Source organism: Rutilus rutilus (genome assembly GCF_951802725.1).
Source record: "Rutilus rutilus genome assembly, chromosome: 23".
Classification (NCBI taxonomy): domain Eukaryota; kingdom Metazoa; phylum Chordata; class Actinopteri; order Cypriniformes; family Leuciscidae; genus Rutilus; species Rutilus rutilus.
This window is the reverse complement of record NC_140233.1, coordinates 15851555-15975975: the sequence shown is the minus strand read 5'-3', so window position 1 is coordinate 15975975 and position 124421 is coordinate 15851555. Positions and strand designations below refer to the sequence as shown.

The window sequence follows — 124421 nt, the reverse complement described above, 5'->3', positions numbered from 1 at the left end:
AATATAATATACAGATAACTATTACTGTGAACAGAATTTACAGCTAGATATGTACTGAATATAATAATATACAGATGGCTATTACTATAAACAGAATGTTTACAGATAGATATGTACTGAATATAATATACAGATGGCTGTTACTATAAACAGAATTTTACAGATAGATATGTACTATGAATATATATACAGATGGCTGTTACTATAAACAGAATGTGAGCATAATATACAGATGGATATTACTATAAACAGAATTTTACAAATAGATATATGTATAAGTTAGGCTAATGAGCAGTATAACAATGGATTTAAAGTAGTGCAAATAAAGTTTGGACAGAAGCTATCCGAGTGAGTGCAGTGGAAAGTAATTGCATATTACAGTTAAGGTACGATATTGCAATGTATATATAACAGTCGGTACTGTAAATAAACAGTCGGCAGTGCAAATGAGCATATTCCAGTCAAGGTAGTAGTGCAAGATGCATATGTAAACAGTTGTTACTGTAATAACAGTCAGCAGTGCAAATGAACATTATAGTATTGCAAATAACAAAATGGAGGCAGGTGTGAGGAGGGAGAGGAGAGTCAATCAGTATATAAGGGGAGTGGGATCAATGAGGGTTAGAGTTTAATAAAGAGACAGCTCTGGGGAAAAAACTGTTCTTTAGTCTGCTGGTCCTGGTCCGGAGGCACCTGAAACGCCTGCCGGAAGGCAGGAGAGAAAACAGTCTGTGGGCTGGGTGAGAGGAGTCCTTAAGGATGCTGCGAGCTCGATGCAGACAGCGTTTCCTCTGGATGTGCTCGATGGCAGGTAGTGGAGTCCCAGTGATGCGCTGGGCGGTTTTCACCACCCGCTGCAGTGCCTTGCGCTCTGCAACAGAACAGCTCCCATACCACACTGTAGCACAGTTGGTCAGGATGCTTTCTATTGCACAGCGATAGAAGTTCACCAGGATAGTGGAGGAAAGCTGATTCTTCCTCAGTGTCCTCAGGAAGAAGAGGCGCTGGTGAGCCTTCTTGACCAGGCTGGAGGTGTTGGTTGTCCAGGTCATGTCCGCCGAGATGTGGGTCCCCAGGAACTTGAAACTGGAGACACGCTCAACAGCCATTCCATTGATGTGGATGGTGTCGTGTGTGCCTCTTGACACTTTCCTGAAGTCCACGATGAGCTCCTTCGTTTTGGTGGTGTTGAGGAGCTGGTTATTTTCGGTGCACCATGTGGCCAGGTGCTTGATCTCCTCCCTATAGGCAGTCTCATCGTTGTTGCTGATGAGACCAATCACCGTAGTGTCGTCCGCAAACTTGACGATGGAATTAGATCCGTACACAGGCTTGCAGTCGGAGGTGAAGAGGGAGTAGAGGAACGGGCTTAGCACACAGCCCTGTGGTACACCAGTGTTGAGTGTGATGGATGTGGAGCAGTTGGAGCCTGATCGAACATTCTGGGGTCTGTTGGTCAAGAAGTCCAAAATCCAGTTGCACATGGAGGTGTTGAAGCCCAGGTCTCCAAGTTTGGCTATTAACTTAGTTGGGATGACAGTGTTGAATGCTGAGCTGAAGTCAACAAACAGCATGCGTGCATAAGTGTTCTTATTGTCCAGATGTGTGAGCACAGAGTGCAGTGCCATGGAGACTGCATCCTCTGTGCTCCTATTGCTACGGTAGGCAAACTGGTGTGAGTCCAATGTGGATGGTAGAGAGTCTTTTAGGTGTGCCAGGACCAGCCGCTCAAAGCACTTCATTACGATGGGTGTGAGTGCTACAGGGCGGTAGTCATTAAGGCACTTCGGGCTGGAGTGTTTTGGCACTGGCACAATGGAAGTGCATTTAAAGCATGTTGGTACAGTTGCTTGGGCAAGAGACAGGTTGAAAATGTCTGTAAAAACCCCAGCGAGCTGCTCCGCACATGCCCTGAGTACGCGTCCAGGGATGTTGTCTGGTCCAGCAGCCTTGTGCGCGCTGATCCTGCTCAGTGCATTGCAGACATCTGTGGAGGAGAGTGTGATCGGTGGGTGGTCAGCTGAGGATTTGAGCTTGGTGGCAGTTTCTCTGTTGTCTCTTTCAAAGCGAGCATAAAAGTCATTTAGCTCGTTCAGGAAGTTGACATCAGTGGCTGCGGGGGTGGAGTGAGAGGGTTTGTAGTCACTGATGGCCTGAATGCCCTGCCACATGCGCCGAGGGTCAGCGTTGGAAAAGTGTCCCTCTATCTTAAGCTTGTAGCAGTGCTTGGCCTCTTTGATGCCCCTTTTCAGATTTGCTCTGGATGTGCTATAGGCTTGTGCATCTCCTGATCTGAAGGCAGTATTGCGTGTCTTCAATAGGAGTCGCACTTCCCTGTTCATCCATGGCTTCTGATTTGGGTATGTGGTGATCTGCTTCTGGGTTGTAACACTGTCAATGGTGGTATTAATATAATCCAGTACAGAGGAGGTGTAGCAGTCAATGTCCGTGTGAGAGCCACTGGTGGCTTGAGAAGCAAACATACTCCAGTCTGTGTGTAGAAACCTTTCCTGGAGTGAGAAATCTGCCCCCGCAGGCCACACCTTGATGGTCTTCACTGATGGCTTCACGCGATTGATCAGAGGTGCATATTTGGGGGTGAGGAACAAAGAAAGGTGATCTGACTGTCCCAAGTGGGGGAGGGGTGTCGCGACGTAAGCTTCAGCCATGTTTGTGTAAACATGGTCTAAGGTTTTGTTTCCTCTGGTGTGACAGGAAACATGCTGGTGAAATTTCGGTAGCACTGACTTTAAGTTTGAATGATTAAAATCACCCGCAACAATAAACGCAGCTTCCGGGTGAACGGTCTGTTGTTTACTGATGGCTGCGTGAAGTTCTTTCATAGCAAACTTGGCATCAGCATCCGGGGGAATATAGGCTGCAGTTATAATAGTGGAAGTGAACTCCCGCGGTAGATAAAACGGTCTACATTTAACCATGAGAAACTCAAGGTTAGCTGAACAATGTCTCCCAACAATAGCAGAGTTTGTGCACCAAGCTTTGTTAATGTAAATGCACAATCCACCACCTCTGGTCTTACCGGAGCCATGTAATGTTCTATCCGCCCGGAATGTATGGCGTCCCGCTAGCTCAATAGCGTTGTCCGGTATTCCGCTGTTTAACCATGTTTCCGTGAAAATTAGAACATTACAGTTCAAAAGTCTCTTGCTGTATGTGATGTTGAGTCGAATCTCCTCCATTTTGTTCAACAGCGACCGTACATTGGCAAGGAAAATGCTGGGTAAAGAGAGCCGGTGTGGTGTTAGCTTTAGCTTAGCTCTTAGTCCTCCGCGCTTCCCCCGCCTTTGTTTACGATCTCGCCGGCGCCTGCGAGCACTTCCGCCCGGCCGGGCAGAGTGCATAGCCTCGGGTGATCTGGCGATCTCAGGAAGGAGTCGAAGGTTGTCCATAAAACTGTCGGAAATTCGCAAACCAATATCCAAAAGCTCACCTTGGGTGTACGATGTTAAGGCACAACTGTTCTGGACGAACAGACCCGAAATGAGCAAGAAAAATACTGCTAAATTACAGAATCTGGAGAGACCGCGAGCCTCGCGATGTACTCGCGCCGCCATCTTGGATCAAGTCTCTAAAGTTACACATTGACATTGGTACACACGTTTCTAACTTAAATAGCATTTGAAGAGAATGACTTACAGTCATACAACCAACTGTAAAGTGTTCATGTAGGTGTCATGATACACACTTTTTAGATAGTTGATATTAAAATAAATATGAGCTCATGTGGTTCTGAAAAAAAAAAAGCAATATGTAGGCCTACACATGATTTGACAGTTTATTTGATTAAATATCAAAAAACTAAAAGTGTGCATCATGTTTGGCACCTACATGAACACTTTACAGTTGGTTTTAAACTTATGCCAGTATATCACTTACTCATCACGAACTTATGCCAGTAGGCCTATATCACTTTCTCATCATGAACTTATGCCAAGTAAGTGTTATATCACTGGGAATCGCTTAGCGTGAAACTTTGCGCGTTACGTTCATATTCTGGTCCATATGCTTGCCTGTAGCCTATTAATATATCCTACATCCCCAATAAGGTGGGAGTTTGGTCTTTTATATCACTGTATTTTGTCCATTCATTGAGTTACTTTGAGTGTCCTGAGACCGCAGGGGAATCCTGGAGAGTGACGGAGGGAATCCCCAGTTCTGCAGCACAGCGCGGCAATATAAAGTTAAGAAAACTAAACAACCGAGAGAAATATATGCCTTCTACCTCAGATTTAACGTTTGATATGTACATCGGAATCGGGGAATAACATCATCTCGGACACGACAGAGAAAGCTGTGCAAAACTTACATGTACAAAAGTAACAGTGAAGACTTCAATGTAAACACAGCTTTTGTGTCTTTATCAGCTTCTCCATATGATAATCATCACAATTCATCGCCCTGATAATAATCACAAATAGCCTACTGCTTGCTCCATTTCTGTAATTCAACGAATGAATGAGTCTCTCACCCGTTGCTCTATAGTTTTCTTCGTCAACAGCCGCTTGCAAGCAAATTGATAAATTACGGCTCCTCTGTAATTTTCAGTCACCAAATATGAAAACTAGAGATTGTGTGCTTTCAAATGATATTTTGTCAAGATTAGTTTAGGTTTAGTATAAGATATTACTGTTTTAAACATGTAATGGCTTTGAGCCCACCGGTGGGCCGGTGACACTTAAGAAGTCCATATGCAACTGCAAACCTAATTTAGACCAATGTGCAAACCCATGTAAAGAAATCCCATACCTATATGTGTACATTCCTTATATACATTTTTGAATCGGTGATTGGACCGTCCAAAGATTTTCAAAAGGCCAATGGTGAAGGGTTTCTTTGAGAAATGTTCTCCCTATGACAGGGAGAACATGTTGAACCAGTGAACAGAATTAGACTGTGCAATATTGCTAAAATGTTTGGTTGCCTTGAAGCAGTAATTTTGGCTTTAAAGTTGATTTGTTGTATTCCAGGTCTGATGTTAGTTGATGTCATGCATACTGTAAGTGTAAACAAAACAAATATTCACATTTAGAATTTAGTACTACAATATCTCTCACATGCATCCGTCTGTGCTTGCAGTTACAGCCTTCTTTAGGAGTGAATAAAAAGATAGACAATTGTAGAAACATGATTTTGCATAAAACCAAAACAAAGAATTTTTCTTGCAACATTTGGTAGTTAAAGTTGGCATGAAACGGAAGGTGCGATAGTGTTTTTTTTCCCTATTGTGATGTATATCTGAGTGAAACGTATTTTCGAACAATAAAAAATGTAGAGACGGACTTTATTTTGTCCATTGGGAATAGATTGGATGGTTGTGGAGAAGAGATGACTCTAAAACAAGAAGGGGAAGTGATTTTGATTAAAGACACATGAATAAATAATGATGTGCAAGCATAAATAATTTATAATAAATCATACAAAATAAGAATTGTCAATTTTGATTTAACGGTGGCTTTAAAGCAGGTAGAATTAGTTACACCTGAACTAATTTTAGACAGGAAGTTATGGATTTTTAAAGGTCACCCATAGGCCTAGTGTTACCATCTATCCATCAACTTGAAGGGTAAGTATGTGTAGTGAATTTAATGACAGAGTAATTATGACAATACACACAATATTTGGATATAATATATGCAAAACTTCAGATGATCTGACCTTTCCTGATCTGTGGAAATGGCAAACAGAGTGATGAGCAAGCCTTTCTATCATTGGCATCAAAGTTTCAGCTGTAGGCCTTGAGCTATTATTAGTACTCCAGATGCCAGTAATGGCTGGTATTTATGAAATGACATGAAGGAGTGGTGAGGGTGTTGAGGGACAGTCATGTCTACTGTTCTTTTCATTGAGTGAAACACGATCATACAATACTTAAAACAGCAATACAAAATCAAAATGGCATGCAAAATTTAAATCTTACAATATGGGAATTTGAATTTATGCGATAATGTGCTTTTTGTTCGTTAAATCCCAAAATGAAAACATCAAACTTACTTCTTCAGATGACGGTCTCAAGTTCACTCCTATTAACTTGTAGGTGGCGTCTGATTAACTAAATTCGCTCAAGATGAAATAACACCTAATACATAACAGAAGTATATACATATAAAAAATATATATCGTATTCATAATAATGTAATCATGCGCTACATTGAAAATACCGAACTATAATATCCATCCGATCCTGTCGGAAGAACACGCAGAGCTGTGGGAAGTAGTGCCGGTCAGTTCAGACTGGATAAGTTCAGACAGTGGCTGTAATAGAAATCAGAAGTTCTGACTTGCCGGCGTTCATCTTCTGAGGTAGGAGGGCAGAGGATTTAAACAGCGAAAATCAAACTCACTAGATGCTTGTTACGACCTGAAAACACGCTTTAAATAAACGGAGACGTTTTAGCCTCTAAAATAAACGATTATTAGAACCATTCCATAAATATAATTAGAAATAAATATTTTTTTTTCCACGTAATTACAGGCGCATTTTGGAAATATGGTTATTTATTGACAAATTACGCACTTAGTCAAAACTTTTGCATATTCTGGTGTTTATTGATATTTGATTTTTATTTTATGTATTTTAAAATATATTCTTGAAAATATATATTTTGTTATATTAGGCTATTTCAATATATTATTGGCTGATTATTGTACATTATAACATTATTTAATATGTAAGTCCATTAACAATAATGATAATGATGATTATGATTATTTATTAATTTGACAAGTTGTCTTTTTTTTCCATGAGATCACTGTTTGCTGGAATGTGTGTGCAGTCGTGCATTTAAACCCACTCTTCCTTTTTGGCTCAGGCAGAGCTGCCAGAGGCTCTCATTTACTCTTCATGTAACTTGTGGGTTAAACATAAGAGAAACATATAACACCAAATACAAGTAAAGTTGATTAGTGTCCTTTTATTAACATAAACATCTTACATCAGTAGTAAAATAGGGTTTGTGTTCTCCTGTAGACTGGTTGACTGATATTTTATTCAACTAACCTACAGAAGTTATAAAACTAAATCATATGCTAGCTATGTGCAAGAATCAGAATTATATTTGTCATTATTATTTGAAAATCTTGCTTTTCAAAATTGTGAAAAAGAAGTGCTCCTGATTGTATTGATTGTGCATTTGTAGTGAAATTAAAATCGTAAAAGTATATTTTTTTTATAAACTGTACTTGCAGATAATATAAATGAAATGAAATTGTTGATGTTGACTAACATAAAGCACATGTACATTTTATGTGAAACATATTTCAAATGTACTGAACTGCAACTTCATCAATACAGATGTGTAATGTAATACATGACATACAAGTTTCAATAGAAATTACGTTAAGTATATTTTAGAATACATTTAGAATTATAAAATTCCATATGAAGATGTACTTAAGTCCTACTTAAGTGGGTCTAAAAACGTGTCTAATGTTATTTAATATAAATGTACACTTTTAATTACAATTAGCATGCAATTAAGTGTCAGAAACAAACATTCACACAAGTATATTCTTTTAATGTATATTGTTTTTGTAATAAGTTCTTAAAAGCATGCTAAAGTGTACTTCTTTCTCACAAGGGCAATCTTGTTTGAAATTGTGCTGGGAAATTGTTGCAGCTTGGACATCTTGTCCTTTTGTGTTCCACAGAAAAAAGAAAGTCAAAGGGGTTTCGGGGGATAATAAAAAGCTCGGTGTCCTTACATAAGCCACCCAAACATGCTTTGTCCATGTTTCTTCCAGGACTTCCCTAGCAGTCGCAGCTCCAGCCATGTCTCAGACGAAGACTACGGGCTCTGCCTTCATTCAGCAGCAGCAGATGCACGCTGCTATGGCAGAAACCTTCCTGGAGCACCTGTGCCTGCTGGACATCGACTCTGAACCTACAGTGTCTCGCAACACAGGCATCGTCTGCACCATCGGTTAGAGGACCACATTTGGAAGTTCTTAATGCAAATTGTCCCTCAAAACGTTAAGGAAAAGTTTCCAATATTTAGTTTTTTCTTAATGCAGGACCTGCTTCCCGATCTGTGGAGACACTGAGGGAGATGATCAAGACCGGCATGAACATTGCACGTATGAACTTCTCCCACGGAACTCACGAGGTACATGATCGCATCCATTCCGCAGTCTATTAATCTTGTAATAAGCAGTCTATTAATCTTAATTATTAATAAGATTTCTTCAAAAGTCTCTCATCCCCTTAGCTAGACTTTACGTCCGTACCATCGTAGATCATCCGTTATTGTGGCATTTCCCACGTGCCTCTTCAAATGTCAGAAGTTGTAAGCTGATCTTGTCAGCCGCTCTGTCTGTCTGCTAAGTACGTTGGGTAGAGTCATGTTGGGCTCAAGCCAGAGCGTGAGTTTAGACTGCTCTGACCTCTCCCTTTTAAAAGTCATGGCTTTTTACCTTTTTCTGCATGGCACCTTTACTACAGATTACTACATCAGGCATGATATCATCAAGTGATGCAGTAGATATTTCCATCTCAGGGCTTCAGAGGGTCAAAAGCTCATGTTGCTTTTTATAAAGTTGCTTCTAGTGTATGACAGGTGAGTGTGAGCACACAGTTCATTGAAAGGTCCAATGAATGGTCCAATTCACAAAAGTCTAACCTTTCATTGAAGTAAAACAATTGGAAATGGGGGGAAAATCTCATTATGAAATAAATGTTTTTCTCTTATACACATTGGCCACAATTAATGGGACTCTTTTATTCAGTCCCATTTCATTAAGTCGATACACTCTCCTCTTCAGTTTTCTATAGGGTTCAGGTCAGTGATTTTTGTATTGGTTCATTGTCCTGATGGAAGATCCAAAAATGGTCCATTACACGATTTCTAGCAGAGGCCATCAGGTTTTGATTTTTTTATCTGTTGGTATTTGCTAGAATCCATAATGCCATGGATCTGAACATGATGTCCAGAAAAAAAGGCCCACAATATTAAATATCCAGCATTATATATAACTGTGGGCAAGGGGTACACGCGATTAGTTTTAATATTTGTTAATATCAAATTTTGGACCTGAGGTCACTGTACAAATTTAACCTGAGATCACTGTAAATTATTTCAAATTCATAAAATATAGCAATACGAAACTGTCCTTATTTTATTGTACTCTGTATTGCATTTGTTACTCATTGAAATAATAACTTCTTGTTGTTAATATAATGTTGTTATATAGCATTGTTACAGTTAGCCATTGTGGTATGGGTGTAAAAGTGACTGTCTTGTTTTTTTTGCCTACACACGTTCTGTAATGAAAGGGATGGCAACAAAAATATTGACTGAACTATCAATAAAGCTGTCAGACCATTCATATTTATTCACTGAGTTCAGAAGCAGTCAAATGTTTCTGTGGGTCCTTGGAAACATAACCTCTCTCTCCCTGATTCTATATATACCTCTCTGCCTCTGCGATTAGACCGACAGGACAGAGACTATCATGGCGATTAAATGGTAGACTTTACTGCAAAGACATGTTCACTTTGTTCTTTTTATTTTGCATCCGGTAGAGTTCTACGGTTCTCAGAGCTCATGCTGTCAATCGATAAAAGCACGAATAAAAATAAATAAATAAATATCCGTCCTCCTGGACGTCAAGTTGAAGTTGGTAAATGTTTCTAAAGGAGTGTTCTTGAACAAAACATGGTCTCATATATAGATCAGGTCACCTGGATGGCATGATGAAGAAGTGCTGGCTTGAGAATATTTTTTTAACTTAACCAAATTGGCCACTATTGTATGTTCTTCTTGTTCTTGCTTATTTGTACATATAAATTACCTCTCTTGTGCTAACTTAAAGTTCATTTTTAAAACCCTTGACACTTAATTTGACTGTACATAACGTTTTTTCATGCAGTACCATGCTGAAACCATCAAGAATGTCCGTGAAGCCACTGAGAGTTTTGGAGCTGGTAGCATTGAGTACAGACCTGTGGCCATTGCCCTAGATACCAAAGGCCCTGAGATCAGGACCGGACTCATTAAGGGTGTAAGTACAGTGTCTCATTTTCTGATGTCCTTTTCAATATTAGAAACTCTGTAATAGATCTATAGGTCTAATTTCTCATGTATGTGGTTTCTTCAGAGTGGCACTGAGGAGGTCAAGCTTGATAAAGGTAACATGATCAAGCTCACTATGGATGACAAGTTCATGGACAACTGCGATGAGAAAACCCTGTGGTTGGACTACAAGAACATCACAAAGGTGGTGGAGAAGGGCAGCCATATTTTTGTAGATGATGGTCTTATTTCACTCAAGGTTAAGGAAATTGGTGAGTTCCAAGTCAAACTTGACTTCAAGTTCAACCCTTTAGCACATAATAAAAGTGATACATCATGGCAGGACCGCCAAATTTCAATGTGTTAACATGGTTAAATGTTCCAGGTTCTGATTTCCTGAACTGCGAGATTGAGAACGGAGGCATGTTGGGCAGCAAGAAAGGCGTGAACCTGCCCGGGGCCAATGTTGACCTGCCCGCAGTGTCTGAGAAGGACATTCAGGACCTTCAGTTTGGTGTGGAGCAGGGCGTCGACATGGTTTTTGCCTCCTTCATCCGCAAGGCTGCTGACGTGCAAGCTGTCAGGAAGGTGCTCGGAGAGAAAGGCAAGGATATCAGGATCATCAGCAAGCTGGAGAACCATGAGGGTGTACGCAAGTGAGTGATAATATAAAAAATATTATAAATTAAAGATATATATTAGGGATGCACCGATATGAAAATGTTGTCCGATACGATAATCGATCATTCTTTATATTTGAAAGCCGATAACCGATTATAAAAAAAAATTATATAATTTTTGAGAGCATGATTACAAAAACAAAAGTCTCACCATTAAAATCCATGTCCCAAGCACACAATTATAATGTTCTCATGCATATGACAGCACATGTTGCACTTAACTGTATCTTCCTTTTTTGAAGTGATTCCAATCATATTTCAAGCAATTCAAAACTATCATGGCGAACAGTCCGCATCAGAAGTGTCTCAGCTGAAGCTTTTATATATCGGCCAAATTTTCTTATCAGGCCAATAATGATAACATTAAAAATCAATGCATCAAAGAATGCAGAAAGAAAATATATCCTGGTTTTCACAAAAATATAAAGCAGCACAACCGTTTTCGACATTGATAATAATAAGAAATGTTTATTGAGCAGCAAACCAGCATAGGATCATGTGACACTGAAGACTGGAGTGATGATAGTGAAAATTCAGCTTTGCATCACGGGAATAAAAATTCACATAGAAAACAGTTATTGTAAATATATTCACAATATGTTAATTGGAATTTCTTTGATTGCAAAAAGTGCAAGAAAACAAACAAACCTCAATTTAAGTGAGTGTAACGGTAATGATTTGTTCTATTTTGGTTTCATTTTACTCCATTTGCCTGTGTTCATAATCAGTAGTTAATCATCCCACACCTCTTTCTGTTGTTCCAATTAGCTCCCTGTTATTTAAACCCCGAGTTCTCTATAGTGCTTTGTCCTGGATTGTTTGTGTTATGATGATATGCTACCTGTTCCCTGAGCCAGTTTGATTTATTTATTAAAGTGTAAGTTGCAGGTTAACCACCACAGCCCAATTAATGTGTAAATTAAAGTGCTCTATATGTATATATTTAATTATTTCTGTCTTAAAATGCGTTAAAATAACATTTATTGGAGTTTCTTCAAAGGTAGTGTGTTTTTTCAGTATCTGGGTGATGACGTCATAAAAGGTTAAAAATTGAACCTGCAATTTACACTTTAAAGACTGTTTGCTCTATGAATCCTGATCTTCGTGCGTTTCGCTACAACCACCCATGCAACGTTACAGTGAGTTTGTTGCTCTGATTATTTCTTTATTTGTGTAGGTTTGATGAGATCCTGGAGGCTAGCGATGGTATCATGGTTGCCCGTGGAGATCTGGGTATTGAGATCCCTACTGAAAAGGTGTTCCTGGCTCAGAAGATGATGATTGGTCGTTGCAACAGGATTGGGAAACCAATCATATGCGCTACACAGGTTAGGACTGATACCAAGCAGAAGCAAGTTAGCCGGCTCAGTTCAGCGAGCACGAATTTACCGATTTTCTCTTCGACTGACAGATGCTGGAGAGCATGATAAAGAAGCCCCGACCCACCCGCGCCGAGAGCAGCGACGTGGCCAATGCCGTGCTCGACGGTGCCGACTGTATCATGCTGAGTGGAGAGACCGCAAAGGGACAATACCCAATTGAGTCTGTGCACATACAGCATCAGGTATGATCAAGAGCGCCCCCTTCTGGCTGCGCCCTGACTGGTGCCTGATAAGTGTGGCAATGCTAATATTCTAATAACGTACTGTAAGTTTAGCATGCTAAGCAAAACATTCATGTAATCTTACCCCAAACCTCTTAACTCTAGAAGCACTGCTAACAAAACGAAACAGTAGCTTAATGCTATTGCTGTAACTGTACCGACTACACGTGCAATTAACAATTACTCTTATGAAAAAGAAATACAGTTTAGTATACTTTTTAAGTACTTGTTATTATGGAAATAATATGCTTTAAAAGAATATACTTAAAGGGTAAGTTCACCCAAAAATGAAAATTCTGTCATTAATTACTCGCCCTCATGTCGTTCCAAACACGTAAGACTTTTTTTCATCTTCTGATAACAAAAAAGAAATCGGAGAGCTTTTTGACCCCGCTATATACAGCAATGTTATTACCACTTTCAAGGCCCAGAAAGGTAGTAAAGACATTGTTAAAATAGTCCACGTGACGACAGTGGTTCAACCTTAAGCGACGAGAATACTTTTTGTGTGCAATTATCATTATCAAAATTACAATCAAGTACTTTGTGCTTTAATATGTTAGTCATCACATCAAAATAAGTGTTTATTAAAACACAATGATTTAAAACGTTTTAAAGTAAAACGTTTCATTTGACATCATGACAAAGTGCACTTTTTAAAAGTGTACTTGAGTGTGATAAAAAAACATAGTCATGAAAGTGTACTCTCACACTTAAGTGGCATTTTATTTCATTAATATTACATTACCTGCAAGTACCGTTTTAAAAAAATATATTTTTTAGATTTGAAGTACACTACAAGGGCACAATTAAGTGCACTTCTTTTTCGCAAGAGTATGTTAGCCTACCAGGATTTGTGCTTTGACATGCTTGTTTCTGTGCCATTTGTAATTATGAGGATCTGCAACACGCTAGACAGTTCCAGCTTCTTCATTCACTATCAAAAGTTCCTTATCAAATTTACCAGCTATCAACGTTTTAATCATTATCAAACGGATTACATTTCCATCAACAAAAGTATTCTGGTGGTATCATGATACCAATGAGGGTATCAGATGCTAATACTGTGATCTATACTATGACAGAACACTAAGGACCAGATTTACCCAAGGCGTGGACAGGGTTATTTTTGCAGCTGATCTTATTACATATGCATTTGTAGGAGTTTCCCATTCAGACGAAAAATGTATGGGAGGAGAGTATTTAAATGAATCATGCAAGGTGATTCACTAAGGTTTCCTCTCGTCAATTTACTAGTATTTGCGGCATTATTTAACACCCAAAAAAGCACGTGGAGTTTTTCCACTCCCAATGGCTCTTTTGTGGAATTGTGCTCTAACGCTAATTTAGCCTGTTTAGTAAATCTGGCCCTAAAGGTGCAGCCACATTTACGAAATTTGGGCGACAAAGACGTCCATTGTCTGTTCTTGTAGTGATGTACGAAACACCACTCACATGGAAGTCAAATTCAAACCAACCAGCTTTCTGTAACGCGTTGAATTTGCATGAAAATTATGAACCCGAATGCGAAATCTGCATGGGAATATCTTTCGCTTTCACTTGAAATTCCCGATCAAGTGGATTCCAGTTAAAATTACTATTAAAATGTATTTATTTATTTTGTCCATTTTCAAAATTCCAAAATGTAACCATATTATGAATGTGAAATCTATTAAATTCCTAGATTACTGGATTTCACTGAACAACAGTAAACATGACCACACCTTTAATCAGAGCTGCATTAGCTTGACAATAGAATAATAAGGTTCTTGTATCCTCATTTGTGTCAATTTTTTGTTGCGTCAGATCGCCCGTGAAGCAGAGGGCGCTATGTTCCACAGGCAGTTGTTCGAAGAGCTTCGTCGTACTTCCCATCTGACCCGTGACCCCACAGAGTCCGTGGCCATTGGTGCAGTGGAAGCCTCCTTCAAGTGCTGTGCCAGTGCCATCATCGTCCTCACCAAGACTGGCAGGTCAGAGACACCCTTTAAAACACTAAAGTCTTACAGTGGCATTTACACACACACACACATGGTTCTAATATTAGGTACAGTAACCTCAACTCAGTGTTGTGCACATGAGCTAAAGAATGTAAAACGTATGAATGCAAATGCTTTGTAGTATGCACCTCTTCTTATGCCATTTTAAGAGAGATTTTGCTTCGTAAAACACATAACTTAATTTGAACAGTTGTGTAGAGTTAGTTAGCCACATTAAAGAGTCTCTGTCTCTTTGTCATTCTCATACATTATCCGATTTGCCTTGTGGCTGATCGAAATGCATCTCGTTGCGCTAAGCGAGACAGTCTGACCTTTGCAGGCCTGAACCTTGACATTTCATAGGCTAATTTAAACTCCTTATTCACTTGTCCCGCAGTAGGTTGCAGAGAGGCAAAAGTGCACACTCACTTGGGCTTTTATACAGGAGTACGTGTTTTAGACAGACTCCAACCAGAGGAGATACAATTTCAAACAAGCATTTGAATTATATCTATTTATTGCAAGGCTATCTGGAATATCTGATTCTGATTGGTCAGTTGCATCATGTTATCTAGTATTCTAGTAAAATAGTTGCTAAACTGTATAATTGACAGTGGTACACTTCGGGTTTATAGGGTTAATAATACTATTTTATATTGTCACATGTATGTTCTGGTTTGGTTTAGTTCTAATTCCTGTACCTGTTTTCCCATTTTCACGCCACTAGTCTGTTTCTATGGTTATTGATGGTTACTGGTGAGTTACTCACCTGTTCGCTGTTACGTTGATTAGCCTCCCTTGTGTATTTAAGTAGCCTGGAAATCTAGACGCACTCTAGCGGCAGCAAATGTAATTTGCAGCCAGGGTCGTCTTGCAACTCTCCGTTGGCTTGCGAGCTGGAAAAAACAAACTCTAGTCAGGCCAATCACATCGTGTATAGAGTCAGTGGGCGGGCTTAACATAATGACAGCATATTTGCAACGGTTCTATGTGAATTCCCTGCTACTTGAAATCAAAGAAGATGGCTGCTGCTGCTGGCGAACAGCGGTCTTTCGAATCGGCTTTGGCCGCGACTCCGGAAGACTAGGAGTTAAGCTTTTCTTTGAGAAAAGAACAAAGAACGGCACTGAAGTCATTCTTAAAAAAGGAAGATGTGTTCGGAGTTTTGCCGACCGGATACGGCAAAAGTTTAGTCTATCAACTAGCTCCGCTGGTGGTTGGTTAAAGCGCTATCCTATTGCGTGCAGAGGGAATTTTTGAAAAACAACCGTTTATCCCGCTCCTCGGATTGAGCCCTGCCAATGGTGTGTTCCCAGACCCAACATCTTTGATGTGGGTCTGGCTTGTCAGGCTAGTATTTAAGCCCTGTGTTCTCTTAGTTCTTTGTTTGGTATTGTACGTGTTGCTTGCATTTAAGTGGTTGTGTATTATTTCCTGTTCCTGTTGGATTTATTGATTAAAGACTGTTTCTTGAATTATTATTATTATAAGAACACAAACCAAACCAACAAAAAATGGACTTACCAGCAGTCCGCCTGCTCTTCTTAGGCCCCGTCCACACTACTGCGTTTTCGTTTAAAAATGGAGACCTTTTGCTACGTTTGCACCTCCCGTCCACACTAAAACGGCAAAAACGGAGACCCAAAACGGAGAAGTTTAGAAACGCTGCCGACCTGTTTTTCGTTTTGAATCTCCGGAGGGCGTTTTAGTGTGGACGGGTCAAAACGGAGGACTTTAGAAACGATGACGTAGTAGAGGCTCACGCTCGGCTCTATGATTGGGTGTCATCAGTCATGGCGTAGGCTATATCTTTTCTAGCAGCTGTTGTGCTAGTAAATTCTGCATTTTACAATGCTAACTGCCTACATGCGCTGGAGGAGGCAAGCTATTATTCGAGCGATCTGTGACAATTCCCGGTAAAATAGTGACAATGTGACAATTCCCGTGTGCAACTGACAATTCCCGATAAAATAGTTACCGTAGACTGGGAGAACGAGCCCACCATAAAGAAAACAGTGCCAGAGCTGAAAACTGAGGCCGTCTTCGTCCTGCATCCCGAGCCCCACAGAGAGCCTGACCAGGGATGTGAGCCGGCAAAACCGTCCGTTCAAGTGGGCATCCTCGTGGAGTATGAGGGCATGGATGAGAGCCCTGCCTATACTCACGCTGCTGAGAGGGAGCTGTGCCAGCACCAAGTCTCCTGCATCTCTGATGGTCCCACCCAGCCTCCCTCTCCCACCTCCTCTACCAAAGCAAGCCAGTCCTCTGGCTCCGCCTCCGCTGGTTTCCTTCAGTTCTTCAGTTCCTCGGCTTTTCCTCTGTTTCTCCATTCTGCTGCGCGAATCCACCTTGGGCCTTCCGGTCTCCAGCTTCGCCTTGGCAAATGGGGATCCCATGTCTCTGTCTCAGTCTGCCAAGCCCGTCACTCCACCTTGGCCTGCCGACCAGTCGGCTGCGTCATGGATTCTCCCTCCCTCTGCTCCACCTGGGACTATCGTCCTCATGACTCCACAGAGCTCCCTCATCCCTCCGGCTCCACCTAGGTTAGTCGTCACTCTGCCTATGCCACAGACTTCCAGGCCTTTGGCTGCGCCTCATCCCTCGGGCTCCGCCGTGGTCCATTGTACTTTGTATGCGCACATGCGCATTTAATTTTTGTTGCAGCAATTCGTTTATCCAAAAGGTGGCAACTGTGCCCTGGGGGCGTCGATTCACAAGGTAGTTGAAGAAAAACTTCATTAACAGAACAAACCGAAACACGCAAGCTACAGCGACAATGAAGGCCTACATTTTTTCCTGCCACTAGTCTGTTTCTATGGTTGCTGATTTGAGTTACTCACCTGTTCGCTGTTACATTGATTAGCCTCCCTTGTGTATTTAAGCCCTGTGTTCTCTTAGTTCTTTGTTTGGTGTTGTACATGTCATTTGCGTTTATGTGGTTGTGTATTATTTCCTGTTCCACCTGTTGCTGACATGTATGTTTTACATTTTAAACTATTAAAATACATGCATCTTATGTCCTCATTTTATGACCTAATAAGAACAATTAAACACAGTCGTGTTCTATTAGCAAATTAAAATCTCATGTAACGTGAGCTCATTTTAAAAGGAGACTCCATGACTTATAATATGATTAGCTCTTTAAAATATGAATAATTGGAATTAATATTAATAATGTTAATTATTTATTTATTACACATGAATACAAATATTTATTATTGATTTTAATATTTAATAAGAAGAAAAAGAAGAATTTATGACATCATTGTGGTTGAATCTTAAAAGGAGAATAATTAGAATAATATTATTATCATTAAGAATCAATTTATTATTATTACTTCTTTTATAATTCTGTCTTAATATTTTGTGTTAAACTTTGACCTGTCTATGTCTCCTCAGATCTGCCCAGCTGCTTTCCAGATACAGGCCACGTGCTCCTATCATGGCTGTGACCCGTAACGGCCAGACATCTCGGCAGCTGCACCTGTATCGCAGCATCATCCCCATCCTCTATACCAAGCCTGCTAATGATGTATGGGCTGAGGATGTGGATCTACGTGTCAGCTTCGCCCTGGAAATCGGTAATGAGACATCTAGACAAATCTAGTACTTCATCTAGTGTGACACTAACAGATGCACATTGATTTAGTCTTTAGTCACATACCGAGCTGGTTACCTTTTACAGGGATGCAAGTAGGGAAAATCACTTGATCACTATGAGTTGCCAAAAGAATATATAAATATACGTGAACTTCAGAACCCATGAAATTAGCTTGAGTGCTGTTTTCTGTTTTGACATATTTACATATTTAAAGGAATTTGAGGCATTTTTTTTCAATAGTTAATACAATACAATACAGTTTACACAAAACCATAACTTGTTGCTTGTTATTGCTAATCAAAGGTAGACAATGGCATTTTTCTTCTAGAGATCATTTAATTAGAGAAAATTTAGTGCATACGCCCCTGAGTGCAAGATGATGTCAACAGTAATTTTGGTTCTATTATCGCAGACAAGAATATCAATACCGAATATACATTTAGTTAAATTTAATGTTAAATGCACTATTGTTTTATACATAATTGTTCTATAGTCTATTCAGTATTCAATGCAATTACATCAGAAATAACTGTAATTAAATTACAGAAAAATTAAGAGTAATCCCTTACTTTACCTTTTCAAGGGAAAAGTAAATAAATTATAGTAATTAGTTACTTATTAATGCATTACACCCATAAAGCTATAAAACTATAACTATAATGTTTCAATATTTGACTATAAGTGTGTTTCAACTCAGAGGAACGATATCATTGGACATTAGAACTTTTTTTTTTTTCTCCCGCTGATGAAGAATAAGAACATTTACACTCAAACAGAATTAACTGACTTTAAACAGCTTGCGTGTGAAAGGCCTCAAAGCTAAAGCTAAAAGCTAGCATGTAGCCTATTAAGTAAAAGTCAAACTGCAATTAGTAAATCATGGATTAGATGTGATTAGATGTGGTCAAGAGTGTTTGATATCCATATATCAGACACTAAAACCATTTACCTTTGTACATGTAGGCCTACTTGTTTACACCCTCCATTTTGATTTTCAGGTAAGACCCGGAAGTACTTCAAGTCTGGCGACGTTATCATCGTTGTCACAGGCTGGCGCCCAGGATCTGGCTACACCAACACCATGCGCATTGTTGTGGTGCCTTGAGCGCAACCTCATGAACTGTAAACCCCATATATTTTCACATGCAAACAGCTGTTCATCCTCCAAACAAGATATTCAAGTCCCAAAAATAGACTTCACATGCTTTAAATTCCCATCAAACTCATGTTATGTCGAGGAGATCCTTTAAATCCCTTTTCATCCCACTGCAAAATTATTTTCATCAGAACTGTACTGTATGTGTTTACAGTGAAACGTCTGAGTATCCTGAATTTATTAATGTACTGTGGAATTCCATTATTTTCCCTGTATGTGTTTTTCTCTCTCTTTGAAACAGCTTATCGTTTTGTATTTATGTTGTGCTTTGGCATAAGGCATATTGGCAAAGGCAAATATCCCAATAACGCCACCTCGTGGACTAAATTTAAAATACAGAATCTCGACAATTAGGTCACTCCAATGTCATTTCTCTGTGTTGTTGATGTGTTTATACTTCTAAATAGCACCTCATGCAAAGTAATGTCAAATATTTTTTAGAGAAATTTTATTGAATTGTTGGCTACATGCTTATGTGATTGGATTAGAAAGTTCTGGATTTATTTGGCTATCAAGGTCTGTACTCAATTAGCTGTAATATTAAATAAATTACCTGAGAGAAAAAGAAAGGTAATTTAATAATTCATTGGCTTTAGACAGTGACCACTAGGGGTCAGTGTGTAATTGGACACCCAAGGCGCATTATTATAAACAAAACATGTAAAACGTTCATAATTTAATCATTTAATTTATCTGGCTAGTGCTAAATAGCGACAACTAATACCCTGAATATTCCACCGGGAGGAGGGTGCTGAAAAAAAGAAAAAAGGACGGTCTAAATAAAAACGTAGCCTATCTTCTGTGCAGGAGCCATTCGGTTGCAGAGTGAATCAGCAGTCCTGATGCGCAATTAACATTTACACAGTAACTTTTCAAACTTTCTCAAGGGCCGACAATAAGGGGAAACTTCAGAGCATCAGGTTTCATTGCAGACTAGGGATCCATTTGGCATTAATATAAGGGGATCACGCTGTAATAGCAGGGCTTGCAGTCTGGGTGTACCTTGGCTGCATTGTCAGAGTGACAGGGATCAGCTGGTCAATTTGTATGCAAATAGGGTGAGGCTTAGCCAGGCTTTGATTTGCCAGCAGGGCTCGCTGACATCAAGCCGCTATGAGTGGAATTCTTACGAAGCATCAGCGCCCGAGCGGGACAAAGTATAAACACCATTTCAGCCTTTGGTTTGTTCTTTACAAGCCCTGTGGAGGATAATACTTCTCTGGTGAGCATCAGATCTGAGCGAAACGTACAGATTAGATGCTCTGTTTCGCGATGATACTGATAAGGGTTAAACAGTCCAGTTGAGTGGGGGATGGAGAGCAAGACAGTGGGAGATTGATCCACTACTGCTATCTCAGTTCCCCACTGGAGCTACATCGAGTCAGAAGCGCTGGAAAGGCTCAATAAGTGGGAGAAACAGCAGTGTGGATTTTCAAGGACACGACCTTGTGATTCTCTCTGTGGTAGTGTTACAGAAGCCATAGGCTATGCTCGAGTCGAGACGATGCATGAATGCGAGAATTGCATTAGGGCTGTCGATTAAACATTTTGAGTCGAAATAATTACATTTCATTTATTAACATTAATAATAATTAAATATTTAAGTATACAATATCAATATTCACTTTATTTTTCAACAGGGAAGTATTGCTTCTGAATGTGCAAGACCGATTCATCTGCTCGTTAAAGTCACCATGAAATCAAAATGGACAACTCTTATTTTTTATGGAATATTGCAGCATTTGTTATAAATGATATATCCGTGTACACCATTATTTTTTTTTAAATCGTGTGCCCTCGTTACTTTCCCTCCCTTTTGCATCATCATCTCTTCTCTGATGATGTGTTTGTTGGCGCGAGGGCGGGGCAACCTTGTCACTCACATGAGATTGACCAATAGCAAAGTACAACTATCTAATCAATTTCCAATGGACAAAATCAAGCCCTGTCTTTTTTCTTGTTTGAGAAGTTGTTTCACTGGGATATACGTCACAAAAGAGAAAGACTATCGCAACTTCTATTTCATCCCAACGTGTCACAGTTTCTGGGTCCAAACAGTTGTGTCCTAATTCGCATACTTGTGCACTATTCTATGCTGTTTTGTAATATAAATAAATAGTGCGAGTAGTGTTACACTGAAAATTTCAAATAGAAAAAGTAGTACACTTTAAATACCCAGATGATGCGCTTAATTAAACGAAAAAACAGAGTGTGTAATGATGGACACTTTATGCACTCAACTGTCGAAACTTAGCGGAGGAGGAGGGGCTCCTATGTTGAATGACAAAATAACCTTATAAAATTCATACACTACACAGATGAGTGCATATGCACTAGTAGATAGTGTACAAGTGCAGTGTGTAATTTGGGACGCAACGATACTCTGTAATAACGAAAAATCATTACCCTAACCTTAATCTCCATACCGAAATCTCAGATGGCCAGATAGTCATTCATCTTTTATGAATCCTTAAAATATTGGTGCCTGAGACATCGTGAGCCAGGAGACTGAGGTGTACACACAGTCTTTAAAAGCTTGGCTTTAATTATGGGATTCAGAAACGACTGTTAAGAAAGTATTCTCAATTGAAATGAGTAAAGGCTTGGACCCGGAAACTGTTCTTACATGACAACTTTACAAGTCAATAGGTCAATAATTTGAGTTAACTATAGTACATTAAAATAATATAACAAATACCCGTTTGCAACATCAAGGAACTTGACAGACTGTTTTTGTACAGCTAAAATAACTGGAAGCCACTCTTACAACAACAACAAAAAAAAAAAGGGTAGGTATTGTTTGTTGTATTTAATATCATTGCAAATTAAATGAACGTGGTGTCATTAACAGCCCTGATACAAATATAATAAAATATGGGGAGGAATTTTACTCAAGATGGTACATGGTCAGGAAGAAAGAAAGATAAACAAAGGTCATAATAACACAGACTTAACAAAGGAAAACAATATAATTTAATTTTTTTTTTTTTTTTTTTACAATTATTTATCAATTACCAGTTGAAATGAAATATCATATAGCTATACTCATGAATATTCGTACATACATGATTATTCAGTATTCATGATGAACATTATATTCTGTAATATTTTGATTCTGAAGCAAGTTAGTCATATTACATATCGTTACTAAATATCATTATAATGAAGATAAAGTGAAACACTGACAAAATATGGCAAGTTCGCAATCTTCCAACTCCAAAAAAAGAGGGGGGAAAAAAAGGCTGTAATTGTTCAAAACGTGAAAATATTGCACTATGTTTGTGAATTCGAAAAGGGACATATTGAAGCTGTTTAAGATGGAAGAACAATTTGTTTTTTGATGAATTGAAAGTGCACTGTAGACTGATGCATAATAACACAACTTGTTCATCGTGGATATGCCAAATGGCTTAACCATTTTGCCATACAGTGACTATAAATACTGTTTTGAACTATTACAATTTTTTTACCCAAAATGACATCCTTTATGAACTCATAGGCCATCCATACGTGACCACCTCTTAATAATGTCAGGCTGTCTGTAATGACGTTGGTGGGGTGAAAATGCTACTGTATAACAATCATTAATGATACCTCACTTTGGTTATGATAAACAATAAATGCACAGAATATTATAAAATGCTACAACATAAATGCACAGTAAAACACGCATACACTCACACTCAGACCTGAAAAAGAGAAACATTACAGTGTAATGCATTGTGTGCTCTGTAATACTAACAAAAAGCTCTTTGATGCTTTGATATTTAACTCATTCATTTTCAACATCACATATACAGTACCACTCTCATTTGCATTTTGCCTTGCAATTTTATCCAACTTCAATGCAGGGAACAATGTTAACTCGAAAAAAATCAGGCTCAGAAAATTAAAATAATGATATGATAATCAAATGCATATTGCAAGAATGGAACAGAATTAAGTGGAAGGACAGAGTGTTGCATAATGACAGTATCTGTAGACTGATGGTGACAGTATATAGATTATGAATATATAGATTAACAAAACAAACACATACACAATAAATAGATATATACATAGACATGTATTATAAAATCATATAAATGATACAATATATAATAACCTGGGACAAAGCAGGGAATTTTCATGATCAACCTGTGTAAGCTTTGCTCAAAAGGAAGGACACTTAGAAAAATACTATTCCTCCTTTTACCGCTAAGCTAACTATTGTGTTAGCAGAGTTCTTTTATGTCAGTATGCTGTACCTCTACTGCAATGCTTCTCAAATGGTCAAAAATGTTACATTTCACAGATATGAAATATAATACATACTAACCAAAACATGAATTGCACAACTAGAAAACATATGCAACCTTATGCAAATTGTGGGGTATAGACAAAATGTGCATTTTAACAGATGCCAAATGGAAGTCAACATACAAACATACAAACCAAAATCTAAGATGACTTATGTAACTCATAAGCTTTGGTAACTGCAGTGGGCTCTTTTTTTATAACTGTGTCATATTGGTTGTGTCACTGCCATTGACAGTCATCCAGTATGTTTTGTTTGACAGGAAGAAAGCTGCAATTTACAGTTCAACCTCTGTGCACGTACAAAAACCAAGCATACAGTTTTATTGCTTAAGTACTGCACAAATTCACATACAAAGCGCATACAAAATGATTGCAAAACATTCTTAATGTTCTCGGTTCTGTTGTGGAAGTGAGGGTGTAATTCCCTGCATGGTGTCCAGACACTAAGGCAGTATTGTTACAAAAAGGAAAGGCCATAGATACTGAGCAGTACCTCTTTGTCAGCAAGGAGGTATGGGGTCAAGGTCAAGCGGAAAGATCTTACTAGGTCTAAATAATTGGGATGTTGAGGGCTAGGTTTGATTGTGCATGTGTGTATGTTTGTGTGCATCTCTGTGTTAGTATATATCTGTGCCAGTGCCACCTGCCCGGAGAGACCTGTACGACGTGTTCTTTCACAGTGACAGATGATGCCGGACTGATGAAGTGCGACGGACGAATGTAGCTTTGCTTCCCTGACCCAGCATAATTCCCTTCTTTAAAAAGAGCACACTATTATAACATTACAATAGCAATCGCACGCTCACACGTACACACAATCACAAACATACATACATCCTTTAGAATTATTACTTTGAAGTAACTTTTTTTTTTTGGAAGTCATAATTTGCATATCCCTATACAGTCTTATCATCAGACAATAATATTGCAAAAATTACTGACAGAACATGGAAGACAAATTTAAGTCCCACCGTAATTTTTCTGTCAGTTTTTAAGTCCATTTCTTCGTTTGGCATAACAAATAGGGAAGTCATTGGACCAATAAAAAAATCCAAGTAGATGAACATACACCCTCCCTCTCTGGTGAGAAATGTCACAAATGTCAAAAAATTTTGCTCACTCATTGCAGGAGGGTGCAGACCATTCTCACAAGTTCGATGGGAGTTTTGGGTGCAAGCTTGGTGTCCCAGGGGTGGACCTATCACTAGACCCATGGGCTGGTGACCCACCTGAGGACCCAGTCTGAGTTATAGACAACTTTGAAGTTTGTCTAGATAGGACAACATGACCAGGTATTGAGCAAAATGGTTTCATAATCGGAGGCGGTGAATGTAGAGGTGAGTAACCTGAAGCCGATCCTCGGTGATGGGATAAGTCTGGCGGTTCTGGTCCTCTTCCAACTAACTTGGACTTTTCAGGTAGTCCTGGGATGGGGAGGGACATGGAAATGGTGGTTACGTCTTGAGAAGGTAGGTCAACTAGAGATCCACCCCTCTGTCTTGTTTGAGGTGGTGGTGGAAAGAGTGTCTGAGGGGTTAGGAGTGAGCTTTGGGATCCAGAGATGCTAGCAGGGTTGCTGTGCATGGACATCCTCATCTTCTCCACTGTAGGACTCTGACATGTGGGACTCCAAGCTGAAGGTGTGCTACATGGGGACGCATTTCCAGACCCATATTGTGCAAGGGAAGCAAGAGCAGATGTTTCTTGGGAAAGCTGGGAAAGAACATCTGGCTGAAGACCAATCTGAGTGTGCTGGGATGGGACTTGTTGGGATGGGATGGGACTTGTTGGACTCTGGACTTGTTCAAGAATGCTCCTTGAGCGGATAGGGGACTCTGTTACAGGAGACTGGGAGGCTGTCCTTTTAACTTTATTCAAGTCTTGACTTGGTTTTGTTGATTGAGGATTTGGCTGAGCTGAATGCAGTTGGGTCAGGATGGGACTTACAGAGTGCGCTATCAAAGGAGTAAGGGTGGATGTAGGGGGAACTGATAGCTGGACAGCCTCCCCTCCAACTGCTCCTTGTTGGAAGAAACCACGAAGTGATGCAGCAATGCTGGGGAAAGAGGCCTGAGGAAGTTGTGGTTGAGAATGAAGCTGGGCAACACTGAAGTCTTTGGACCCGTGGGAGACAAGGGGTCTATGAGGGTAGGAGGAAGACTCTGTGATGCTGCAGGTGGTGGTGGTGACAGTTGTTGTGATGGTGGATGGCAGAGAGCTGGAGGACGGTGGTGGAGGTGTGGAGGTAGATGATCTCTCGGCCCTGAGTGTGTCCAGAATTGGGGTCTCTATACAAGAGCTGAACTGTGAGCTGGTTGACGAGGAGCCACCAAATGCAGCAGCGCCCGAAAGTGCAGTTGGGAACCTTTTTACATATCCTGGCTGGTCTTTCAGCGAGCTAAGCAGCGGGACAGGGGGTCGGAAGAGGGAATGGGGCAAATGGGGGTGGCGAGTCAGGGCAATGGCTACGGAAGTGGTGGCTGCGGCAGCTTGTAGTGGAGCCTGAATAAGAGGTGCCCAGATGACGGGGGTGTGAGAAGATGGAGTCTGTGCTGGGTGAGGAGCTGGGGGAGGTGTCTGCATGAGGTGGGCACAATGGGCCATATCCCTGTCGTGCTGCACAATCTGCTGGATGATCTCGTTTTCTTGGTAGTTCAGAACTCCGGAATTAAGATCCCGTTGGACCTTGTGCTGGAGGACAGAGTTTTTCTTTCCTGTGAGGACAAAAAGGAAGACAGAAAAGCATGGATAACAAACTCAATAATGTAGTTTGACTTAAGCTTTAAAGGAAGAATTAACATGTTTATTTCATGCGATTACTATGGAATTGTTCCTTTGATTGCTTCATCCTCTACTTGGATACTTCAACTGGCAATTCCAGAGCTAATCCGTGGAAATGAATCCACATGAATCAAAATGAAATCAAAAGGCAAAGAAAGATGCATATATAGTTCATGCCTTCAGGATCACTAGAATCTTCTAGGCAGGTGTGTTGGAGCTAAAGTCAGCAGGAAACTGTCCATACAGGAGCAGGTTTGGACACCCCTGATTTAACTTAACCATATGGGTTATTCGATAAATGTTAACCAATAGCCAAACGGGTATTTAAACATTGGTTTAGCAAGATTATGATACAACACATTATGCAAGTAAAAAGGGTTGCAAACTGCAAAATTGACAAAAGCAAGGGACAAGATGTGACCGCTTATTAAACTCTCCACTCTTCAAGGACATCTCAGAGCAGCTGTGAAAAACATAAGCCTGTTGAACTGACAGCTCTCACCTATGCGGTCAAGGCGATCTAGGGCTACGGTCTCAAAGGCGCGTCGCATCATAGGGTACTCCTCCAACACCTCGTTGAAATGGTCCACAGAGAGCGAGTACAGACGACAGTATGTGTCCGCTCTGACGCTGGCTGTTCTTCTGCCTCGAGTCAGCAAACAGATCTCTGTGGACATTTTGCAACACGAGGCAAATGAAAACCACACAGGAAGAACATGTATCCTAAGAGCAACCATGTGGAAAGAACATGCACAATTTTACAAGTATATGCGTTTATGTATGTAAATAATAGAATGAATGAATGAAGAGTAAATGAATGCATGATTGGGTATACCCTAGTATCCAGCCCCTAACTGACCATTAAACATAAATGTCTTCAGCCTATGTTTAGAGCACTCCAGGACTATTAATATGTGCATAAATCCACAATAGTGGGAACCATGAATTAAATATACTTGCTGTGACTCAGACTTTATATACTTTGAGCCTGTTTTTTTTAAATGGTCTTTTTTAATCTGCACCCAGAACATTAAAATACAATTTTGACAGCTTAAAGTTGTACTCAGCCATCATCTGTCCAGTCAGATCACAGAGTAAAAGCTGTATTTGAAATGCAGAGGAAATTTCTAAGCGACAGACAAGCAGGAGTTTGAGGAGAAGACACAGGGGACTGTCAACACTAATGTGGTAATCGAGTGTTCCCAGTCAGTATCTCACCTTCAAACCCAAGAAATACAGTTTTACTGCTTTCCCAAAAGTCCACTGACTAGATCATAGCATTTTTAAAACCTAAAAAAAGTGAACGTGCGTGGTTTTCTGTACAGTTAAAAACGCTAAGCACTGTTAGCCATTTTGGACTTAGCCACTAAACTGCATGAATTAGATCACAGTTTTTTTCTTGTTTTAAGCTTAAATCTAACAGTTAGGTTAATGCTTAAAGCAAGCATTGGCAATTTGCCAATGGTATAACAAAATAAACCTAATTAAAAATATATTCTTTGAAAACAGGTTGCTGAATGGCCAATGTAGCATGTGCTCAGGTTCATTTTGGCTGTTGGTCTGTCACAGAAAGTTTTATTGCTCAAGACACTCATTTCAATGATCTGTTAGTAGTAGTAGTGAGGGATATTCCAAATATAACAGCTTATACCACTTTCAAGATTATTAAGAAGACATCTTTAAATGCTTGCATTTGTGCAGCTGATATTTCTGATGGGTGCTGAAGAAGAATAATACTATGGGGATAAATGAGGTGCTGTTGGTCATTCAAGAACCTGAAATATGAGGTGGTGTTGTTTGGGGTAAGACAGAGGGGTAGAACAGGCTGTGGAGATTAATTTCACTCTCTTTTTCACTCTCTTTCTCTCTGTCTAGTCATCATGGTCAGAGTCATAAAGAACACGCTGCCAAAGAGCCATTCCATCAGAACACACACATATTCACTAACACACATCCTGAGAGGGGGCATGAGGCTCGGGGAAAGATGGAAAAACAGAATTAAAGAATGAATGACATAAAAATACAAAGACAACATGTTACCATGATAATACCGTGTTTTTTGACCGCTTTTTGAAATATGTTAGTTATGAAAATATGAATATGGGAATCATATAGTACCATGAGATATTTGCTGTGATTTCCTTTTCGATTTGACTTAAGATACTTTCACACCAAAGTGGAAAAATTGGATTAGAAATGCAAAAATATAGTTAATAAATCAATTAGTTTAGGGTCAGTAATATTTGTAACGTTTTTGACAATGTATAATGCTCAACAAGCCTGCATTTATTTGATCAAAATACAGTAAAAACAGTAATATTGTGAAATATTATTACAATAATTTTTTTAAATATAATTAAAAAATTTCATTTATTCCTGTGATGCAAAGCTGAATTTTCAGCATCATTACTCCAGTCTTCAGTGTCACATGATCCTTCAGATATCATTCTAATAGGCTGATTTTCTGCTCAAGAAACATTTCATTTCATATTAAATACAGTATAAATATTTTGTAAACTATGATACATTTTTTCAGTATTCTCTGATGAATAGAACATTCAAAAGAACAGTATTTGAAATACTTTTGTAACATTCTAAATGCATTTACTGTAACTTATGATCAATTTAATGCATTCTTGCTGAATAATAATATTAATTTATTAAAAAAAAAAATCCTGACCTCAAAATGCGTGCTATTTCACATTACATTTTTCTTGAATTTTCTTGAAATAATAAAACAGTAGGTAGTCTACAGTGTATACTTTGCAGTGTGTTTGCAGTATTGCACCAGTATTGCATTCTCAACTAAACCCGATAGACAAGAGAAAGAACAGATGACCAGTGTTGGGCAAGTTACTTCGAAACTGTAATGCGTTATTTATTACTTATTACTGTCATTTCAAAGTAATTCGTTACATTACAATATTACTGTATTTAAAATGTAAGGCATTACACTACTATTGCATTACTTTTAAGTTACTCTCACCCAAATAACTGCAAATATGGATTTGGAAATCTAAATGTAGCTTATGATGCTCAATTAGCTCATTACACATCCAGTAGAAGGTGATGTGGTATCCGACTGAGCTTGGACCCATAAGAAATTTTACTATGATGTACTATAGTACATACCATGGTATACCATAGTAGTACCATGGTATTCCATAGTAGTACTATGGTAGTACCATGGTACCTTACATATAACCATGGTACTATATAGTACTTCAGATATTATCATGGTACCATGGTACATTGCATGGTACTGTAGATGTTACTATGGTACATAGTATGGTACCTCAGATTTACCGTGGTACCTACCATGGTACATACCATAGTACCTCAGATATAACTATGGTACATACTTTATAGTACTTCAGATATTATCATGGTACCATGATAATATCTGAAGTACTATACTGTACAGTATGTTACTATGGTACATAGTATGGTACCTCAGATTTACCATGGTACATGCCCTAGTACCTCAGATATAACCATGGTACATTCTGCCGTACATATTACCATGGTACATACTTCCTCAGATATAACCTTGGTACCTCAAATATTACCATGGTACTTTGCATGGACGCATGGTACAGAAATCTTTTTACTTTAAGCCCGGGCTAAACTTTAGGGTTAAACTTTAGCAAAAATAAAAATAACTAAGCCAAATATTTTTATTTTATTTTAATTATTATTGTGAGTGACTGCAGTAGTGTGGGCATAGGCCATTTGGTCTATGAACGAGTCATAGATCTCCAAAATCAGTTTTAAATGTATAATGTAATATTAATGAGATTTTTATTTAAGTAATGTTCTAATTCTAGATGTTTGTAAATGCTGCATGATTTTGACGTGGTTTAATCAATGGCCGTGCGCGTGAACTTTGAACATTCATGTCGCTTTCAAACCCATACTGTCTATTTTTCAAACACTGGAGCGGCCGCGGCGCAGAGTTGCCATGGAAACGGAGTGAAACATTTTGCGCGGACGTTTCTCCTCTGCTGATCTCGCGGTGATTTTGGCGAATTTGCATGAAGGAAAAAAAAACTACCACTTTATTCCAGGTTAACTGCTTGTAACGCGCGTTACTGACATTTGTACCGAGTAAAATATTACATTTTTCCCCCCTGTAATGCCTTACATTACCGCGTTACAGCAAAAAGCAATGCATTACAGTAATTAATTACTTTTGTAACGCGTTACTCCCAACACTGCAGATGACATATGGGGACTAGGTGAGCTTGGTACTAGGCCACAATCCAGACTCCTCTTCCTTTTTGCACTTTCACACAGGGTTTATGGGAAAAGAGATTATGAGCGGCTTGTTGAACATGTAATGACCTCAAACGAGCCCGGGCAGAAGGGAAGGTTTTTTTTTTTTTGAAAATATGATGACATTTTTTTTCTTGACTAAATCTGCAGCTCACTGATAGCACAAACTACTTAGTTGTGATCCCAGAATCACACAGGAGACAGTAATAGAGTTTTTAATGGCACAGAACGCCAGGAAAGAAAGAGGCTAGCCTGCATACGGAGACCAGGTGGCGTATAATTTATTTCTAAATATTTGCATCACCCTCATTTTTCCTCAGAAAATAGAGAATGTTGATTTGTTTGTTAGACTCACCATTTGCATACAAGGTAAACTTTAATGTGAATAAATAGTTTTTTGTCATTTTTGCAATTGTGAAAGGCATTTAATAATGGACATTGGACAACATACATTATACCTTCACAAATGCAAAAATTAAAAACAGAAAATGAACAAGACAAGAAAACATGCACATCTATGTGGATTCATACAATGGTAATTGTAATGAGAAAAACTGCTGCGAACCGTCTCTGATGACAAAGCTCAACTCAAACTGTTATCTTCCCCTCCTTCCTCAATCTTGTGAGGAAAATTAATTTCATGAATGGTTAACTTATGCTGGGTGAGGAATTTCCCCAGGCTCCAAAAGCATGGCCATTCACTGATTTGGTTCCCTTGGAGAACCAGCCGATAACACTGAAGAACACAGTGGTACCAGCCTGAACATTAAGCAAATAAAACCTCTCTAATAAAAACACAAACTTATTTGCTGCAACTTAAATGCCACTCCATCAACATTAGTTTCTAAGAGAATCCACACCAAGCGACATTTCAAAGCCACCATCATATAAATATTAATAAACATGCAAAGGTTGCATCAAACCAGCCAATCAGATCACAAACATCTTGCTGATATCAGTGTTCACTTACCTCCGAAGTAAGACCCGTCCGAGATCTTTGTCTCTTTGCTGCCCTTCGTCAGGACAGTTAGTACACCGTGTTGGATGAAATACATCTTCTTTCCGACGGTCCCCTCTTTGATAATGTAATCTCCTGGCTGGAACACCTCGAAACGTAACTTTGTTAGCATGGAGGTCACAAAGTTGGGATCTGCGTTGGCAAACAACGGCATGGTGGCCACAAGCTTTCGACAGTTAAAACTGATGATTTCCTGTAAACAAAAAAATAGAGTATAGCAAAATAGGTGGATAGGACTGTTCAATACTAGAATACAAGAAATAAAAGTATACGCTAAGTGTCTTGTATTTTACTACTAACCTCTCGGAGCGGCTCGTTTAGTTCTCCCAGAATGCTCTCCTCGTCAAACATCTTGCCCTGATAGCGATGCTCATAGTAATCATGGATCCTCTGCCGCATGTCTGCAGGAAGTTTGTGGAAGGACATGTATTGCTCCACCTGTTTGTACTGCACAAATGACACATACACTATATTTATCAGCCTGAATATTACACAATTATCTACATGTTTAGCAACAGTCAAAAAAAGGAATGTGGATGCTAATGAGATCATTTGGAAACTTAAGGACAATAGTGGGATCAAATATGAAACCAAATAACATCAACACACGTAAAGACTAAAAAAATATTTAAAATAAAAATAAATAAATAAATAAATAAAAAGATGAAACAGAGAAATGTCGGTGTATCCAATAGGATCTTATTTGAATCTTCCAAATCAAAGAAATTGTATTAGCAGTCATTTACTATTTATTTTCTAGCAATCTAATTTATATGGGACCTTTGTTTGGCATGCAAAACAAAACATACAGCAAAACAAAAACACAAAGAAAAGCAAAACACACACCAAAAGAAAACACAGCAAAACAAAAACAAATCAAAGCAAAACAAAACACAGCAAAACAAAAACAAAGCAAAGCAAAAAAACAAAAAGCAAAACAAAAATAAAGCAAAACAAAACAAAAAGCAAAACACAGCAAATCAAAGCAAAACAAAACAAAGCAAAACAAAATAAAGCAAAACAAAAAAAATAATAATAAAAAAATAAAGCAAAACAAAAAAGCAAGTTAAACAAAAAGCAACACAAAACAAACCTACTTTCTGAATATAAAAAAGGCTTGTTCATTATCACTTACCAAAAAAAAAAAAAAAAAAAAAATCAAAATCTTTTTATGGCACCTTTGTAACATCACAATCCTTTGCACTATAGTAGTACGTATATGGTAATGTCAAGGTACTATGACATTACCATATGATACCATCACTTTACTATGGTACTGTAATTTCTTTTTTTAAAGGATCACAGTCCAATATTTTGTACTAAAGTCTTGTCATGTATGATTTTATGGTTTGGTGTAAACAGCCTTTAAACCCTCTCCTTAGACCCTGAGGTGTTGTCTCTAACTACACAGTTACTGATAAATAAATATTGACCAAATGTCTTGTAAAACAATAGCTTGGTCAGTGTGACTGTCCAGCTCCATATTTACGCCAGTCTTCACAGGCTCCATTTGCAAAGCCAGGCAGTATTTTCACATCAGCGGCCATCTCCCATTTATCATTGTCTTTCTATTTGTCTCTCTCTCCATGCCTGTCTCTTTGACTTCAAGGAAAGGACGTACAGTATTGATAGGGTTTATTTTACCCACGATCCCCTTGTACTGTCTCTTTGTCATTTCATTTGCGTCTCCGAAACTGGCAGAGAGCGTCTGCAACACTGCGGCTCGGCGACGTTACGCCGCATGGCTCTGCCTCTGCTGTCCTTTCTAATAAACTTTGTTCTGTCACTAGCCATTTTGCTTTCTCTCTCCCGCTTCCATGAACTCCTGTCTCGGCTGTCGACGGTAGCAGGTTCCAATGTGCCCTTCACCACATGCTAATGTTCCTGCCATGTCAGCTGTGAACATCTCACTAGCGGAGGCACACTTGGTCTCTCAGAGTGGCTCTTCTATTATCATATTCAAGGGCAGGGGACAAAGCCAGCAGGATGAGTTCAAACAACAGGAAATAATGTCACGCAATACAGTTAGGTTTCAACTGCGGAGACCGGCGAGGGTGTGAAGCCGCTCTCAGAAGTCCCAGCGTAAGGCAAGCATGACTCATGGTGTTCGGGGAGAGAGAGAGAGAAAAAAAAAAAGTGTGTCATTGGAATTTGTCCTTTTTCTGGAAATGGATGCTGGTAATCACATTGACACTGAGGAGAGATATTCAATCGGAGTGTTGAAGCCCAAATACAGCAGGTAATGAAATCGCCAGCTAAGTTCACTGGACAAATTGACAACTTCAGTCATTTTTATCCCTGCTGAACTCTCCCTAACCTAATCTTTCTCTCTCTCCCGGTCTCTCGCTTCTGGTCGTGTTTATGCGGAGCTTCAAAACCCTTTCAAACAGATGTGGAGAGGAACTCTAAATTATGTACTGTGAAACCATAATCAAAACCGTTGGCCTGCATGTGTTGGGTTTTCAAGAAAACAAAACACAAGAAAGAGCCGTATCCTTTCCAGAAGGGAACCGCACATCAATACAGGCTCCTGTATCAACAATGCAAGTTGCCACGACAACTGCAGTCGGGCTGAATTGACTTGAATCTTTTAACACAGCAGAGGTCAAAGCACTTGTATTTTCTTCTCATAGAAAATGACAACAGTTCAATTACCACTCCAGCACACTCACAGACACGATAAAACCGTGGATTGATCACCGCAGAGGTCAGAAGCCTCCACAACTCGCCCGATCAAAACTCACGAACCCTCGTCGGTTTCCATTTTTCTCTCCACTCATTTTCGACCCGTGTTTTTCTAATTTTAAACGGGACTTCAAAGGCATTCTCGGATCTCGGAGTGGGGACATTTAGTCTGCTGGGAAACATTTACAATGCTCAACAAAGTGGGAAACGGCAGCTGGCCACCCTCATTAAAATGATCTCTGCCTTAATTGCTGGCTTACCAATTAATATTGCATTTTTGGGGGTTTTCCATTATATATTATCCAATACAGGAGACAGTTGCAACATGTTCCTTCATAACTCATGAACTGCTAACCAACATTATTTCATTTGGTATAGGAAATAGTTATATGTCCAAAAAATAAATGCACCATCAACAGAGTAACGCGAGTAAGTAATCTGATTACTTTTTCTAGTAGGCAAAGTAACGGATTACTTTTAAATGAGTAACTTTTAAACTTTTTCAAATAAGTAACGCAAGTTACTTTGTTTTCTCATTTATTGACTGACAGCTTTCCTGTCCCCATGCTGAGATAAATCATGAGTAAGTGCAGAATGCTGTGTGAACATGATGTTATTGTAGTTTTAGACTAAAGGCAAGATTTACTAAACAGGGCAATTTAGCGTTAGAGCGCAATTCCACAAAAGCACCGATGGGAATGGAAAGTTCTGCGCGTGATCTACTGACGATACGCAAATTAATGAACTAAATGCAGCCTTAAAAAAAAACATTTAAAAATATCACTGATGGCATATCCTATACTCCATATATGATGTTATTATTATTATAATATATTACTTTTACTTTATATTTAAATATATGAACATATACAAATTATATAAATAATAACCATATAGCATATTTTATATAATTGGATATTATCTATTGATATACTATTTAATTAATAAAATATAATATAATATTATTACATTTTATTCTATTTTATTTTTAACTAATATTTAAGATGCATTTAAAATGTAATTTCTTTTTAATTTAATTCACAACTAAGAAACTATAATTATAAATACTGTTACAATGGTCCCAACTTGATAAAATGCTAATGGCAGCAATAGCGATAGCTTTAGAAACATTTGACGAACAAATAAAATCGATAAGAACTGGGTTTCAAGGGCATCAAAAAAGTATAATTTCTCACATTTTTTCACAAACTTTACAGAGCACGTGTCGTCATTATCATATTTATGAGCAAAGAAATGTAGTGTTGCAAAGCTCCCCTACATTACATTATTCTGTGATAAAAAAGATAATAATTTTACATCGCAATGCAGCACACTTTATCTCAGAGGAACTGATTTTATCACCTCCTCTTTTTTTACTAACCTTCTCCTGGTACTGCCTGCGTGAGGAGTCCAGTGACTGAATGAGGGCGGTGGCGTGGCCCACAAACATGGCATAGCAGGTTGCGCCCACGATCATGCTGAGGATGGTCAGCCACACATCCGTCATGCCCACGGGAGGGTACATGCCATACCCGATACACAGCATGTGGCTCATGGCCTTAAACAGGGCATAAGAGTACTGCTGACCCCATGTGTCATTCTGTGAGGAAAGAGAGAAAGGGAGCGGGAAAGAGATAAAGAGAAAAAAGAACCCAAATTAAAGCATGAATATAATTATAAGCATGAAAGACATCAATTGTGATTGAAAGCAAAAGAAATAGGAGAGACGGTGAAAGAGGAACAAAACGTGTCGTGAAGGGACAAAGGTACGAACCAATGAGAGGGAGAGGAGAGAAAATAAGATTGAGGATGACAGAATGTGAGAGAAAGAGTGTTAGACTGGAAAAAAAAGAGACTGTTTCTATATATTTCTGACAGGACTCAGAAGGAGCCGGAGTAAAGGCCAGAGAGAGAGGGAGTGAGGGAAATATCATGTCCTTTAGCAGAGGGGTCATTGCGAACGCTGCACACGCTTTCTTGATATCAGAAGATGGAGGAAAGCAGAAGGTAATGTTTTACAAATGCAAATGAAGCACAGTCGTGGACAGTATTCGTCTTTTCAGGCCTGGCATTTTTGGGACAAATACTTATCATGCAAGTCCAGGAAATGATGCAGCTGGCCTTATTTCAGTCAGAAACATTAATTTATAAATATTAGTTCAATATGCAAGCCAGTTCCAGTCTGCCCCAGAGGAAAAATATGAAAAGGTAATTACGACCTTTCAAGTTCACATAACATAATGCATGAAGAATATTTACTTACGGGTAAATAACGGGTTTCCTCACTTTTTTTAAGTCACCTGATCACTTTTCACAGTGTTGTAATTTTGACCTTGTTTGTCATAATTACTTTATATCTTACAAAATGTGGCTTTTTTTTCGTAATTGCATCTTTATTTCTCATACTTGTGACTATTTCATGTAATTGCAACATAATTTCCCATAACAGCAACATTATTTCTCATCATTCTGACTTTTGCTTCTCGAAATTTCACCTTCATATTTCACAGTGTGGCTTTATATCATGAAAAATTGCAACAATTTATTTTAATTTACGACTCCATTTCATTTGATTCCAACTTTGTTTCTCGGAATTGTGATTTTATATTCCACAACGTGGCTTTATCTAAACCTGACTTTTTATCTTATAAATGCCACTTTATTTCACATAATGTGGCATTTTATCTTGCTAATGTTGACTCTGCATATAGCAATTGCAACTTTGTTTCTTATACTTTGTGACACAAATCTCACAATCTTACTTTATATTTCAAAATTGCGACACTTTCTTTTAAATGTGACTTTATACAGTACCTACCCACTGTGACTCTATATTTCACAATCTGACAACTTATCTTGCAATTGTGACTTTTCTTCTCGTAATTGCAACTTTCTACTGCCAATACATACACAACACACTGCTGTGAGCAAGTAAGACAGTCTGCTGCTGCTGTACAATATAGCGTACATGAATTACCTGTAGCAGATCTATACAGGTGGAGCTGGGGAGGTGGAGGGTTTCTGAAAGTGCTCTGCAACTGCTACAGCAAATGCTGACTAAGTATTTGAAAGTTGAACAGAGAGCTCATTGGCTACTGATATAGCAGGAACCAATCAGCTGCGCCCTATAGAGAATGATGTGACTGTAACAAGATTGAGTCAAGGACCTATTAGCCTGAGCCATTTAGAGTTTCATGGCAGAACTTTGTATTTCTCAGTGTAAACTTCTTCTCACAATTACCCTGGAAGGCAGAAACAGCCTTCCATAATTCAAAATATTCCATACAGGTAATGTTTTCAGAATGTGGATATCGGAATGAATTAAATTCTGCACATGGATCGGCCCTTCGCACTTACCACCATTTTGTTTTTGGCCACCCAGCAGTCTGAAGGGAAATCCTGCAGCATGGGCACCAGGAACTGCAAGCATCCGTCCCAGTGGCACAGCAACAGCATCATTCCAATGAGATTCACAATGCGCACCATGGCACTAGCCAGGTCATAGGTCATGTGAAAAATCTAAAGGAAAAAGAGATCAGAGATGTGCGACCATGATGGCAGAACTAGAATATACCGTATTGGGTCACAATTAAGACTTAATCCTCACTCAGTTCTAGGCCACATTGTCCTTAAGCTGGTTTTTAGCAGCAAAACGCTTGGCTTGTGGAGTATTACATAAGGTACTGTATCTTTTCTGCTAATGTCACTAATAGTTCCTAGGAGATCAGTGGGAGGCCAAATAAGAGGCTGATGTTACCCACAATCCATATCGGCAGCAATGCACCACCCCCCAGTGGACAAAAAGGCGGTGTTCCCAAATAGCAGTAATTAAAGTGCGAAATCCAATAGATTTCCATTAACTCGCAAGGTTGAGGTCTGATAGGGTTGAGCGATCGAAGCAATTAAAGGGTCATGGTGCACGCTTTTAACTTTGCCATGGACAAACAACGGTTAGGTTGAGTAACACGTTGCTGTCTGATTGCAGCTTGATTTAGAAGCAGCTATTTTTTGGCAGAGCTAAAATTAAATCCACGTGATGGCAAAACAACCCCTGAGTTACAGATACGAGTGTGAGGTTAACGTTACTTTCTGTCCATTATTGCTGGCCGTGACTTTAACAAGTAGGGTGTGTTCCTGGATCAACACTGGTTGGTCCTAGAACAACATTTCCATTAGCCATTTTATTAGGTCACTATTAAGGCCAATTCACATGGCACAGACAGAAACAGATCATTTGTTGGGTTTTGTCGGATAAGTGCGTTACTCCTGTTTTCGCCAGTTGAACATTGTCGGGTCGTGGATTGTCTGAGAAGGGACTGTAATCTGGTGATTGTTCACATTGGTGAGCATATGTTGGTACAGTGTGAACTGGTCTTTTGAACAACAATGTTATCTGTTAGCAATCATTTTCAGGGGTAGTTAAAAGAAGAGTCCATCCAAAACTTAATTTCTGCCATCATTTACATGTTGTTCCAAACCTAAAGGTGTCACATAGTCTCCTATCTTCACCAAGGCTGCATGTATTTGACCAAAATACAGGAAAAACAGTAATATTGTGAAATATTATTACAATTTAAAATGAATCTATTTTAAAATGTAATTTATTCCTGTGGTGGTAAAGTTTCAGCATCATTCCTCCAGTCTTCATTGTCACCAATTGATCACTTCAGAAATGATTCTAATATTATTATCAAAGTTGAAAACAGTAGGGATGCACTGATATGAAAATTTGGGTCGATATCGATAATTCTTTAGATTTGAAAGCTGATAACCGATGTACTGGCTGATAAATCTAAATCAGCTTTCAGCTGAAGAAGATAATCCATTAATTATCGGATTTAATATATCGGCCAAGTTCTTATCAGGCCGATAACATTAAATATTAACATATCATCCGCTACCGATACGGTGGCCGATATATCGTGCATCCCTGGAAAACAGTTGTGCTGCTTAATATTTTTGAGGAAACCATAATACAGAATTCTTTGAAAAATAGAAAGTTCAAAGTGCAAAAGAAATTTTGTAACATTATGAATGTCTTTACTGTCACTTGAACAATTTAATTTATTATGTAGTTTATGCTGAATTATTAATTTCTTGTAAACATTTTTCACAAAAAATTATAATAATAATCCCACTGACCCAAAACTTTTGAACAGTAGTGTATAAAGCAGTATTTTTGGTACTTCTATTTATAATTTGTCATTTTAGAGCTCAACAACCCATATCCCCTTTCTTCATGACTTTAGAACAACATGAGGGTGAGTAAATGATGGCAGAATTTTCATTCCAAGTCAAAAAAAAATTCCTTTAATGGTTTACATTATGGTTACAGTTGTGTTTAGGGAATGAGTATATTCATTTGACAGAAATATTGCTTCAGGACCACCAAAAGAAACCACAGCTAGCTCCATTATTAGTATGGGAATATCAAACAAGGTTAATATCACAGTTCATTTTCTTTTCAACATTTACAAACCACGAGAAAAGGTGTTTATTTGCAATAGATATGCTACAATCTAAAAGTCTACACAGGTGCATCTTACCTCCTCCCATTGGTGGATGTATCTAATGAGTCTGGACAATCTCAGTAGCCGAAGCAGGCTGAGTATTTTAGTGAAACGCACAATCCTCAACGCTCGTGCCGTCTTGTAGAAGTCAGAGTCGATTCGTGTCTCCACAATGAGGAAGATGTAATCCACAGGGATGGAAGAGATGAAATCCACAGCGAACCAGCTCCGAAGGTACTTCACCTTGATCTGCTGAGGGTCCAGGATGATTTCCGTGCTGTCTTCCTTGACGATCCCGGTGCGGAAGTTCAGCACCAAGTCAACCAGGAAAAATGTGTCAGAGACCACGTTAAAGACTATCCAGGCGGGGGTGTGTTCATCTTTAAAGAAGGTGATGCCTACGGGGATGATGATCAAGTTGCCCACCATCAAGAGGAGCATGATCAGGTCCCAGTAGAACCTAGAGGACAAAGGACAAAGTGTTTATTTAATGACTTAGGAACAGAAGAGTCTAAAATGACCTTTGGAGCCATTAACGATTAGGCAATTAATTAAAATAAGATTATAAATTACAAATATAGCTGCGAGCAGCAATTGTCGGGGTTCAAGCGGATTGAGTACTTTAAGCACATACGCAAAAAGATATGTTTAATTTAGCAAGCCTGTAACCATCTCAATCATAGATGGAAATGGCCATTTACAGCCTATACAGGAAATTTACCATAGGAAATATATGGATTTAAAGTTATTTAACGGTTAACAGTAATTCATTGGCCGTTTTTTGAGATACGTCAATGTACGCATATACAATTATGGCAGCTCGTGCCAGTTTTCAAGTCAATCAGACTAGCGGTGAGGTAGTTATAGCCATTTTCATGTTTTTTCCTGTTATAGCACCACCAATTGGCCAGTCGCCACGTCCTCTTCAACGCGACCACAGAATGAGCTCTTACATAGGTGCGCCGAGTTTGGTGAAAATATTTCATTCTGTTCACGAGTTATAGCCATTTTAGTAAAAGTGGCTCCTCCCACTTTGAACGTTTTGGCTAAGCGTTTGAACCCCTAATTAAATGCCTTTTTTTAAATTAAATACTTGCTGAATTCTCTTTAACATACAGACAGACATGCACAGAAACACTTAAGACCAACTAGCAAGCTCAGACAGAACTGGAAAGCATGTAGCTCTGTAGTTTAACTGATGCGCCAGGGAATAATTGATGAGATGCATGCCTTGAAAGCACTGTTAGTGGCTTTGGGTAAATGCATCTGCCAAATGCATAGATCTAATCGTCTGCCATCATTTCCTCAAAATAAGTATTATGATGTTAGCAATCACAAACACTAATCTAAAAACCGTACTCAGGATTCCTTGAGAACGCTTCATGAGCACACGCTCATGACTGACTGACGCTGGAAATGGCTGGCTGTCTGGTTGGGCTATTACTTCTCATTTATGGATGAGTTCCCTGTTTGGTAATTGGATGTGTCATACGTATGTAAATGAAAGTGGCTGGAAGACATCCAGGAGACCTCCTCTGGCAAGACCGCCATTTCATCAATAAAAGATCTGCTCGGTGAAACATTTACACAAAAATAAGCCACCATAATTGCTGAACGCTGAATAATTACCCCATTGGCCTTTACATGCCAAAATTAGTCTTTTTTTGGGTTGCTTCTAATATTTCATGCTATTTTACAGCATTTCCATGCCTCTTTTCCCCCTGTGCTAATATTCTTTTACATCATTTGATATACACCACAAACTTAAGTCGTTGATTAGCCTTCTTCATTTATAGCGTGGTAGAGAGCTATATAGTTGGTTAATAAATTCCAGTCCTTTGCTGCGGAGTTGTAATTAAGCAGGAATCGATCACACAGAGGGTTGGTAAACCGTCCAGCTCGGTATAGATTGCAATGAGAGAACGAGGCTCTCAGCATTTCAGAGTTGTCCAGTGGGATTAGGTGTTGTTTGACACCACAGACAAGACAAAAAACATTCGGTTCGATTTTAGACTTGGCCCTTATTTTTGTGTATAAATAGGTCACAATGTTTTCTTCAGTGACAAATTGCTTGCGAAAAGCAGATTAGCCATGATCTCACACAGTATCAGATCATGACTGAACGTTACTTATCAGCAATCACATTAGTGTAAATAACCATAAACGCATAAAAACGCTACGTTTTGTTTCACGGATAGTTATGTGTCTGTTAAAACAAAAAATAATTGGGGTTTTGATAGATTTTAGTCCAGTAATTCATATGGTAAAAGTATATCAAATAAAAAAAAAAATTCTCTCAAAGTTATGATAAAAATTCTCTCCCAGTAATGTTAATAGAATGTTTGTTCAATGTTATGTGGTCTCTAATAACGTTAGCACAAAAATGTCATTTATACATCGGTCAGGGAACATTTTAGTTCGTCTAAAAAAATTTTTATGTTACTACTTGTTTCAGAACATTAAGAGAACATTCAAAAGTAATGTTTCCATAATTTTTGCAAAATTATAAAAATTAACGTTTTGAACGTTCAGAGAACATTCAGACATAACGTTTTCATAACATAGCAAAACGTTCTTAGAAAATACTTTTTTTACCTGGGATCTTGTACAAAACATGTAAAAAAAAAAAATATATGAAAAATGCTCATCCTGCACTACACAGATTTGTCCAATTAAATTCTCCCAATGACAATGGCTCTACACTGTACAAAATGATACGATCAATAAGTTATGAAAACATGTTTTTATATTGCTTTAACTCAAAATAAGTTAATAAGTTAACTTAAACAAGATTCAACTCATTTTTTTTAAGTCAGTATAACGGAATTTAAGTTGAAATGGCTTAAACATCCAAGTTGATTGTAAAAAAAGTCGCTGCCTTCAATTAAGTACAGTGTAAAACCACCTTCAATTCACCAGCAACTAGAAGCTTATTACCTAGCATAACCCACACAAATAAAAAAAATAAAAGCCTTATGATATATGCCACTCAAACTTACTGTTTTAATAGGAAACACTGTGCAATCCTCACAGCAACAAAAACTGTGCTTTGCCTGTAAATCTATTTCAAGGAGTTTTTAAATAAATCAGACAGCACTTAGAATAGAACAAATGAAGTATCTGAAAAAAAATTAAGCTAATATTATATGCTGCCTCTCTGGCAAGATAATACTATAATCACATGTATGTTAAATACCAACATTTAAGTGTAATCTATCAAATCTGGGTTTAATCAAATGGAAAAATACTACTTCTGCACTTCCACGTTGCATGGCTCTATTTTACATTGCTTGAAATGAGCTTTGGTAGAGATTAAACAAGAACAAACCATCTATAGGAAGTGTCACTAAATCTGCCAGATTATTCTCAGACAGTTTTCAGATTATAAAGGATTTGCCATTGACATTTAGCCTTGGACAGATGCTCCAGTGGTCAAAGCAGTCAGTAGGCAAAAAGAATAAGTAATACAGCAACATGTGCTGAACTGTGTACCATACACATGCAAGAACTAAACGTGATGTACCAATACCGTACCGAGTTTTAAAACTATATAAATGTAGAGATTAAATTATTTAACAAAACATACATTTATATAAAATAAAATAAATGAATGTTACGGATGTGGAAGGAAGAAGTGCGGCGAGGACCGAATTACAGCGGTTTTATTTAAACAAACACAACGAAGATCATCCAAACCAGGCAAAAGTCCAAACAAGAAAAACTAATTCAGACAAGGTAGAAGACAAACGCAACAGCTTTTCAACAGGGAGGTAAAGACTACGGCTGCGTCCAAAAATCACACTCTCTGGAGCAGTAACTTATTCTGAACGCTAAAAAAGTATGTTCTATATAGTATGAATGTGTTTAGTATGAATGTAATCTGGACTCACTACAGTCGCCATGTTGTCATTATCATGTGACCTACCAGCATCTGTTGCATCACTTCACTGTTATTCATAAATCCTCTCCGGTGGCCTCATGGGATAGTAAAGTGTCCATCGTAGGCAAACTTCAGAATCTCGCCGGAAGAAGAAGGTCATCCGGTTACTGTTTGCCTACTCTTTTATGAATAATGTGAATTCAAACATACTTCTTTTGCCACATATTGTTTTTCGCCAACTATATTGTAGGGAAGTATGCGATTTCGGATGCCGACTTCAACTGACAACAGACTTCTGAAACACAGGGGTATATATACACAGGATAACAAGAGGCTAACTAGGAACAGGTGAGGGTAATCAATCACTATGAAAATAAACAAGAGTAATTATGAAGATAAACAAGGCAGCAATGCAAACAAAAGCAAACAGAAACTAAACAGGAAGTGAAACAGCAAAACAATAGGAAAAGATAATACACTTTAACATAAGAGTCCTTGGAGGACATAACACTCATCATAAAATTTAGTTGAAACAAAACTATTCAAAACATATTTTTTAAAAATATGAATACAAAACTACATTATAGTAATCCCTATAAAATGTTATATTTATAGTTTTCAATATTCACTATCAAGACCACTTCACAGAATTCTACACAGTCCCCAGAGCTTGTGCTTTTGTTAATTAAATATTTGAATAAATTATATATTTCTCCATGTTTAAACCAGATTTTTTCCACAAAATAAGCACGGAAATTGGAAGGAAAAACAACAACAACAAACAGATTCTGCCTGGGCCTACCAATTAGTTGGTAATCTCTTCATTTCATATCACATCACATCACATCACAGTATTTCCTTGGTCCACTTAATCTCAAGGATTATATTATATCCTGTAAGCTTCCATCATGTGTGTATTAGCCTTTGCACTGCCTATATGCAACATTAATATGCAGTTGTCAACCCACACTGTTACTGTATTGGGAATATCCAACTTTAGTATCGCTGTAACCACATTATAGACATTATACTCTTCTCAATTCCCATGTGTGAACAAGTGATATATCAAATAAGAACATACACTATAAACAACCAGAAAACACAAGACAGTCTTCAATGTCATTTGCAAGAAATGTGGGCCTATACTGTAAAATGGATAAACTCTGTGGGTATGATCTTGAAAAATACCAGCTTGGAAAAGTGGAGATCGTTCTGCGAAAAGGTCTAGCATTGTTTCATTGTTTGTGTGACATTAAGCTTTGATTCCCCTTCATTTTGAAGTCGTATGGATCTTTAACAACCCTATTTAGGCTAAAAATCAACTAACAGATGAGAGTCACTGTTAAATGACAGCAGTGGGAACACATTTCATCCAAACAAAAGCCTTTGCAATAATCAGCTTTCTGTTACAATCTGCCAAAAATACACTCTCCATTCTCCTTCTCTCTATCTGTTGCTGCTTAGCATATTATGAGTCCTAATTGTCTTTCCCAATCCCCATCCCTCCAATTGTGATGATCTCTCTGTGGAATCTGTGTCAACTCTACTCACCAGATCTAGCCATCATCCCGAACGCTCTGCACCAGAGCTCAACCAGTCGCTCTGGCCGCTGGAGTTCCCTGCAGAAAGCTAATGTGTTGGGTACATAATAATAGGTTTATGCAAGCCATGATTCACTTGGGTGGCTGTCGAGCAGCCGTCATGCAAAAGAGTAAAAATGAATACAGACAGCCTAAAGGGTGTTTCTTCAACTATGGCCACTTTTGGCCTTGTGAAAGTGAACTCAACCCAGACCTACAACACACTCACTTTAGTTCTGTCATGGCAACTCTCTGAGTGTATTGGCATGGTAATGGATATGACAATGTTGATATGTTTGGTCTTGGCGGAATAGATATTTTACGCTGCTGCTGTTATTGCTGCCGCTGCAGAGCAAGTACAGGACTTGCTACTGTAAATACATACACAACACACTGCTGTGAGCAAGTAAGACAGGCTGCTGCTGCTGCTGTACAATATAGCGTACATGAATTACCAGTAGCAGATCTATACAGGTGGAGCTGGGGAGGTGGAGGGTTTCTGAAAACGCACTGCAACTGCTACAGCAAATGCTGACTAAAGGTGATGATACACAGGGCAACTTTTTGTGCAATGTTGCTGGGCAAATCTGTATTTGAAAGTTGAGCAGAAAGCTCATTGGCTACTGATACAGCAGGAACCAATCAGCTATGCCCTATAGAGAATGATGTGATTGGTAGCAGACTGAGTTAAGGACCTATGAGCCTGCGCCATTTAGAGTTTCATGACAACTTCGTATTGATGAAAGAAACGGTTTGCTGTATTTTAAAATGATCAAACCTATAACTCCCAAATGTCTTTATCACAGGGACACAATGCTCTCATAAACAAATCAAATAAGTTTTCATAATAAACGTTAACATTATATGGCTATTGGTCTAAATGAGGAATATATTTTGAAGAATGTTGGTAACCAACCAGTTGACTTCCATAGTATTTTTTTGGATGGAAGGCAATGAGGTCCAGCAACTGTTTGGTTACCCATATCCTTCTAAATATCTTTTGTGTTCAGCAGAAGAAAGAAATTCATACAGGTTTGGAACAACTTGAGGGTGAGTATAGAGGGTGAATTTTCATTTCAAAAATATTATAGAATACAAATTATTGGTTATTGTTCATTGCATTTAATTTCTTAGCCAATTAAAGGCAAGAGACACGAAAAAATAAAACCTGACAATTGGACAAAGATCAGAAAGTAGTTCAACTGTCCTTGAAGTAGTTCTTGAAAAAGTTATAAGATATGATATGTTGTTTATATTATATATATTATAATTAGGGTTGCAAAGGGGCGGAAAGTTTCCGGTAAATTTCCATGGGAAGTTAAGCTGGGAAATTTTGGAAATATTCCATATTAGAAACTTTCCATGGGAATTAATGGGAATTTAGGGGAACTAACTGGGAATTAATTGTAATGTAATCGATCATTGTATCATATCCAAGCATAAATATAAACAGAAGTCATAAGAAAACATCCATGCAAAATGTTTTCAACAGATATTTCAACAGATTTATTTGTAAGTACAAATAAGTTTTGAAAAACAGCCACATGAGGTAGCTAGCATCTGCCTTATGTGGTAAATAAAGTTATGCTAGCTTATTTAGCATCTAACTTATCAGCTTGCTATCTACTAGATGAATACATTTGTATGTGATATTTGCAATTTAAACATTTGATAAATATATTTCCCCATAATATCATCAAAACTTACTTCACTTTGTTTAGTCCACAGGCTCAAATGTGTGCCTTCAATAGTCTTGTGCTTTGGGCTTCTGTACATGTGATGGAGGCATGTACAGTGCCAGTAGGGGGTGTGGTCTCAATAGCCATGCAGTAAGCAGTGTGCTATGTGCATGTGATTGAGGAATGGTATGGATATTCAAGTGTATTTGAATGGCATCTGTTTGTTTTGGTCAAGATTATGCTAAAATATACTTTCTTCAACTATATTTAAGTTCCCTTTGAAGAGCCAACCCTCAACTTTGAAAATTCCCAGTTTATTCCCATAAATTCCTGGTAATTCCCTTAAATTCTCATTAATTCCCATGGAAAGTTTCCATCTTTGAAAATTCCCAGAATTTTGTCAACCCTAATTATAATATAAATATATTAGCTTTAAAAAAAAAGTGCACAATGTTGAAGAAACACATATGAATGGCTTGAGCACAGATATCCGCATCTACTGCGGTAATATATTTAGTGCATAATTTTAGAGGAATTTTTTTATCTCTTGTGAGAGAGCAGTGCTTTCATTCTCCAATGAAGCTAATGGAGAAATGATGTGATGCACCATATTGTTCAGCAGAAAATTATATTTCCTACGCTTTCCAAATGCACAGCAGAACAGAGCTGCTCTGTGGTGATTCATTAAAAAAGCACGTCTCTTTGCTTCCCTTATTCCAGAAACCCTTGAACACTGACGCTAACCTTCCACCCCCTCTCAACAGCCTCCCGCAACATTCTGACACTCTCTTCTCATTTTCTGCATCAACCAGGTGATGCAATCAGCAAATGGAACTCCCTGCATCGCCCGTCACCTTCCCAAACAGGGCTGAGGGGAGGAAGGTCAGAGAGCACGAGGAGAGAGGGATGTAGCAAGTAGCAAGTGCAAGAGGAAGGAGACAAGGGCAAATGTGAAGATGACACCTGAAAATGCCAAAAGACTAAGGACGTTACCTCTTGCTGCTGTTTTTTTGGTACACAACAGGTCTCGCTGAAATAACATTTCTCTTAAAAATAAAGGATTTTTAATGGCATTGATGGTTTCATGAAGAGCCTCTGACATCCATGGAACCTCACCATTGCACAAAAGGTCCTTCAGATTATTAAAAATTAGAAGAGTGGGTCTTTTAAGAATAGAAAATTTGTTCTTATGGCGTAGCTGCAAAAAAAACACAACTATATTTTCAAGAGTTTTCAGTCAGATGACATGCATTATGGATGGTTTTGCAAGTACTAATGCCACTGAAGTTAAAGAGAAACACTCTAGGAAAAATCCATAAAAATAGATCCCAATGTACTGTGTTAATAAGGAATTTTCAGTATTGATTTTCCACAGGTGTTTGTTTTACTCATATTCTGAATTACGCATTGCATTGTGATGTGTTTTAGCGTTAAAGAAATAAAACCAAAATGACCAGAATGAAAATTCTGTTATCATTTACTCACCCTCATGTTGTTCCAAACCCGTATGACTTTATACAAATGTTTGTCTTATATGGAACAGAAAGGAAGATTGTTTTTTGGACATTCAAAGTCAATGGGGTCCAAACAAATCAAAAAATGGTTTTGTTTGGACCCCATTGACTTTCATTGTATGAACAAAAGCAGTTGTTAAAAATATCTTCTTCTGTGAAGAAGAAGTCAAACAGGTTTGGAACGACACAAGGGTGATTAAATGACGGCAGAATTTTCATTTCTGATGAAGCTGTAGATTCAAAATCCACCTTCTGTTTTCAGATCTATCCGGATTAATGTAGACGTAGCCAAAATCCAACTTTGCATTAGCACAACCCTGACTTACGTCTTTAATTTCAACTGATATCCAAAACAATGTGGCAATATCTCATTAGGAGTGCACAACTGCTCGGCTTACACGCCATCATGACTGTGCGAAGGCCATGTGGTCCATTTCAGCTACCTGACTGTTAGTATACTGCCCCCTCCAACTAAGACCGTTTAGCCACACCGACCAGAGTGCCATTAAATAAATTGTGTTGTCGTAATCCTCTCTGATGTTTGCTCCCAATAATGCCTGTCGTCATGTTAACCCATTTTGATCACCCTATTTCCCGGCCTGTGCAGAACGGACAACTCTGTTTGAGTGAAAACAGCAGCGTTGCATGAGAACAACACAAATCTAAATATGATTGTGTGACTTATTTCAATGCAGTAAAGTGAGAGATTAGGGACAGCTCACTTCTGTGATTGGTGCAGTGAAAGTTTCACACAAGGAGTGCCAAAACAATCACAGAAACTCATAGGCACGGAGACAGGTGGCGTTGGTGACACCGTTTGCCCTTGCATTTTGTGTTCTGGCAATGTGGATGGTATCAATGTCATTCCAACAGGAAAGCGGTGAATATGACCAAGTGAAGGCAGCAGCATGGGCCTGATTTTAATATCCTCAGCAAGCTCAAGGACACAGAAAGACGTTTTAGAAAACAAAACTATTATGAAATACATTAAAAGGAGATGTATTTAATCTGCTCAGACGTGTGAGCAAACCACAAAATCACTTTAATTTTGGAGAGCTCCTTGCTAGGGGCCTGATGGCAGTGGGAACATTTGCACAGACAATAATTTGACAGTGGATTACCTGAAGTCACTGTATGGGTGAATGATCCAAAAGCCTGCAGATTTGACCCGTTCTTGCTCGCGCTCCACTGCCTTCTCGCTCCCGAACATTCGAAGCGAGAACTTGTTGACTCCCGGTTGAAGCATCGCTCCAAACTGCCTGTGCATAAAGCCCGCCTGGTACAACCTCTCATCGTCCGGCAGGATCTGATCGATACCCTCCAACTTTACGAAAGTCGACTGTTCTTCAGACGGCGCTTGCTGTGCCCCGTCGCCGCGACCGCCTTGCGCGCCCTGGCTCTCCCCAGGTCCGGTGTGCTCCAAGGGACCTTCATCCTCGGGGCTCGCATCCCCGATGAGGCGCCTCTGCTCCGCCAGATCCGCGTCTGAAGCATGTCGACTGGTGATGGAAGAGAGGCTGCCCCTGAACCTCCGGCAGTCCCCGTTCACGTTGGTTCTGAAGGGTCTCCCCACATCGGTCTCCGCGTCTCCGCTCTTGGCCTCGCTGACACCTTTAGAGCTCCCCGTGGAGGGAAAATGCTTCATCTTGACACTTTTCCTCCGAGTGTCCTTGTCGCTGTCTTCGCCGTCTCGAGTCATTGCACCCTTGTATCCAAACTGATGTGGCAAGCTATAGAGTCGTTTGCGCATGGAAGAATGCATTGTGATCGACCACCTTAACAGAACAAATGACAGTCGGTATCATCTGAGAACAGACGGAGGCAGGAAAATAGGTCGTAAAAAATATGAATGCACATATATGCATCCCGCTGCATCTGTAATACTAGACACTGATCCCGAGAGCGCAGAATCAAAGCGCGCACACTGGATGCGGGAAGACGGACGGACGTGTCTGAACGGGAAACAATTTGACGCGCGTCTCAATGACAAATCATAGCACCTCCTTTTCAAATTACTCTTGAAACAGCACTTACGAAGCCCCCGGCCATTGACACATCAGTAATCCAATGTGCAAAAGATGTCCAGTTCAGATGTGGTAACGTGCATGGGGATGGATAATCTATTGCGTTGCCATAGAAGCGCAGACAGCAAATAAGCACGCACCACCGAAACAGACTGTTAGGGGTGTTGCAAAAAAAAAAAAAAAAAAAACCGGCATGACATTGCCTGTCTTCAGCAAATGATTTACTGATGTGTATTTTCGCCAAACAATAACATAAAAAAATCTGAATGGCAAAAGTAACGTTTTACGTCATTCAGTGTAGACTAATACATCACGAAGCCTTATGGAAAAGAATTAGGTATTGTTCCATGCTAACAGTAGGTAGCCTATTGTTTATCAGATGTCATAACGAAGAAGTCCAAACAAAAAAGTATTATTCGTTTTACATAATTATTTACGCAATTCAACAGCGTTTCAGTATCGGACGTATAATTGACAAAACACATCACTTTATTGTATGTAGATTATTCACACAACACAACAATATGACAAAATGAACTTTAGTGTTAATTTAAAAATGTCTTCAGATCAGATTGTTTTTTAATTGAATATTGCAGAAGTCTATTTATTATTTAAAAATATATATTTATCCATGCAATGATGCACATGATTATTTTTTGAATTCACATGCCATTGTTATCATTCCTCTCCCTCTCGCAACATCTCTTCTCTGATGACGTGTTTACTAGCACGAGGGCGGGACAATCCATCATTCACATAATATCAACCAATAGCAAACCACAACCATCCAATCAATTTCCGACGAGGACTATCGCAACTTCCGTTTCAAGCCGACTTTAAGGTAGTTGATGGTTATTTGGGATGCCAGAATACAATTTTGGGTTGCACGACAAACCTGAAACGATTGCGCCCTGAAAATTACTTACAGAAATTCCTCTGAAGGTCACTGATTAATTCACACACTTCTTATTTATTATTCATATTCAGGTAGTTTGGTAGAGTTTTATGAAGAAGATGCGATGAGACAGTATTGCGCTCATTAGGTTAGGCCATATAGGCTGTAGCATATTAGCCTGGTTCTACCAGACTCTCGTACATTTCATTTGTACAGAGAGTCTGGCCTCTCTCCATTGAGAAACGTTTACTTCCTTGTAGGCGGGTTCTCTGTTAAAGTTCAAAACTATTGGATCTGCCCAGAGTCACTCAGGATCTGCCATAGCCAATCGCTAACATGTGGTCGTAACGTAATGTCATGCGCCGAAACCGGCTGGAAACAACAAGTCCGAATGATCAGAGGATTATGTTTAGAATAAGATGTCTGTCTTTTATAAAGTTTATAAAGCGACGAGAATACTTTTTGTGCGCAAAAACAAAAAAAATAACGACTTTATTCCACTATTCATTTCCTTCTCTCGATAGATAGAGCAGTTTGATAGAGCAGCACGTCTGTGTTGTACGTCACACTATTGGCCGACGCCAGTCATGTGTGTGATCACATCAACGTCATCGTTCTCAGCCACTCCCTCTGTTCGCTGATTGGTCCTACAAAAAATTGATTTCTGGAAACCTAAGAATATACAGCAGTCCCAGACGTAGTACTGAAGGAAAATGAAATTGAGCGGAAGTGCGTAGGAGGGCGCAGCCAGGCTAGTAGCATATTGCTGTCAAATCGATGAATCGCATCGAACATAAACGTTTTTGTTTATATAATATATGTGACACACACACATTTATTATAAAGAAAAACGTTTATGCTAGATGCGATTAATCGTTTTGACCACAGTAATATATATATATACACTCACCTAAAGGATTATTAGGAACACCTGTTCAATTTCTAATCAACCAATCACATGGCAGTTGCTTCAATGCATTTAGGGGTGTGGTCCTGGTCAAGACAATCTCCTGAACTACAAACTGAATGTCAGAATGTGAAAGAAAGGTGATTTAAGCAATTTTGAGCGTGGCATGGTTGTTGGTGCCAGACGGGCCGGTCTGAGTATTTCACAATCTGCTCAGTTATTGGGATTTTCACGCACAACCATTTCTAGGGTTTACAAAGAATGGTGTGAAAAGGGAAAAACATCAAGTATGCGGCAGTCCTGTGGGCGAAAATGCCTTGTTGATGCTAGAGGTCAGAGGAGAATGGGCCGACTGATTCAAGCTGATAGAAGAGCAACTTTGACTGAAATAACCACTCGTTACAACTGAGGTATGCAGCAAAGCATTTGTGAAGCCACAACACGCACAACCTTGAGGCGGATGGGCTACAACAGCAGAAGACCCCACCGAGTACCACTCATCTCCACTACAAATAGGAAAAAGAGGCTACAATTTGAACGAGCTCACCAAAATTGGACAGTTAAAGACTGGAAAAATGTTGCCTGGTCTGATGAGTCTCGATTTCTGTTGAGACATTCAGATGGTAGAGTCAGAATTTGGCGTAAACAGAATGAGAACATGGATCCATCATGCCTTGTTACCACTGTGCAGGCTGGTGGTGGTGGTGTAATGGTGTGGGGGATGTTTTCTTGGCACACTTTAGGCCCCTTAGTGCCAATTGGGCATCGTTTAAATGCCACGGCCTACCTGAGCATTGTTTCTGACCATGTCCATCCCTTTATGACCACCATGTACCCATCCTCTGATGGCTACTTCCAGCAGGATAATGCACCATGTCACAAAGCTTGAATCATTTCAAATTGGTTTCTTGAACATGACAATGAGTTCACTGTACTAAAATGGCCGCCACAGTCACCAGATCTCAACCCAATAGAGCATCTTTGGGATGTGGTGGAACGGGAGCTTCGTGCCCTGGATGTGCATCCCACAAATCTCCATCAACTGCAAGATGCTATCCTATCAATATGGGCCAACATTTCTAAAGAATGCTTTCAGCACCTTGTTGAATCAATGCCACGTAGAATTAAGGCAGTTCTGAAGGCGAAAGGGGGTCAAACACAGTATTAGTATGGTGTTCCTAATAATCCTTTAGGTGAGTGTATATATATATATATATATATATATATATATATATGAAAATGAAGCAGACATTTTTTTTTTTTGCTATCTGACAGCTTTCAGGTTTTGTTTATTCAGGTTTGGTGTAGCTGGTGGACAAGAAAAGTAAAGCTGCCTGAATAGTTGCTGACTGTAATAAAGAGGACAACAGCTATGATATTCTTTGATGGGTCTTGTTTAGATGTATATGACACATCAGTGTAATGAATAAACAAAGAGGAGCATAATAAGGGCATCACAGCCACAACATGTAACAGTCAATACATATAATTATTCTTATGACTAATAAAATGATCTCATCTGACATATTCAAGCCATTGATTACGTTAAATATATCCATGTTATGGCATGTTTCATGTTCAAAAACGACAGCAGAAAGCCCTCGTTTCAAAACAGCTGTGCTTCAGCCAATGTCCTTGTTTTTACTGTGCATGTCCAGATACAACATAACATGTCAGATGGTGAAGTCAGGGCACCAAGTGATATGATGAAACTAGATACTGAGAGAATAATGGCACTATAATCCGTAAGCGCCTGGGCAAAGACAGCTCTCTGCCTTTTGAGCAGAAAATGCATTGTGACAAACATTGCCTTTCCAGGAATCATCCATCCCTATGGAGAAACGGCTGTGAGATTATTCTGTTTGGATGTGATTCGTGTGCGTGTGTGTCATATGGTAGCCTGCTGTCTGTGAATACAACTCAGTCAGCTAATTTCCCCGTATAGATTTATAATGTACAGGTCACATTTATTAGCTAATGAGATTTTCAAAAAGTGCCTCTCACATTTCAGTGTTGTATTTTATACACTGTAAAAATGATTATTGGTTTAACTTAAAAAAGTAAGTTACCTGGTTGCCTTACATTTTGAGTTCATTGAAACACATGTTTTAATGTATATGTGTTAATGCAATGTAGGATATTGGTTTAATCAACAGAAACACAAAATATTAAGTTATCTGAACCACATTATCTAAGTTGTGATGACAAATAGTGAAAATATATATTTTTTAGTGTAGTAATGTGCTAAATAAAACACATATGCAAATAAAATGCATATTTACACCATGCACAGACATGTGGTTTGAATTGAAAAGCTAATTATGATAAAACTTATCTCCAAATACAGTCGCACAGCTCATCGTTGTTGAGTGGAAACAAACATTCAAGCGTTTGGAGGGTCTGAAGTTTCAGCTTTGGTCAGCAATGCCCCCCTCTGGTGCACAGACATATTTGTTTTAGGACTGCAGGCGTAACAGTGCCAAGCCTATGCTAGGATGATTCAAAAATGAATTAAATAAATAAAAAAACTTGAAATACATAAACACCCACACAAAGACGTTAATACTTAAGCAGATGGTATCTAAACAATGCAGTATTCTGCACTTATATATTTTTAGCTTGCAAAATTCTATATACACTGAACCATAGACTGAAAACAGTTTTATACTCAGATATTGCTAGTAAATTTCATATACGATTACAAAAAGGGGAAGCAACAATTTGAATCAAACTTGAAATTTTGAAGTAGCAAAACTGAAATAGTATTTTCTTGTAAATCTTTGTTTTATTTACAACTTTTTTTTAGCATAGAACCCTGGGGTTCTAGACTCAAATTTAAAGAAACCTTATGCCAAAAATGTTCTATATAAGGAAAAATGTCATATCATTGCATAATACTTTAATGTTAAACAGGTTATTTTAACATTTTCTAGTGATAAAGTATGTTTATGAGCTTCTTAATTTTATTTAAAACTAAAAAGAGCCTGACAGAACCCTTTTAGATTCTATATCCTTTTCTTCAAATGTCCTTGTTTGCTAGTTTATCATGTAGGATTTATATAATCAAATTTACATAAACCTGTGTTAAAATAAACAAGGCATCATGTTATAAAAGAGGACAACGCATTTGACTTTGGATATTTTAATTGTTAAAAATGACTGTATATGCCTTGGTCAATTGAGATAATATTAATTTCTCTTCACATTCTGAATTAGTAGACCTTTTATATGCGTAAGGAGCTCATGCAGTGACGTATTAAATCATGTGGATTGTTTTTCATGGTCTAAACAGTGCACTCTGCTAAATTATAATATTAAAGCTTAATTATACACAACCAAAAGCTAAAAAGTTTTTTCTACTGTATGTATAGATATTGCATAGAATAAAAGCCATGCTGTATACTATGCATACATAAAAAGCAATCAGAAACGATAAGGTACGTAAGTATAAAATGAAGTCACTGGTTTGCGAGAAAAGTATTTGAAGAGATAAGTGCATCAGTATGAAGAACATTCAGATATCTATAGATATTTCAAGTGATTTCATACATCAATGTATAATACATGTACAAATTAAACATTGCAGGAGACTTTGCAAAGCCCTTAATTGATACGATTGATTGATAGAATCGTATGCCACCATACCGTAACATGATAATCTGTACAAAAACGGTCATACCAGAATCATGGTGGCGTATTTGCGATAAGATAAAGGCTTGCTTGAACAGAAGTCATTCATAAATACACAAACGGAAAAAAAAAGCCTGTATCAAACAGTAGAATATCTTGCATGCAATTATTATTTTTGTACTTTTGCCTGACGTGGAAAAAAAGACTCGGATGAAAGAGATTCTAAAGAAAACGCAACACAATCATGCAAGAAAATGTTCAGGATCAGGTTCCTTTCTGTTCTCACGTCCTCCTCACACCAGATTTATAAGGCATGCCTCGGGTGCTCATTCATTCCAGTCTTCCGTTTAACTCCTCCACCTTTCATTTGTTTACCAATGCGCTGAACCGTTCATGAGAAATGTTCATATGGTCATGATGTGAATGTCTTTATCTGTAAACAAGAAACAGACGTGAAAAAGTTATTGGTTAATAACGTGGGGTTTACTGTCACGAGTGGCTGCAGGGAGGGCAGACGAAGATGAAGAATAAAGTTCCAATATGAAGTTTTAATGAGAATAATACCAATAATACTCAGACAGGCAGGCAGTGCAACACACACTTAATGTAACGCACACTAAACGCTGAAGGACAGTGAGGGAAGCAGTGACTCAAACAAGATCATTAATGACGTGCACCTGAACAGAATTAACTAATAACAGTAGTCATAGAAACAAAGGAGTGGTGGGAAAATCAAACAAAGGAACACATGATGTGAATGAAAACAAGCTAAAAGTCCATGATAAGTAAAGCCAGGTTCACACTGTACGATTTTGGCCACGATTTGGAAACATTTTTGCAAATCCTAAAAGATTCCTCTGATCCTAGGCTAAATTCTGAATCTTTGATCGGTAGTTTGACATGTTCACTGACAGCCGATTAATGACCGTTGCGATCAAATTGTACCTCCGACGAAATTCTGGCAGTGTCAGACGTGTGCATCCGGTTTAAGACAAACTGAACATAACTGTGACAGTTACTGATTGAGAAACGCTTATACAAAATAGCATCGCTGCCTCTGTCTAGTTCCTTTTGGACTTGATTCTGATTGGATATATATATATATATATATATATATATATATATATATATTAGTGCTGTCAAATCAATTAATCGTGATTAATCGCATCTAACATAAAAGTTTTTTTATATAAAATGTATATATATATATACATATATATGTGTGTGTACACACAACCATATGTTTGCATATATATATATATATATATATATATATATATAAATATACTGTATATGTGTACATGTATATATATGTACATACATACACACACACAAATATATATAAATAAATATAATAATATACTGTATATACACACGTTATATAAACAAAAACTTTGAAGATAGATATGATTAATTGCGATTAATCACTAATATATATATATATATATATATACAGTGCAATGCATAAGTTAATACACCCATGCTAAAGTTGACTAAAAAGAGGAATTAAAAATCATATTTTGGAAATTGAACTTAATGCCTTAATTTAAAAAATTAGGAAAAATCCAACCTTTAAGGACACCAATTTTCTTTGTGAATGAATAATGTATCGTAAATAAATAAATGTTCTTCCTTAAAATACAGGGTGCATAAGTTAGTACACCCCTATGTTAAATTCCCATAGAGGCAGGCAGATTTTTATTTTTAAAGGCCAGTTACTTCATGGATCCAGGATACTATGCATCCTGATAAAGTTCCCTTGGCCTTTGGAATTAAAATAGCCCCACATCATCACATAGCCTTCACCATACCTAGAGATTGGCATGGTTTTATTTCAGTTAGCCTAAAAGCTAGTTTGATTTGCATTGCTCTCGAACATTTATTTATTTACGATACATTATTCATTCACAAAGAAAATTGGTGTCCTTAAAGGTTGGATTTTTCCTAATTTTTTAAATTAAGGCATTAAGTTCAATTTCCAAAATATGATTTTTTATTCCTCTTTTTAGTCAACTTTAGCATGGGTGTATTAACTTATGCATTGCACTGTATATATATATTTGAACATGAAGCAAAACATTTTTTTGCTTCTATAACCACAGTTTATAACATTGTTTAGAGTTCAACTGATATGAATATGCTCAGTGTAACTGAATACTGACCTTGTAATGATCAAATCAATTTGTATTTCTCTGACGTAGGTTTTTATCTTTGTGGTTGTTGGTGGAATTAGTTTTCCTTGAAGGTGAGATCATAAAGATGAGTCAGTGTGAGTGCCATATGACAATCCAAAATGAAGTTACACCAGTATATAATTACATTTCCTTCATTCAATGTTTCTTTATACACTTCACATCCTGTATAAATTACACATATGCTGTCATCACTTATCCAGGACAGTTGCATCATACCAATTCTGATTTAAATGTAAATCTGATACTTACATGGGCCCTGCTGGTTCGTCATCTGAATGGGAAGCAAAACAAAGACCATTTTAGTTCGAGACAGCAATGCTTCCAGTTGGCACAGTGTTCACATTATTGAATGAATTCTGTAAACCGACTGAATTAAGTAGCTATAAACAACAACTCAATGCTATATTGTCTTTCAATATTTAAGTTATTGTTGCGCAGTAGAATTTCACAGAACAAAACTTCACTCCTTCAGCACTGGTGTGAGTAATTAGAGTACAAGAACAGAGAAGAAATACACATATCAATTAAATAGCTCTAAAATTAATACAACTTGATGTTACATTCATGCATCATATTTCTTTATGTAATGTATTATATATATATAAAATATAGCTATATATATATAGCTTTTCTAAAAGATGATAATTGAAAGGTGAAAATGAAGTAAAATCTCATGCACATGTCAACATGAATACATTTGAAGAGACTCCAGTGAAGAGGATGTACAGATAAACGAAGGTCATTTGAAGGTTAAACAGCAACAGACATCATTCTCATGATGAAGGCAAAATAAAAACCCATTTCAGCCTAATTCAAACAAGACATATATACAAACCAAAATATAGGGCAACAGAGAATATGTGCAATAGGTTCACTCAAGCTGCATGCAGGTCTGTCACTTACCAGTGTTTTAGGTTGAGCCATTCAGAGAGAAAGAAATGAGTTAACGTTGTAAATTCTTAATGACAGGTACGTCCTCTCATATTAAACTCAAAAAGTGTGATTTAATTTGCTAAATTAATGCTGCAGTGATTCACAAATTACTAGAACACTTGCACAAAACATGCAGATAAACCAAATAAGGCTGAAACTGAATACTGAATTTATACACCTTATATTGTATTTGTACATAATATGTCCGCCCACATCCACGAACAATTTACAACATTAAACACTTTTATAAAACAAAACGCATAAATTGGTTGTTTCTGGGTTATTTGTCCATGGCGATGAAATCAAAAACCGAGGGAAACCACTAGGTGGCGATGCTGGACAGGCAAAATCCCAGTTAACGTCACTCACTGAAGACGTTAGCTGTGTCCAGTTTGTTTGAAAATATCGACTGATACTTATTAAATGTACGAAATAACGAATATAATTCGACCCTAAAGCTAAATCATTTACTTTAAGCAGGCTTTACACGTAAAAATTAGTCGTTTTATATAAAGTCCCGTCTGTAAATGTACTGGCTTGCAGCAATACTTGACGGTTTTGTTTTCCCTCGCAATGCATTGTAGGTGAGCACTAAAGTGGTGTGGGAGTGGGACTACACCTCCACGCGCATCAATAATTCACTGCCCACTACTACCGATACACCGCAGAGTCATATTTTTCTTGAATATCAGATTAGTGTCCAGATGACCTAACACCGGTGCCCTACAGGAAAAGAATGAAGAGTATGTATGTGTGTGTTTGGTGTGAATGGCATCAGACTGAATTATTAAGAGTCCAGGTCAGGATCACATAACAAAGTGAGTTAAAGGTCGTGTGACGCAGTGAGAGAAAACTAGGTAAGAACTGTATACGATGTAAAGGATGCTTATCTTCCTTCAAATAAATATAATTTGTAAAATAAATATTACCTAGACTACTGTTAGGCTATATGGGGTTGGTGTGATGTTTCAACTTTTTTTTAAAACAAGTACTTTGCAACAAGGCTGCATTTATTTGCTCTAAAATATAAATATATTTTAAAATGTAATTTATTCTTGTGATGGCAAAGCTTAATTTTCAGCATAATAACTCCAGTCTTCAGTGTCGCATTACCCTTCAGAAATCATTCTAATATGATGATTTGGTGCTAAAGAAACATTTATTATTATTATTATTATTAATGTTATTAATTGTATTTTTGAGGAAACCGTGACATTTTTTTTCAGGATTCTTTGATGAATATGAAGTTCAAAAGTTCCCCTGAATCAGACTAAAATTCTCTAATTATGTTGTACATTAAAATTAATGAATGATATCAGCAATACATTCATGTTGGTTCTGTTCTGTTTACCCTAAGGAGGCTATGGATGCGCAGGGAGCTCTTGCCCAGAACAGAACCATACCGCCAATCCTAACTGTATGCTAATTGTCAATCGAATATCTGACAGATATTTCTGACAGAAATGTATTTACTGACAACTTTGATATTTAATGTGACTTTGCTGAATTAAAGTATTAATTTCTTTCAATAATAAAAAAACACTGACCCCAAACTTTTCAACAGCAATGTAAGTTTATCTCCAGTGGCATCCTTTTTTTTTTTTTTACTTGATATTATACAGAAATGTGACAATATTTCTTAGTCAATATCTACAGTATTTACAATGTAATTCCTAGTAAATTGTTTTCAATACTCTTCTGACGGACCTATACACAAATTCACATTTTCTGTTTTGAAACATCGTACCAACCCCAAAGTGTATAACTTTAATATTTATAAATGATATTTATTTAAAGGAAGATAAGCATCCTTTACAATACATCATATACAGTTCTTACCTAGTTTTCTCTCACTGCGTCACAAGACCTTAAGTTTATGGAACACTTTGTTATCTGATCCTGATCTGGACTCTTAATAATTCAGTCTGATGCCATCTAGACCAAACACACACACACATACTCGTCATTCTTTTCCTGTTTGTATTGTATATAGCGGCCTCAAAGAATATTTGAACACTTAAGTCACAATTAAAAATGGTTAAATGTCACTGGATTAGATATAAAATACCAAACCAAGTGGTATCTGCAAAGAAATTCTGCTCTATCTTTTCTCAGAAATAACTTTCAGAGGCATTTTTGTCGCAATTTTGAACAACATATCTTGATTTGTGAAGTGTGCAAATAATTTTTGGGCACACTGTAGGTCTATGTATTGGCACTATATTAGGCAAACTGTGGTTGGGACGGTCATGTTTCAAATAAATATCAGCCTAGCATCAGTAGTTCATATTGAGACAGCAACCCACCCTTTTAAACTCACCGTCAGGCATATCATCGGGCTTCTTGCGCTTCTCGTAGATGACGATGATCAGCACCAGGATGATGATCTCGGCGAGGACGCCCAGGAGGGGCCACAGGGGGGCCAGGTAGCTCCTGACCCGCAGGACTGACGTCATGGCGGCGGAGCTGATGGTGTTGGTCGCGTTGCACTCGTACTCTCCGGGGTCAGACGCGAGGTCGAGGTTAATGATGGACAGCTCGGTGTAGCCATCCCTGCTGGTGATGAAGAAGCGGCGAGAGGAGTTGTCGATATCCTGAGTGATTGATGGAGTGGGAGGAAAAAACAGTGACAGACGAGGAGAGGTGAAAGACGGGGGAAGGAAAGCCACTGATTATTCGCTATTTCTGATTTTTCATCAAATGATAAATGCTTAAAGATAAAGTAACAGAAACTACATTTAAAGGGATAGTTCATACAGGTAAGCCTACTGTATCATATTCAAATTTCTAAGGCCTCAAAATGATCAACATGATCAAAAAATATTTTTTTGCTGTGAAATCTTTACTGATTTTTTTTTTTTTAAAGAAAAATCATGTTTAAATGTATCAAATATGATACATCAGGCTTTTGTTTTATTTGTAAAAATCATCATTATGTTGCATTCCCACAATACATCTGACAGAGATTTGATCATAAAACTGATATTTATATGCATTTTATGTAAGTATCTCATTGATTTACATTACATCAGAATTTCATCTTACTTATAGGCCATAAAAATAGCAGCATCTGCACCAAATTGCTTTTTTTTTTTTGGGCCTCTGAATAAAATTGATGTGTTTGTTCCTCCTCAAGTATGAGCTCCATATTCTCACTATATCATACTATGTGTGCCATAAAAGCCTGTTGCATAAAATATGATTCTTGACAAAAAATCCAATTTTTTTTATAGATTTTGCTTAAAGATTCATCTTTTTTTTAAATAGATTTTATTATATGTCAGGCTTTACAGAGTAAAAAAATAAATAAATTAACTATCCTTTTAAATCTACCAAACAGCTGATCTTAGATTCACTCTTATGTAAAAATGATCATACCATATTTGCTCCGCTATCGAGTTTACGCCAGGTCCACTGGGGATAAGGATAACCCACAGATTTGCAGTAGAGGACGGCTGTCTCACCCTCATTCTTATTCTCACTGCGCTTGTGCCCCGTGATGTCTGGTGCAGCTATGAGAGGAGAGCAGAAGGACAGTGAGTCCTTCAGTATCGCAACAGATTTCATTGCAGAAACCTTATTAAAGGTATAGTGGAGGATTTTCTTTTTCCGGGTGGATCATCAAGACTATTAGGTCCTCCTAGTTGTCAATCATTCTGGTGATATGTTTACGTAAGGCCGTCGTACGTGCTCGTCCCTAGGTAGTTTTCGCTTTCTGCGCATGCGCACTTTCAGGTGTATATGTGTGGTGAGCTACGGTTTCAGCCATTCATTGAAGCTCGCCCGTTCTCACCGGGTTTTTTCAAAACGTCTGAGGGTCGCAAGAGAAAAAGTGTCTACAAATTGTATGACAAGAAGAGAAAGGCCTCTGAAGAAAGAAACAAGACCAGAGTGTTTTTGGGAGAATATTTCACACGCTGGCGTGCGCTAAAAGCACAGGTTGGGCTTCCCACTGATGCCTCAGTCGCGAAGTTTCTACTCGACAGGTAAAGTTTGGCGTGCTATTTGGAGAAATCCATTTAAAATCACTGCTAGTAAAAGTTAATGTAATGAACTAGGCTCGTGCATGCTCTCTCATGCACACGTTTAATAGGCGTTCCCTCTCGGGAGCAGGTAGAGTGTTGCACGTGCATTTTTTCAAAAAGTGGAGAGGGCGGTTCTTTTCTAAAATTCGGGAAAATCCTCCACTATACCTTTAAGCATTGTGATCTTCAATCACTGTGTGGATGTTTATTCTTGTGCCATTTGCAATGTCATTTTGTGTGGTAAATATAGCATAAAGCAGGGCAGGGGTGTCCAATCCTGCTCCAGGAGGGTCACTGTCCTGCAGAGTTCAGCTCCAACCCCAATTAAACACACCTGAGCCAACAAATCAAGGTCTTACTAGGCATACTAGAAACTTCCTGGCTGGAGTGTTGAGGCAAGTTGGAGCTCAACTCTTCAGGACAGTGGCTCTCCAGGAGCAGGATTGGACACCCCTGGCTTAAAGCTAGTGGCGGATCAGGAAACGTCAAGAAATACACCCAGACTGCCGGGTGATGCAGGGATGCATGATATATCGGCCACCATATCGGTATTGGACGATATACCGGTATGTTCATTTTTAAAGTTATCATTATTGGCCTGATAAGAACATATGGCCGATATGTTAAAGCCGATAATTAATGGATTTTTTCCTTAAGCTGAGACACTTCACATGATGCGCACTGTTCGCCATGATGGTTTTGATTTGCTTGAAATATGATTGGAATCCCTTCAAAAAAGAAAAATACAGTTAATGCAACATGTGCAGTGCAATTCTGTCATATATAGGCAATCAAATTATAATGAGAACATTATAATTGTGTGCTTGGGACATGGCTTTTAATGGTGAAACTTTGGGTTTAGATATATCGGTCATTTGCTTTCAAATATAAAGAATTATCGGTTATCGGTATCGACCAAAATTTTCATATCGGTGCATCCCTAGACATGAGTGTCATGATTCATGTCTGTGTTCCCCTGTCTTGTCCCATGTTTAGCAGCTCAACATGTAATATGTTGATTCGTTTCCCCAGGTGTTTCTTATTAGCCACGCCACCTTGTTATCTTGTTTAGCTTGTTTGCCTCTGTACTAAAACCCTGTGTCTTGTGTCAGTGTTTGTGGGTTCTTAACTTTGTAATGTTGTTTGTCCTATTCCCTAGTGTCTGTCTAGTTTTGAGTTTATCTAATAAAGCTGTTGCACATGGATCCTGCTTCCTCCTTTGATTCAGCCTGCATTGTTACAATGAGGTTGCAAAGTTAATGAGTCAGTAGAATGTCTGTTGAAGAGCATCACAATAAAGAGTTAGCCGATATTAAGCAGACAGTCTTCTAATACTCTAATGAGAGTGAAATGTACAGTAGTTGCAAAGTTACTTACAGTTAGTAGGATTTCTAAACCATCGAAACAAAGCGTTCCCATTTATTTTCCCAAAGAGTTTTACAATGAATTCAAGCTGACATTTATCCAGTGACTTTGGTGTTGCAAGCACCACGTTTTACCAAAGCTTTACCAAAGCTTGCAAGCACTTATCGAGCTACAGTGAAATTACTGATACATTCATTCCCAGTTTAAATTCTATAAAATTGTTAAGTTAAGCGTGAAGTGCTGGCTCAAGATCTCATTGATTTATTTAAAAAGCACAAAAGACAAATGAATAAGCCTATAGGGATGCACTGATATTATTCCAATAAACTATGTTGTTGTGACCAAATACCATCACCTGTCAGACAAAAATTCTATACTATATTGTTTAAATAAATAAAAAATAATACACACACGAAAAATCAATCATTTTAAATGTTACAAATAACATTATAATGTACAGTTGCAGAATGAAAAATTAATATTTATTTCAATTATTAGTGTTTTCAAATATGAACTTTAATTGGCGAGAAATCTAAATCTAAGCAAATCAACTGAGCATGAACAATTAAATATCCAAAACTGACCCATATCTATTCAATATTATCAGAAATGATTACTGATATGGTACCGATATACTGTGCATTCAAATTTAATCAATAATATAATAGAATTTTGAGATGTTTAAAATTGAGATAGTACTGTATATACTACCATTTAAAAGATTGCTTGGTGTCATTAAGAAATTTTTTGCAAGAAATGAATACTGTTACATAATAAATTACATTTTAAAATATATTTAAATAGAAAACAGTTATTTCAACTGTAATAATATTTCACAATATTGTTGTTTAACTTTATTTTTGATTAAATAAATGCGGCCTTGGTGAGCATAAAAGAATGTCAAATACTGACCGCAAACTTTTGAACGATATTTGCTCTTGTCACTGACATATTAAATCTAATGTGATAATATCTCAAGGACATGTAAAAATATATACACTGAATATATGGGGCCATAATAAGATGATTCACAATCTCAAAGGATTAATCACTGAAACCAACAGAGTATTGAAGCATTAGCATCAAAAGAAAAATATGCCAAGTACCCCCACAAATACGCATGTAAATCATCTCCACATTTTGTGATTCAAAAGTCAAATGACGAATCAGGACAGGAGATTTTTTAAAGGTTAATTCAGTCTAAATGACACCAAATACCTCAGTTAAGAGACACACAGAGAGAGAAAGAGTGGCAGATTTACATCCCCACCCCCTCAGACATGCAGGCCACCATCTGGTGCCTTTGAGCTGACCGCAGGATAACCAGAGAGAGGTGACCAGGCCACGCTTAAACCGCATGGCACTTTACCAGCTGCTGATCTCTAACACACAAACCAAACAGCCTGCTAGCTTTAAAGGCCATTATTAAACACATGATCACAAGGAGATCTGGGCTGGCTGGCATTTTGCTGATTTGAGGCCTTAGAAATTACCCAGTAATAACAAAACAAAAATGCTCTATATATTACGATGCGGCCAAACATGAAATATTTGTATAAAATCTGAATATATAAACCCTGAATCTAATGTAAAATTCAGGATTTACATTTATATATTCAGGATTATAAATATAAGACTCGGACATATAACAATAGGATTATATGTATATTCAGATTTGTATCTATAAACCCTGCTGAGAAATTCGGCATAAATTAGAATGAGTTTGTCCAGGCTGGTTTATTCTAGTATAGTGCTGGTCTAGCTGGTGGATCAGCAAGTCATGCTGTTCCTAAATATAAATTCAGATTTTATATAATTATTTCCTCTTTGGCCCTTTATAATATACACAGATGAGCTAAAACATTATGACCTACTGCCTAATATGCTGTTGGTCCTCCACGTGCTGCCAAAACAGCTCCGACCTGCTGAAGAATGGACTCTACAAGACCCCTGAAGGTGTCCTGTGGTCTCTGATGTCAGCAGCGGATCCTTAAAGTCCTGTAGGTTGCGATGTGGAGCCGCCGCGGATCAAACTTGTTGGTTCAGCACATCCCACAGATCCTCAATTGGATTGGAGGCTTGTCGTCCTCCCACAGTGCATCCTGGTACCATCCCTTCCCCAGGTAAACGGCACACACGTACACGGCCGTCCAAGAGATGTAAAAGAAAACGAGACTCATCTGACCAGGCGTTCTTCTTCCTCTGCTTCAAGGTCCAGTTCTGACGCTCACGTGCCCATTGTAGCCGCTTTCGACGGTGGACAGGGGTCATCATAGGCACTCTGATTGGTCTGTGTCTACGCAGCAGAGAGTGATGCACTGTGTGTTGTGACACATTCAGACCATAATCATCACTAACATTTACACAGAGAATCTTCTGTTGGCTCGGACCAGACGGGACAGCCTCCGTTTCCCTCGTTCATTGATTAGCCTTTGGCGTCCAACACCCTGTCGCCGGTCTGTGGTTCATCCCTCCTCGGACACTGTTGGTAAATTCTCAGCACTGCTGACCGTGAGAAACCCACAAGCCTTGCCGTTTCAGAGATACTCTGATCCAGTCGACTTGCCATAACAATTTGGCCCTTGGCAAAGTCACTCAGATCTTTATTCCTGCCCATTTCTGCTGCATCCAACATGTTGATTATGAGAACTGATTTTTGTTACCATCTAATCTACCCAGACCTTAATATGTGGCCTTGTTAAGAGATGATCAATGATATTCACTTCACCTGTGACTTCTCATAATAATAAAACTAAAACCATTTAAAAAAAATTAAATAAAATAAGTAATTAACAGTAATACAATTAAATATAAAACACTTATTTTATTTCAGCTTGTTGCCAAGGCAAAATTTCTTATTTTAATTTAGTTAAACTTGATGTACTAAAATAACAAAAGAATAATAAAAACTATCTAGACATATTAAAAGACAGAACCTATTCAAATGCACAACAAAATTACTAATACTTTCACTCAAATTAGAATAAAAACTATAATATTATCTCAGTGGCACTAAAATAAAACTGCTGTATACCACTAAAATGCTTCTATTTGGTATTTTTCATTAAAAATTAAATTAGCATAACATTTTAAGTCACAAAATTAACATTATAATTGTATTTTTATTATTATTATTATTATTATTAAAAAATACTACTACTACTAAATATGCAGTTGTTGTTTTTATTATTATCCAAATATTGCAAATGAATTGCTTATTTTTATTATTCTAATTGTTATTAATACTATTCAGATATTGCTTAAGATTATTAATATAGAATATTATTAAGATTGCAAACAATGTATTCACATTCACCTGCCTAGTGAACAAAAATCTGGATGTCTTTCCCACTCAACTAACCAAGCTCACAATCATGCTGTCATGGCCTTTGTTAGTGTGACTCAGCATGTGTTGTGTGGAGGAGATGGAAAGACAGGTTCAAAATCTGAAAATCAAACTCGCTGTGATACTGTGATACGCTGTAAAACTATTAGTCAAAAAACATTTTCGTAAACTGAAATAAAATAGAAATTTCTACATTAATGAAAAACAACAGTTACTGAACAAAATAATAATTAGCCGAAATAAATAATCGTTTTTGTAATTAATAAGCTCTCATCCTGTAGCCTACTGGAAAATCACTTTTTTCCATTCCACTGTGCTACTTTATTTTTCAATGTATGACCGTTGCGCTAGAGTCTCGCGTCTTCTGCAGCATCACGTGCATGACACGACGCTCTGAAAACCCAGATAGCACACGTACGTCTGCAAGATGTCTGTTAAAGATCACTTCATCTGGAAAGCATCTGCTGTTTACTAACATCTGATAGACATCTTTAAGATGTCAGTTTAACATACATTTTAAATCATTACATCTTAAAGACATTTTCTAAACGTCTATTTGACATCTGACAGGAAACGTCCTATAGACGTATTGCAGATGAGCAGACACTCTAAAAATACGTCTTCCAGATGTAAACACGCACATCAAATAGACGTCTCTGTGATGTACATGTGCTATCTCAAGTTAAAATAAGTTCAACTTTTAAAAGACGCGTATCGAGACCTTGCGCTTTTTCCACACTGTGCCCGCGTCTTTTTTCCGTTTTTCAAAGCAAAACCGCTCTCTGTGTGAACCAGCCCTAAGAAGCAGAAAGGCCCAAATAAGTATTTCCACCTCATGCACATACAGCTGTACCTTAATTCCAGGTATAAGATAACCATCCCATGTGAAACTAGCCTAAACAAGATAGGCCTATACCACACATATTAGACAAGATACCACACTGAGCAGAAAACGGAAAAAACAAATAGCATGTCTATAGCCCAGAAATAGACGTATATTTGTCAGAGTAGAAGTATACATACTAAATGTCTGGTCTGAAGAGAACATTTGAATATGTGTATAACTATGAGTATATGATTTTAAACGATGCAATAGACAAAAAGCATAAATGGATCAATACAAGAATAATGTTTGAAAGGATTAATCATAGAAATAACCTTACAGAATAATCATAATAATCATACGCATATCTTTTTCTTTTTCTTATACACCACGTTTAACAAGATTTCATTTTTCTTTTATTATATCATTTTTACTTTTTAGTTGTATTTGTTTGGTTCTTTGTTCATTTTATTTTTATTATTAAGAGGTTTTCACAGGAGTTAAATGTAAACTGCAAACATTAAACTGTGCTGAAATTAAATGTCTTTAACTGGAAGTGTTCTGTTAACTCTGCTAAACTATAATTACTAAAACTTAAACTGAAACTAAATATATAAAAACTAAATAGAAATGTGTTTACAAAATAACTAAACTAAAACTAACAAAACCATTAATGAAACTAACTAAAACTAAACTGAAATTTATAGGAAATTTGAAAATGATATTAAAATAAAAACTAATTTAAAAATGAAAACTATAATAACCTTGGATACTAGAAAGAAACCACGGACCATTCAATCTCTATATTTTTTTTGACATTTTGAGAAATGTGGGGTATTTTGAGGGCATCTTACCTTTTACCTCAATGGTGGCATTAGCTTGGGGGGCCTTCTCAAATGTGTACACGCACATATACTCGCCCGCATCATCTGTCCTTGGTTTATTAATTCTGTGTAAAAGATAAAACACTTTTGGAGTAATAAATAAGCAATCAGAATACATAACACACCCACATGTAGAGAAAACACAAATGCAGATTAACTGTTAGCTGTACTAGTGTGCCTATATGGTTAGTAGATTAGATTAGGAGTCAGGCAGAGAGATTAGCAACACGTGTTGGTAGAGAGAAAGGCCTTGCTCAGGATTTAGACCATTGCAGAGCAGTGCAGCATCAACAGACAGTGAGCCCAGGCTTGACAGTCACTGAGATAATGCGTTTACAAAACAAAGGCCAACTCGAGTAATGCAAATGACTACGTTTTTAACACCTAGAAGCCTATATTGCTATATTTTGATCTGATAGTGGCATAGAATGATATTAAAGTCAATGTTTCTGCACTAAATGTACTGCATTGATTAAATAATCTATTATTAAATAATGTCGATTTTTCAGTTTATCTAGTATTAAATTAAATAGTTTCAAAATCGTATAGTAAAATAGTATAGTAATAGTAAAATTCTGAAATCTTCAGAGGCACAAGTAACTTGTCTGTTGAGTTGCAAATTGTCAATACAAATAAATCTACATTTATAAGTATATTTATAGTATTACTAGCACGGCTGCAACTAACAAATTTTGATAGTTAATCAATCTGTTGATTCATTAATGTATGCTATACATTGTGTAAAATATCACTTGCTTGATGTGGCAAAATGGTCACGTGAAAAAATATGTTTAATTACAATATGCAATAATATTGCATTAATAAAAGTAAAATTTAAATTATTATTATATTATTTAATATTATTATTTTTCATATCCATAATTAAAAATGTAGCACCATTTAATTTAACTCAAACTTAAAAAGTATTTTATTAGGAATTGAAATAGTTAGCATCCATATAAAACTACTTGGTAAAAATTATAATCCCACACTTTTGATTAAAAATACCTCACACAGTGTGTGTGTGTGTGTGTGTGTATAAAACCTGTGTATATATATATATATATATATATACATATTATATTTTTTGTTAATATTGTGAAAAAGATTTTATATATATATATATATATATATATATATATATATATATACACATATATATATATATATATATACACATATATACACACATAAAATATATAATTACATTATTTATAAAATATAAAACCTGTTTATATATAAATATACACAAAATCTTAACAAAAACTATAATAGTATATTAATGACATTAATTGAATGAATTATTATTTTATAAATTTCATATCATAATGTTTCAGACTCAATGCTCACAAATGTCCAGTAACAGCACCTACCTGTACTCTGTGTTCTTGGCTTCGCTCCTTGTTTCTTCGATTTCCTCTCCATTTTTCATCCAGAAGCTCACCTGGTGGGTGTTTTGGGAAACTGTAAGGTTGCACTGAAGCGTGATTGGTGGGATGTGGTAACCCCCGGGTATAATCATGTGATCCGATGAATCGATTGATGGTTCTGAAAATACAGATGCGTCGGTCAAGGCCAGAGAAATACTACATCACATTGATTGAAGGCGACGGGGATCTATATATATATGTGTGTGTGTGTGTGTGTCTGGAAGAGTGGGAGAGGAAAATAAATATGCGGGATGAAGCTGTATATACAGTATAGCGACCAGCAAAGGAATTACTGAGCTTTTCCAGCTCTTTTTTATGCTACTTTGTGTAAATGGATTAATACAGTCTCACATGTGAATCATATGACATTCAAAGCTCACGATTAAAATTATGAATTTCATACAATAAAAAATATCTCATATAATAAGTGGTTATGGACATTATGATACGATTTTTAATCATACATGATACAAAATCATTTTCCTTTATTTCATACACTATCCAGTGGGGTCCAAAAGTCTGAGACCACAGTTGTGTCACATACGTTTACACAACAACAATGTATTAAAAACGGTAAAGTTTTTCCTTTGCATTTTCCGTGTACAGACGACAACATTGTCAAAATGATCCCGTTCACACGGATCTGTGAAAACTACTAAAAACGCTGTATTATTCATGCCAGGCCAGTAGGTGGCGATGTCACTATGTAAAGAAACACTGCGCGCCTATAGACTGAACATGTAATACACACGTGCATGATGTCACCGTTTACACAAATTCTAGTTTTTGTAGTTTACACAGAGGTGATAAAAGAGTATCGTTTTCAAAAACTTGCACTTTGAAACCCGTTTTCAAAAGTTCGTGTTTTCTGGCTCCAAAACCACTGTTGTCGTGTAAATTCACTTTTTTTCTCGCAATTGCGTGGTATAAACTTAGCCTGGTAATACCAGACTCTGCTACTTCACTTTGCTTCGTAGACAGAGTCTGGCATGGCATAATAGAGAAGTGTTTTCTCTCTTGCTAGGGGGCGCTTGTCTGAAGTTTAAAATCATTGGTTACCCGTAAGCCAATCACATAACGTTTGGTTATGGCGTGTGTTATGCGCATGCTCAGCTGCATCTAACTTCCACTGTAAACACATGTATGATGCGAAAACAAAACCATCAAGCGAAATACCGGAGTGAACATGGCTGTGAACGACTTTTGCAGATTATGTGAAGTAAATCTACGCATCCACGGTACAATCAGCGTCTACGTCACGGCTCTCAGCCCGCCCTCTGTTCGTTGATTGGCCCGGCTGTTTTCAGACCGGTGTAAAACAGAAAGCTCTGACGCTGTCTCAGACTGAGTACAGAAGCGAAATGAAATTGAGCGGAAGTACGAAGTCTGACGTAGTCAGGCTAGTATAAACTGGCATTAAGAAAATAAAAGTCAGAATTGTGAGATAAAATGTCGTAATTACCTTTTCTTTTTTTATTCCGTGGCGGAAACAATCTTCCATAATTTATGATTAAAATAATACATTCAAATAATAAGTTTCCAATTTAAGCAATTACAGCTAAAAATAACTGGAAGTGAATGACACCAGAAACCAGACACATTCAATATATATACAATAAGGTGGATAAAGAAGTATAGTGGTCTCAGACTTTTGGACTCCACTGTATATCATATATATATGATCCAGGCCTATAGTATGATTAGTATTGGCATCGGTCATTGAAAAAACACGGTTAAATACTACTGTACCTTACCAGATTCCATGGATTCCTTGGAACAGAAACTGATTGTCATAATCAACACAAAGAAAGCAACCTTGAAATATCTCAATAAGGAGGACAAGGACATTTGACAACAAAAATAGGTCACTCACTGCCTGCATGTAGCAGCTACAAGCTACTAGTGTTCTAATAGGATGGTGCTCGTTTTGTGGTCCGGATGAGTAAGGAGGAGGAAAAGGGAATACAGCAAATATTAACCATGGCACTACGCTAAATGTAGGTAAAATCAAGGGGGCGGGTGGTTTATTTCGGCCACACTACTAGCGGGGACAGTTAACTCACTCTGCAACACCGTAACTGTTGCCTGGGCTCGAATCCAGGTAGTGGACGGATTCTGGCGCAAATCGTTACGCCGCGGGTCGTTACTGGCTCTGCACTCATAAATCCCAGAATCCTCGATGGTGACGCGAGTGACAGCTAACACGCTTACACCATTGACGCCGTACGCGGTGTTGATGGACACGCGTTGCCTGCGCGCGCCATCCCACAACTGGAAGAAGTTGTCGGCCCTGTTCACCTCGGCGTACCACCACTGGATCTCAGGTGTGGGCTTCCCCACAACATCACAGTACAGCTCAAAGGTGTCGCCCGTCAGCTTAGTCTCAGAGAGGGGGGACTTTACAAACCCCGCTGAGGGGCGGCACAGAGACGGGAAGACAGGAGAAACGTGACAAATAAAGATATGGGAGTGGGGAGGTAAAGGACAGTGAAAGGGCAGTGGGTGGAAAAAAGAAAACATAAAAGATTAAACTCAAATTACAAACCAAAAGTGCAATGAGAAATGAATCATTTAACAATTGATCCATGGGAAAATGCAAAACAAGTCACCATGTGCAAAGTGAAAGATCCTGCACTGCACAGAAGTGTTATTTACTTGTGTATCTTTAGAGGAAATTAAACTGGGTCAGGGGCCAGATCTATATTTAATCTTTTTTCCATGTCGAAGTACTGATTTTAAAAAGGAGTGCTTCACCCAAAAATGAAATGATCCCATAATGTACTCACCCTCAAACCACTCCAGCCAAACACAATCGGAGTTATATTAAATAATATCCTAGCTCTTCCCAGCTTTGTAATGCCACTGAACAGTGTCTGAGATTTTGAAGCACTAAAAAGCACAAAAACCACATAAGTGAAGCCAGAAGCCAGTGATTATAGTTTATAAAGTTATAAATATGGATATTTTTCTTACAAAAACCCATTGCTTCACTTCAGAAGGCAGTAATATACTGTAATATATTTACCTCTTGAAGCCGTACGGACTACTTTTATGATGAATGGATGGATGCGCTTTTTGGAGCTTCAAAAACTCAGATACTATTCAATGCCAGTACAAAGCTTGGAAGAGCCAGGATATTTTTCAATATAACGCCGATTGTGTTTGGCTGAAAGAAGAAATATACACGTAGGATGGTTTGAGGGTGAGTAAATTATAGGATCATTTTCATTTTTGGGTGAACTATTCCTTTAGTTTCTGGTCGATGCTGAAAAGCCAATAAGTAATTTTCATTGTATGGCTGACAACTAAATAAATGGCACAAATAATTCTATATTATTTTGTCTAAAAAACTAAAATATACACACAGTATAGCGTTCAAATGTTTGGGGTCAGTAAGACTTTTAATCTTTTTGAAAGAAGTCTCTTATGCTCACCAAGGCTGCATTTATTTGATCAAAAATACAGAAAAACAGTAATAATGTGAAAAAGTATTACAATTTAAATATCAGTTTTCTATTTAAATATATTTTAAAATGCAATTTATTCCTGTGATCATTACTCCAGTCTTCAGTGTCACATGATCCTTCAGAAATCATTCTAATATGATGATTTGCTGCTCAAGAAACATTTCTTATTATTATTAATGTTGAAATCAGTTGCTTGATATTTTTGTGGAAATCATGATCCATTGTTTTCAGGATTCTTTGATGAATGGAAAATTCAAAAGAACAGCATTTATTTAATGCAGATAAAGCTGAGTTTCTTCCACAGAAAGACACTAAGTGCACACTGCACAGCTGTGAACGGTGCCGTTGGCAATCTCTGTGCCATCTCGCTATTCATGTGTGGGTGTGTGCTGATGGACAGGCGGTTTCCACAGAAGCGTAGATGAGCAGGTAGGCCTTTTAGCCCACCATCCCCTCATTAACTGCTGTCTAAACTGATTGCATTCAAAGATATGAATCCTCGCAAAGTGTTAACAGTCATATAGTGTAGTAAGTGTTTGTTGTGTGCAACTTAGGAGCAAAACTGAAAGAAATCAATGCTTTCTGCTTTTCATTGTAAACAGCAACAAAATGTTTGTGCTACACTCTCAGAAAATAAAGTACATAATTGTACCTTTAGGGGTACAATGGCTTGTCACTGGGGCTGTACCCTCAAGGGTACAATATTGTACCTTAACCTTTAAAAGAAATGGTACATATATGCACCTTTTAATGCTTTTTGACCCTCAAAAAGGTTCATATATGTACCTTGAGGTCCAATAATAAGCCCTATGGGGTACGTTAGTGTAGATTGTACCTTGGGGGACAGAAATTGACTCCTACTGTGTACCCCTATGTCTGACAGTGTAGGAAGAACATATCAATAGAACATATAAATTATGTATGCAGAGAGGCTTTTTCATTGTTGCATTGTATCATGTTAATCTGAACATTCATTTTACACACAGCAATCTACTGCTGGTTCTGTTGATAGTGATTGTGATATAAAACAATAATATACGAATGAGAAACAAAGCAGGACCATATATGATTTTTACATCTAAACCAAGTCCTTTAAAAGAATGAAAACTTACAGACTTTTTCAATGTAAGTGCATCTAAGCTTGAGGAGCAAATGGACTTGTAGTTACTGTATATGTGGACAGGCTTGTATGCTTGTATTGCATACAAATAACTAGTGCACTAAAATTAGAAGCAAAAACCTTGTTAGCCTGAAGGCATCAAGCGCTGTTGTGCTTTTATGCCTGTAATGCAAAAACATCTATGCCAAAATGATCCATTTGATCAAATGTGTCTGTGTGTGTGTGCTCACATTTGTACCGAGAGATAAAAAGCGTGTGAGTGAGATGAAAGGAAAAGTGTCAGGTTTGATCTTCACATGAGCTTATGGCTCCTCACAAACAGGCAATGGGCTACAACCAAAAATTGGCCCCAGATCTGTTCTGAGAAGCTCGCCGACAGCAACAATGCTAATTGTAAATTCGAAATAATCGAGATAAATAGGCTTATCTACCTCTATATAGCCTACAGGATTTTGACACACATTTATTTGTTGTATTGTTAGAATCTAGTCGAATTTGGCAGAGGTCAACTAGAAAAGTTGTGCGACAACATGAAAAAACAAACACTAAAGGTGAAAGAAAATATGATCCAGACTAAAAACTAAAAAGGTTCACTTGAATATTGTTGGGAAAAAAAATATCATTGGTTTAACTTAAAAAAGTAAGTAACATGTGGCGCTTTTCCACTGCATGGTACGGTACGGCTCGGTTCGGTACGGCACGCTTTGGCGCTTTTCCACTGCATGGTACGGTACGGCTCGGTTCGGTACGGCTCACTTATGGCGCATTTCCACTGCATGGTACGGTACGGTACGGCTCGCTTCGGCTCGCTTTAAATGGTACCACCTCTGTTGAGGTTCCAAGCGTACCGTACCGATACTAAAATGTGACGTGAAAACACTGAAGATCACTGATTGGTCAGACAGAATCGTCACTACCAGTGTCATTGTATTTGCGACACGAGACCATGCACGAGACAAACCCGCTAGATTTAAATAGCCAGTAGACAACAGCCAACGCTGTAGTTTCTGAGGGCACACACACACATAAGTGTGTGTGTATATATATATATATATTATTAATAAATGAGCAAAACTTGGCCACAAAATATTTAATATTCAATTATTTTAATGATCAGAATTAAAGTTTTAATTTTATTAAATTGAACAGCGCAAAATTCAGCATTCAATCAAATATTCAAAAAGACTTAATAATAATGTTATTTCTCTCTATAGGCGCGTTTACTACGAGTATGGCGATCGTCAACTTCATCTTTGCCAGACACTGACAGAAAACACTATATAAATAAAAATCAGTGCACGCGTCCCCGGATTTACAAACGCACATCTTGTTGCACACACATTATGTCGAAATAACGAGATATTATGTTGAAATAACATTATTATTAAGTCTTTTTGAATATTTGATTGAATGCTGAATTTTGGCTTGTTCAATTTAATAAAATTAGGCCTATATATTGCCTATATATAGGCTATACTATTAATAAATGAGCAAAACTTGGCCACAAAATATTTAATATTCAATTAGGCTATTTTAATGATCACAATTAAAGTTTTAATTTTATTAAAACGCGTGCACTGATTTTTATTTATAAAATAGTGTTTTCTGTCTGTGCATGGCAAAGATGAAGTTGACGATCGCCATATTCGTAGTAAACGCGCCTATAGAGAGAAATGCACATAATGGATTACATAAGAGAGTAGCCTATTTCTTTTTGTTTTGAATTATTTCGTTTAAAGACATTTCAAGCTTTGTGTATTTGAGGATGAGATGCGCTCCAGTTAACGTACAATGCAAGTGACCGCTCGGGCGCCTCAATGATAATTGTCTATTTTGCATCTTATTCAATCCAGGCAATTGTTTGATGAAAAAATTATTAAAATTAAGATACAATTTATACAAAACGAAATTCACTTTAAAGAAATGTTTTCTACAAAACAAAACTTAATGAAGTGGTCAAAATTATGTCTGACTCGCTCCATGTCTCTCTACTCGTGCTGTTCACTTTTCATAATCAACAGATGGAAAAAAATAACATAACATTAACTAAATGCGCTTTTTTAATGGCAGTAGGCTAAAACAGTAGGCTACATTAGGCCTAGACTTTCTATTTGTAAAGATTGCTGCACATTCATTTAATTCTGAATTTTGCACACACAAGTTGAAAGGCATTTGTTCAAATCAAGTTCACGGATAATTGTGCGTGCATTTATTAATCATTATGATACTAAAATCATAACAAAGTAGGCTATGCTATGTACAAAAAATCAGATGAGCCCAGAATATGAACGCAACGTTTAATTACACGTTAAGAATTTTCCTTCCATAATAGTAAACCATTATAAGAACGTTTAATTTAATTTAAAAACATCCACATGCCGAGAATCAAGAGCACCATCCCCTGTGTTGTGCGTTTGAAATGTGGCGCGTTTACGATGATGTCATGGCAGTAGAGGCGGCAACTATAACGATCAGTCCCACCCAGTTTGAAGCGGTACTAACTGCAATGGAAAAGCAACCGAGCTAAAGCGAACCGAACCGTGCCGTACCGAGTCGAGTCGTACCACGCAGTGGAAAAGCGAAGCGAGCCGAACCGTTCCGTGCCGAGTCGAACCGTACCGAGCCGAACCGTGCCGTACCATGCAGTGGAAAAGCGCCAATGGTTGCCTTAGAATTTTGAGTTCGTTGAAATTAAAAATTTGAGTTAATTCAATGAAGGAGATCACTCAAAATATTATGTTATCTGACCTACATAAATTATCTAAGTTGATTTGACAAAAGAAAAAATGTTGTGATGATAAATCATGACAGTATGTTTTATAAAAATGCAAATGAATATCCAACTTAAGCAAAACCAGTTGAGAATCGGTTCACCTTGATTCAAATAACCTATGATGACATCAACTCAGCTTAATTAACACATTTTTCCTACAGGATGTCTGTTATAGGTATTAATTCATAACATTTATATGTTAAAGGTCAGGTGTATGCATTATTTAAACGGCAATAGGCTAATGCATGGCCAGGAGATGAAAGGAGATCGGACGGGCTCATGTGTTACCGCTCATTATCTGAGCGCGTCCATGACGTCACAATGCACCGCGGTGCTCCTCCATTAAGACTTTAACGGGTCCGCGCGCACGGGGAGGACGGGCATTAACGCCATGCATACCGCTACTGCATCGGCTCTATAAATAGAAACATGCAGCAGAATGGACTGCTGCTATTTACGGCGCTGCAGAGGACCGGTGCTTAAAGAGGGGGTAGGCTATACCTGCCTCTACCGTTATATTTGACGAGCGAGTTAGCGTGCAAAAGGATCGGTTTGCGTTGAAAGAACAAACGGGAACATGAGAAGAATTCCTGAGTCATTAGATTGGCCGCATGCAAAGTGCGAAACACAGTCCTGCATTCTGATCGGTCCGCGTTTGGGTTTGTGACAAGCAGCCGATGACCCATCTAAGCACATCCAAATCTGGAAAGGGAATCTTTTCTAAGACAGTCATAATCACAGTCACAAATAGACGCTCCCTGTGGGACAAGTAACCAAATATTAAAATGTAACCTTTTTGTTAGCATGAAGTAGAATGGCGATATGTGAGACATAAACTGCTCTTTTAATGCGGAATGCAGTGCGCTTTACCATTTAAACGCACAAGGACGCATTTTCTTAAATATTTAATACACACAAATGTCATCTTTCTCAACCTGAGCGGCTATTTAGTTTTGAGTATTCCCAAATGCAATGCTGAGGATTGGTGAGACTCGAGTTTATCCCGTGCGCTCAAATTGCACCTGCACGTGCCGCAACCGTTTCCCTATCAAGAAAGCCTTCATAATCTGCGATGAAACGGTTCTTTAAACGGAACACATGAAAGTCCTTACCGTTCTCAGCGGAGCCCGAATGCAGCATCAAGACCCCGAATAATATCACCAACGGATTCCCCGCGTAAGACATTTTGTGGGTCGCCTGGCTACCTGGGATATGTGTGGAGGGATGCAGAGGAGAGGGAGAAGAGGGCTGTCGAGGAGGATGTGAGTGAGTGAGTGAGTGAGTGGAGAGGGAGCTGCTACAATGACGAGGCGACCCTGGATGGAGCTCGAATCGGGTCACGTAAAAAGCCCGTCGCCTAGCAATAGCGAGCGCGGTAAGTAGATGCCGCCGCTACACTTACATCCGGTTTAAAATGAGGCTCGTGAAGATGATGGCGCTGTCCTCTTAACCGATTAAAGCCCACCGGCAACTATAGTTGTGTATAGTTTAGTTGCCGCAGTGTATAGTTGTCATTTTACTTTTGTAAGTATTTTTCTAGATGTTATCCATGTTTTATGTTTCAATGACATTTAAGCAAACAACCAAATAAAGGATTAAAAAAAAAAAAGGTAGGCTATTCACTTCCTTCCTGAATCCTGTCATATGAGCAGAGGTGGGTAGAGTATCCAAAACCTGTACTCAAGTAAAAGTACAAGTAGGCCTACTTATAGAAATATTTACTCAAAGTAAAAGTAATAATTTTAATAGTTACTTGAGTAAGAGTAAAAAGTATCCAATGAAAAAAACTACTCACTGTAAAAAATTTGTAACACTCCCAAATCAAAAATTTCAATTGACCGATAACATCTACATTTTTCAATTGGCCCAAGTGAAATTCTGTAAATTCTAAAATTAAATGTACAGATTTTCACTTGGGCCAATTGAAAAATTTAGATGTTATCGGTCAATTGAAATTTTTGATTTGGGAGTGTTACAAATTTTTTACAGTGTAGCTATTAGGCCTACTACTTAGGATCATATATATATATATATATATATATATATATATATATATATATATATATATATATATAAAACATAATATTATTTTGATATTTTTAATTTAAATGACTATTGTTATCATAATTAGGCTATCTTTGCAACAAAAATAGAAGAAACAAGCATTATTTCTGCCATCTGTAGCCTGAAAATCATTGCCTGTCCTTTGGTTTGTATAATAGTAACTTATACAACTACATTTGGATTATTAGACTATGTCGAAATAAAGTGACTGCAGAGTTTTGCATTCACATTACTGCACACACATTACCGCAGGATGGGGGTGTTCATTTCATAAACTTTGGACAATGGTAGCTTATTTAATGTATAAATTGATGTATATGTCCAAAAAACGGGTAATGTCATACTTTGTAGTAGGCCTAAGTGCTATCGTGGCGTAATAATCTGTTTGGTTGTAAAATGTATTACCCGAATGAAATGAAATCGAATGTATCGTCCTGTGGAATCATTCATTCACAGACAGCGTACGAAGATGTTCAACTAATAAAGATCTTCATCGCTGATAAAAAAATATGATGCATTTGCAGATTTTCTTTTACTGACTGTATAGCCTACTGTAGGTCCACGGCCACTTCATCTAACGCACTTGATGACGATGTCCTTAAATCTTCCTGTTACGACTCCGAGTCGAGTGTGAATTGATAGCGCTTCAGTAGGAAACTGAACAGATCATTCAAACTGATTCGCGATCTGATCTGCCAACTTGTTTGATGAAGTCTTTGAACAGAATCGACTCAAAAGAGTGATTCATTTGTGAATTGAGCATCGTTCATGCCCAGAAAAAAGATACAGCGCGCTTGGTATAAACTACTCATTTAACAAAATGTATTGCATTAAAATAAAGTAACGCGAGGAACGTCGCCCAACGTAACGAAGTAAAAGTACTGTTTTTTCATTAGAAATGTAGCCTACTCGAGTTAAAGTAAAAAGACCCACATTTAAATCTACTCTTAAACGTACAGTATGCAATTTTTTCGCCGCTAGGGGTCGCTAACCTCTTTACAATAACAAAGGCGTAGTTTGATAACACAACATTTGCTAAGAATTATGGATCTTGTCGTCCACGTCAAGCCAACCGATCTAATAATGTTTATGGATGAGTAAATACATCGATGTTTTTATCATGACTGTGATATGAAGCAGTTCGGGATTGCTAAGAGACAGCTATCAGCTCCACACGCGACGCGAGTCCCGCGGATATAAAAGGAATATGGACATTTCATTCTACCGAACTACACGCAAGTGCAGAATTACAACTCACAGGTCAGTTTATTAGACAAATTAAACTTGTGAGGTAACGCAGCGCTGTTTCACTTGGTCTAACATTACACTATCACACTAAACTGCATTTTGAATGTGTGGAAATGTATGTGTTAAGTTTGTCTGTATGAGACTAGCAGTGAGCTAGATCAACATTAGAATAACATACAGATCATATTCTAACATTTTATCATTGTTGAACTATATTACATTGATTAGTTTTATGTAAATGTGCTCACTTGTTTAATAAAGTACATGTAGGAGCGGTCGAAGTCTCGGATGTGGAGCTCACGGCATCTCGAAAACACCGCGCTGATATTAATTCTTGTTTTAGTTCTCCTTTTTTATCCAAAGTCTGCTTGCCATGGTCCATAATGTTTGAACGAAACAACAACAGCGTGCAGATAGACATTACGAACTACACAGTTGTCCACGTCTGTCGCTTTGGTTACTATCAGAGGGCTCTGGTTCATAGCTCTGGTTGCTATGGCAGTACGAGCGGAAACCAGGGACAACGCGGATATGACGCCATTGACGGCGACAAAACGGAAATAAAGAAACGGGACGTGTCTTCGAATTAAATTACAAATTTCTCCTGGTTTGAAAGTTGTTGGAAACAGTCGGGATAATGTAAGTACACAACTAAAAAAAAGATATAACATAGATATAGTGATTTTTGCTATTTTTAAAGCAAAAAGGTTACATATTGTGCCTTTAAAAGTAAAATTTTACCCAAAAAATACTCAAGTAAATGTAATGAAGTAATTGTACTTAGTTACTACCCACCTCTGCATATGAGGCTGTCAACTTCCTACCCCTACTTGCAGGAAGCATGGCGAAGGCAAACCCTCCTAAAGAAAGGTCATTTTCATGTTACTAATAAGTATTTTTTGTTGACACACACACACACACACACACACACATACACACACACACACATATATATATATACATAATCATGAGGGTCTCTAGAATCATCCAAACAAAACAAATCTTACAAGAGATCTATAGTTTTTTGTATACTTAGTCAAAAGTCCAAGCGGCAACTAGCTGCCGGTGGGCAAATGCCTTGTAAGTATATATCATGGGAAAATGAGGTATACTGTGTTAATAGGTTAATAAATCATTATTGGTCTTGTTTAGTGCATAAACATAACAATTTAAATGACATCTCTACTGTTCATAAATTTTCTGTATGCACTGTTATTTTTGTTGTTTGCCTTTTTTATATATATATATATCATTTTTTTCTTCATTCTATTTATTTATTTTCATTTAACTTTTTGATACACAATGCCCTGTTATGGCTGCACTTTGTTCTGCACTGTGGTCCACAACTTTAACCTTTTGCGCTGTTTGTTTGGAATTTTTTTTTTTTTTTAAACAAATGGAATTTTACTCCGTTTATTAATGTTTTTACTCCACATCTGGACATTTTTACTCCACAAAATTCATATAAATAAATTACAAAATATTTTTAAAAAATAGGTTTTTATAAAAAAGTGACAGTGAATGGCCGTTTCTGTTTTGAAGTCCATACAAGTGCATCTATCCATCATAAAAGTGCTCCACACTGCTCCGGGGGGTTAATAAAGGCCTTCTGAAGTGAAGCGATACGTTTGTGTAAGACAAAGATCCATATTTAACACGTAACAAAGTAAAATTCTAGCTTCTGGCCAAACGGCCAAACGCAGTCTACTTACGTCTAAAACACAACTTGCGCAACTTATGATGTTGGAAGTAGAGTAGTGCGTCATGGCGTAGCGTAAATATCAGCAGTGCGTTGCATTACTCGCGTAAAGTTTAAAAAACAGTTTTTTTTTATGTAAAATTCACGTTATACATTTCTAAATTTCATTCATGGGGATAACATGGATAATTTGACATGGTTTAGTGTAAGATTTTTGCCCATCTTTTGGAAAATGCAGTTTTAAAAGTAAAAAAAAGAAAAGAAATTACTTTAACCAGTAGATGGCTGCAGAGCTCTAAAAGTACTAAATGTTTAAAACTAAAAGACATCTTTTCACAAGTTTTTCCAGTTAGATTCATATCTACATATTACGAAATCACACTTATAACAATAAAAGTTACTTTTTGTCAAAGTTTAGCAGTTTTTGTACTAAAAAAAAAAAATCAGTTTTTCAAGTTTTTAGAGTTTTTCATTTATTTCAAACATCTGTTTTTCATATAATTCTACAAATTGAATCTAATTTCTATGTGTGTGCTGTGTTGTTTCTGATTGTGAGGATGACTTTTGTCCATTGACAAAATTAATTTGATTCTAATCATAATATAACATTATTGAAAAACAGATTTTTTTTTTTCAGTACAAAACCTAAACTTTGGTAAAAAGTTACTTTTATTGTTATAATTGTGATTTCATAATATGTAGATATGAATACAACTGGAAAAACTTGTGAAAAGATGTTTTTCATTTAGTCAAATAGCAAATAGCGGAGCTCTGCAGCGATCTACTGGTTAAAGTGATAATTTATTACTTTTAAAACTGCATTTTCCAAAAGATGGGCAAAAATCGTACACTAAACCATGTCAAATTATCCATGTCATCCCCATGAATGAAAGTTAGAAATGTGGGTCAAAAAGACCCCGAACAGCGCACAAGGGTTAAGACAAATCGATTTGTTGTTTGTTGTGTTTCCATATTCAAGAGATTATAAGCTAGATGCAGCTTTTTTGGGTTCACATCAAATGTTCTTCGAATTTTATGCATAATACATTTGTTTATGAATAAAGATTGATCTGCTGAAAGCAGTTATTTTGAGATAGATGCCAAATATTCTCCTCCTATTCATATTTGACACTGAGGGGGTTGCAGTGGAATTAATTAGATAAGATTAATTATGTTACTAACCATGAAAATCTGAACTTAGATTTTCATCTTATGATAAACTTTTTATTATACTTCCCATTTCTATGTCTGATGGTGACTAACTTTCCATTCCAGATCTAACAATAAAACAGGATAACTTTTACTTCCTTTTATTTAGGATGTAGCCACCAGACGAACTTTCGATATGATCTAACCGGTAACACTTTACAATACGGGTGCACTAATAAGCATTAATGCTTAACTAATGCACAGATAATCATGTGTTAGTGTATGACTCATGAAGAACTAAACCATTAATTAATGATTACTGCATCAGCAACTAATAAAGATTCTAAATGATTCATAGATTAAGTAATATATGAATTGTTATTAATTAAATGTGTCATAATGTATCAATTCCTTAATAACTTATTTTATTAACTAAAAGTGTAAATTAATGTGTTAATTACCACAGTTGGTTGCTTTAAACAATTTAACCAATCATATTGATAGCGCATGACATGTTAGTCATGATGATTCTATTTTTATGTGTCTGGCTTTACCAGGGCCGTTTGAAGGAATTTGGGGGCCCCAAGCAAAATGGACATGGAGCGCCCCCCCCCCCCCCCCCCCCCCCCCCCCCCCAAAAAAAAAAAACATAATATAATATGTAACCATATTCCGTCCGTTCGAAAAAAAAAGTTGCACTAACTGTTTGTTACAAGCAGCATTTGCCGTCAGGCAGGTAGCTAACATAAACATATTTTTTCTAGCCTACCTGCTGAAAAATTACACCATTTGTACAAGACAAGTGGAGCTATTTTATCCAGTGTAATTTATCACTTAGGCCTACCACTATCTTTAGGGGTGTAACAAAATTCACGGTTCGGTTCAATTCGATACTCATGTGTTACGGTTTGGTATGTTTTCGATACAGCAAAAAGAAAGAAATGCCAATTTCCTTGATTTATTTATTTTTCTTCTTTTTTTAATTAAAACTAGCATCATAAAATATGATTTATTTTTACTTTGAGCAATTCTGGAGCTATAATTTATGGAAGCTTGTTTCCGCCACAAAATAAAAAAAATAAAAGATAATTGCGACTTTTTATCTCACAATTGCGAGTTTACATCTCGCAATTCTGACTTTATTTCTCAGAATTGCGAGATATAAAGTCAGAATTGCGTGTTTTAAAGTCGCAATTGCGTGTTATAAAGTCAGAATTCTGAGATATAAAGTCAGAATTGCGAGATATAAAGTCAGAATTGCGTGAAATAAAGTCACAATTGCGTGTTATAAAGTCAGAATTCTGACTTTTTTTCTCGCAATTGCGACTTTATATCACGCAATTCTGACTTTATATCTCAGAATTCTGACTTTATATCTCAGAATTCTGACTTTATATCACGCAATTGGGAGATATAAAGTCAGAATTGCATGATATAAAGTCGCAATTGCGTGTTATAAAGTCAGGATTGTGAGATATAAACTATTCTGAGGTAAAAAAAAAAAAAAAAGTCCGTCTTTTTTTCCCCCTTAGAATTGGACTTTGTATCTCACAATTCTGAGAAAAGATGTCAGAATTGCGAGATATAAACTCGCAATTATGTGTTATAAAGTCAGAATTGCGTGATATAAAGTCAGAATTCTGTGTTATAAAGTCAGAATTGCGTGATATAAAGTCAGAATTCTGAGATATAAAGTCAGAATTGCGTGATATAAAGTCGCAATTGCGAGAAAAAAAGTCAGAATTCTGACTTTATAAGACGCAATTGCGACTTTATATCTCGCAATTCTGACTTTATATCTCAGAATTCTGACTTTATATCACGCAATTCTGACTTTATAACACAGAATTCTGACTTTATATCACGCAATTCTGACTTTATATCTCGCAATTCTGAGAAATAAAGTCAGAATTGCGAGATGTAAACTCGCAATTGTGAGATAAAAAGTCGCAATTATCTTTTATTTTTTTTATTTTGTGGCGGAAACAAGCTTCCATAATAATTGACTCTTCTTAGGAGCATATAAAACAAAACAGCTCCTTGGAAAAAATTTAATGTAATTGTATTTATGTATTGTAGTAGTTATAAACAAATGTTTATTTTAGTTAAGATTAACATTTGCATTGTATTCATAATGTCAAAATAAAACCGAAGTAATGTTACTTGAAGGCATTATAGCCTACTATTCCTGCCAAACTATGTGAATGTTTCTCACTAGATCTCGCAGCAATGTTATTACTTCAGTGGCGAATTCAAATGCTTTCTTTACTGGATCTCTTATTAGAGCTGTGTAGTAACAGTAACAGTGTCGCATGATCACGATCGGCTCGCGCTGCACTGGTCCAAACTGATAAACAACGGTCCGTCAACCACACAATAATAACGAGTAGCTCATTTTCGTTCCCGCTTACATTACATTTGCCATTTGATGTTGGGCAATGTTGTGGTCGCGCCGGCGTCTCTACATTATGAGCGCGCTTGCCATGCGCAACGCGCCTACATTTGAAATAACTAAATTTTGGTCGGCAGGAAAAATGATCCAACGAACCGATCGGTTTGAAAACGCGTACCGAACACCGAACCGAAAGCCTCGTACCGAACGGTTCAATACGAATACGTATATCGTTACACCCCTACTTACCACTATCTTGTTTTTTCTTATCCTCCTCTTCCTTTCTCTTCATTATTTTCTGGCTTCCTGAAGCATAATTCCGCTTCATGATGACTGCCGAGGAGTTTTTGTATTTTGCCGGCAGCAGAGATCACGTGATTGGCTGGCTGCTGTCAGCGACTACTGAGGGGGGCCCCCTTGAGGGGGATCCCGATAACAGTGTCATTGCACTTTACTGCATTGACTATCAAAGGGGCGCTCACACAGTTTGTCATTGCATTTTATTCTTAACCAGTCGTTGTCTTGGGGCCCCAGGCCAGCTCGGGGCCCCAAGCAATTGCTTGGTTTGCCTGTCTTGTCGCGACGGGCCTGGGCTTTACCCTATAAAGCCTATTGTATTCTTATGTTGGGCCGAGAATCTCTGAGTATTGCTCGAGAACTCCCGGCCGTTTTGAATAAACCATCTGAGGGACATTTACTGAAGTCTGTCTCATTTGTTTTTATGCTGCGCAGCAAAGAAGTTAGGTTAGTAGACTCGGCCAGTTGTCGACTGAAGACGCAAGAGCTAGAGTATATAGGTTATTAAGTGTCGATTTGTAGACGCTCTGTGTCGATGAGTAGACGCAACAGTTTTATTTATTAAGTGTCGATTAGTAGACGCAACAGTTTTATTTTAGATAGTCAGATTAAAGAAATTTCCATCACAGGGTGCATACAACATATTTGCCCACCGGAAACTATAGTTGCCGCACATTCAAATATGATTTTCAAGAAAAAAAACAAAAACCTGGGGAAAATAAATGCAGAACATGTTCACATAGGACACTATTAACACGACTATATGCATGAAACCATTCAGAAAAATTTGCCCACGGGTTAAATTCCCGCGATAGCAGACCTGTCCTGTCCTGCCTACATAACAGACCCAGATAGATGAACACAATCCTCAGGTGATCATCAAATTTGCATATACACCCTTAAAAATAAAGGTTCTTTATGGTTCCATTAAGAACCTTGCATCCATGGAACATTTTCAATGGACAAAAGGGGTCTTTAGATTGTTCTTAGTTCTTTACACTAAGAAAAAAGGGTTCTTGTAAAGAACGGTTAAGTGAAAGATTCTTTGGGGAACCCAAAATGCATCACTGCAAAACACCCCTTTTTAACCTTTATGGAGGTCTTCAGGGGGTTTGTGGAGAAAATTGTCTTGTTTGTTCAGTAGGCCTATTTTAGGTTTAAAGCTTGATTTAAACCTACTTGGTTGCCATTTTGAGTTCATTGAAATAAAAAATTTGAGTTACTACAATGAAGGAAATTGGTTTAATAAATAGAAACTCTAAATATTATGTTCTCTGAACCACATTACTTATCTAAATTGATTTGACAAAAGATAAAAAGTTAACAAATCATGAAAATAATTTTTTTAAGTGCGGTGGTGACAACTGGCAACTGTTGCCAGAGATTTACCGTAAAAATAGAGTGCTGGCAATGCATATAATAATTACAGTTTCTAACTGACCTATACATTTACATCATGTAAATATACTGAGTTTTAATCTGAATCTGTCTGGCACTGTATTGAGAATAACACAAGTGTGGAAGGTCACAAGATGAATCAAAGTTTAAAATAGGCCTCAATTAAACGCAACATAAAACACTCAAACGTATAACAGACAACAAGAATAAAAAGTAAAGAAATGTGATGGTTTGTAGAAGGAATAGTGGCGATGGTCTTTTGTCCATAAACAGGCTAATATAGCTTTTCATGCATTTTCTTTTGTAAAAAAAACAAACAAAAACAATGTATTGTACAGCAAATGTGTGCATTGCTTTGTTAAATATAATATAAATGTGCTGTTTGTGTAAATGAGATGAATGAATGAAAATAAGGTGGCACATCTATTTTGTGATATTAACTTTTCGCACTCTAGATGTAGTCGTTTAAAAAAAACAGATATTGATGGGATCATGGGACATTACTGTAAACTGAGTTTCACAACACACTTGCTGCAACAAACCATCTTTTAGGAAAACATGAATTTAAATATTTCTATATACTTGTTCTGTATAGGAAACCTGCCACAAAAAATTAAAATCTTATAACAGTAAGAGTTTATTATTCTTTTTTAATCAGCATATTAAACACTAGTCTATTATTGCCACACATTGACATTCCCTGCCCAAATAAACAGTTCTCATGTTGACAGTTTACTGCCATCTACTGGACAATGCACGTATATATCACTTCATATATTTATATCATTTCCTTGGGGATTAATGTTAATGTTAACAGAATATGAATGTAAAAAATGCCATAGTAAAAACATGTTTATTGTTTAACTGTATGTTATAACTTGCATAGGGGAAAAAATGCTTAATTATGTCATTTTAATTTTAATAATGTGTTTTTTTTGTGCAAAAATAATAGCTTATTTTATTTATATTAACCAATCTGAATTTTGCAGAAAGTATTTTGTAAGCTATGGCATAGCAAAAATAGACAATTGTGCTCTTTGAACCAATCCACCTACATTATAAACAAAAGCATCAAGAAACAACTATCTTCAATACTTAAACATCAGCATTCTATCATTCACTTGTGTCTCTCACATTGCACTCTGTGATTGTTTGCACTTGTACCCTACTGAGTGGGCAAACATGGCACTTCATGTCATGCGCAAGCTGTTCACACTGGCTCTAAATAGATAGTGTGATATCTATGTATACATAAACTGTACATCAAGTTTTCAGCGGTTTATATGGATGCATGAAAATTGATTCCCAAAACTGACACATCCCACGCAGGCGATGTTAAACAAGTGTTGGAAATGCCAGAAATGCCCAGAAATGCCACCACATAAGTTTCAGTTCACCTTGCCACGGAGGTTTCCACTTCTGTATTCGGTATAGCTTGCAGATCTGTCTGGTATACTTCCTTTTTGCTCCCCTTCTCATCAACCACAACAGATGAAATGTGCATGTGCTCAGAAATACACACAAAGGAAAATGCAAAGTTGCAAATAATGTTTTTAAGCTTACGCTTATATGCAATCTATATCCTTTAAAGAATTATTAATTCATTAATTCATTAATTTGTTATATTTTAATTGGCATTTTGGGGCGTGATTTCATTTAAACTGATCAACTAATGTCTGTTTTCACCAATACTGAATGTATTATGATAAAAATATCTAGAGGAAATTGATCAATGAACAATGAAAAGAACAAAGTACCAGTTCAGTGATGCTGATGATGCCTCTGGTGTTCTTCCAGCATATGATTACTGTTGCTATTAAAACAGCAATGTGTCATTTGCATATCATTTGCACTCTCAGATATGAGCACATCCTTCTGACAAGGTCGAGCAACAGGAAGCATGTTCGATTTATTTTTTTATATGACTCACAACCACCCAAAACAGTTTGACAAAGTAATAATGATACTTATTTATTAAATGAACATAGTAAAAAAAAAGTTGCTGCCTTAAAATTTTAAGTACAATCAACAGTCATTTCAACTTAAATCACATCAAACTGACTTTAAAAAAATGAGTTGAATCTTGTATAACATAAAAAAGTTGAAAATTGCTTAATTTATTTTGATGAGTAAAAGCAATGTAAAACATATGTTGCCATAACTTATTGATCATTACAGTGCATGAATAAATGAATGAGTAAATAAATAAATAAAGTCACACATTTCTGTACATGCGTAATGTACAGGCCATACAGATACAGATTTAATTATTTTATATATATAATTCCAGCCTTAGGTGTGAAAAAGTTCCTTAGTTCTAGAAAAAGTGGTATATGCCCAACTTCTATTGCACCTCAACTCCAACAACATCTTTGAAAAATTTCAGTCTGGTTTTAAATCTTGTCACAGTACGGAAACTGCTCTTTTAAAAGTTTTTAATGATCTTCTTTTAATTTCTGATTCTGGTAGCTCTGCTGTGCTAGTGCTTTTAGATCTGACTGCAGCGTTCGATACGGTTGACCACAAGATTTTATTGCCAAGACTCGAGTCCTGTGCAGGCATTAAAGGCACAGCTCTGAAGTGGTTTCAGTCATATTTGACAGACAGGTCTTTTTCTGTAAACCTTGGGCCTTTTTACTCAAACAAAGCCCCGATTAACAGCGGGGTGCCTCAAGGCTCAATTTTAGGCCCAGTCTTGTTCTCGCTGTATATGCTGCCCATGGGATCAATCTTCCAAAAATACAATATTTCCTTTCACTGCTTTGCAGATGACGTCCAAATTTATTTACCTCTGAATACTAAAACAAACTCAGTTGAAGCACTGAGAAAATGCCTACTTGAAGTAAAAGATTGGATGTCACTACATTTTTTACACTTAAATGACAAAAAAACTGAAGTTGTAACTTTTGGGGAGCCCGATGTCTTTGGTTTGAACAGTGCTCTTGGCCCACTATCCTCAAACTGCTGCCCGTGTGTAAAAAGTCTTGGTGTTTTTATTGATAGTTCTTTGAAACTCGATAAACAGATTAGCTCAGTGGTAAAAACAAGCTTCTTTCAGCTCAGACTTCTTGGGAAATCGCTTGCCTTGGACTATTGTAACTCTTTGTACTATGGCCTTGATCAGTCTTCAGTTCGCCGATTGCAACTGGTTCAAAATGCAAAAAAAAAAAAAAAAAAAACCTGTACTGTCGTCTCTCCACTGGTTGCCTGTCGCTTTCAGAATCCATTTTAAGATCTTATTATTTGTTTTTAAATCTTTGAATGGATTGGCACCATCATATTTATCTGATATGCTAATTTTGCATACCCCAGTTAGAGCACTTAGGTCTACTGACCAGTTGCTTTTAGACTGTCCAAGATTCAGACTGAAAACTAGAAGGGACAGAGCTTTTTCAGTAGCAGGTCCTAAGCTCTGGAACTCTCCTCCTCTCAATATTAGAGCAGCTACCTCTATCGAGAATTTTAAATCACTTTTAAAAACTCATATTTTTGCACTGGCCTTCAACGTAAGCTTGAGCTGTGACATTTTTAACATTATTTTAAGCATAGTTTTATTTGTTGTCCGTTTTTCGTACTATTTTTGGCCTATTCTGTTTTGGAAGGTTTTTATGTTTTTATGTCTTTTTTTAATCTTATGCTGTTCCCTGTATCTGTACAGCACTTTGGGGCAGTAGTGACTGCTTGTAAATGTGCTTTATAAATAAACTTTGACCTTGACTTTGACCTTGAAAATAATTATAAAAAAATAGCTTTCAATATATTTTTAGTTCTCATTAAAATGTATACTTAGAAATATTAGATTTAAGATTTAAAATGTGCTGTCTTAAAAACACTGGGATTTACACCAGGAAATGGAAATGAATTACAACAAGAAAAAAATGTAAACCACAAAGAACAGTTTATTTCATATTGTTGCATCATTCAAGTTTAATTATATAGTACGTTTTTTACCATTTTTAGTCAGAATAGTCATATTGAGCTCACGTCTAATGACTATTATGATGTATTTGTGGCAGCATTGTGATTTTAATTTCTCAATGAAAACTAGAATAAATGAGCATAGGTAAAAAGATGAATTTTAAAATGAAAATGTACATATGTTTTCATGTGTCATTTTACAACTTTTCCAAGAAAATATTGACACATTTCAGTCGTGAGATTTGAGCTAAGTATTCAGTCACTCGGATTTAATTTTCTTTTTAAATACTACTTTAAAACAAAGATATTTTATGATAGAGTAAATCACACAACAAAACAGCACAAATACCATCAAAAGAGTCCAAATAACATCTATAGAGTAGTACTCAATCCAGGACATTCTGAAAGACTGTGTTCGTAAATGAGGGGCTCCTCTATTCCTCATGACAAACTCAATCCAGAAGACGGCACGATCAAGAGGTTTCATTGGCTGGTCGTGATGCAGTCTGGACAGTCTCTGCATGTTCTCCCTGTAAGATGAGTTATGCAAAACCTCCTTTAATGCCTCGAGAAACACATTCCTGTCCAGAGTCGCAATATCTACAATCTTTGCTGTTCCCTTTGCTTGCATCCTGGAGAGATTGTCAGGTTGGTCAAATACTATAGGTAGACCCAAAATGGGAATCCCATGATAGATGGCTTCCTGAATTCCATTGGTGCCTCCATGTGTTATAAACACTTTAGTTTGAGGATGTCCAAGCAGGTCGTTTTGGGGTAACCAGTCCACAAGTACTGTATTATCACCAATGTTGACAGGTCGAGGTCCAGTGTGTTTCCAAATAATTTTTTGAGGCAGTCTGGCAAAAGCGCCAGCAATTTCCTCTGTGATGTCTTGTGGAAGATGACTAAAAAGAGTTCCTAGGGACATGACAATGACGCCATGATCTCCTGAGCTCCGCACAAACTCCCCAAGATCAGCTGGAAGCGGCTTAGCTGGTTTACACTGGAAGCCGCCCATATAGACGATATTGGGCATTGTGGGTCGTGGAAACTCAAACGTAAAGTCATTTCTCATGAGCCAGATGTCGGCATCCCGAAGAAGGTTTTTGTAGTTGATTTCTGATCCAAAGTATTTGTTGCAGAAGGACTGGTAGTGTGAGGAGACAAACCTGGTTTTGTGATAAAGCAAAAACAAGTATCCCATTACGTTCTGCACTCGTTGAGTAAACGTCATCTTATCAGTCAGCTCTACTCCTGGAACAGGAACATACGACAGAGGTGAAGGAGCTATTTCGTAATGTGCTTCTCCATGCATCGTCCAACGGACATTTAGCACAAGAGGGAGGGCAAGACGATGGGCCAGGAAAACTCCACCTCCAAAAGCCGGATCTGTCAGAACCAGGTCATACTTTGCGGTATGAAGTGAATCCATTAAGTCTTTATTTTCAAATATTTTTCCCATGAAGGCAAGTTGATTGCAATGCATCTCTTCAAATACCATTCCAACCTCGGAAGTCAATGTGAGGTAAGTCCAGATGGACATCTTTTCTCTTCTGATGACCAGAATGTGTCTTACAAATGCATCAAGCAGCTCCTTTTCAATGCCACCGCTATTAGAAACAGTGATGGAGGTGTAGAAAGGAGACTCTTCCTTGATATACCAGCTGTTGGAGGCTCTAAGCACCGTCACGTTGTGACCTCGTGAATGTAATTCCTCGATCAGGACCTTCATGTTCACCCAGTGACTTCCATCCAGTGGAAAAACTAACACTTTACCTCCTAACACTTGAGATAATATGCTCAAGAATGTTAGCAAAGTGACAGGGAGGTAATGCATATTTGGTTTTAACCTTTGATGAAAGAAAGTTACAAAACATTTCAGTTACACACAATATGCCAACACTTATTATAATTGTTTAGGATAAATAAAGGTAATCTGTTTCACTTACCACACGAGCATGTGACTGACCGGGTAAGTTCCTCACTGCATTCCACTACTAAAATGGTGTGAAACAAGCCCTGCCCAGCTAATACGTGCAAAACACATTGGGAGTGCACAAGTGGAAGTTAACACCCCTCCTCTCTGCACACAAAACATGTCTAAACTTGATATTATTCTGAGAAGTGCATTGGTTTAGAAGCTTCTAAATCCTCTACCGACCAAATACAATAACTTATTAATACACAACAACAAACTTTTTGACGCCAATACAGTTTTTCCAAATCTTCCTAATCTTAGTGTTAACCAATGAGACAAAAGCGCCAGTGAAAAGCTTAAAATGAAATATATGCTTCTGCAGTAGATTTTAATTAGATAAGATTAATTATGTTACTAACCATGAAAATCTGAACTTAGATTTTCATCTTATGATAAACCTTTTATTCCCATTTTTATGTCTGATGGTGACTAACTTTCCATTCCAGATCTAACAAAAAAACAGGATAACTTTTACTTCCTTTTATTTAGGATGTAGCCACCAGACGAACTTTCGATATGATCTAATCTTCTAACAAAGGGGGGACATTTACTGAAGTCTGTCTCGTTTATCATTTATGCTGCGCAGCAAGAGAACTAGTTAGTAAGGGAAAACAAGTTAGGAGATATTGAGTGGGGACGTCGATTTGTAGACGAGACCCAGATAGTCAGATTCAGGGAAAAATCCACAACACTTCTTATGAAAACACAAATCATAATTGATATTTGATGGAAATGACACTGAGCTTTTAGGAAAAAAATGACAAAAACTATTTATTGTAAAGCATACACTGTTGGATGTTACACAAAGTAAACTAGTGAGAGAATGATGGCTTTTTAGAGCCATCTTGATTTTCTTTGAAAATATTTGTAAAACATTCTTATATTTAATCTATTAATCTCAAGAATTACAATATGCATTAGAAACTCACTTATCCTCATTGAAATGTACTTGCTGTTCCAAGACTAGATCGATTAGGGGTAGCATACATCATTTAAACTTTTTCCAAATCATTATTTCCCGAAAAATAATGTAAAAATGTAACAAAAAATAAATAAAATAATAATTGCATCATAATAAGTGTATTGTGATTGTCAAAACATTGGTAACTAAACAGAATTTCATAAGTTACAATCAATGTTTACATGGGTTACTGTTTTATTAGTGCTTGAAATTTCACGATTTCAATTTGATTCCGGTCTTGATACAATATCGATTCATTTGGAAATATCAGGTAGCCTACAGTATAGCTACATGTTAATTTTTCTCAGGAAAAAAATCTCTCAAATAGCGTGTAAACAGTCACATAAGTATGGACAGCTGGTATATTAAATTAACAAATCAAATGAATGTGGTTTAGCGTTATTATTATTCACAATAATAACGTTATAGTAGGCCTAGGCAGTTTTAATGATATGAGTAAAAATATAATAAACGTGTAGCCTAATATAGTGTAGGCTATATAGCAAAATACTCTGTTAATTTTTCTAGCAATAGCTATGGTCAATGAATGGCTTTCCTGAGGTAAATGTAACGTTACATGACAATATTACAAGCTATGACGTTTTTTCGCGGTTGAAACATTGATTGAGCGATTACATGAGACATGATACATATTTCGGTAAGTTGTAGGCTACTGTATCTTTCAACATATAGCTAGCCTGCCTTCCAATGTTTATTCGTGCTTATTTAGGCCTACTATTAAGTAGTAGCCTAAAGAGAAAGAAATGATCGGTTCACGTAAACACATTTACACAATTCAATTGACAGAGTTTTAAAGCTGATCTTTGTTTCATTTCAAAGTAGGCCTAACCTGTCTGTCAGTGTCAGTCCTCTTTGCTCCGCGATGTTTTTTCACTGCGTGAGAACATGAACGTTTGGCGAGAGAACGTTTCTAAATTCATGACCACATTATACTCTCACTATTTTTGCCATAGAAAAATATGGGGGACATTCTACCAGAAACGTACATTAAAGGGATACTCCACTTTTTTCGGAAATATGCTCATTTTACATCTCCCCCAGAGTTAAACAGTTGAGTTTTACCGTTTTAGAATCCATTCAGCCGAACTCCGGGTCTGACGGTACCACTTTTAGCATAGCTTAGCACAGATCATTGATTCTGATGAGTCCAGTAGCATTTCTTTCAAAATGACCAAAGAGTTTCAATATTTTTCCTATTTAAAACTTGACTCTTCTGTAGTTAAACCGTGTACTAAGATCGACGGAAAATGAAAAGTTGCGATTTTCTAAGCCTATATGGCTAGGAACTACTCTCATTCCGGCGTAATAATCAAGGAACTGTGCGGCTGTACCATGAGTGCAGCAGGCGTAATGATATGACGCTGCGCCTGAAAATAGGTCTAATAGGTTAGACAAACTTAGTCCCGGTCACGTTGGAAGAAGTTACCGAGCTGGGGACTATTTTCAGGCGCTGCGTCATATCATTACGCCTGCTGCACTCATGGTACAGCCACATAGTTCCTTGATTATTACGCTGGAATGAGAGTAGTTCCTAGCCATATAGGCTTAGAAAATCGCAACTTTTCATTTTCCGTCGATCTTAGTACACGGTTTAACTACAGAAGAGTCAAGTTTTAAATAGGAAAAATATTGAAACTCTTTGGTCATTTTGAAAGAAATGCTACTGGACTCATCAGAATCAATGATCTGTGCTAAGCTATGCTAAAAGTGGTACCGTCAGACACGGAGTTCGGCTGAATGGATTCTAAAACGGTAAAACTCAACTGTTTAACTCTGGGGGAGTTGTAAAATGAGCTTATTTCCGAAAAAAGTGGAGTATCCCTTTAAGGGCTGCCAACTCTCACGCATTGAGCGTGAGACTCACGCAACTGACACTTTTCACACGCTTTCACGCCACACATCCATTTTCTCACGCACAGAAAAATCGCGAAGCAAAGACACGGAGACCGACAGACAAAACAGAGCAGGTTACTTATGATATAAAAAAATCTCAGCTCTCAGATTCTGTCAATTTTATTACGAAATTCAAACACTAAATACCGTTTTGGTAGGCTACTTGTAAATGTGACGTGACAGATCCCTAACGACGTGAACGATCATCTCTACTAGCTAATAGTAAATAAACACGATTGAACAACGTTGAAAGATAAAGTACAACTTACCGAAATGTATTTTCCTCATACATAATATCGATCAATCAGTGTTTTTCAACCGCGGAAAGCGTCAACTGAACAGCTGGAGAACAACTATGTCACATAACATTTACCTCAGGAAATCCATTTAATGACCATATAGCACGTTAGTTAAAGTTAAGCTAGAAAAAGGAGCTATAGAGAGTAGCCTAGTATTTAGCTAAATATGTGTAGGCTACTATTACATAGGCTATTTAATATATTTTTACTTATATCATTAAATAAGGTTGTTATTATAATAAAAAAAACGCATTATATTTAATTTGAGTTATTTTTAATCTTAAGTAATACTAGATAGGGCTCTCATATGTTTACAGCAGGTGAGATTTTTTTTTTTTTCTTGAGAAAAATGTACGCCTATCTTGTGTAGGCCTACCTAATATTTATCCAGATAAGTCAATATTGAATCAAATCACAAGATCTGAACTTTATTGTGAAATTTGTGTCAAGCAATAATAAAAAAAACATAGCTTACCAGAAATTGTACCATGTAAACATTGTAACATGTTGTCACTAAACCTAATACAATTCTGTTTAGTTACTAAAATGTTTTGACAATCACAATACACTTATTGTGATGCAAGACTTTTTTTTTTTACACCCCCAATCCAGTACCCCCAAAAATATACTTTTTATAAGTGGAAATGTACGTTTCTGGTAGAATGACCCACGGAGGGAAAGTAAGAGTAGTATGCGGTTCAGAATTCAGCACGTGAGAACGGTGTCGCGCGAGTCTCACGCTGATCGAATGCCTGAAAGATGGCAGCCCTGAGTGGTTGCATGACTAGAGCTTGTCTCTGGATCCTCAGAGGAATAACGTGACGTGAGTGATATATTTGCTTGTATAATTTTCTGGATTTTTTAAAACTTGAATATTTGAAAATTGTATGTGTTGTTGGTTCAATGCATTTCGTAGTGCATTAGGTTTTATAGTATCCTGTAGGCAGTTCGTTTTTTTGGTTTTCCTCACTGTACACAGGTTAGATGAACCAACTAAATGCTATAACCAAAAATTATTACTAGCCTAATAACAAATTAGGTCTATACATATATAGCTAGAGTCCACTTTCATAAAATAAAAACATCACTGCAAAAAAAAAAGTAGACCTACTTCAAAATGTTCCTTCTTTGCTGTGTTGTGGACCCTTAAATAAGTTAATATAAACTGTAAAGCTCATAGCCACAATGAAATTGACCTCCTTTGCCTGGAATACTTTTAAGCAATGTAAGATTTCTGCAAAAAAAAGAAAGAAAGGTTTTCATTAAAACCAGGGTCTGTTTTGAATACAGAGAAGCAGGCAATGGTGTTCAGGGAAACCTGTCTTCATCCACACATGGCCGGCTCTCAGTTCGAGGTGGGTGGCTTCTCTCTGGTTTGGGCTGATTGTTCTGCAGCATCGGGCAGGAACTGAGGTGGGGGAGTGTGCGTGCTTATGAATGAAGGCTCACAGTGAGAGCCAAGGTATGTGATACTGATGTTGGACTGCTTTGCTTAAGTTTAAGGACCTTTTATTCACAGAGAGAATTTGGGAATATCAACAGTGGGGTTTATGTTCCACCCTCTGGTTATGCAATAAGAGCTGTGGAGCAAATTAATGACTATGTTCAACAACAAAGTGCACCTGTTTTTATACTGGGAGACTTCAACAACTGCAAACCGTCTGGAACTATATTTGGTTTTGAACAATATGTTAAGAGAAAATGGAATGTTAGACAAATGCAATGGGAATGTAAAGAAGGCTTGTAAAGCAAAATCAAGGCCCCATTGGCAAGTTCTGATCACAATTGTGATTATCTTATTCCAACATACAGGACAGTCTTGAAGAGTTCTAAACCTGTTACTTAAGATTTGTCAGTGGGGTTGGAAAACAGCATTGAGTCTCTGAAAGGCTGGTTCTTATGCACTGAGTGGTATATGTTTTATGGTGTTGACATGGATGAAACCACAGAAGTAATAACTGACTATGTAAATATCTGTACAGATAATGTGGTTACTAAAAAACAGGTAACTATTTACCCAAATAACAAACTTCATATCACAAAGGAGATAAAACATTACATTAACAGGCAGGGGCGGCCTTAAGCATCTGGGGACCTGTTTCAATAACTAATATGGCGCACTACCCACATAAACCATAAAAATAATAGAGCAGAAAAAGCAAGGATTCCTGTTGGTTTGCAACTTTGCATCAATGGTATGTTATTTTATTAGCAGCTACGTGCACTTTCAGCTTCATGAACAGGCAGCTCAACATAGAAATAATCCAACCATATTTGATTTAAACTATACAATTATACAGCGTTTTACGTTGGAATAAGCCTCGCCCTTTCACGCAGGGCAACTTCACTGCTTAATTGATTTGCGCAGTAACGTTAAGTTATATTTTCAGCTGTCTGGGCTGACTTAAAAAAAAAAAAAAAACAGCTCAAACATCCCCTTCAACTTGAATTATTTAACAAAAGTAAAGAAGAAAAAGTGTCTGACTGACACTGAACCGAACTTCATAAATAAATAAAAAACGATGTTTGAAGTTGATGTTTGTTGAAGACGGGTTATCTTTATTTTGGCTAGCATCCTGTGTGACGGGGGTTCGGCCGCTGCTGTCGCCGGTAGGGTTAACGTTACAGATGCTGGACCAAAGAAAGAGGTCACTTACTTTTGGTAGACTGAATAAAGCTTTTCTTTTGTTGTCTGATATCTTTCGTTTTCCCCCCGAAAAAAACACTGGCATATGTACGTTTCATTTCCTATTAAAATTATTTTCCTGCTCAAAATAACATTTTAACCTAACGGCAAAAAAGGCTAAGTATAAACACATAAACTATCGGTATTTATTTACTTCAGATCACCGTTCGCGGGGGCGGTAAACGTCGCCATGGTAACCGAGGCGCGAGTTCGACCCGGGGTTCGACTGTGGTAAGAGAGACGTCAGTGTTTTGCTTAGAATTATGGGTAGCAGGGGCGCCGCCATCAATTTTGGGCCCTATGAAATAATATGAAGTTGGGCCCCCTACCGCACCCATTCCGTTAATAAAATCTATCTCTGGGCCCCCCAAAAGTGCCTGGGCCCTTAGAATCGTCCTAACTTTTACCACCTTAGCGGCGCCCCTGATGGGTAGTGTAGTATTTCTCCAGAAGATCGCAAATGACAAGGTTGATTTTTATACCTTGTGGTTTTATAGGAGCAGAAACGTTCGTTTCACAACCTCGTAGCTCGTGGTCAATCTACCTTGGATGGTTTAGACATTATGGCTGAAGATCAATATCCTACAGAGAAAATGAATGGGATTTTGCTGGTCTGTTGGGGCCCCCTTGGAGGGCGGGGCCTGTTTCAATTGGTGAAACATAGGTAAGGCCGCCTCTGTTAACAGGAAAACCATAACCATGTAGCACTAAAATCTGTTCAGAAAGAATTGAATCAGTTGCATAAAGTAGCAAGGAAAATACACTCACAAAAAAGAACTTTTACAAGTCTAAGCCCAAAAGGATGTGGAATTCAATAAAAATATATAACAAATATGCAACCAGCAATGAAGAGGCTCTTTGCATCAAAAAGGCAAATACTTGAACTGTTTTTTCCAAAGGTTTGATACTCATAACTTTGATTATGATTATAAAAGTGAATTGAACTCTATGATTATTCTGACCTTGAGGAGAACAGGTTGATGATTGAGCCTGACCTCATTCAGTTGTTATTCAAACTTATGTACAGAAGTTGTCACATGCCTGTCCTGTCTTGTGCTGCACATGGGTGTTTTGTTATGTTGGGCCATGTGCTCGTGTAATTGTCTAGCCCCTCCCATCTTGTTACCTGATTATTTAATGATTTGCCCCACCTGCTTTCCCCGTTATCCTCTTTTGTTTGTTTCCCTATTTAGTCTCCTTGTGTTTGCAGTCCTGTGCTGGTTCGTTGTCTATGTTTCCCTTGTGTTATGTTCCTGACTTATACCTGCATTGTTTTCCCCCACGGGGAGTTTTTTTTTTTTGTCAAATGGTTTTTTTTATTCAAACAACAAATAACCTTGAAATAATTACTGGTTCCAGGATTAATTTTCTTACATGAAAAAAAAAAATAAATAAAAATAAATAACCAACACCCCATCCCCCGCCTGTTAATATACAATCCCGTGACATTAATACACAGCACTTAAGTCAGCCTACAATACATTGCATTAAGGAGTAACATTCCTATTGAGGTAGCAGATGAAAGGGTCCCAAATCTTGTGGAATTGTCCAATGTTGCCTTTCAAAAGGTATCTAGTTCATTCCAGGTGTAGAGTAGACGTCAGTTCCTCAAGCCATAATTTAGCATCAGGAGGATAAACCTTTTTCCAAAACAGTAGCAACTGTTTCTTGGCTGTTATCAGACAATATGTGAGAAATTTCTGTTGAGCACTGTTCAACGAATATATATGATTAGAATGTTCCCACGGGGAGTTTTTGTTTGTAGTTTTATTTTGTTTTTAAATTTTAAATTCCTTACCTGCACTTGGATCCTCGCTTCACTTTTTGACCTCCCGTGACAGAACGAACCAGCCAAGATGAGGATTCAGCAGAAGGACTCCCACCAACCACCGATCACCCCTGTTTCCTGCCCTCACTATGAGCGCATTATGAGGTTCAGTAATTTGGCTTCTCTCCGGCAACAGGGGACCAGGATGAAGGAGTTCGCCCTGAAATTCAGCGCGGCAGCGGAAGGACTCGGTCTTGGCAGCACTTAAGGACTTATTTAATTATGCCCTTGATGAGCCCAGAGGTTACTGGACGATGATAGGTCTGGAACGTCTGACTTTTGAGAAATTATTAAATTACGTAGAGCGTCAAGGGAATCCACCAGCCGGGGAAGTTGCAGATCCCCCAGAGGTAGCCGTGGAATCTGCGACGGAGACGGATACTCCCACACCACACTCTCGGAAACGGAGGAGGAGAAGGAAGACTCCCTCCGTGACTGTTCCGGTGGTCCCTGTTCCGGTGGTCCCTGTTCCGGTGGTCCCAGTTCTGGTGATCCTGAGTCCGATGGTCCCGAGTCCAGTGGTCCCAGTTCCAATGGTCCAGAGTCCAGTGGTCCCAGTTCCGATGGTCCCAAGTCCAGTGGTCACAGTCCCGGTGGTTCCGGTGGTCCCGGTGTTCCCTGTTCCGGTGGTCCCAGTTCCGGTGGTCCCAGTTCCGGTGGTCCGGAGACGGAGGAGGAAGAGAAAGGCCTCCTCAATGACCTCTCCGGCGGCTCCTAATCCGGAGGCCGTCCCTGATGCGCCGCCCAGGCGTCTTGCTCTGCCCGCGCCGCCCAGGCATCTTGCTCTGCCCGCGCCGCCCAGGTGTCATGCTCTACTGGCCCCGCCCGAGCTGCTCGCACTGCCTGCACCACCCCAGCGATCCGTCACGTCTGCCCAGCCAGAGACTGTTCAGGTCACATCTGCCGAGCCTGTGTCTTCAGACAAGATGGCCGACGCCGAGCCTGTTCACGTCACGTCTGCCGAGCCTGTGTCTTCGGACAAGATGGCCGCCACAGAGACTTATCACGTCACGTTTGCCGAGCCTGTGTCTTTGGACAAGATGGACGCCGCCGAGCCGGTGTCTGTTCCAGTGCCTGAGCCGGTGGTGCCAGTTCCAGTGCCTGAGCCGGTGGTGCCAGTTCCAGTGCCTGAGTCGGTGGTGCAAGTTCCTGGTTCTGAGCCGGTGGTGTCTGTTCCAGTTCCTGAGCCGGTGGTGTCTGTTCCAGTTCCTGAGCCGGTGGTGTCTGTTCCAGTGCCTGAGCTGGTGTCTGTTCCTGTGCCATGGCCTCCTGAAGGGTCGTCTCCTCCCTGGCCGCCTGAGGGAAAGTCTCCGCCCTGGCCTCCTGAAGGGTCGTCTCCGCCCTGGCCTCCTGAAGGGTCGTCTCCGCCCTGGCCGCCCGAGGGAAAGTCTCCGCCCTGGCCGCCAGATGGACTGACATTTCCGCCCTGGCCTCTTGAGCTCTGTGGTCCGCCCTGGCCTCCCGAACTGTCCATTTCCCCTGCCCCACCCTGGTCTGTCCTTCCTGTTCCCCCTGTTCCACCCTGGTCTGTCCCTCCCATCCCACCCTGGTCTGTCCCTCCCGTCCCTCCCTGGGCTGTTCCTCTCGTCCCTCCCTGGACTGTTCCTCCCTGGTTTGTCCCTAGTGGAGCGTCTGGTAGCCGCTCCTTAAGGAGGGGGTAATGTCACATGCCTGTCCTGTCTTGTGCTGCACATGGGTGTTTTGTTATGTTGGGCCATGTGCTCGTGTAATTGTCTAGCCCCTCCCATCTTGTTACCTGATTATTTAATTATTTGCCCCACCTGCTTTCCCCGTTATCCTCTTTTGTTTGTTTCCCTATTTAGTCTCCTTGTGTTTGCAGTCCTGTGCTGGTTCGTTGTCTATGTTTCCCTTGTGTTATGTTCCTGACTTATACCTGCCTTGTTTTCCCCCACGGGGAGTTTTTGTTTGTAGTTTTATTTTGTTTATTACTTAATAAATTCCTTACCTGCACTTGGATCCTCGCTTCACTTTTTGACCTCCCGTGACAGAAGTCTTCTGTCTTTCTGTCTTTACAAACCGCAAATAGCGCACTTACAGAGAAATTGGCTAATTGGCAATTAGCTAACCGTGCTGAGAATTCCAAGACGAGAACATTTTGTAATGGCACAGTGCCGTACTAGGCTCAAGTGGAAATATAATTGGAACCGTTTAGGCCCGATGGTGGAAAAGATGACAGATTTAAGAGTCAGGGAGAGATAACATATCATCATGAACTCATGACCAGATGCCTCTTTAATTGCAGGGTGTTCAGATAAGAGTTCAGCAAAAGCTTATGCAGAAAAGTCATTCACAATTCTGTTGACTTATATATATATATATATTCTTGTACATAAAAAAGCAGCTTAAAACAAACAATATAGATTATTGAATTAATATTGAAGTCTCATGCATTGGACTAAAACATTGTTTCTTAAATCCAGTTTTATTTTAATGATTCTGTAATTGTTACTTTAATATCAGGAGAGGTTTTATATTATTGCGACAGGTAGAGATCCATCCGTATTAGATAGATCCGGGTCGCTAAAGACCCAATATGTAATAATAATTAATGCATTTAAGGGTTAACTTATCCCTTGCCATCAAGAAATGCCACTTCAGTAATAAGGTTAGATGTTACATCTGTAAGTCACTGTAGTTTGCTTCAATGACTGATTTTACACAATCTCACTATGTATAAGAGTCAGGGGGTGATAACATATCATGTACACATGATCAGGTGCCTCTTTATTCCAGGGTGTTTATTTTCATAAAACTGTCAGATAAGAGTTCATCAAAAGCTTATACAGAGAAGTCATTCACAATTATGTTGACTCGATCATAAACACAAAAACAAATTTAATTACAATGATTGGGGTTAATTTGAGCCATTGTACTGTCACTGATAGATGTAAATGATATTTGTCTGTAGCAAGTCCTAATAATATAGATTGTTGTACACTAAGAGCAAAAATGTTGCTCAAAACAAACAGTTTAGAGAATTTTGAATTAGTTCTAAATTCTTATTTATAATATGCATTGGACTAAAGTATTTTTTTATTTAATTCATTTAAATGTTTTAAAAAATGTAAGATTCACAAAAGCAAATGCTGTCAGGAAACAATCTGGAAACATTTTAAAATTAACTGATATTTCCAGCCACTATTATTCACGTTTCACCTTCTTTCTGAATACAACTAGACAAAAATATCTAATTGTATAAACAGTCACAAATGCAAATATAAAAACTGTTGCTATTAAAGTCAAAATAACATCTATAGAGTAGTACTCAACCCAGGACATTCTGAAAGACTGTGTTCGTAAATGAGGGGCTCCTCTATTCCTCATGACAAACTCAATCCAGAAGATGGCACGATCAAGAGGTTTCATTGGCTGGTCGTGATGCAGTCTGGACAGTCTCTGCATGTTCTCCCTGTAAGATGGGTTATGCAAAACCTCCTTTAATGCCTCTAGAAACACATTCCTGTCCAGAGTCGCAATATCTACAATCTTTGCTGTTCCCTTTGCTTGCATCCTGGAGAGATTGTCTGGCTGATCAAAAGCTAAAGGAATGCCCACAATAGGCACCCCGTGGTAGATGGCTTCCTGAACTCCATTGGTGCCTCCATGTGCCACAAACACTTTAGTTTGAGGATGTCCAAGCAGGTCATTCTGAGGGAGCCAGTCCACAATCAATGTGTTATTACCAAGATTGGCAGGCCGTGGTCCTGTGTGTCTCCAAATAACCTTTTGAGGCAGTTGGGCAAAAGCTGCAGCAATATCATCATTGATTTCACTCAGAAGCTGACCGAAAACAGTTCCTAAAGTCATGATGATGACCCCGTGCTCTCCTGAGCTCTGTACAAATTTCTCCAAATCATCTGGAAGTGGCTTAGGTGGTGTGCACTGGAAGCCACCCATGTAGACGACATTTGGCATTGTGGGTCGTGGAAACTCAAAAGTGAAGTCGTTTCTCATTAGCCAGATGTCGGCATTCTGGAGGAGGGAGAAGAAATCGACATTGGGGCCAAAATATTTCTGGGCGAACTCTTGGTAAGGAGACCCAAAGTATTTGGAATTTTTATAAAGAATCATTATATATGTCATCACGTTCATTACTCTCTGACTGAAAGTCATCTTGTCGGTTAGCTGTAACCCTGTCACAGGTATATACGAGAGAGGAGATGGAGCTATATCAAAATGGGCTTCTCCGTACATGGTCCAGCGGACATTAAACACAAGAGGGAGTTCAAGACGGTGTGCCAGTAACACTCCACCTCCAAAAGCAGGATCCGTCAGAACAATGTCATATGCAGCATCTTTCAGTGAATTCATCAAGGTCTCGTTTTCAAACATTGTAGCTGTCATATTGCATATTAGCTGATGAATTTCTGTAAACCTCCTATAAGTTTCATCAGCAAGTGTCATTTCATTCCAAAATGATCTTCCTTGTCTCTGTATTTTCAGTAAGTGAGGGAGAAACTTCTCCATGAAGTCATCGTCAAATTCGCCATTGTCCACAGTGATGGAAGTGTAGAGAGGAGACTTTTCCTGAATGTACCAGCTGCTAGACCCTCGGACCACGGTGATACTGTGACCTTTTGAATGCAACTCCACAATAAGGACCTTCATGTTAATCCAATGACTTCCATCCACAGGGACGACCAGAACTTTACCAGCAAAAGATCTTGACAGAGCAGATAACAAGATGAACAAACCAAGAATGGTGGAGTGATGCATCTTAATTGACCACCTTTGATAAGAAAGAATATAACCGAATTAAAAGAGTACACAAGATTTCAAAAATACAGTGATAAATACAATACAATGTCCTGACATAATCTGTAAAATTGCGAGGTAGTAGGGCAGAAGATATAAAGTCATACAGATTTGGAACGACATTAGGGTTAGTAAATGATGAAACAAATTACATTTTTAGGTGAACTTATCATTTAAAACAATCCAAAAAGTCTCATTCTGCTTCAACTATAGAGGCCCGTTCACACCAAGGACGATAACTCTAAAGATATAGTTCTAAAAATCGTTCTCAATATCAAAGAATAAACAGAACGATATTGTCCGCTGGTGTGGAGGCTAATATAGTTATCTTTATAGTTATCGTTCTTGGTGTGTACGGGCTTAAGGCTAGATACTACATCTGTAATGGTGCTTTACCACTGTGTGGCATGACTCGGCACGACTTGACTCGGCTCGGCTCGCTTTACTTTGGCTCGGTTTGCTTTTCCACTGCAGTTCAGTATCGCTTCAAAGTTGGTTGGATTATAGACTGATCATTATAGTTGCGCCTCCACCTCATCTACTGACCACGATACAGCCATTTCTTTTTTCAAGTTGCGTGCGACGGTTGTTTAAAGCAAGTCGTTTAAAAAAGTTGTGCGAACAAATTAAACAAAAAGTGCGACTATTTAAATCTAGTGGGTTTGGTGTCTCGTGTCACAAATCCAATGACGCTGGTAGTGGCGATTCTCTCTGACCAATCAGTGATCTACAGTGTTTATAAATCCCATTTTAGTATCGACAGGGCTTGCTTGGAACCTCAACCGAGGTGGTATTAAAATAATTAGCAGGTACTAGGTACTGTACACCGTGGAAAACCCCCAAAAGTGAGCCGTACAAAGCTACCATGCAGTGGAAAAGCGCCACAAGTGTTACGGAATGCAGTTGGCACTAATGACCAATGATTTGAGGGTGAAAAAAAATCATGTAATCATGTCTGCATTCTGGAAAAGGGCGAAGAAATCAGCATCGGATAGAATTGAACTTTCAGGTTTTGTCTGTAAAATTTCAGGTAGATCTGTACAATTGGACAGTTATTCAGTTATTTATTACTTCATAATCCAAAGTCAATCACAGTTTCATTTACACAGTCATAACTGATTTACAGTGGGTTTTATCATCGTCAAGATACAGTCTTCATCTGTCTGTCCAAGTATGTGTGATCTAACGTGTAATCAATATAATTTCTGTTTAAAACCTTTACATGACATTCTAAATAGACTCTACATCTGACTGAAGTCAAACTTTTAAACTCCATGTTAACACAAAAAAATAAACTTTTTGAAATTTGCATCTATTGAGGCTCAAGATTCTACTGACAATAAATGCAGCTCTAAATAGTCCGTACAAAATTAGCTGTAAATGCTTGAATTTGTTCTACAACAAACTCATACAGTAGTTATAAATCATGCACATTTGACTTTCTTTTTGAACAGAACTCTAAAAAGATATCGAATCACATATATAATCAAAAATGCAAATATGAAAAATGTCGCCGTTAGAGTCCAAATAACATCTATAGAGTAGTACTCAATCCAGGACATTCTGAAAGACTGTGTTCGTAAATGAGGGGCTCCTCTATTCCTCATGACAAACTCAATCCAGAAGACGGCACGATCAAGAGGTTTCATTGGCTGGTCGTGATGCAGTCTGGACAGTCTCTGCATGTTCTCCCTGTAAGATGAGTTATGCAGAACCTCCTTTAATGCCTCTAGAAACACATTCCTGTCCAGAGTCGCAATATCTACAATCTTTGCTGTTCCCTTTGCTTGCATCCTGGAGAGATTGTCGGGCTGATCAAACACTAATGGTAGACCCAAAATGGGAATCCCATGATAGATGGCTTCCTGAACTCCATTGGTGCCTCCATGTGCCACAAACACTTTAGTTTGAGGATGTCCAAGCAGGTCATTCTGAGGGAGCCAGTCCACAAGTAAGGTATTGTTACCAAGGGTCACAGGTCGAGGTCCTGTATATCTCCAAATCACTTTTTGAGGAAGCTGAGCAAAAGCCGCTGCTATGTCATTGGTGATGTCTTGTGGAAGCTGAGCAATAAGGGTGCCTAGGGACATGACAATGACTCCATGATCTCCTGAGCTCTGCACAAACTCCTCAAGATCAGCTGGAAGCGGCTTAGCTGGTTTACACTGGAAGCCGCCCATATAGACGATGTTTGGCATTGTGGGTCGTGGAAATTCAAAGGTAAAGTCATTTCTCATGAGCCAGATGTCGGCGTCCTGGAAAAGGGAGAAATAATTAACATTGGGACCAAAATGTTTGAGACAAAAAGAAGAATAGGTAGGTTCAGCGATGATTGCAATCTGGAACTGGGTGAAAAGGTAGGTCAAAACATTCTTGACACGTTGAAGGAATGACATCTTGTCTGTTAGCTCTACACCAGGGACAGGGACATAAGACAGGGGGGAAGGAGCAATGGCAAAATGTCCCTCTCCATGAATCGTCCAACGAACGTTGAAAACTAAAGGAATTTTAAACTTGTAAGCTAGGATTGCACCACCTCCAGCAGCTGGGTCTGCTAGCACCACGTCGTATTTAGCATCTTGGATTGAGTTTATAATTTTTTCATCTTCTAATATTCTCTCCATCATCTGCAACATATCTTCATGCATGCTTTTAAACCTCATGATGATTTCATACTCCAGCTGAACGCGGTTCCAAATGAAATGTCCTTCTCTTTTAATCTTCAAGAGACGGCTGATCATTAAACCAAAAAAGTCCTCATCAAATCCTCCTGTGTTTGGAATGGTGATGGAATTGTAGAAAGGAGACTCTTCCTTGATATACCAGCTGTTGGAGGCTCTAAGCACCGTCACGTTGTGACCTTGTGAGTGTAATTCCTCGATCAGGACCTTCATGTTCACCCAGTGACTTCCATCCAGTGGAAACACCAGCACTTTACCGCCATCTATTCCAAATAATACGCATAAGAGCGACAACAAAACGAGAGGTGCTGAATGACGCATCTTCTTACACAACCTTTAAAAACAAAAGAGAAGAAAGAATGAAGGGAAACAGAAGAGAAAGGACCAGGAAAAACAAAAGCCAGCTTATTTTACACCGTAAAATTATCTTACACATCCAGAATAATTATTTAAAAATACAGTAAAATGTTTACAAAAATATTTGGTACTATACGGTTATCCGGACCACATATGATGACCTACCCCAACCCCGCCCCTAAATCTACCCGTCACTGGGGTTACGACCAACCAAGAGCGGTTGTGGTCACGTGTGGTCAGGTGTGGTCCGGATAACCATATAGTACCAAATATTTATTTACAGAACAACCTGAACATTTTACAATTTAAACTGTAATTATCAACAAAAAAAAACATTTCAAACCAGTAAATCCAACAGCCCTTTTCTGCTGAATTAGCAAGGCCATGCTGTTACTGTTTTGTACTTTTTACATAATACATCCACCATAATAACACTGGTGGTAAAGAGAAAACCACATGATGAATCAGTGTTCATCTCAAGTAGTTTTTCCACAAGCTGATGCACATATTAATATATAGAAGGCGCAACAGAGTCTTACTGCCAAGTGCCCAGTCCTGCAGATTCGCCTTATACAACATCAGGAGGATCAGGCCCTTCCTATCAGAGCATGCTACACAACTCCTTGTCCAAGCTCTTGTTCTATCCAGACTGGACTATTGTAATGCTCTCCTGGCAGGTCTTCCAGCTTGCAGTATTAAACCTCTGTAAATGATCCAAAACGCTGCAGCTAGAGTGGTCTTTAAGAAATCGCATCAAAGTCACTGATGTTTGTCACCTCCTACCTAAACTCATTACTTCAGCCTTACATGCCATCCAGAAACTTGCTCTGCAAGTGAACGTCGTCTTGTGGTGCCATCTCAAAGAGGCACAAAATGTCTTTCTCGGACCTTTACCATGACTGTTCCCTGCTGGTGCAATGATCTGCCTAACTCAACCAGAGCTGCTGAGTCCGTAGCCTTTTTCAAGAAACGGCTGAAGACGCATCTTTTTCGGCAACACTTGATCCATTAATACTAAAGCCTGTTTTATACTTCTGCGTCGGACCTACGCCGAAGCCTCTACGCTGTAGGCAACGCATTGGTTTTCATTTATACTTCTGCGTCGTTGTCCGCGTTGACGCGCGCAGAGGGAGCATGTGAAACCCGAGGGAGGGGTTCTAGCAGACCAATCACAGCGCTTGTGTCCGCGTAGAGTTGACGCGTTGTTACATTTTTGGAGAGGTGCACGTCAGGGTACGCCGAAGGGTACGCGCGCTACACACAGCCTACGACGTAGCTACGGCGGCAGTTCGACGCAGAAGTATAAAACAGGCTTAACACTTTCTCTTCTATTCTTTATCTATTACCTTTATAAAAAAAAAAAAAAAAAAACTGGTAATTTGTTAGATTAAACTGGAAGGGTCATAGCACTTGCATATTGTTGTCCTATTGTTAGTTTAACTGCTTCTATTGGATAAAAGCGTCTGCTAAATGAATAAATGTAAATGTACACAAATACAAAATGCCATGGTAACAAACATGACACTCAAACAATGCAATAAACAATCATTTAACAACTTAATATGTGATATAAAAGCCTAATGTACATAACTGACCAAAAAATAACAAGAAGAAACATAATTATTAATATAAATAAAAAAACATCAAATGTGACCTATCACACAAGGAATTGTAATATACAATAAATTATAAGTTGATTTGTTCGTTTTGCTTTTTCTTACAGTTTTTCTTTGTATATAGTACAGGAACTTTCTGTAAACCAATTAACAGGTCGCATTTTTACAGTCTTTTACAGTTAAAATTACAATATTGTTTTTCAGTGTACATTACGATTGGATACAGTGATGCCAATGATTAGTGATACAAATTCATTCTGCTTTACTAGTCTAATATTTGCTGTTACTGATCTGTTAGACTTTTGACTTACAAAATAACATCTGGGCCATTTTGCAGAATAATTTATATTTGTCCAGTAAAAACCACATGAATTTCCGATTTTTCACATGGGAACTGTTCCAAAACCATGTAGCCTATGTGTTTCACGCATTTCTCACATTCGGTTTTGCACTTGTGAAATTCATGTGTTTATGATAATAATTCATAATATTTCACGTTGAAAACAAAGTGAAATATACAGTTCTGCTTGGATATCCATTTTATTTGCCACTAAATACATCAAACTAAATTGTGCATATTTGCCACCAAACTTAGAAACTTTGCACTGTAAATAATTTGTAACACTCCCAAATAAAAAATTTCAATTGACCGATAACATCTAAATTTTTCAATTGGCCCAAGTGAAATTCTGTAAATTCTAAAATTAAATGTACAGATTTTCACTTGGGCCAATTGAAAAATGTAGATGTTATCGGTCAATTGAAATTTTTTATTTGGGAGTGTTACAAATTTTTTACAGTGTGGTAATCCCAGTGATTTGGTTCTCTTGGCATCAACGTTGTACCTTGTAAAAGCCACTTTGTTTGCAACAACACTTAAATGCAAAGCAGGTCTACTGAAGTAAAGTATAATTGTGGCATGGGCCACAGTGTTTGCAGGAAAAAAGTAAGAGGGTCTCACCTTGTGTATTTCTAAATTGGCTATTTGTTTAGTAGTGTTGTATTCTGAGAGCTTCCGAATCAAAGTTATGCAATCGTTCACTACACATGCTGCAACATCTGGAAAAAAGCTCCCTCAATAGAGTACATGCTAAAACAATACCTTGCAATATGTGCATTCACCTTTCATATTAAAACACAGTGTGTTCGTTTGACATTTTCTAATTCGGTTTTGTAAAAAAGTTAAAAAGTATCAAAAATAATCACAAAACAGCTTGATACTTAGCTTTTTACAAATTTCACTTCTGATGGAAAGCTGAAAAAGTTCTGTGAAGCTTAATTTGGTTTAAGTCAAAAATAAATACTGTACACACAATAAAAGGCCAAGATATTACATAATGAACTAAGAGCAGAATGGAAATCTAAAATCTGATATATGGACTGACCAAGAAATAATTTGTACTTTGTCAGAGCAAATTCTATTTTGAGATAATATTTCAATCCTCACCTGACAACCTGCTACTACTCCTCGAAGTACACCTTGGCACAGTGTAGCATCCAAAACCGTAAACACATTTGTCCTGCAACTTGAGCTTATCAAGTGCATTTAGGTGAAAGGTACCTTTGAATGAGTGAGCTCAGCAAAAGCCTATCAGGTGCCTTGACGCAGGGCAGTACAATAATGCCTCAGTCATTAAGGGTCAAAGATCCATTTTTTAAACCATGATTTGCTACAACCAGCCGAAATGAAATGCTATCTATTACTTTCAAGGAAATTATAAAAAAAAGAAAATTCTTTGATTTTACACTACACACTAGAAGTTCACAAGATACTTCAGATTAAATGTATTTGTAAAGACTGAAGATCGTGCTACACTCCCACCATTAAGAACATTCCGGGGAGAACTGAACTGAACTAAACGGGTGGTATTGTTCGCGTCAGTTGTGTTAAAGGCAGAAAGAATAAAAGGTAATCTGAGAATCTTTCAGCACAATGAATAAAGTACAGAGACTTTTTGGAAACTTCAGCAGTGTCAGCAGATCACCAGGTGGGAAAAACTGTAAAAAAAACAGTAAAACTTTACTAAACAGTCACTAAAACAGACATCCCAAGTCTCCCGGAAGTTCCGGGAGTCTCCCGCATGTTGATCGCGGCTCCCTGATGCCCGCAAATTAGTTAAAATCTCCCGGAATCTATAGCGCGCATGGCAGAGAGAGGGAGCGAGAGACCTTGCGTGTGTGTGCTAGTGTGCGTGTGTTCCTCACGAAGCGCATGTAAGGACCCAACCAATCAATTGTCAGTGCGGGCGGGCTTTTATCTATACTCCTGAACCGAATTAATCAGAACTGAATGTTTTTTTTAATTAACATTAATGGCACAGACAACAGCAGGAATATTAGGCTGCTGTCACTTTAAGACCGCATGCATGGACCGAATATACTGACACACAATGACATAACCGAGAGAACACTTGTCGATACGGGTATTTTGACATCATTTCGCCTCTTCTTCCGCATTTAAAATCATTTGAATGTGTAAACTGGCAAGACAAAACATGTCCAAATGATAAACTTTCACTCTATGAGAGTTAAACTGAGCAGTTAATCCGCGAATCACATGCGTGCCGAACCGTGGAGCCTGGCCCGTACGGATCACGAATCAACTGTGATCCGTTGCACCCCTAATAATTAATAAACACACTTATCATTATGACTGCTCTTACCAGAGATGGATCCTACTCCTACTATGGAAATACTTGTCTACAAAATAAGTAAACAGTTGTTCTCCCAACATCAAGCCTCACCTTTCGACCCGCATCAGCCATTTCAGGTCATAATTGAGAAAATGCTCCACAATAGTGTTCCTTATTTCATCAAAAACGTGTATATGCATTTTGCCTTATCGACCTCTTCCTCTGCTTTGCCTCCATGCCCGTCCACCACACATCCATCCTCCCCTTCCTCTTCCCGGATGTTGACCCTGTTTGTTTCCTTGTTGTTCTTCCATTATTGTAACTCTGTGTTGAGCTCTGTCTGTGCTTTCCAATTGACGATTCATGACATGCATCTCTGGAACCGGTTGATCATTGATCGATCTAATGCTTTACATTCCCCTTCATTAGTGAAATTCAAGATTCACCGGCGCAATTAATCAATTCAGGACACATTTACACAAAAAGTCTAATAGAAATTACGCTTGACGCATTATGACAACTATTTCAACCATTTAATGACTTTAGCAATGAGCTAATGCCTTGATGTTTTGAGGGGTAACACTCTTTAATTGAATCTCTGTTAACAGAGAACCAGTACATTCTGAGCAACATGACATTAGCAATTAATAATGTAGGAAACAGTAGACACTTGTACATAATCAATTGCATGAATGTACCAAAGCATTTGCAACTTGTTTAAAAGAATGAGAAATTCCTTTTATGATGTCCACAAGTGTCTAGATAATGTGGAGGTTGAACAGTTTTGAGAATTTCAGTTGTGATCTGAGAAATGTACCGAAGCGACTGAGAAAAACTAAAAGCAGAGGCTCTGTTCTTTCTTGTGATATATTGCACGTTCAAATATTCATACAACTAAATATTCTGGGGGCCATTAAATTTAGTGAAAACTGTCAAAAAATGTCATCACTGGCTGGCAACTTTATAAAAAAAAAGTTTTTTTTAAAGGTGGCGGGGAAAGAGTTAAAGTCCCCTTGTAGTCAATACTTTTATCCCTTAAAACTCATCTTTGATCACCAAAATGGCATATTGAAACGTTTTTTCCTGTGATTTGTTTTTTAATGCCTTTAAATAGCTTGAATGTAACTCTACACACTTGCTTCATTTAGTAATATGCAAATGAGCCCTGCCTCCACTCAGTCAGGCTCGTCTACAAGTCGATGTACCAGAATGTTAATGTGTTTTATGTATCGCTCTCTACGTTAGAAACATAGCGGTAATTAATATGATTAGCCTTTGGCTTGACTACATTATCAAACAGCTAATAATGTGTTGCTAATGTTAAACAAACATTGTTCCTGTCCGCCATCTCAGAGTCAGACGGCTGCCTTCTCAAAATCTGTATCCTTAGAGACGCTTTGAACAACTCAGAACGTCAGTGGAGAAAAGGCATATATAGTTCATCATAACATCGTAATATATCATATATGTGATATACAGTTACAAAATTCACCCGCGCTGTCATGCTAACAAGATTTTTCATATCACAGAAATATATATATATATATATATATATATAGGCTATAAAATATATAAAACCTCAAGACTACCCTGCTTTGCAGCAGTTGACGTGCTAAAGCCCGCCGGTCCGGCACGTTGATCTGATTGGTTACAATGTAGTTTGTGACATATGAAACACCAGCGATTTCAAACCGCGTTTTTGAGACTGTCTTCAGATCACTGCAGTTTTAAAGAGAAAATACTTAGCGATGGTGTTGTTGACTTATGTATTTGTACATGTTTTGTCTTAAAGCATATTAAAAACACCACATAGACGTATAAACAACATTAAAAACTTAATTTTCACCACAGAGGGTCTTTAAAGTACACTCTCAGAAAAAAAGGTACAAAAGCTGTCGCTGGGACAGTACCCTTCAAAAGGGTACTAATATGTACACTTTTGGTACCAATATGTACCTTTGAGGGACTAATATGCACTCGTTAGGTACAAAAGTGTACCTTTTGAAAAGGTACCGCCACAGAGAGAGCTTTTGTACCTTTTTTTCTGAGAGTGTATAGTGTCTTACTACAATTGAAACGAGACCTAAGCTCAAGGTGTTTTTTTATTATTCATTGTATTGTGGATTAAAGTAAATTTAAGTGATTTAATCCCTTAATTCCAGCAAAACCCAACCGGTGTAAGCAACAAACCTGATTTGAACGCTTTTCTCTAATATGTTTTCAAATTGCTTTGACACCTCTGCCATCTAAAGACAGTGCAAATGCAGTTTTCAGCTGGTCAAAATCCACCAAATATCATCTACATGTATATTATATAATACAATTTATAATTGGATAATTTCAGGACAACCCATTTTCTTTTCCCTTCAGGCTACAACATTTTCTAAATGGTGAGTTATACAATAAATGGATATATTCATTGACTTTTATTGACGTATGAGTACCAGTGTTCTAAAGTTCATTGCCAATGACTTCAGTTTAAGCAATAGTTACAACTCCAGTGACCTCACCCAAGCAAACATAAATAGTGAATTGCAATACAAATACAATACAAACGTCATTATCAATTCAGCTTAAGTATTAATAGGCCTAGAGAAAGCAAACGTTTTGGTCTCATTGTTAATTGTAGAGGAGAAATCACAAGTGTACAAAAATGGAAACAGCTACCCCATGTGGCAAGGTAGAATGATTATTCAATTCATATAATCTTCCATTTTAACAAGGCGCTTAAAACTTCCCTAGTTTTTAGTCACAGTTTAAACTTGCAAATGCAATTTCATAGCTCACAGATTCCTACAAAAATACCTGGCATCTTGCGATTTAAAAAACATGCCAAGCAATCGTAGGATTTATAGATTTACATTGAAAGACTGGATACGATTTAAAGTCATCAAGAGCGTTAAAATTTTCAGTGGTCATAAGCAATTCTCAAATATGTGCATGCATCAAAAATCACAGCTGTATAACTTTTAGAATCACTGCATTCTCATTAATGCATTCATTTTTGTAGCTGATGTGTTTAAAGCAAATGTCTGACTTGCAGTAACTGTAAAACGTATTAAATCCTTATAACCAAAATATACCCATCGGCTGACAAGTCAAGAAACTCTTAAGCCAGACACTGTTGATGAAATATTTTTAAAAGACTGATCATTTCATGTTGCAACAGCCCCTGACCCCACAGCCGTGATGAAACCTTTTGTGGTAAACAACAAAGTCATTCATGTTAACGTTTAACCAGCAACCTATAGAGTTAAAATACATCAAAAAAGTTCATCAAAGTTGTCCTAAGACAAGAACGGGTATTGTTCAAAATGTATAACTTTGATGAAAGGTTTTGATCCACTTTAAATGTTGACTACTGTAGTTAAGTGTACATTCAACAGCATCATAAAATTAGACAACAGAAAATAAATCATTTTTACACTTCCAAAAAACATATTTCGATTTGAAACCATCACACTTTTAAATCAGGCAGAGAGTGTTAGTATTTACATTCTGGCGTCCCTGATGTTTTCTTAAAGGCACAGTATGCAAGTTTCTCCACTAGAGGTCTCTTATTCAAACTCGGCATTCACACCACGTCGTAATTACCGTAAATAAAGCTCTGTATGCTTTTGAGTCGCTCTCGCTGTACTTTGATGTCATTCATTGATCAGTTGAACACACCTTAAATCTGATGTGACCAGGTGGTACAAGTCGTAGCTCTCAGTTTACATGTTGTAATTACAAGTTATACAATCATAAAGGCTTTTTAGAGTTCAGGGACATTTTACGTAGCTGTTTTTATTATGCTTACATGCCAGTCGGCCGCTGCCGCTCCTTTCGTTTTGGTGTTCATGCATATTTTGCGATTAAAGTTAAATTTAACGTTCGATTTTATTTCATTCTAATGAAACAGACGAATTACTGTGAATTACTACTCATAGAGGTAACTTTATTTGACTAATTAAAATTAAACGCAGCGCATGTTTTACTTGGTAAAAACAATCATACTAAAAATACATTTGCTTGTGTTAGACACTAGTTGCACACTGCAGTACGCTAGATCGATGTTAGAATTTCATATTAATAAAAGCTTCTGTTGCTAAATGGCATTTAATTATGTTGTGGAGAAAATGCTGTATTACTGTTCCTACAAATAAAGCTCTTTCAGATTATGCCACTTAAAATATTTTGAGAACTTAAATATCCAACTTAACTAAACTTAATATTTTAAGTCAAGCATGAACATACTTTAAGTTGAGATTAATAATCACAGCGATCCACTTGACAAAACTCTGATCTACTTTTTGGGTACAAATGTGTTACTCGCAGTAAATCAAGAAAACGAGATTCAAATAAGACCGTGTTGAGCTATAAAACAATTTGTTTTCTGTTGATAAATGTACCCAAACAGTTGTAAAAATCTTGATGTTTCTCATGGAAATTGAGGGTAACGCGAATATTTTGTCATTAACAGATGACACGGGACATTACAGTTTAAAATGGCTAATTTCTCTGGATTTAAACATTTTTGGAAACATTTGGGATAATGCAAGTACACGTCAACAAAATGTAAAACATTTTTGAAATTTTTTAATGTTACATATTGTGCCTTTAATGAAAATTTAAGTTCTCGAAATGCATCAACCAGATCACTCACAGATTCCCCAACAAGGCTCCTCGTAAAATTCTTTATTCATAAACTTGATGCAAGTTTACAAATATACTGTACATGGTCAAAATTCTCTTATAATGGAAAAAAAAAACTAAAACAAAAAAACACCCCAGAAAGCATGCCAACAGTGTGAGCTTTAAGAACCATTCCGTGAAATGGCACCAGAGACGAGCTTTTGTTATTAGTTAATGTGAGGTTCATGTTCGGTGTGAAAACAAAAAAACAAACAAGTCATTACTGTTCAGACAAGGAAACAAGAAAGACTAATCAGTCACAGAAATCTTGGTCAATGCGGACAAGCCCAAGTCAGCAACTCGGAGAACGCCGATGTACTTCTGAGATGAATAACCCCCCTAAAAGGAACATCAGTCGGAAAGGTCTGCCTTTTCAAATCTCACCGATGAAAACCCAAGACCGAGCTCATCTCTGAAACAAGACAGCAGCAATTACTCGCAAAGCAGACACTTGAGTTTCTCAAGACATTCCAGCTGTAATGGCTCTCTTGAATTACATTTACATTTGATTGGAGTAAAAGATTACATTTGCATCCATGTTAAAGATAATACGTATCCAAGAGCTTGCCTGTTATGGAAGTTCAAACTCAGGACTGATCCAAGAGGCACAATCACAACATTCTGTGCAAATACTAAACCCAAATGCCCCCAAAATATTTACAACTGGAAAAAGTTGAAGTCAGAGGGGTGAGAAGCAACAAAAACATAAGTTACATTTGATTGAGCACTCAAATTCAGTAAACAATGGAAATCTGATGCATTTTTATAGCCGGAGTCGTCCAATCGCAAATGGCCTTTAACACTTCTTACGACGGAACCAAGCCCCATCATAAAATACTAAATAGAGGCCACAGGAAGCTGTTAAAACAATCCCTTTCTTTGCTTTCAGGGAACTAAAGAAAGTCCTTGAAGTGGATAGGTAGAGCAAACGGACCGAAAAAGCATTTTCTAACAAAATGGATTTTCCTGAGTTTTTAATGGAAACTGCAAGACGCCTTCACATGCGCGAGCCTTTCGACAGCCAGTTTTATAATACAGTCCAAAACAAAGACAAAAAAATAGGGAGGTATGGTGTATTTTGACCAGTTCTCTTTCGCCGTTAACGTTAAGACTTTATACTGGACGTTGAAATCCAAGAGGTAAAATAAACAATGCCTTGTTTTGTATGAATTGTCCATCTGGCATGGAAAGAAACAGTGCTCTTTTAGTGTTGTGCTATGAGAAAAGTATTATTTGCGCTCTTGAATCCATCGATGCTCACAAAATAAAACTGACAGTAGCAAAAAAACTCTAGGTTTAAGTACTGCTGATCATGAGAGGTCCATTAGTAATGTAAACCTCAAATGTCTCAATCTGTAACAGCTGTTTTAATGGAGCAGAAATTATGAACATCTTTCAAAACAGGAAATAACAATTAAGGGTGGGAACAGAAAAAAAAAAAAAAGAGTTATGTTCATATCACTTATATAAATACAATTTTAAAGATATTACCCCAGTTATTTTGAGAAACATCAACCTTTTTCCCCCATTTCGAGTCCAAAAGTCCTCATGTGAAACCAACTCTTGATAATCCCCCCACTTCACATAAACACCACATTTAAGACGCCTCAAATCCATTTACAAGTATACAAGTGGAGCTCTGTTCAACTATGGAGCCACGGCAAGATCCGCTTCGCCTTTTCAAAGCCAAAGCTTGCATTTGTCCATTATTGTTCAGGTCAGCCACATGCTAAAAGCGAGCGCAAGGAAACTGAGTGGAGTTCATCCAAACGAGATCTGGAGCAAGAGTCGTATAAACGCCCCTTCTTCTCGTCCTCGACGTTATCATTAATATTAGGGGTTGCTTAAGAAGCTTGCGCATATAATTGTGGCAAATAATGATTCTTCAACAACATCAGCATTTAATGTACCAGTACATGTTAACTCAAAATGCATGTGGGGGGGGAGGGGGACTCTATAGATACAAGAGCAGTGGCACATTGTCTTCACATTGTCTCTAGTTGCATCCATATCCTGTTTTAAGTTCAGTAAACCATCATTTAAAGTCCATGGCCAAAAGAATGTCCTTTAAAAGCAGACAGAGAGGATCAGATCCAGCATCTTCATCGAGCATCTCCATCTATGTAATAATCCTGAACAGAGCCATGCTCCAGTAAAAGTGAGGAGGAAGCAACAAAAAGTAGAGAAAGAAAAGAAAAACACATCTTTCTCTGATCAGACCACTTTGAAACGCCATGTTAGATGCCTTATTAGTACCAAGGCTCAAAGTCCCATCAATATAGAAAGAATAAATGAGAGAGAGAGAGAGAGAGAGAGAGAGAATGAGAAACAGACAGAAATTCAGATGTCACGGGATATGGTCAAAGAGTCCAGCCTTGCAGGAGATAAAGGACGATGTAAATTTCCGAGCATTCCAGACAGCGAGAACGTGTCCCCCTTGATGGTTTCAACTTACACGACGTCTCAAGCTGAAGAGGTGAAAAACATTAGTAAAATAAAGCAAAGGTTTGACCAGACATCCCATGTTTGCAGTGTGCAAGTGGATCAATTCTTCTACTAGCCATCTTCTTTAGGAGGTGTGTACCAGCCTAGAGGAAAAACATCAGAAAACACATCTGAGAGCAGTTCAAAGCGCATCAATTCTCTACCTCATTTTGTAGTTTCTCCACCTACCATTCTTTTCATGAATCTGAACCAATGATTTGTATGACTGTTGTGCTCTGGCAAGATTGTATTGATTCTGCACAAAAAAAAAAAAAAAAAATAGGGAAAGGGAAAGGGTCAACATTTCTGCAAGCAAATATTTTTGGTTTCTGATCATGAGGCGGCGAGACAAACCTTATTTGCTCCAAATTGCACTCTGGCTTTCCCTTTGACTAAGGTGGCATTGATTTGCATGATGACTGACTCTATTGAGTAGGCACTGCTCCAGCCCTATGATCAACGCCACAGATTAGACTGATTTTACTTCAGATTTAGCTCAATAGTTAAACCTTAAAGTGAATTCAAACCTGTTTTGTAAGTAGCTCCATACACAAGGCTCCTCCTCCAAGAACATAGCTGGATGAGAAAAAATAAAAGTTTATCAGGACACAGCAAATTACTATGCATTTCTAACAAACTGTGATTCTGAAAATTAACATTATTTGAATAAATGATATTTTAAATTAATTGAAATTAAAAGCTTCATGAAAAACAACATGAATTTATAATTAAAACCTTTACGACTGTGCATTCTAACATGCATAAGTGTTCTATATAAACCTATACAAACATAAGTGCAAGTCTTTAAAAGTAAATATTAATACTGGCAATAGAAAGGTGCTCACCCTCCAGACAGGACAGGAGACACAACCCGTACAAAGGGAGGATCAAAAGGAAAGTTATCCTGCCATCGGAAAGAAAGAAAACAAAACTTCAGCTGCGTAATCTCGCCTTTCAATCAAATTATCTTCAACCTGTATTTTTTTTTGTACAAAAACGAAACAAAACAGCACTAACTTTATAAGAGAAATTGAGCAGAATGTAGTCCATGCCTTCTTTTTCCTTCAAAACCTGCAAGTCGCTGTGTAACGGACTGTCTGGGTCAACCCTTAAAACACGCAAGGATGATTTTCAGATAAACCATCATCAGCCTAAATGTTATTTCATTCGTTGTGCAACCATACTTACGTCCTTAACTTGACATGCCACTCATACAGGCTATCATTGACTAACTCCACTGAATAGATACCTGGAAACGACAGAATGGAAGAGTAAATAAACAGATCTGTAACAGTCCTTTCACTAGAACAAGATAAAACAAATTTTCCAAAATCATTTTAAGGTGCACTCCTGACGTAGAAGTGGCAGCTCCGAAAGTGAAGCTACATAAAATGTGGCCAGATTCCAAGATCAGATCACATACTTTGTGGAGAAGGCAATCACAGAAATGCGTTGTGATGGCGAACAAAGCAAAAAAAATACAAATTCCTGGACAAGGGAACTGTTCTAAATTACAGGTAAGTCGTTCACTTAGAAGGCAACAGCAACATGGAAAGGTCAAAACTGAAATTACCTGTCTTATAACTCTGTGATCTATAGATCTCCCTGAGTTCCTTCATGAGGCGGTCAGAGGCCTGAACTGAACCGGACACTGCACCCTAAGAGACCAACAAAACAGCATTTAGGGAACATATACAGCACTACAAGGCGCAATCTTTCAAATTATTCTTCAGTGGATAAATGACAGAATTTGTTAATAGAAAAAGCTGACCCAACTTGTAAATAAACCAAAATCATTTGCTTTATTGCATTATATTACACATTACAAGGAAAGGATAGAGTAGCAGGGCTCTGGCTCAAAGTGCCTTTCTGAATTGACGGAACTGTCAAAAAATATTTGTTGTTGGATAATAAATTTGCCATATGTAGAATTTTAAACCTACAAGTAAGTGTATTTTTATGATGACAGTAACTGTAAAGTGAGTCTAACAGTAATGTGGTTTTAGTTTTATTTTAGTGAATTTAAAATCATTATTTTTGTTTATAGATTGTAATGTTACAATGTTAGAATGTAATGTGATTTAAACCCATTTTTGCACATTATATATATATATATATATATATAGCATTAGACTACGCTATAGGCTAGTTGTTTTCATAGCCTTCAATATGAACACTGTTTATAGGACAATTTTGGGCAGGATGTGAAATAACTTCATTAAAAAAATTTAATAATATTTTTTTATCCAAGTAGAAAAACATAGAAAATACAGAGATATATACCGTATATCGCCATTCACTCAAAAAATACAGAGATGTGATTTTTTTGGCCATATCGCCCAGCCCTAATTCACACAAAATGATGTCAAAATGTCAACCTTGTTGAGTATCATTGTAAACATAGTCGGTTGTGTCTTAAGTGAGCATAAACATAAGATGCATGTGTAAATATTGGATCCGTGCAGCTCTTAATGTGACAGGTGCCTAATATTCCTGCTGCTGAAAGACAGACAGAATTACTGTAATAAGGGTTCATCTATATTAATACAGTGACGATGGATTACTATTTCTGTACCTGAAAATCTAATTTAGACCTACATGAAAAACCTGAAAAGAACTTTACTTCATTTGTATATGTTCATTCTGTTGTATTTATTTGTGCTATTGCTCGTAATTTGATTATTTGTTCTTATTTTATTACCGACTGTCTTTAACAATATTTAAAATGTATATGAGTTAGGCTAGTAGCTTTTAGTGTCATAACCTTATCTATTAAGGTTACATGGATCAAAAACAAAAACTAGCCCATTTTTATTTATTACTTTTTTTGTGTGGGTGCCAGTGAAAATTTTGGCAGGGCAAGTAAAAATTTCAACCACTGTCCCGACTGGGCCAGTAGAAAAAATCCTTAGCGTTGGACCCTGGTTGTCAGTGCTATTTTGCATCAATCAAAAAAGCTGCTTATTTAAAAGTGCTCCACCCAACCCCAAAGTTAAATAAAAAAAGGGTACCTTACCGAATGGACACTTACGTTCAAGTGGTCCTGCCTCTGGTTCTTTCGGATTTTCTCCAGAATTGCCAGATTCTCCTTCTCGATGCCATCGTCCTCCGACTTTTTCCCATCGACCGGTTCCTCTTTCATGTCATAGTGGTCTAGATCTTCAATATCCTGCTGCCACAGCAATAAACAAAAGAACGTGTTAGGTATCATCTAGTCTTTCGGCATAACTGGAATCATAAAGAAGCCTTCACATCCCCCAAAGCTTAATACCTCTGCCATTTCC

The 124421-nt window shown here is 37.8% G+C and overlaps 6 protein-coding genes across 12 annotated transcripts in view; 1 reads left to right on the top strand and 5 right to left on the bottom strand.

The window, feature by feature from the left end:
• Positions 1 to 6244: 6244 nt before the first annotated feature.
• pkmb (pyruvate kinase M1/2b) lies at positions 6245 to 19718 on the top strand. Its single transcript, XM_084396905.1, has 11 exons — positions 6245 to 6321; positions 7762 to 7940; positions 8032 to 8123; positions 9886 to 10017; positions 10114 to 10300; positions 10414 to 10684; positions 11886 to 12036; positions 12120 to 12272; positions 14118 to 14284; positions 17690 to 17871; positions 18890 to 19718. The coding sequence occupies exons 2-11, from the start codon at positions 7790 to 7792 to the stop codon at positions 18994 to 18996; spliced, it is 1593 nt and encodes a 530-aa protein (XP_084253031.1). The 5' UTR covers positions 6245 to 6321; positions 7762 to 7789; the 3' UTR covers positions 18997 to 19718.
• Positions 19719 to 24220: 4502 nt separating this feature from the next.
• Positions 24221 to 50250, bottom strand: hcn4l (hyperpolarization activated cyclic nucleotide-gated potassium channel 4l). The gene is made up of 8 exons (XM_084396743.1): positions 49390 to 50250; positions 39652 to 40075; positions 37463 to 37624; positions 35487 to 35705; positions 31721 to 31867; positions 31373 to 31613; positions 26630 to 26794; positions 24221 to 26060 (listed from the first exon to the last, which is right to left on the bottom strand). The coding sequence occupies exons 1-8, from the start codon at positions 50028 to 50030 to the stop codon at positions 24493 to 24495; spliced, it is 3567 nt and encodes a 1188-aa protein (XP_084252869.1). The 5' UTR covers positions 50031 to 50250; the 3' UTR covers positions 24221 to 24492.
• A 4616-nt stretch (positions 50251 to 54866) lies between these two features.
• On the bottom strand, positions 54867 to 79501 carry nptna (neuroplastin a). Of its 4 annotated transcripts, none has more exons than XM_084396907.1 (8): positions 79198 to 79501; positions 70669 to 70843; positions 69266 to 69360; positions 62231 to 62364; positions 61173 to 61446; positions 58169 to 58190; positions 57887 to 57962; positions 54867 to 56157 (listed from the first exon to the last, which is right to left on the bottom strand). In XM_084396907.1, exons 1-7 carry the CDS (start codon positions 79268 to 79270, stop codon positions 57902 to 57904), a joined length of 834 nt encoding a protein of 277 aa, XP_084253033.1. In that variant the 5' UTR covers positions 79271 to 79501; the 3' UTR covers positions 54867 to 56157; positions 57887 to 57901. The 4 variants fall into 4 exon arrangements, 2 of the variants coding, with proteins under 2 accessions (XP_084253033.1, XP_084253034.1); XR_014625982.1 differs by lacking the exon at positions 54867 to 56157 and adding an exon at positions 58755 to 58817 and having other exon boundaries at positions 79198 to 79400; XR_014625983.1 differs by lacking the exon at positions 54867 to 56157 and adding an exon at positions 58755 to 58811 and having other exon boundaries at positions 79198 to 79400.
• Positions 79502 to 92214: 12713 nt separating this feature from the next.
• ugt5a5 (UDP glucuronosyltransferase 5 family, polypeptide A5) lies at positions 92215 to 94257 on the bottom strand. Its single transcript, XM_084397735.1, has 2 exons — positions 94200 to 94257; positions 92215 to 94100 (listed from the first exon to the last, which is right to left on the bottom strand). The coding sequence occupies exons 1-2, from the start codon at positions 94208 to 94210 to the stop codon at positions 92510 to 92512; spliced, it is 1602 nt and encodes a 533-aa protein (XP_084253861.1). The 5' UTR covers positions 94211 to 94257; the 3' UTR covers positions 92215 to 92509.
• Positions 94258 to 104957: 10700 nt separating this feature from the next.
• LOC311283298 (uncharacterized protein) lies at positions 104958 to 112878 on the bottom strand. The gene is made up of 4 exons (XM_084397650.1): positions 112794 to 112878; positions 108125 to 109707; positions 107089 to 107176; positions 104958 to 106666 (listed from the first exon to the last, which is right to left on the bottom strand). Exons 2-4 carry the CDS (start codon positions 109692 to 109694, stop codon positions 105079 to 105081), a joined length of 3246 nt encoding a protein of 1081 aa, XP_084253776.1. The 5' UTR covers positions 109695 to 109707; positions 112794 to 112878; the 3' UTR covers positions 104958 to 105078.
• A 5763-nt stretch (positions 112879 to 118641) lies between these two features.
• ube2q2 (ubiquitin-conjugating enzyme E2Q family member 2) overlaps positions 118642 to 124421 on the bottom strand; it is a 10949-nt gene continuing 5169 nt past the window's right edge. Inside the window, exons 4-13 of one of the 4 annotated variants that reach the window (XM_084397130.1) lie at positions 124409 to 124421; positions 124154 to 124309; positions 122711 to 122795; positions 122326 to 122386; positions 122155 to 122245; positions 121983 to 122041; positions 121665 to 121713; positions 121492 to 121587; positions 121327 to 121393; positions 118642 to 121241 (exon numbers count right to left, since the gene is read on the bottom strand). The exon at positions 124409 to 124421 is cut by the window's right edge and continues 44 nt beyond it. In XM_084397130.1, the coding sequence (XP_084253256.1) occupies positions 121210 to 121241; positions 121327 to 121393; positions 121492 to 121587; positions 121665 to 121713; positions 121983 to 122041; positions 122155 to 122245; positions 122326 to 122386; positions 122711 to 122795; positions 124154 to 124309; positions 124409 to 124421 (709 nt within the window). In that variant the 3' untranslated portion in view covers positions 118642 to 121209. The remainder of the gene's footprint in view (positions 121242 to 121326; positions 121394 to 121491; positions 121588 to 121664; positions 121714 to 121982; positions 122042 to 122154; positions 122246 to 122325; positions 122387 to 122710; positions 122796 to 124153; positions 124310 to 124408) is intronic. The other 3 variants (XM_084397132.1, XM_084397131.1, XM_084397133.1) reach the window with 3 other exon arrangements.

What these genes read in the sequence shown, in the direction of transcription:
- pkmb (XM_084396905.1), top strand. Translation starts at nt 7,790, where the DNA reads ATGTCTCAGACGAAGACTACGGGCTCTGCCTTCATTCAGCAGCAGCAG. An exon ending in AGGCATCGTCTGCACCATCG is followed by an intron (nt 7,941 to 8,031) that starts GTTAGAGGACCA and finishes TTCTTAATGCAG; the next exon opens with GACCTGCTTCCCGATCTGTG. An exon ending in TCTCCCACGGAACTCACGAG is followed by an intron (nt 8,124 to 9,885) that starts GTACATGATCGC and finishes TTTTTCATGCAG; the next exon opens with TACCATGCTGAAACCATCAA.
- hcn4l (XM_084396743.1), bottom strand. Translation starts at nt 50,030, where the DNA reads ATGCATTCTTCCATGCGCAAACGACTCTATAGCTTGCCACATCAGTTT. An exon ending in GCAGGCAGTACCAGGAGAAG is followed by an intron (nt 31,868 to 35,486) that starts GTTAGTAAAAAA and finishes TCATTTGTGCAG; the next exon opens with TACAAACAGGTGGAGCAATA. An exon ending in GGACGGGTCTTACTTCGGAG is followed by an intron (nt 26,795 to 31,372) that starts GTAAGTGAACAC and finishes AAATGTCCACAG; the next exon opens with AGATCTGTTTGCTGACTCGA.
- nptna (XM_084396907.1), bottom strand. Translation starts at nt 79,270, where the DNA reads ATGTCTTACGCGGGGAATCCGTTGGTGATATTATTCGGGGTCTTGATG. An exon ending in GCCAAGAACACAGAGTACAG is followed by an intron (nt 69,361 to 70,668) that starts GTAGGTGCTGTT and finishes TCTTTTACACAG; the next exon opens with AATTAATAAACCAAGGACAG. An exon ending in TCGATAGCGGAGCAAATATG is followed by an intron (nt 61,447 to 62,230) that starts GTATGATCATTT and finishes TCAATCACTCAG; the next exon opens with GATATCGACAACTCCTCTCG.
- LOC311283298 (XM_084397650.1), bottom strand. Translation starts at nt 109,694, where the DNA reads ATGCGTCATTCAGCACCTCTCGTTTTGTTGTCGCTCTTATGCGTATTA. An exon ending in GTTCAAAAAGAAAGTCAAAT is followed by an intron (nt 107,177 to 108,124) that starts GTGCATGATTTA and finishes CCAACTTTGAAG; the next exon opens with CGATACTGAACTGCAGTGGA. An exon ending in CCGAGTCATGCCACACAGTG is followed by an intron (nt 106,667 to 107,088) that starts GTAAAGCACCAT and finishes TTCTTATCAAAG; the next exon opens with GTGGTCAATTAAGATGCATC.